Source organism: Bos indicus, chromosome 5 (genome assembly GCF_029378745.1).
Source record: "Bos indicus isolate NIAB-ARS_2022 breed Sahiwal x Tharparkar chromosome 5, NIAB-ARS_B.indTharparkar_mat_pri_1.0, whole genome shotgun sequence".
In the NCBI taxonomy this organism is placed as follows: Eukaryota; Metazoa; Chordata; class Mammalia; order Artiodactyla; family Bovidae; genus Bos; species Bos indicus.
The window spans coordinates 38620758-38764936 of record NC_091764.1 but is presented as its reverse complement, the minus strand read 5'-3'; the positions used below and the strand labels follow the sequence as shown (position 1 = coordinate 38764936).

Genomic DNA, 144179 nt, shown 5'->3' with positions numbered 1-144179 from the left:
AAGTATACATAAGCTCCACCTGGAAAAGCCCTGAAGGTTGTGTGTGGTTATGTTGTGTTACGTTATGTCTGCTGCTATGGCTGCTGCACCAGCCAGGAGAGAGTAAACGCATCTGCAGTTCCTTTGGCTCCTCTCATTTTCTTCCAGCTTCCCACTTGCACTTTGTCTACCACGGGTTCAGCGAACAGTGTGTACAATGAGACACAGCTGTAAACAGGATCAGCAACACAACTGGTGTGGTGGGCAGGATACCCAGCAGATAGAAGAGCCTGACACTCCACTGGATGGAGGAAGCCAGTGGCCACCATATGGTTTGTAATACCGTGTGGCTGTGACCCTCTCAGCTTGGGCTCCAGTGGAAGATTGAGAGGCGGTGGACAGGTCACCGGATAGCACTGAAAAGGTGTCACAGGTGGTGAGTTCCCATTTGCCGAACTAGGTGGCACAGACTGCCGTTGATACCATGGGGTGGATTTTCCTGACTCCCTTGAAAGTGAATATGGATAGTTCTCTCTGTGATGCTGCACCAGTGTGCAATGTGCAGAGATGCTTGGAAGAACTAGAGCAATGTATATGGCATTAGAGCAAGAACCCCATGGCCATGAAGAACCCAGCATCTCTGACAGTCTGAAATTGATGGTGATAATGAACGTTACGAGACTGTGGGTTGCCACTTGGCAGTGAAGCCCATTGTGCAGCAGGAAGTGAAGCATGAGCAGCCTATAGCCTAGGGGACATCCTCAAGGGACCCCCCAAGATGATGGAGTTCATGACATATCAACTGTATACTCAGGCAGAGCTGGTCGACTTGCGTATGCAGTTTCAGCAAAAGCAAGGGCAACCCGTGGCAGCAGGGCTTTTGCGACTCTAGAACACATGGGTGAACGGTATCCTGTGTTCTGGGGATGAAGTAGAATGACTGGCATCTATAACCACTCACTCCCCATCGAGACAAAGGTTGCAGAATGCTAGGCAACTTATGCAAGGTGCACCTAACTAAATGCACATCATCATGGAATGGATTGATGCTGCCATCCACACCATGTAGTTGAACGCAGAAGAGCTCCCATATACTGTGAGTAAATGGCATGCCTGTGCTGAGTTGATGCAAGTGGTGAGAGAATGGAGCATGAAGCAGTCAATACTTAACCCAAATACCTGAAGCCCAGATGGCAAGTGTTTTACTGGTGGCTGGTACCATTTTGAACAATATCCCATCTACCACTTTTGGGTCCCTGACTGCTATTCTTGCACCCTATGTGAGGCACCCATCTATAAGGTGACCTCAGTGGTAGCTAGCTTGGGAGAAATAGAGGGACAAAAGCAGGCAACGGGGATTAGAAGTGTGAAGACCTGAAGAGGGCCAAAGCTGGTAAAGGCCCCGTCCAGGTGACAAGAAAGTGGGCTTATTTGCTGGCAGTGGGAGTTTACAGAAATAAAATTGATAGACAGCCCAATGCTCTGCCCCTAGAGATATGGAGGTAACTGAGACCAGAGCAGCAGCTTGCCAAATTTGGGAAGCACCCACAGCAAGTGATACGGGTGGTTCAATTAAAACAGTACATGATGCCCAAGGATGTTCCTTTTGATGATGCCCTTTTCTGCTTTGAATGGGGCTCAAACCTCGATGCCCACCTGAAGAGCCCAAGCAGAAACCAGAGAGCCCATGTAGAACTTGCAATACACTGGTCACTAGCTAATGTACAGACAGTAATGGCCCTGGTTGACACTGGTGCAACCTTGTTTATGGTAAAGGCTGTGTCCTAGATTTAGAATAGTATGCTCTAAAACCTGTGTCCTATGATGTAGATTTAGTAGAACAGTATTCTGTAAAGGCTTTGTCCTGTGATGTATGATGTAGATTCAGGCTTGTCCTGTGATGTAGATTTAGAACAGGGTCTAAAGGCTGTGTCCTATGCTGTGCTACTAACCTCTGATTCTCTTACAGATTTAGATCAGTGTGAAATCATTTGGAATCTTGTGGGTGGGGCCTCAAAAATTCCCTCCTTGAAGGGGTGGGCCCAATGCCTATTGAGGGTTTTGCAGGTCCTTAATAATAAAAAACCCTGCAGGGATGGAGTTGCTCCTGTGGAGGCTTTCCTGAAATTTCAAAAGGACAGATGGTGGACCGGACTTGGCCATGGAAGATAAAGGCACTCCACATGCAGTGCATGGCTCTTCTAGCCCCAGGAGGGCAAGGACTGCAACGTGAGTTCCAGGTGATACCTGGCATTGGGTTTTGCTATGTATTGGGGATGTAACTGTTTGTTGTAGCTACTGCTGTTGCATGTTGTTAAATCCAAGAATCAGTGTCACTCGCCAAGGGAACATCGCAGAAGATGGACTGCACATAGATGGTGAGGCGAGAGGCCCTGAAGGGATGGAATGTGGGGAAATTAACAAGATGATGCCAGTCAGGCTCTCTCACCCCACACTCTCATGCTTTCTTGTCCCATGTTCTGTAAATAGTGGCTGAGAGCACTGAGAGCACTCATTGCACATGCATGTCACAAGGTACTCTCTTGGCCACGAGCTACTTTTGTTCTATAAGTATATATAAGCTTCACCTGGAAAAGCCCTGGGGGTTGTGTGCAGTTATGCTGTGTTATGTTATGTCTGCTGCTATGGCTGCTTCACCAGCCAGGAAAGAATAAACGCATCTAGATTTCCTCCGACTTCTCGAATTTTCTTCCAGCTCCCCTGCTTGCACTTTGTCTACCTTGGGTTCAACAAATAGTACACACAGTCAGATACAGCAAGACAATTGGTGCTGTAAACAGGATTACGGATACAGCAACTTTGAAGTGCTCAATATAGCATTGTTAACCACAGTCACCATGTGCTACGTTAGATCCCCAGGACTATTCATCCCCAGGCTTCAATAGTACTTGAACCATGAACTTCCAGATGTTCAAGCTGGATTTAGGAAAGGCAGAGGAACCAGAGATCAAATTGCCAACACCTGTTGGATCATTGAAAAAGCAAGAGAGCTCCAGAAAAACATCTACTTCTGCTTTATTGACTAGGTCAAAGCCTTTGACTGTGTGAATCACAATAAACTGTGGAAAATTCTGAAAGAGATGGGAATACCAGACCACCTGACCTGCCTCTTGAGAAACCTGTATGCAGGTCAGGAAGCAACAGTTAGAACTGGACATGGAACAGACTGGTTCCAAATAGGAAAAGGAGTACATCAAGGCTGTATACTGTCACCCTGCTTATTTAACTTATATGCAGAGTACATCATGTGAAATACCAGGCTGGATGAAGCACAAGCTGGAATCAAGATTGCTGGGAGAAATACCAATAACCTCAGATATGCAGCTGACACCACCCTTATGGCAGAAAGTGAGGAAGAACTAAAGAGCCTCTTGATGAAAGTGAAAGAGGAGAGTGAAAAAGTTGGTTAAAACTCAACATTCAAAAAACTAAGATCATTGCATCCAGTCCAATCACTTCATGGCAAATAGATGGGGAAACAATGGAAACAGTGACAGACTTTATTTTGGGAGATTCTAAAATCACTGCAGATGGTGACTGCAGCCATGAAATTAAAAGATGCTGCTCCTTGGAAGAAAAGCTATGAACAACCTAGACAGCATATTAAAAAGCAGAGACATTACTTTGCCAACAAAGGTCCATCTAGTCAAGGCTATGGTTTTTCCAGTAGTCATGTATGGATGTGAGAGTTGGACCATAAAGAAAGCAGACCACCAAAGAATTGATGCTTTTGAACTGTGGTGTTGGAAAAGACTCTTGAGAGTCCCTTGGACTGCAAGGAGATCCAACCAGTCCATCCTAAAGGAAATCAGTCCTAAATATTCATTGGAGGGACTGATGCTGAAGCTGAAACTCCAATACTTTGGCCACCTGATGTGAAGAACTGACTCATTGGAAAAGACCCTGATGCGGGGAAAGACTGAAGGCAGGAGGAGAAGGGGATGACAGAGGATGAGATGGTTGGATGGCATCACTGACTCGATGGACATCAGTCTGAGAATGCTCTAGGAGTTGGTGATGGACAGGGAGGCCTGGCGTGCTGCAGTCCATGGGGTCACAAAGAGTCCGACATGACTGAGCAACTGAAATGAACTGACTGATTCATCTTATACCTGGAAGTTTATACCTTTTGACCACTTTCACCCTTTTCCCCCAACCCTCAAACCTGGCAACCACCAATCTACTCTGTTCTATGATTTCAGTTTGGGAGTGATTCCACATATAAGTGAGATCATGCTATTTGTCTTTGTCTGACTTATTTCACTTAGCGTAATACCCTCAAAGTCCATCCATGTTGTCACTAAAGGCAAGATATCTTTCTTTTCTATGACTGATTAATATTCCATTGTATCTACACAGACATCCAAAATATTAAGGGTTTGGTTCTAGCTGCCTCACAATAAAGCAAATAGCACAGTAAAGTGAATTGTAAAGTTATTGGTTTCCCAATTCATATTAAGTTATGTTTATACTATATTATAGTCTATTAAGTTTACAACAGCATTATGTATAAAAAATGTACATCCTTTAATTTTAAAATACTTTATGGTTAAAAAATGCTTACATCATTTGAACCTTCAGTGAGTCCTAATCTTTCCTCCACGTCAATGGCTACTGACTGTTCAGGGTGGTAGTTGCTGAAGGTTGGAGTGGCTGTGGCAATTTCTTAAAATGTAATAACAATGAAGTTTGCTACACTGATGGCTCTTCCTTTCATAGACAATTTCTCTGTAGCATGTGATGCTGTTTGATAGCAACTTTAAAATTCAGTCGTTTTATTTTTGGCTGTGCTGGATCTTCATTGCTGTGCAAGAGCTTTCTCTAGTTGTGGTAAGCAGACTTCTGGTTTTGGTGGCTTCTCTTGTTGCCAAGTGTGAGCTCAGTAGTTGTGGCACATGGGCTCAGTTGCTGCAGCTTCTACATCAGCACTTTCTTGCATTTCACCTTGTACTTTTATATTATGGAGACAGCTTCTTTCACTAACCCAACCTCTGCTAGCTTCGCACTTTTCTTCTGCAGCTTCCCCACCTCTCTCCGCTTTCACAGAGAGAGCTGGGGTCTTGCTCTGGATTAGTCTTTGGCTTAAGGGAATGTTGTTGCTGGTTAGATTTTCTATACAGACCACTAAAGATTTCTCCATATTAATAAGACTATTTCACTTTTTATCATTCATTAGAGTAGTACATTTAGTTTCCTTCAAGAATTTTTTTTTACATTCACAGCTTGTCCAACCGGCACAAGTGGCCTAGCTTTTGGCCTATCTCAGCCTTCAGTTAAGCTTAATCATTTCTAGCTTTTGATTTAAAGTGAGAGATATTTCATGTGCACATTTAGAGGTCATTCTGCTGCTGCTGCTAAGTCGCTTCAGTCATGTCTGACTCTGTGCGACCCCAGAGATAGCAGCCCACCAGGCTCCCCCATCCCTGGGATTCTCCAGGCAAGAACACTGGAATGGGTTGCCATTTCATTCTCCATGCAGGAAAGTGAAAAGTCAAAGTGAAGTTGCTCAGTCGTGTCCAACTCCTAGCGACACCATGGACTGCAGCCTACCAGGCTCCTCCATCCATGGGATTTTCCAGGCAAGAGTACTAGGGTTATTAATTGTTGTTTTTCAGGGAATAGGGAAACCTAAGGAGAGAGAAATGGGAGAATGGCTAGTCAGGGAAGCAGTCAATGTAATCAGTAAATAAACATTACATTTATCAATTACATTTGCTACCTTTATATGGTCATGGTTTGTGGAACCCCAAAATAATTACAATAGTAATATCAAGAATCACTAATCACAATCTAAATAGACATTTCACCAGAGAAGGTATTCAGACAACCAATAGGCACATGAAAAAATTGCTCAACATCACTAATAATTGGGGAAATGCAAATCAAAACTACAATGAGGTATCACCTCACTCCAGTCAGAATGGCCATCATTAATAAGTGTACAAATAATAAATGCTGGAGAGGGTGTGAAGAAAAGGGAATCCTTCTACACTGGTGATGGGAATATAAATTGGTACAACCTACTATGGAGAACAGTACGGAGCTTTCTTAAAAAACTAAAGATAGAATTGCCATACGACACTGCAAGGGGTTTCCCAGGTGGTGCTAGTGGTAAAGAACATGCCTGCAAATGCAGGAGACATAAGAGATGAGGGTTCGATCCCTGGATGGGAAAGATCCCCTGGACGAGGAAATGGCAACTCACTCCAGTGTTCTTGCCTGGAGAATCCCATGAACAGAGAAACCTGATGGGCTATAGTCCATAGTGTCACAAAGAGTCAGACACGACTGAAGTGACTTAGCACACAGGCACGCATGACACTGCAATCGCACTCCAGTGCATATATTCAGAGAAAACTGTAATTCAAAAAAATACATGCACTTCAATATGTATTGCAGCACTACTGACAATAGCCAAGACATGGAAACAACCTAAATGTTCATCAACAGATGCATGGATAAAGAAGGGGCATGTGTGTGTGTGTTTGTGTGTGTGCATGCGCGCATGCACACATGCAACAGAATATTGCTCAGCCACTAAAAAAGAATGAAATAATGCCATTTACAGCAACATGGACGGAACAAGAAATTATCATACTAAGCAAAGTAAGTCAAAAAGAGAAAGACAAACATCATACTATATCATTTACATGTGGAATCTTAAAAGAAAAAAGATACAAATCAAATTATTTACAAAACAGAAATAGACCCACAGACATAGAAAGCAAACTTATGGTTACCAAAAGAGAAAGGGGTGTGGAGCGATAAGCTAGGAGCTTGAGATCAACATATACACATTCAGTTCAGTTCAGTTCAGTTCAGTCACTCAGTCGTGTCCGACTCTTTGAACCCCATGAATCGCAGCACACCAGGCCTCCCTGTCCATCACCAACTCCCAGAGTTCACCCAAACTCATCTCCATTGAGTCGCTGATGCCATCCAGCCATCTCATCCTCTGTTGTCCCCTTCTTCTCCTGCCCCCAATCCCTCCCAGCATCAGAGTCTTTTCCAATGAGTCAATTCTTCGCATAAGGTGGCCAAAGTACTGCAGTTTCAGCTTTAGCATCATTCCTTCCAAAGAAATCCCAGGGTTGATCCCCACACTACTATATACAAAATAGACAACCAACAAGGACCTACTGTATAGTACAGAGAAACTATACTCAATATTTTATAAACCTATAAGGGAAAAGAATCTGAAAATGTTTTGTGCTCTATACTTGAAACTCACACATTATAAATCAAGTATACTTCAATTTAAAAATGATTTTTTAAATTATAAGATCACTAATCATAGATTACCACAGCAAACATAATAACAATGCAAAAGTTTAAAAGATTGCAAAAATGGAATGTGACACAGAGACATGAAGTGAGCAAATGCTGCTGGAAAAAATGGCACCAATAGACTTGCTCAATGAAGGGTTTTCACAAACCTTAAGTTTGTAAAAATCACAACACTTTCACAGTGCAAAAGGGAGAAGCACAGTAAAATGAGGAGTTCTTGTATTTGTATTTCTTCTTTAGAAATACGTCTGTTCAGCTCCTTTGCCCATTTTTTTAACTGAATCGTTTGGTTTTCTGTGTGAGTTCCTTATATATTTTAGATATTAACCCATTATCAGATATATGATATGCAAATATTTTTACTATACTGTAGGTTGCCTTTTCATTTTGTTGATCAATTCTCTTAGTGTGCAGAAGCTTTTTAGTTTGTTATAGTCCCAGTTGCTTATGCGTGCTGTTGTTTTGCATGCCTTTGGTATCATAGCCAGAAAATCATTGCCAAGTTCAGTGTCAAGGAATTTTTATTCCTATGTTTTCTTCTCAGAGTTTTATGGTTTCAGGTCTTACATTTAAGAGTTTAACCCATTTCAAGTTAATTTTTGTGAGTGGTGTAAGATAGTTTTCCAGTTTCATTCTTTTGAATGTGCATATCTAATTTTCCCAGCATCACTTATGAAGAGATTTATCTTTTCTCCATTGAGTATTCTTGGTTCTTTCATCCAAAATTAACCATATATGTGTGGGTTTGTTTCTTGCCTCTAGACATGACCCAGTAATTCTATGTGTCAATTTTTATGCCAGTGTCTCTGCGTGTGTGTGTGGCCGTGATGGGTCTTTGTTGCTGTGTGGGCTTTTCTCTAGCTGCAGAGAGCCGGCGCTGCTCTCTAGTGGCAGCGTGCCATTGCAGTGGCTTATACTGTTGCAGAGCACGGGCTCTAGGGCACACGGGCTTCGGTAGTTGCAGGGCGTGGGCTCAGCAGTTGCAGTTCCTGGGTTCTAAAGCACAGGCTCAATAGCTGTGGCTCACAGACTTAGTTGCTCCACAACATGCAGGATTTTCCCAGACCAGGGATCCAATCCGTGTCTCAGGCGTTGGCAGGTGGATTCCTTACCATTGAGCCACAAGGGAAACCATACCTTATTGTTTTGATTATAATAGTTTTCTCATCACTTCATAGCAATTAGAAGGAGAAAGAGTGGAAGCAGTGACATATTTTATTTTGGGGGGCTCATTGAGGATGTTGACTGCAGCTATGGAATTAAAAGACACTTGCTCCTTGGAAGGAAAGCTATAACAAACATAGACAGCATATTCAAAAGCAGACACATCACTTTGTCAACAAAGGTCCATCTAGTCAAAGTTATGGCTTTTCCAGTGGTCATGTATGGATGTGAGAGTTGGACCATAAAGAAGTCTGAAAGCCAAAGAACTGATGTTTCCAAGCTGTGGTGCTGGAGAAGACTCTTGAGAGTCCCTTGGACAGCAAGGAGATCAAACCAATCAATCCAAAAGGAAATAAACCCTAAATATTCATTGGAAGTATGAATGCTGAAGCTGAAGCATCAGTACTTTGGCCATCTGATGCGAAGAGCTGACTCATTGGAAAAGACCCTGATGCTGGGAAAGATTGAGGACAGGAGGAGAAGAGGGTGGCAGAGGATGAGATGGTTGGATAGCATCATCGACTCGATGGACGTGAGTTTGAGTAAACTCCAGGAGATATGAAGGACAAGGAAGCCTGGCCTGCTGCAATCCATGGGGTCACAAAGAGCTGGACAAAACTTAACAACTAAATAGCAACAAATAATTTAAAATCAGGACATGTGATACATTCAGCTGTGTTCTTGTTTCTCAATATTGCTTTGGCTATGTGGGATCTTTTGTGGTTCCATACAAATTTTAGAATTTTTTCTATTTCTATAAAAACTGTCATATTTTTATTCCAATTTTATTCCCCAAAAAACTGATATTTTTATTCCAATTTCCAGGATTACATTTAATCTTAGATTGCTTTAGGTATTATGGACATTTAAAAATATTATTTCAGTCCATGAGTATGTGATATCTTTTCATTTATATCTCCTTTGATTTCTTTCATCAATGTCCTGTAGTTTTTAGGGTACAAATCTTTCACCATCTTGGTTAAATTTATTCCTAAGTATTTTACTGTTTTGATATTATTGTGAATGGGTTTATTTTCTTTATTTCTTTGTCAGATACTTTCCTGTTGTTAGCATACAGAAATGCACCTGATTTTTGCATATCAACTTTGTATCCTGCCACTTTACTGAATTTGCTTATTAGTTTCAACAGGTTTTTTGATGGATTCTTTAAGTTTTCTATATATAATATAGCATTTGCAAACAAAGATAATTTTGTTTCTTCCTTTCCAATTTAGATGCCTTATACTTCTCCCCGCCCCCTCCTTTTTTTTTTTTTTTGGCCTAAATGCTATGGCTAGGACCTCCAGTTCAACATTGAATATAACGTTAGCTGTGAACTGGTCCTACACATTCATTATGTTGCAGTACATTCCTTTTGTGCCCAATTTGTTAGAATCTACATCCTAACAAGTTTATGGGTGATGCTGTTGTACTGGGAGCCACACTTTGGAAGCAACTCATCTAAGTTCTCAGAGACCTAGGCTTCATTGATGGGACTCATGTAGGAATGAGGTTGTGCTAAGAACAGACCACAATGTACCAGATCTGACTGCATCATGATCTATAAAGATTCTAAGGCTATGTGATTGGGCTTCCCTGACAGCTCAGTTGGTAAAGAATCCGCCTGCAATGCAGGAGACCCCGGTTTGATTCCTGGGTTGGGAAGATCTGCTGAAGAAGGGATAGGCTACCCACTCCAGTATTCCTTGGCTTCCCTTGTGGGAGACCTGGGTTCGATCCCTGAGTTGGGAAGATCCCCTGGAGAAGGGAAAGGCTACCCACTCCAATATTCTGGCCTGGAGAATTCCATGGACTGTATAGTCCATAGTGTTGCAAACAGTAGGACATGACTGAGTGACTTTCACTTTCAAGGCTATGTGATTCCTAAGGAATTTTGTGCACACGCACACACTCGTGCAGGAGAATACATAACACACTGGGAATAATTCAAAACAAGTGAGACACATTGAATCTTTCCCCATGAATAACTCCCAGTCTAATGGGGAAAAAAGTACAGACATAAATAATTAGAGAACAACATGAAAAATGCTTTAGAGAAAATATGTACCAAATTTGTGGAAGCCCAAAGGGGTGAGTTATTAACTGCCAAGCAGTTTAGGAAAGTTCTCAAAAAAGGAGGTGACATTAGACCTGGCACTTGAAAGGTGAATGAGAGGGGAAGATGAAGTAAGGAGTTTTCGGGCAACAAAAGGAACAGATGTAAAAGACAACTGACAGATGAAAAGGTCTGGTGCTCAGAGAAAAATAAAAGGCTCTCGTGTGTACTTGAGGGACTCTCTGGAGATCAGTGTCTATATGTGCTTAACTGCCAGTCTAGGGCATTGCAGCTTGGAACAACCAAGAGGTTTTCAGGCCAGATTTGTGTTTGCACAAAAGATGAGCTCACTATCCTTCTGGAATCATCTTTGGGCTCCAGTCCAGTTCTCTGAATCTGTCCATAGCCACCAAAGCCATTCTGGAGTTTGAGAAAATGTTAGCCACAAAAATCAATCAGACAACAAATTGAGAAATTGAGACACAACACAGAGACCACCAAACAAGCTGCTATCTGGAAGCTACTACATCCAAGAGTAAGCTCTAAGACCCCAGAAGCCCAGACATTGGCAGGAATTTTGACCTGGACCACATATCAGCTTTCCATCTGTGTCAGTCATGTGGGTGTTCTACTGGTGATGAGGTTGTGAAGACTGTACCTGATGTACAGCCACAGAGCCTGACACAAACATGAATCAAATGCACAATAATGATAAAATGTTAAAAGACAGATTGTATGGGTATAAGCTCAGATGTACAAAAATAAAACCTTGAGAAAATTGTTTCCCTATAACTCAACCTACCTTAGCTTTCAAACTTCAATTTCACCTGAAGCAGAAAAATTTGTCTGGTCACTTCCAAGGAAATTCAGTCCATTCAGTGTACTCATCTTCTCCTTTTAACTTTTTTTTTTTTTTGGCCCAGAGATTATTTCAATCATGGACACTCAAGTGGCCACTATGTGTCTTTGGCAGACAGCATCTTTTCCCCATCTTCTTCTTCTTTGGTCATATGCTGTGTCGACTACTAACACCTCTGGCCAGATGTTTTTACTTTGGGAGCACTAACCACACTGCAACTGCTGCTGAACCCTGCAGGCTTCACCCTGATCTCTGGGCACCAGGGCCATAAAGGTCATCTGCATCCTTCTTGTCTGGATGTCAAGGCCTCTCAGCTACAGAAGTGGCTGTGCCCCTCTAAAGGACACAATTGCTTTCTCTACCTTTCTGCACTACTCCAGAGATGAGTAAATTTGATGCTGTGGGCTGTCAACTCTTCTTTAAGTAAACGTTAGTCATTTGTAATCTACTAGGGACCCAGTTGGTGCAGGGGTCTAAGAAGCTTTTTGTTTTCTCAGGCTTCACCCAAGAAGCAAAGCACAAGTGCACCTCCTCTGCATCCTCCCCCAGACTTCTCTGGGATTTCCATTGTTTAACTTCTGCCATGAACTCATCCCAGAAGGTATGGAATCCCTTCTCCATCATCCACCAGCTCTGGTGTAGCCCCTCCAATCCTCCCCCTACCACCAACTGACGGAACTTATGTCTCTTTCAGAGCAATAAAATCTGTTACTTGAAAAAGAAAGAAACTTCAGCTCAGTTCAGTTCAGTCGCTCAGTCTTGTCTGACTCTTTGCAACCCCATAGACTGCAGCATGCCAGGCTTCCCCATCCATCACCAACCCCCAGAGATTGCTCAAACTCATGTCCATTGAGTTGGTGATGCTATACAACCATCTCATCCTCTGTTGACCCCTTCTCCTCCTGCCTTCAATCTTTCTCAGCATCAGGATTTTTCCCAAGGATTCAGTTCTTTGCATCAGGTAGCCAAAGTTTTGGAGTGTCAGCTTCAGCATCAGTCCTCCCAATGAATATTCAGGATTGATTTCCTTTAGAATTTACTGGTTTGATCTCTTTGCAGTCCAAGGGACTCTCAAGAGTCTTCCCAAACACCACAGTTAATAAAGCATCAATTCTTCACTTACCTCCAAATTATTTGGATAATATACCATGGTTATTCATTGTTTGTTAGCAGGCTTCTCTGTCCATGGGGGCTCTCCAGGCAAGAATACTAGAGTGGGTTGCCGTGCTGGCCTCCAGGGGATCTTCTCAGCTCAGGGATAAAATCCAGGTCTCCTGCATTCCAGGCAAATTCTCTACCAGCTGAGCTACCAGGGAAGCCCTATTGAGTAACTACTATGTGTCAAATATGTTCTAGGCACTTTGAATATGGCAAGATGTCAAACATAAAAAATTTCTACACCATAAAACTTATGTGCTAGAGGGAGATGGTAAACTATAACGAATAAATATAATACTTTATTATTTCATTTAGTATATTACATATACAAAAGATTAAATAGTATATGTACTGAGTGGTCATATATGGATGTGAGAGTTGGACTGTGAAGAAAGCTGAGCACCAAAGAATTGATGCTTTTGAACTGTGGTGTTGGCGAAGACTCTTGAGAGTCCTTTGGACTGCAAGGAGATCCAACCAGTCCATTCTGAAGGATATCAGCCCTGGGATTTCTTTGGAAGGAATGATGCTAAAGCTGAAACTCCAGTCCTTTGGCCACCTCATGCGAAGAGTTGACTCACTGGAAAAGACTCTGATGCTGGGAGGAATTGGGGGCAGGAGGAGAAGGGGACGACAGAGGATGAGATGGCTGGATGGCATCACTGACTCGATGGACGTGAGTCTGAGTGAACTCCGGGAGTTGGTGATGGACAGGGAGGCCTGGTGTGCTGCAATTCATGGGGTTGCAAAGAGTTGACACGATTGAGCGACTGAACTGAACTGAACTGAACTGATTGAATGGGGCTTCCCTGATGGCTTAGACGGGAAAGAATCCACCTGCAATGCAGGAGACCTGGGTTTGATCCCTTAGTCAATAAGATTCCCTGGAGAAGGGAATGGCTACCCACTTCAGTATTCTTGCCTGGAGAATCCCATGGATAGATAAGCCTGGCAGGTTACATTCTATGAGGTAGTGAAGAGTCAGACATGACTGAGCGACTAACACTTTTACACTTTCACTGATTAAATAGTATGTTAGGAGATAATAAATGTTATTTTTTAAAAAACCCAATGCTAGAGACAAAAATACAAACCAGTAAGTCGAGTTCTCTGGGCATGAGGCCCTGGCATCAGTATTTTTTAAAAGTTCTCTAAGAGATTCTAAAGTGCAACCAGATTTGAGAACCACTGCTTTCATCCACGGAGAATATCACTATTGTTCTGTAGGAGTTCTTTCTTTTGTTCTTAACTCATTCAGTTACTCATTTATTTATTAAAAGATGGCACTTCCATTTTCCAGCCTTGTTGTAAACACCAGGGATACAGCAATGAAGAAAAGACACAATGTTCTTGCTCTCATGCTCTTCACATACCAGACAATTGTTTTTTTCTTTCATCATCTTATTTAATTCTCACAACAAATATATGCAGTGACCATTATTCTTCTCACTTTTCAGGTGAGGAAACAGCATTCATCCAGTTAACACATTACTGACCAGGGAATTTTTGCAGAAATTAACCCCTATGGCCAGTGATTGGTTATGTAAGAGAATATTGAAACACTCTGCTCAATAACGTTCAGGTAACAAAAGACGTATTAATACCTTTCTGGTCAATAAGTTGTTAACAAACTTGAAAAAAGTCATACAACTACTAAGTGACAGATTCCCTTAGGAGGATTCATACCCAGGCCTGGAGGAATCAAACCACCATACTCTTATACCCCTCTCTCATACCTGTATTTTCCCAGTGAAAGGCCTTTATGCACGTTTACGCCCATCTTATTTTCAGTACTTCATTGGACTAGGTTTGTGATATAATTTAATGGAATTAAATGTGAACAGCTCAAAATTGTGTAATTGATTGCATTCAGTTTCCATCACAAATTACTAATCTGATTCACACCTGCTGATGTGACCCCTGGAGGGAGGGAGTAGAGCTGGGTGGGCAGTTAGGCCTTATTGATCTATGATATACCTGCCAACTAATCCTGTAAGAGCAATGTTTAAAAATTTCCAGTGGGCTGTGATTAGGCAGGCAGACCATATAGCTATCATTAGCCTACCTGTTAGATACCTGGAAAATTCTGTAATCAGCCTAGTAAATTCTGAAGTTAATTTTCATTAAATCTTCTTATATAGGGGATTCATTGAGGTTATCTCCATATATTGTATGTGATATTCTCAATGCATTCCTCATATATGGATCATACATTTATATGAGATCATATATTTATAGAAATTCTAAATTTTTGATCAGCATTCCACACTCAGTACTAATGTGTGTTATTTGAAAGATATATACTGTTGTGGGTTGAATCATTCTTTCCTAAATTTCAAATGTTCAAGTCCAATCCCCCAGGACCTCAGAATGTGATTATATTCAGAAATAGGCCTTTAAATGAGGCCATTAGGGTGGGCCCTAATCCAGTACGACTGCTGTCCTTATAAGGAGAGGAAATTAGACACACAGAGTGATGCCAAGGGTGCGTGCACACAGAGGCAGGGCCATGTGGGGCGCAGTAGGAAGGTGGCCATCTGCAAGCCAAGGAGAGAAGCCTCAGAAGACACCAAACCTGCTGACACCTTGATCTTGGACTTCCAGCCTCCAGAAGTGTGGGAAAATAAACTTCTGTTTTTTAGGCCACCCAGTCTGTCGTGTTCTGACTGCTGAAGCAAAGTAACACACATGCACATTTCATTCCATGAAACAAATAATTACCATTCTACGTCTGACATAAAACTATATGATTAGGAAGATGTCGTGGACCCTTTTTTCAAGGAACTTCCAGTATCTCAGAAAGACATATACATGGATGAGACAGAGACTAATAGGTCCAGTAGAGGAGATAAGTGCTATCCTCAAGGGATCAAAGCCAAGCCAGAGCAGCACAGATCACCCAGAGAAGAGTGTAAAAAGAGGGCAGAACTGAGGCTGGGTGGGGTAGGGGTAGAGTGAACAACAGTGCAGATGGTGAAGGCTTAAGAGAGAGTGAAACAAGGAGGTGACCGGCGTGTGTTCTGGAGCAGTCGTTACACCTAACTAGATACATGACCTTCAGGTGGAGACAATAAATGCATACTTCCTGGGGCTGTGGTGAAGATTAACTGTGACAGTGCTGTGGAAGTGATTTGCTGGCATATATTAAGCTCTCAATAAGAGTAATGGAATTATGAGAGAACAGCGAGGACAGAAAAAAAGGAAAGATAACAGCCTGAGAAACAGTGAGCGATAAGGGGTGTCCTCTGTAAGGACTTGAGACTAACCTGAATTCTTCCAAAAGAATTTCCCTAAAAGGAATATTGTGCTCCCAAATTGACAATATATCTGTATAAGAACAGTTGACAGTTGCTAAGCACCCATGTGTGCCAGGAGCTATTTTAAACATTTTGTTATGTACTAATTGCTTCATGTGTATTAATTACTTATTATTATGAGTATGATAATCCATTGACATAGATCTGATAATAATTACCCCCACTCTATAGATGAAGTAACTAAAATGGAAAAAACTGACTTATCACTGTGAAATGGAGTTAGGTGCTGGCAGTTCTGCCCCAGGGTCCCAACTGCATGCACGCCAGGACCCACGCCCTCCTCAGAAGCACTCACAGTGCCCCATCGGTGCGAGCCCTCAGCACCCACTCACCTTGTTAATGCAGAAAGTGAGACACTGAGATGAGTCCTGACTAATTACCCCAAACTGTATAGCAGGCAGGTGGTAAAGCCAGAACTTAGAGTCCTTCTGGCCTGTGGCCTGTGCCCTCTCCCAACTTGGCCCTGGCTCTCTTTTCAACATATATAATTTTCAGAGACTGTTTTTTTTTTTCTTTTCCAAGTGAATATGTTGACTTTCACCAGACTCTGGATACTTTCTACCTCTCTGTGTGATTTGGTGACTCTCAGAACAATAAAAGAGAAGAAAAGAAAATTTTCAAAATATAAATTCTGTGACTACAGGGTGAAAAAGAAAATTTTAACACAACATTTTTGTGTGTGCACTTGCACATAAAAGCTAGTATTTATGAAGGCCCTAACTGACAGAGAGTCCCTCTGACTGCAAGGAGATCAAACCAGTCAATCCTAAAGGAAATCAACCCTGAATATTCATTGGAAGGATTGATGCTGAAGCTGAAGCTCCAATACTTTGGCCACCTGATGCAAAGAACTGACTCATTGGAAAAGACCCTGATGTGCTGGGAAAGATTGAAGGCAGGAAGAGAAGGGGATGACAGAGGATGAGATGGTTAGATGGCATCACCAACTCGAAGGACATGAGTTAGAACAAGCTGGAGGAGTTGGTGATGGACAGGGAAGCCTGGCGTGCTCCAGTCCATGGGGTTGCAAAGAGTTGGACATGACTGAGGGACTGAACTGAACTGAACCAGGGCACAGTCATTGCACTTCCTCATTTCATCCTCACACCAACCTTGGCAACGGGCAGGTGCCATTCTAAATTGTTGTAGAGATGAGGAGACTGGGGGTAGAGAGGTTGAGGTGGCTGGTCCAAGTCTAACAGGTCATCAGTGGTGGAGCAGGAGCCTCAGAACCAGTTTTGTCAGACAAAGACCACACCCCCTAACTCCAGGCTTCCTTATTAATGGTTCCAACTAGCATTCTCCTCTATAACCTCTACTCACACTAGTTCCCACTTGTGAAAGCCTTCTTTTCCCTCCAAATCTTAATCATATTCCAAAGCACCAGTTTCCATCTTTCCTGCCCCACCTGCAGCCCTTTACACCAGAACACAAGCCTCAAAACGACCCAAGGTGCTTGGTTTAAATGTAACTTCCTGTTATTGTTGTTGTTGTTCAGTTGCTAAGTCATGTCCTACTCTTTGCAACCCCATAAGCTGTAGCACTCCAAGCTCCTCTGTCCTCCTCTACCTTCTAGACTTTGCTCAAACTCATCTCCATTAAGTTGGTGATGTTATCTAACCATCTCATCCTCTACCACCCCCTTCTCCTTTTGCCTTCAATCTTTCTTCCCAGCATCAGGGTCTCTTCCAAAAAGTCGACTCTTTGCATCAAGTGGCCAAAGTATTGGAGTTTCAGCTTCAGCAACAGTCCTTCCAATGAATATTGCCCTATCCCTAATCCAGTGAATTATAATCTAGGAGAGTGGAGCTTGACTACATTTTTTTTTAAACTGTGCATTTCAACAGTCACTGGGGGATTCTGAAGCTCACTGATGTTGAGAGCACTGGGCTGCCCTAGGTCACGTGAAATGGGTGTTCTAATGACAGGGTGATCCAGGGACACTTGGAGTCTGGCAAGAGTTGCACCAGCTCCAAGCAGGTTTGGTCACAAAGACAACACTCTGTTTGGCACTTCTCATAAATGTTTATTGGGCTCTTAGGTTAGCCAGCCAAAGCAGGGTTATCCATCACGCAGCTTAACTGTGGAACCAGTCAAACCTTGGTACTAATAACTGAAGAAATGTTAGTTATGGAGCACAAAGAAAGAGAGAGCGTGGTGGCTTGCAAAACACATGTCATGGGTTTCATTCACGTTTGCTGCCTATTTACAAGTCAAAGAGTATGCACACCCTTTCGGCATTTCCACTTCAAACAAACAGATGTGTAAGAAAGCAACATGGATACCAGAGATTTAGATCAAACTCTGTAATAAGCCACTTCTAAACGCCAGGTGGCTAATTCAAATTAAAATGCATTTTGTTTCTTTTCTGAATATGAGGGACGAGCAGAATAGACCTTTTCAATAACATTTATGAAGCATTGATTTTCCTTTCTAACCCAGGGATACTCCATTCACTTTACAGATACCCACCTAAATATGAACATGATTAACAATGATGATTTGATGTCAGGCAAATTTGGAGTAAAGCAGCTTCTTTGCCAACATTAATAAACATTTATTGAACACTTACTATGTATAAAGTATAAAATGAAAGAGAGATTTGGAAAATATCTGGACACTATGCCATGGAAACCTGAAGATGACAGTATCTGAAAGAATGATCAAGCTGAGTCCTGGAGCAAATAGGAAGCATCCTCCTTCAGTCTGATCAAAGAAATTGTACAAACACCGAAACACAAGTTTTCCTCAACCGCTTCATCAACTAGCAAGGTTTAGGAAGCAGGAACTGCCTCCTCCGAGCAGCCCTCCTGGCTCTCCAGAGCACATGCGATTGTACCATTGTTTCCTCAATCCAGTCAGTGACTCCAGAAGATGGAGGGAAAAAAAAATCTATGCATCTTCCATAATGTTATTTTTGTAGTATCTGTTAAGAAAATGCATACTGCTGAAAGGTAACACATTCAGTTTTATCTTAAAATAACTTGTACTTTATTAAGCCCAGCAGTATCTGCATTCTACATATATCTAACGAGCAGTTAAATCATGTGGTTGAGTCAGGCTACAGACCAGTTTTGGTGAACTGCAGAATCAGAAGTTCTCTTTAATAGTTTCAAGGGCCAGAAGCAGAGGCTCACGTTTCACAGGCTAAGATCTGTATCCTAGCCTTTTATCTCAAGGGATTCCTCCCAGGCTCTTGTCCTTAGCTGGTCTGTGGAAAGACAGCCCTAGCGTCCAGTGAAAGCACGGAGGTCAGACCTGTTAGGAAATGGGAAGGCTGACAGCAGACGCCGGCTTCCGCAAATGGTTTACAGCAGCATTTTCTAAAGTTGTCAGGCTCTTCACCACCTTTAGTACGAGGAACTGAACCTCGGCTGGCTCAGAGCACCTACTTCATCCTCTACAAAGATCTGATTTCGCCCCAGACACCTTGATTGGCTTAAAGCATGGTGGGTAGTAAAAGAGTGAGTCAAAAGGCATCGTCAGGTAGCTCATAATCATCCAGTTCTCTCTACAGGAGGCAGACATTGTCCTTAGGAGCAGTTACACTATAAACCTGGAGGCAGAACAGAAGTCGGTTAAAGCAGAACGTTCTTGAGGTTTATTCCTCAAAAGTCAAACATGATTTCAGTTTGGGGTCATCCACCAAGCGTGAAGGTTGTGGATAACAGTATTATTAATATTCCATAAATTCTTTATATAGTACTCAGTGGAAAATCATCATTTGTAATATTTATCTGGTGCTTGAATGAGAACATGCGATAATATGACAATTCAATTTTCTACTTTGACATTTCAAATATGACCAAGTCATGATAATCAATCAGCAATGCATTTATCATCTACATGAAGCCAATTATGCACCAATAATCAGTAAAATTTCAAACTTGTAACCTAGACCTGTGTGCAGTGGCGACAGTGAAGGTGGAGACAATTTGCTATAATTAGGCTGTTATTGCTTCTAACAAAATGTTTTATACCTCAAAGGGCAGGCAGTGCTTTTAAAACCTCAATTCCAGTCTGGCTCTTTATTATAAATTGCCTTTTGAATCATAAGCCTTTTAGAAGGGCAGTAGGAGATGCAGTCATCGGAAGACAGCAAGAGCATATGGCTGTGAAATCAGAAAGCCTGTGGTTCAAATCCCAGCCCTGCATTTATTAACTGAGTAACCTTGGGCAAGTGATCTCACTCTCTAAGACTCAGTCTCACCATCTATAAAGGGGCTTCCCTGATAGCTCAGTTGGTAAAGACCCCGCCTGTAATGCAGGAGACCCCAGTTCAATTCCTGGGTCGGGGAGATCCTCTGAAGAATGGATAGGCTACCTACTCCAGTATTCTTGGGCTTCCCTTATAGCACAGTAGGTAAAGAATCCACCTGCAGTGAGGGAGATCTGGATTCGATCCCTGGGTTGGAAAGATCCCCTGGAGAAGGGAAAGGCTACCCACTCCAGTATTCTGGCCTGGAAAATTCCATAGAATGTATGGTCCATGGGGTCACAAAGAGACATGACTGAGCGATTTTCAAAATAATTACTTCGCAAGATTGTATAAGGATTCACCATGATGCAGGGCACATGAAAGTGAGAGTCACTCAAGTCGAGTTCAACTCTTTGCAACCCCATGGACTATACAGTCCACAGAATTCTCCAGGCAGAAATATGAAGTGGGTAGCCTTTCCCTTTTCCAGGGGATCTCCCCAACCCAGGGATCGAACCCAGGTCTCCCACACTGCAGGTGGATTCTTTACCAGCTGAGCCACAAGGGAAGCCCAAGAATACTGGAGTGGGTAGCTTATCCCTTCTTCAGCGGATCTTCTCAACTGAAGAATTGAACCGGGGTCTCCTGCATTGCAGGTGGGTTCTTTAAAAGCACACAGGTGCTCAAAAAGTAGGAGCTATCATTAAATCCAAAAGAATATAAGCAAAGCTTAAGGGTTTTGATCATGTTTTTAAAAGAATAAATTTAAAACTTCCTATATAAGTGAATCAATATTCAAAGAAGAAAAACATTTAAAACAGAACACTCATTATAATCAAGTATTTTTTAAAATATTCTGATTACTAGACAACAATTATATGCACTATTTTAGTAATATCATAAAATGGTTGCACTTGGTTCTTTGTTTATTGCATTCTGAAAGCCTGTGTTAGAATTATAGGCACATAAACTGGAGCTATTAAGAATGCCTGTGGAAAGCATTTACTGATGCATCATTTAGCCTGTATCTTGTCTTTGGAAGAGAGAGAGAGCCAAATGGCTGCTTCTTTCAAATGTCACCCAGATACATGGTGCTCATTTGAGATCATCTATATGTTTGTGTGTGTGTGTGTGTGTGTGCGCACATTGAACACACACTTTCCACAGCACCTCACAGGAGTTTCTCTGCCCCTATGAGACAGTTAATAATACTGTCCTGCCTGAGGCCAGGAGCGATGTGAAGGAAGCCAATATGCACGGGATGTGGCACTGTAGAAAACTTCCCGTGAAACTTCACAGAGCTATAGAGTAGTTGCCAAGACTTCTTGAATCAATATGAACACAATCATTCACTGTGTACAGTGTACAAAGAGCATATTATCACAAAGGATGTGTGTGCCAGTTATCGATTATTGTGTGATAGTAATAGCAACCACCCCAAAACACAGAGGCTTAAAACAGAATGTTTTCTCCCTTATAATTCTGTGGCTTGACCAGGGTTTCTGCTGCTCCACCTGGTGTTACCTGGAGTATCAGAATGTCTGCAGTCACCCAGAAACTTGACTGGCCTGGAACATCCAAGACAGCTCACTTGCATGGCTGCCTCTTGTTGGGGAAGCAAGAGGAGCTCAGCTGAGGCTGTCAACTGGAACACCTACACGTGGAGCCTCCATGTAGATTGGGCTTCCTGGTTGGGTGGCAAGGTTGCAAAAAGTAGCACCCCAAAAAAAGGGAGTGTTGCAAAGAGCCAGATGAAAGCAACAAAGCTTCTTATGACCCTGCCTTGGACACCACACAGTATCATTTCCTCCTCATTCTATTGGTCAAGCAACTCACAGGGCTAGCCTGATTCAAGCGACAATGATTAGACTTAGCTTCTGGGTGGGAGCACTGCTAGGTTTCAAGTTATTCTATGTGTAATAGCTATAATACAAATTTATTGAAGGGCATATTGAATTCTTAGGAAATTTTAGTCATTAAATATTTTTCAATCAGCTCATAAAAATGTATAAGCAATTTAACAAGATGATTAGGAGTTCAAGCTCTGCTGTCAGACAGCTCTAAATTTAAATACAGACACCTATTGGTTACGTAGCCCTGAGAAAATCACAAGCCTCAATCTCTCTACCTCTAGATTGGTGATAGAAATGGACTTAACAGAGTGGTTTCAAGGACTGCACAGGAAAATGCACAGCTGATTGCTCAGTGCTCAGAAATAGTGAGCCCTTGTAGGTTCCAGAATGTTGGGATGCACAGCTCTAGTTGGCTCTCTCTTTCTACCGACTCCCTCCCCCCACCCCTATCCTTTCCCTCATTTCATCTTCTACTGTATTTTAATGGCAGGACTGCTGCAGTTCTGGACCATGCTGTGGCTGGGAAGTGTCTACAGGTAGAAACTTACTGGAAAGATGAATTTTAACATTTGCTCAGGCAAAAACAAATTTTACTAATGTCGAACAAAATTTAAGGGACATGACATTGATGGAAGAAAATGAAAAACTGAAAAAGTAGCCCTATTATCATCAAGTATCTTTTTCAAAAATTCTTAAAAGCCCAGACCTGAAAATAAGTTGGGAGTCAGCTACTACACCTTAATTACATGTGGTGAGTCAGTTCTGGCCCACTTGCCACATTTCTTGGGACAAAATTGACCAAGAGGCAGAAGTGGGCTCTAATGCATAATGAGTTAAAGACAGTATGTGAGTGCATATTGGGAAAATTAGGTCTGAAGCCCAGGAATGCAGGAGGAAGAGGAGGCTGCAGGCCAATACAGAGCAGATAATCAGGAACCAAAAGAACTTCTGAATTCAACCTGTGCAGTTAGGGTAACAACAGAAGACAAAGGTCAAATCACTGAAGCATTGGAAGTTCACAGAAAAGATCCTGCTAGCCTTCTTGGGGCTGTTCCTCTTACTGCCTATTTCAAGCAACTGTTCGCTGCCTGGAGTAGAAACCTGAACTGGTGTGGCTTCTGACCCAAGCTCAGTCAAATTAACCCCAAGTTCAGCCCAGCCAGAAGCTCACCGCAGGAGTGGAAATTTTGTTAAATTCAAATCTATTATTGGAAGAAAGGAAGGGTACTCTCTGGCCCTAAACTATGCAAGTGACTATCTCATGAGACGAAGTGGTTCAGTAAACATTATGCATGAGGTTTTGTTCCCATAGTCTGACAACAGCAAGAGTTATGCACATGAGAGGAACCTCAGAATCTGCTTTATAAAGTGTGTAGAGACTCTGAGGGGAAAAACATTTATGAAAGTTCCATAGACAGGACCGTTCTCTGGGTGTCATAATCCTGGTCATGGGTAGAAAAAGGTTCCAACAAAGCTCTCCAATATAAACCTTTTTTTAAAGGCTGACAGAAGGCTGATGGGCTTCCCAGGTGGCACTAGTGGTAAAGAACCCGCCTGCCAAGGCAGGAGACTTAAGAGACATAAGTTTGATCCCTAGGTCAGGAAGATGCCCTGGAGGAGGAAATGGCAACTTCCTCCATTATTCTTGCCTGCAGAATCCCATGGACAGAGGAGCCTGGTGGGTTATGGTTCCTAGGGTCGCAGAGTCGGAAACGATTGACACAACTTAGCACTAGCACGTTAATAATGTTGAAAAGCAGTTTATAGATAGTGCATTAGCCACCAAAATTAGACTCATAGTAAGACTTTCACACCTTATTACATACTGCTACTGCTGCTGCTGCTGCTAAGTCGCTTCAGTCGTGTCCGACTCTGTGCGACCCCATGGACTGCAGCCTACCAGGCTTCTCCATCCATGGGATTCTCCAGGCAAGAACACTGGAATGGGTTGCCATTTCCTTCTCCAATGCATGAAAGTGGAAAGTGAAAGTGAAGTCGCTCAGTCATGTCTGACTCTTAGCGACCCCATGGACTGCAGCCTACCAGGCTCCTCCATCCATGGGATTTTCCAGGCAATAGTACCGGAGTAGGGTGCCATTGCCTTCTCCTTATTACATACAGTATATGTTATATTGTTGAGAGTAACTTTTATTTACTTACACTTTCTTAATATATAAGCTAGAAGGGAAAATGTCACCTCACATTCCCATTCTGGTGCATTTCCTATTCTATTAGTGCCATCAAACTAGAAACAACTCGCTAGGACTGTTGGCCCCTTTGAGAATTTCTCCAGTACACTGATAGTCACATCAGTTATCTAGTCATGACTTTGATGTGAATTTCTTATACAGTTTTGTTTAAACTCAAAAGATGCTGGTTGAATGAGTGGTTCAAACGAATCTCATTGCCTTTGCCCCTCTCCCTACTCAGAGAACTTCTTTTCTAAAAATGCTCATTGGCCACACTATATTGTAACTGAAAAGAAGAATTCACCTTTAATGATACTCAAATGATTGTCCCACACCTTCAGACAGCCATTATTACTTAAAACCATGATATCAGAGAAAAATAGGTTTATATCTCATAGAATTAGATTCCGCTGACTATACCCTGCCAACTATACACTTGCATTTAAATGTACATTTAATTGGATGGGAGTTTATCCAGGCAAAGGTGCAGATCTATAGTCACCAGGCCATGTGGAATTGACTGTTACTCATTAAAGTTATCCTTAGATAAAGATTTAAATCTATTTCATTTCCTTGCTCGGTATCACTAAAGTAAATAGGACTAAGACATGAGAATTGAAGGAGATTTTCCAGCCAAGAACATTGACAGCTGAAATATAATCAGTTTCTAAGATTTATAATGCTATTGACTTTTCTTTTGCATCATAAATTTCACTGCTGACTCTCTGCCTGAGTTTTATTATAATATCATATCATATTAGGGAGATCAGCTTTGCTGGTGACAAATGAAAATCACTGATATGAAAAAAATTCCCATTATCAGCTCATCACCTAATCATATTAGCATCTTTGTATCCTATTATCAATTTTTTATATAAAATAACATTTCCTAATGACAGGGATTTCACTAATGCTGTATGAGTGGGACTAATGTCATTTGAGAGTTCTCATCATGCATATCCTACTTGAAAGCAAAGAGTATTTGTTTTCTACACAGATTGAAATTTTCAAATGGGTGTCTAGCAATTCAGGCAAAAGTGTGGTGCTTTATGGAAAAAAAATCCTCTTGATTGGCATTTAAGGGCCCATCACAATTTGGTCCCAACTTTCAATCAGCACCATAATGACTCACAAAATTTGAAGGTAGTTACAGTAGATTTTTTAAAACCCCAATCAGCTAACCTATTGAATACAAAGTAGAACAGATCTAATTTCTTTAGTTATCACTCATAGTATCCTCAAAGTCAAATCAGGGTAAAGTTCAGGTGAGTTCCCTGTTACCCAGTACCAAGCATTTGCCAATGCCACTGAATGAGTGAGTCCTAGCTATTTGTTACTAAACTTACAACTTTTTTAGATTAAGTTGAACCCAGCATTTCTATAATTTATTATTTGGAATGTGACCAAATCACTGGAGTTTGTAGGTATATCTGCAAGGTGCTGAACCAGTCAATCACCTCAGCGATTCAGTATGACAACCAGTCAATGCAGTGAGAAAATCAATTTTATCAGTTCATTGAACTGAACTGACACCTGTAGACACATGCAAATCAAAGGTTCTTCGTGGTTTCGCATCGCTACTGTGGCAGCTGCTTCTCTCTCACTGGGTAGGGTAAGGTTCTCATGCAGCCAGAATTCCACAGAAAGTAAGCCCATCTCTTCCAAGTATTTTTGAGTTCCCTTGGCATCTGGCATGGAACTAGGAGACACTTGCTAAGCAGCACCAAATACCTCTCCAGGCTAACTGCAGCCTGGGGCTCCAGAGAACATGCTGAGCTCCCTTGAGGAGGACTCCCCTGGCTGCCTTCTCAGTGCTTCTAGAATTCAGGGTTCACCTTTGACCCTGCTTGAGAGTATGTTACCAGTGATTCTCAAACTGACATCTCAGTCTTCTCCAGCATTTCATCCAAGAAGCTTGTTTACCAGCCTCTCATTGCATCCCTCTTATAGTCAGTCAAGAGCTTCTAGAATCCATCAGTTCAGTTCAGTCACTCAATTGTGTCTGACTCTTTGCAGCCCCGTGGACTGCAGCACGCCAGGCTTTCCTGTCCATCACCAACTCCCAGAGCTTGCTCAAACTCATGGCCACCGAGTCAGTGATGCCATCAACCACTTCATCCTCTGTCGTCCCCTTCTCCTCCTGCCTTCAATCTTTCCCAGCATCAGGGTCTTTTCCAATGAGTCAGTTCTTTACACCAGGTGGCCAAAGTATTAGAGTTTCAGCTTCAGCATCAGTGCTTCCAATGAATATTCAGGACTGATTTTATTTAGGATTAGCTGGTTGGATCTCCTTGCAGTCCAAGGGACTCTCCAGAGGCATCTCTAACACCACAGTTCAAAGGCATCAATTCTTCCATGCTCATCTTTCTTTACGGTCCAACTCTCACATCAATGCATGACTACTGGAAAAACCATACCTTTGACTAGACAGACCTTTATTGGTAAAATGATGTCTCTGCTGTATATATGCTGTATAGGTTGGTCATATCTTTTCTTTCAAGGACCAAGCATCTTCTAATTTCATGGCTGCATTCACCATCTGTGGTGATTTTGGAGCCCAAGACAATAAAATCTGTCACTGTTTCCCCATCTATTTGCAATGAAGTGATGGGACTGGATGCCATGATCTTCATTTTTTTTGAATGTTGTGTGTTAAGCCAGCTTTTTCACCCTCCTCTTTCACTTTCATTAAGAGGCTCTTTAGTTCTTCTTCACTTTCTGCCATAAGGGTGGCATCATCTGCATATCTGAGGTTATTGATATTTCTCCTGGCAATCTTGATTCTAGTTTGTGCTTCATCCAGTCCAGCATTTCGCATGATGTACTCTGCATAAAAGTTAAATAAGCAGGATGACAATATATAGCCTTGAAGTACTCCTTTCCCAATTTGGAACCAGTCCCTTGTTCCATGTCCGGTACTAACTGTTGCTTCTTGACCTGCATATAGATTTCTCAGGAATTCATAGAGTGGTTAAATAGCTGAATTTCTCATGAACCCTCCCTACATGTCACCAGCTGAAACGAAAGTGCTTAAAACAGAGGTTCCCTGTCTTTATAACCCATGCAATGAATGGCAGAGCATGGGGTTTAGTAAATATTCAATGGCTGGATTAATCAACTAATTAATTTAAAGTGTGTGTACATGCTAAGTCGCTTCAGTAGTGTCCAACTCTTTGCAACCATATGGACTGTAGCCCACCAGGCTCCTCTGTCAATGGGATTCTCCAAGCAAGAATACTGGAGTGGGTTGCCATGCCCTCCTCCAGCGGATCTTCCTAACCCAGGGATTGAATCTGTGTCTCTTCTGTCTCCTGCATCGGCAGGCAGTTTTTGGTTTGTTTTTTTTTTTTTTATTTTACCACTAGTGCCACCTAGGAAGCTCAATTTAAAGTGGTTTTCAAATTTTAGTTGGCATTAAAAGAAATCACTTGAAATCATGTTTTTATATGGATTCCTAGACCCCGTTCGCCCCAAAATGTTTATTTAACAGGTCTGGATCGGGTGCGTGTACCTGGATTTTTACCAAGTACCCTAGGTGACATGCTTTGATTTAAAATATCAGTGTCTTCAGTGATCTGACTCTTACTTAAAAAAGCAAAACAGTATGTTAATGTTTGCTATATGACAAATTTTGTAAGCTGACCCATTTCTGCTGCAAGTGTCTATTTTTGTTGTTGCTTTGATGCATCATTTATCTAAGACTAGGAAAATGATCAAGCATATCTTTAAAACATATTTCCAGTCCTGAGTTTCAGCACAAATTAGTTAAGAAGGCATCCCTAAGTGAAATGTGTGAAAACATTTTCAGGCAGAATTCATGAAGACATTCATTAAAATGTCTCCCCTCATGTGGTTTTCTTGTGACCTCCACCTCGTGAATTCCAGGCACCTGGCTATAGAAGGAAACACACGCAAGAGTGGAGTGATTCCCACCTTTAAGAAGAGGCCAGAGGAGTCGGGGAGAAGCCTAAATACACTGTCAGGCTGAAGGAACAAGTACAGGAAAGTCAGCTTTCTAGGATACTAGTAGAAGCCAGAAAATATAAAGGAAGAAAGAAGGTTAGAAATGTCATGTCTCTGCTGGTTTCTCTGGCAGTGGAGTTGCCTCCTGGCTGTGTTCCTGTTCTAACAAGGGTATGTCTATACAGCAGAGCTTTTTACAGTATTGTCTAGTTCATGGCTCACTGCCTCACGAGTTCATAAACCCTTCAAGGCAGGGCCGATGACTGATGGTACCATGATTAACAGCTTATTGTAGAGGCAGACCCCAAATTCAAGTACAAGTCTGCCATTTATTAGCTGTGTGGCCCTGACAACTTATCCTCTCCTCATCTGCCAAATGGACACAGTAATAACTTCCCTGGAGAAATTATTAAATTAATTAAGTGAAATAATCCATGTGAAATGCTTAGCAAACTTGCTTAGTAAGTGTCAGATATGTGTTCAGTTCAGTTCAGTTCAGTCGCTCAGTCATGTCCGACTCTGCAATCCCATGAATCCCAGCACGCCAGGCCTTCCTGTCCATCACCAACTCCGGGAGTCTATCCAAACCAATGTCCATCGAGTCAGTGATGCCATCCAGCCATCTCATCCTCTGTCATCCCCTTCTCCTCCTGCCCTCAATCCCTCCCAGCATCAGTGTCTTTTCCAATGAGTCAACTCTTTGCATGAAGTGGCCAAAGTATTGGAGTTTCAGCTTTAGCATCAGTCCTTCCAATGAACACACAGGACTGATCTCCTTTAGGATGGACTGGTTGGATCTCCTTGCAGTCCAAGGGACTCTCAAGAGTCTTCTCCAACACCACAGTTCAAAAGCATCAATTCTTCGGCGCTCAGCTTTCTTCACCGTCCAACTCTCACATCCATACATGACTACTGGAAAAACCATAGCCTTGACTATACAGACTTTTGATGGCAAAGTAATGTCTCTGCTTTTTAATATGCTATCTAAGTTGGTCATAACTTTCCTTCCAAGGAGTAAGCATCTTTTAATTTCATGGCTGCAGTCACCATCTGCAGTGATTTTGGAGCCCCAAAAAAGAAAGTCTGACACTGTTTCCACTGTTTCCCCATCTATTTCCCATGAAGTGATGGGACCAGATGCCATGATCTTAGTTTTCTGAATGTTGAGCTGTCCTCCTTCACTTTCATCAAGAGGCTTTTTAGTTCCTCTTCACTTTCTGCCATAAGGGTGGTGTCATTAGCTCTTATAATTATTGTTCATTTTGTGCCCTCAGGAATATGTCATGGGGATATCTGATACCCATCTAACCAAGGCCAGCCTCTAGCTCCAGATGAGCCCCTGAGGCAGACAGAAGTCAAGGCTAGTTACATGTCCACTGCTGGTCACTCTCAGTCCTGGCAATGAGCCTTATGTGGAAGCCTAACCCTGGTGTACATGGACCAAAAGCTGAAGCCGGGAGATTTCCACAGCCCCTCTCTTGGGTCCACCCTCTGATCTCAGGTCTTGAAGTTTCACCACTCCGTGGAAAGAAGACATTCAGAAAAGAGATGCTGAAGAAGAGAAAAGCCTTCCCTAAGCCTCACTGCTAGATCATCTTGACAAAATTATTAGTATAAGATTAGTATAATTATTATAAGATGCCCTCCCTACACACCCAGGTCCATGGAATTCTCCAGGCCAGAATATTGGGGGGGGTAGCCATTCCCTTCTCCAGGGGATCTTCCCAACCCAGGGGTTGAACCCAGGTCTCCTGCATTGCAGGCAGATTCTTTACCAGCTGAGCCACAAGGGAAGCCCACACACCCAGGTAGGGAGGATAAATTCTGTGGTTATCCAGCCCCTACACGACAGAGGGCAGGAGTCCCTCCAAGTCACCTGCAGCAAATTGGAAGTGGCTCAAGCCTGTCACGTGACACCAGCCTCCTGGGCTAACAGGGAGAAGAAACGATCCAGGTGGAGGAGAACTTCCAAGCATGTAAACTTCTGGCCCCACATCCACTCATAACGGCCTGCCCTGGAGCCTTGCAGCCCAGCTGTATTCCTGGGACCTCCTTTGACCCTGGACCCCTGTCGAAGCCCCTCTTCCTCAGTGGGAGACAGCCCAGGGAGGTCTAGCTCCTGGGAGAGTTTTAAAGAGGCTTCTGAACCCCTTTCCTAGCAGGGTCCCCAGTCTCTATAAGGAACTCAAAATATGAACTTTCACTTCAGGAAAAGCCTTTCCATGGACTTCAGAGCTGGTTTGTTTTTGATAATCATAACATTCTTGGATAAGGGACAAAAGACAATGTAACAAACTGCTGGGTGAACAGTGGTCACAGGCCATCAAAGACCAGTCCAGAATAGTAATACAAATCACAGTCAGCCACAATAACTAATTTCTGTCAAGCCTGTTACATTCACAATGTGCTTCCATGACCTCATTTCTTGTCTTTTCTGACTTTTAACCTCACGGTTAGCCAAAATGACACAGAGAAAGTGATTGGCCACGATCACACACATGTAGCAGGCCTGCGAACTGAACCCATGGCTCGTAATTTCAAATCTTGTGATTCTCTCTAATAGTCACATCATAATCAGATTAAACTTGAATTTAAATAGGAAAAAAAAAGAAGAGAAAGATACAGCTAGAAGGAAAAACCAGGGAGGACCCATTTATGAAGTGCAGGCAGCATCTCTGACCCATTCTTTCGAGGCAAACACACAGCGGAAGCAGAACATGATTGAAGGTGGGACCAAGCTGTTCACTTTTCATCTCGGTCCTCAGAGGCTTTCATGGAGCATCTCATCTTACTGAACATGATTCTAAGACTTGAAGGTTTGTATCTGGGGACAACAAACTCCTAAGTACAGATGAACCTGACTAGTTCTCCTCGTGTTCCCCAAGGAAATAACCATGTGTTAGACATTGGAGGAAAACCCAAGCGAGGGACAGTATCTGGCCCTCATGGCACCTTTCCCAGAGCTGCAGCTCCTCCACTGTTCAGCATCGTACTGTTGTGAAAGTGCTTTCACAGACCCCACCTCATCCAATCTTGTCAACATCCCGGAGATGGGGGAGATAGAAGAGATGAGCTTACCCCTAACTTGTGCTGGGGCAAGATAATATTTTATGATAATACATTGTGTTTTTTCTCTCTGCATTTGTTCTACAGGGAAAGAGGGGATCAAGTGGTTAAGACTCAGGCAGGTCAGGCCTCTCGGAGTGTAGCACTCAGACATGAGCAAGGTTCTTGTGCCCGGGCCTGGTCCAGAAGCCTCAGAGCTGCCTGCCTTCAAGGCACACGGCCTGGACAGGGCAATTGCCAGCTGTGAGCACACTGGACTGATTATGCATGGTCCTTCCTGGAAAGCTAGGCACCCCCAAGCTTCCTGGGTCCTCACACAATGCAAAGGAGTTGGAAGAAGCCCCAATAATAACTATAAATAAGTTTCTTGCTCACTGTGGGAAATGAGGTTGCACAGTCATGTTCATGTTGACTATTTGTTTTTAAATTAAGGGAACTTAGAGCAGTTTAAAGTTCACAGCAGAATTACCAGGAAGGTATAAAGATTTCACACACACACACACACCCCTACACATGTATCACCTCCCTGCTTATCTACATCCTCCACCAGGGTGGTACATTTGTTACAATGGATGAAACTACATGGACACATCATAATTACCCGAAGTCCACAGTTACCATAAGGTGCTGTGCATTCTTGGGACAGATGTATAATGACATGTATTCACCATTATGGTATCCTGCAGAGTATTTTTACGACCCTAAAAATTCTCTGTACTCTGCCTTCTCATCTACCCTTCCACCCATAATCCTTGACAACCACTGATCTATTTACTGTCTCTATACTTCCATCTTTTCCAGAACGTCATATTTGTTGTATTGTCATTCAGTCTCTAAGTCATGTCCAACTCTTTGTGACCCCGTGGACTCCAGCACCCCAGGCTTCCTTGTCCTTCACCATCTCCCAGAGTTTGCTCAAATTCATGTCCATTGAGTCAGTGATGCTATCTAATCCTCTGCTGCCCTGATGAGACATCCTCTGCTGCCCTCTTCTCCTCCTGCCTTCAAACTTTCCCAGCATCAGGGTCTTTGACAATGAGTCGGCTCTTCACATAGGTGACCAAAGTATTGGAGCTTCAGCTGCAACATCAGTTCTTCCAATGAGCATTCAGTGTTGATTTCCTTTAAAATTGATTGGTTTGATCTCCTCACTGTCCAGAGGACTATAGTATGTAGTCTTTACAGATCGTCTTCTTTAACTTAGTGATATTCATTTAAGTTTCCTCCAAGTCTTTTTTGGGCTTGATAAGATCACTTCTTTTTAGCACTGAGCAATATTCCATTGTCTGGACGTACCACAGTTTATTTATCTGTTCACCTACTAAAGGATATCTTGGTTGCTTCCAAGTTTTGTGTTGACTTTTTTTAATGAAAATATATTAAATTCCTTGCAAATCTTATTTTGTGATTGCAAATTTTTCCCTACCTGTGAATAAAAGGAAAATAAGATGCCAAACATCCAGAAAAATCACATATTTAAGTTATAAGAGCAACCTTTCACCCATGGCGGATTCATGTCAATGTATGGCAAAACCAATACAATATTGTAAAGTAAAAAATAAATAAATAAAACTAAAAAAAGAAAAAAAAGAGCAACCTTTGTGTGGAATGAGACAGTTTATTAGGCAGACTGTTGGCTAGCATGTGCTTTTCCTTGTTTCCTATGCAGACCTCAGTCATTTAAAGTGCCACTTGGGTTTCCCTGTCTTTACTACATGATGGATTGTCTCTAACACCAATTACTATCCTAAGTGTATGACATTAAACAACTAGTATGGCTCTTTGGAGACATACAAAAGAAAGGGAAAGCACACAATTATTAGGCAAGTTTTTACACCCAGGTGTCAGGGCCTTTCCTCGTTGTATAAAAAGTAGCTCAGTTTAATCGTTCCTTGTCATCAAAGAGTCTATGCATATAAACTCACTTAATATCCATCTAGTTGAATATATCTCCAACACGTCCTGTTCTGCTGTCTCTGCAGACTTTTGGCTTTGCTTATTTTTAGTATTTGAGGGTTTGTGTTCTTGATTTCAGGCTCAGCTATAGTTAAGGATTTCTCTTACATCCAATCCAGCATGTCTCTATGTTCAGAGCTGGAGGAGGTTTTCTCATAGCCCTCGAGTTTGCCATTTTCAGGGTCTCCACAAAAATTTCATTCTTTACTCAACCAGCCTATTTGAATCCTTAAGAGGTGTCAGGCACTATGCAAGTCACAGGGAATGAGACAAACAGAAGTGAGATGAAAAGCCTGTTCCCAAGAACCTGATAGCCTATAGAAGACCACTGATAAATGCCAGTACAATGGGGCTCTCGGCAGCCTAGGCACCTGCAAAGGGAGCAGGAGCAAAGAGCTGACCGTTGGCTGTAGCTTTGCATGCAGGCTGTGTGTGATGAATGTGACCTGCCAAAACCCATCCATGATCAGTGTGTCAGCGACAGAAATTAACTTTGACGTTTCTGATCTGAACCTGTTTTAAAATGCAATAGAGCGTAATGTAAAGTGGCTTGTTAGACTGCTTAAGAACCATGGGGCAAAGTTCTCACTCTGAGTCTACAGGCACTTGAGAGAACCCTTGTACACGTCTAAGCATCACTTTCTCACCATATTATTTAGCCAGTTAGGTGAAATAATCTCTTACAATCTTACCTAGCTGAAAATCACATGATTATGATACTGAACTGTTATCATTTTCCCACAAAAGGCATTTTTATTCAATTATTTAAGGAAATACAGCTAATCATACTTGTTTGCCAAGGTCAATAAGTGCAATTTAACTAAAGAAACAGACTCAGAAGAAGAAATAGACAGAGACCAAAAGACTGAAGAGAGGAGAGATTGCTGATGAGCATTAGCTGCAATTAGCACAGTAATCGGAGAAGGCAATGGCACCCCACTCCAGTACTCTTGCCTGGAAAATCTTATGGACGGAGGAGCCTGGTAGGCTGCAGTCCATGGAGTCGCTAAGAGTCGGATACGACTGAGCAACTTCACTTTCACTTTTCACTTTCATGCATTAGAGAAGGAAATGGCAACCCACTCCAGTGTTCTTGCCTGGAGAATCCCAGGGATGGGGGAGCCTGGTGGGCTGCCGTCTATGGGGTCACACAGATTTGGACACGACTAAAGCGACTTAACAGCAGCAACAGCAGCACAGTAATGCTAGAACAGTGCAAAACGAAGCTGGTTGTTTAGTATCAACGGGCAGAAAATTATTTTGACTAAATGTCTATGGGTGACCACAAACTTCTCAAAGTTACAAGTCACAACTTGGCAGCTGACCACAAAGCACCAAGGGACCCTTAACAAATGCAAATTGGTGACAAGGAAGAAGACAACATCCTTTTCTTGGTGTTCCTTGGGTGTTGCTGAGAACAGACTTTCAATCTCCCACCTCAACAATCGGGTCCTTTCTCCTAACAAGCAGCCAGTTCTTTTAGCGGTAATGAGCCCTGTTAATGCAATGCATTAAGCCCCCTAGATCAAAGATAACGAAAAGTATGTCCTTGAGCACACAGATCAGTACAAAGTGAGGTGAATTATGATGCTGAATGCGTAGTTTCATTTGTTCACCCAATTCTGAATATGTTTACCATCTTCAGCTCAGCTCTGCCTGGTGGGCTGCAGTCCATGGGGTCGCTGGGAGTTGGACATGACTGAGCGACTTCACTTTCACTTTTCACTTTCATGCATTGGCGAAGGAAATGGCAACCCACTCCAGTGTTCTTGCCTGGAGAATCCCAGGGACAGGGGAGCCTGGTGGGCTGCCGTTGGGACACGACTAAACCGACTTAGCAGCAGCAGCAGCCCATCCCTAAAGGCAGACAAAAGGGGAAGCGCAGCGCCATCTGCTGTCTGTCTGAGCGAAGACCTGACACCGGGAAGAAATGACTGCTGTGTCCTGAAAGCGTTTCTTCCAATGGCACTGTGACTACGTTCTGGAAAGAAATTTTCTCTAATATAAACGAATACACGACATTTATTTGTCGTTGAATTTTTTATTATTTACTATCATTTTATTTTTGTTTGATATTCTAGATAAGGGTCTCAGACAAAAATGAGATTTGAAGTTTAAAACCTAGTTTATATTTATGCATGTCATAGAACCACAGCATACATTTTTTAATAAAGCATCAAAACTTAATTACAGTTCTTGCCTTTATTTTAAATACTACAAAGTTAATGCCACACACAAAGGGAAATATTGCAGAGGGAAAAATGTATTCAAACAATGCAAAAGAGACACTGATGTACAGAACAGTCTTATGGACTCTGTGGGAGAGGGAGAGGGTGGGAAGATTTGGGAGAATGACATTGAAACATGTAAAATACGTAAGAAACGAGTTGCCAGTCCAGGTCCGATGCACGATACTGGATGCTTGGGGCTAGTGCACTGGGACGACCCAGAGGGATGGTATGGGGAGGGAGGAAGGAGGAGGGTTCAGGATGGGGAACACATGTATACCTGTGGCGGATTCATTTTGATATTTGACAAAACTAATACAATTATGTAAAGTTTAAAAATAAAATAAAATTTTTTTAAAAAGCACCTTTTGAGTTACTAAGATATATATTTTTAAAATAACATATTAGAATTTAAAGAATATTTCAAAACTATTATTCCTTCCTTAAAATTGCTGAAATTTTTTTAACTTTTAAATTTTGTACTGGAGTATAGCCGATTAACAATATTGGGATAATTTCAGGTGAACAGCTAAGGGACTTAGCCATACATATATTTGTATCCATTCTCTCCCAGATTCCTTCCATCCAGACTGCCACATAACATTGAGCAGAGTTCCATGGGAAATTTTGCACCGAGTTTACTGATCTTTTCTTACTGGACTCAGAATGTAATTCTCTTTTAATGAAGCCTATTTTCAGACCTAACAGTGGTACATGGGATTTTTTTCAACTATAGATGAATATGTCCCAGTGGTGGCGGCGGTGGTGGTGGTTTAGCCACTAAGTCGTGTACGACTCTTGAGACCCCGTGGACTGTAGCCCGCCAGGCTCCTCTGTTCATGGGATTCTCTAGGCAAGAATACTGGAGTGGGTTGCCATTTCCTTCTCCAGATGAAATATGCCCCAGATAGGACTAGATATTGGTCTCTAACTTGGATGATTTGGGGCTTGTGTAATATGACTGGGGAAAATGGTAAACAGGATGTCAAAAACAGCCACAAATGTCTTGAAACCCTTACCTAATGTATGCTGCTGCTGCTGCTGCTGCTAAGTCACTTCAGTCGTGTCTGACTCTGTGCTACCCCATAGATGGAAGCCCACCAGGCTCCCCCGTCCCTGGGATTCTCCAGGCAAGAACACTGGAGTGGGTTGCCATTTCCTTCTCCAATGCGTGAAAGTGAAAAATGAAAGGGAAGTCGCTCAGTCGTGTCCGACTCTTAGCGACCCCATGGACTGCAGCCTACCAGGCTCCGCCATCCGTGGGATTTTCCAGGCAAGAGTACTGGAGTGGGGTGCCATTGCCTTCTCCGTACCTAATGTATAGCCAGCTGTAAAATTCTAGATTGGGAACACAGCAGAATCCTCCACACAAAGGCAGCCTCTTTTGACACCTCCTGCCAACATCTAATTCCAGATGTTGACTTTTATTAATTAAATTTCTATTCCTATAACTTGAGATGGGAGTGACAGTAAGAGATAAACAATTTTTATTTTTATTATAAATATTACCCAAAATACTGGGAGAGAACGAGATGCTAAAAATAGTATTCATGAAACAAATTATAGATTGAGCCATAAGAAGCTGCTGCTGCTGCTGCTGCTAAGTCGCTGCTAGTTGACTATTTTTTACTTTAAATAAAGCAATTTCACACATCACTTAGAAAACAGGAAACTCAAGAAAAGGTACACCAGCATGGGTGTGACTAGGGAATATCATCCCTTGTACGTGCAGTTTGTTCACAGCCAAGGCCATGTTTATGCAATGTGCCTGGCTGGCTTCATGTGTTTTATCAAAGAGCACTTAGGAGAATACGCCCACTCAAATAAGCTTCCAGTGAGGGCTATCAATTTGGGTGTTGCAACTTAGAGTTCTCATTCTTGTTTACTAACTTTCTGTTAAACCTTTTTTGTTATAATATAGATAAGAACTGCAATTAAATTAGGTAATAGACATACTATATTGCAAACGTCCATTTTTATGGCAGTTGCTTGAAGGTAAGAAAGTACCTCCTCAAAGAACTAAAAAAGTGGGTAAGTTCTCAAGCCAACTCACAAGTCTGCATAGTTTATCATGCACTTGACATTAATACCTGATTATACAAACCAGAATCACAAGCCCAGGAAACAGAAAGCTAAAAAGGGGCAGGAAAAGGATCAAAAAGTGGCACTGTGACGCCATTTGCAGGATCTATTATTATTATTATGCTATTTTTAAGTACTAAAATGCGCATTTAGTTCTGGATGATATCGTTCCAATATTTGAAAAAATATGAAATCTGAATCCTTTACTTATTCAAAAATCCAGCGACTCAGTTGTTCAGTTTGTGCCACAAGACATATCTGTGCTTGTCTTTAAAACCTGGGCAAGACCACACCCAAAAGCGTGCGATAAGCAAGCAAATGTGCAATTGCAAAGTTTCCACAGAAAGAATTAGTCTTCCAATTCAAAGATTTTCTAAACAAGTGAAATCTGAATCTGTCAGTACTGAAACTGATAAAGATCCCTCCAAAACAGTGACTCCAAGACACTAAGAAAGACAAAGACAAGCCCGAAATGCTTTCTTCCAAACAAAATATTGTAGTTCACCATAACAAAAAGATTGTCACTCTCAAAAATTTTCAAAAAGTACTCCTCAAAGAGATGGGATTATTTGAAGATAAAAGAGTCAAAAGAAGTAAATGTCTGGGTTTAGCTTCCAGCTTGCTTCTCCACTTCTGACATGTACAGAATCATGAAAGAGCAGCAGCAGCAGCTGGAGAAATTTGTATAAACACAGACTTGCAACTGAATAATGATACTGTTGACCTCATTTCTTTTAAGCTGGTACTTCTTAAAAGAACTATATATTACACTAGATACTTGATTTTCTATTTTGTGACTAATTTAATTTTCTTCCTTTTCTAAAAGCCCATTTAAATAAGGCATTATTTTATATATTTCATCTTTTAATAATTTATACTATTATAATGCCTATTTATTTTCATAAATGTATATGTTACTTGAGGGTTTCTAGGTTTATAATTTCATTTTTGAAATATATGATGTTTTTAATCCAACTGAATGTTTAGAATTCTGAAACTTTGTTTTAAATAAATTATAGATGATGCATGGATTTCATGGCTCATTTCACTTAAGATCAAAATAAATACAGAAGTGCTAGAAATGTCATTTTTTCTGGTAGATTATCATTTCTAGTGATGCTCAGAGACAACACATTGAGGAGGAACATGGTGGAGGAACAAGGAATTAGGACTCAAGAGACCTATATTTCAGACTGAAATAAGACCTACCGAGACCATAAATAGCGAATGTTACCCCTTCACCAATATGTAATTAAAAATTAAAACAATACTAAGTCATAAACTAAATCCAACAGTCTTTATTTTTCTCACAATGAATAATAAATATTTTTGTTAAATATTTCATCTTCCACTAGAAAATATGTGTTGGTTCCCTAAACACATGACATGCTTCATCCATCTACATGGAGTCCAGTCCTCCCCAGCCTCCTTTGGCTCCAACTATGCTTCTGTTCACCAGTGATTTCACCTCTCCAGGCCTCTTTCTTCATCGGCACAATAAAGCTTTTGATTAGATGACATCCAGCCTCCCATCCAGCTCTACAGAATTACTCCCCACTTCCAGTCACTGCAGAATCAGTCCTAGACAAATGTGATATTGTGATTTATAATAAGATAATATATTGGTCTTCATTCCCCTTTCTGGCACTTTAGAGCTTCTAAAAACCTTGTAATTTCCTAAGAGGTGAGGGGGATTAAGGTGTCTCTTGTGTTAATTAGGTGGCTTTTGGACCCCACCTAGAGCTTCCTAGGTGGTGCTAGTGATAAGGAGCCTGCCTGCCAGGAGACTTTAGAGGTTGGGAAGATCCCCTGGAGAAGGGCATGGCAACCCACTCCAGTATTCTTGCCAGGAGAATCCCATGTACAGAGGGGCCTGCTGGGCTACAGTTCAGGGTCGCAAAGAGTAGGACTCAACTGAGTGATTTAGTGCAGCACAGCATAGGACCCCACCTAAGGATGGAGACTGGTTGCCTAGAGAACAAGCCAGGTGATCAGAGAGTTAGAACTTTCAGTCCCACTATGAGACCTTCAGGAAGGGGGAGGGGCTAGAGATTAAATTCAATCAATCATGCTTATGTATTGTAATAAAGCCTCCATTTAAAAAAAAAAACAAAAACAAAAACAGAAAAGACAGGATTTGGAGAGCTTTGGCATTGGTGTACACATAGTTATTGGGAAGAGTAGCACTCCTGGAGAGGGCATGGAAGATCCAAGACATTTCCCCACACCTCACCCTATGGATCTCTTCCATATCTAATAAGTGAAATGTTCTCTGAATTCGGAGGGCCACTCCAGCAAATAAATTGGCTCTGGGTGGGGGGGGGGGGGGGGCGGTGGTGGGGATGACCACTGGAACCTTGGATCTGTAGCTAGTCTGTCAGAAGCACAGGTGACAATCCAGAGTTGCCACTTGCATCCAAAGGGGAATTGTTAAGGAAGAGGGGGCAGGGGAGAGTGCCATCTTATAAGACTAAGCCCTTAGGCTGTTGGATCTGACTCTACCTCCCAGATGATAGTGTCAGAATCGAACTGAATTGTAGGACACTCAGCTGCTGTCAGAGAACTGCTTGCTGGGGTGGGAACTCCTTTCCCATACATTGGAAATTGGTTGTAAAACCTTTTAGCCATGTATATGAATACCTTTCCAGTCTTCCCACCTCCATTTAAGATAGCAAGCTGTTGATCTAATTGAAAGGACTGTGTGAATGAATGATAGATAGCCTTGACCCTTCCAGGTGTGTATTTATTTTCATATTATTAACCACAAGTCTCTAATTAGGTGGATTTCAGGCATTTTTAAGAATGATTTTCTTATGGGTGATAAGCATGGTATTTCCTGAGAACAAAGGCTTTGGTGTATGATTGATATGGATTTAGAGATTGACCAGTTCTTCCAAATGGGCAGGTACATGGATTTGGTAAGGGCATGGAAAAATAAGTACTCTCAAATACTCCTCTAAGGAGAGTAATTTTGTTCTATCTTGCAGATTTTCAAAGTATGTTTCCCATTGGCTGGACAATTCCACTTGAGGAATTTGTCCTATAAATTTATTTACAGAAGGCAATTTGGGGTAGAAGGACCTTTGTGAGAGCTGAGAATTCTAAGGCGTAGACTGTGCTAGTTATTCTCAGACCCTCACCCACCTTCTACAATATGTTCTGTGTTCCTGAGACTGGTAGTGTGCAAACTGCATTTTCTGGCTTCCCATTTGGTTCTGTCAGTAAGAGACTCTGGAAGGTACTGAGAAGGTCAGAGAAAAAAAGGCAAACTTTCTACTTCTGGCTCTGGCAATGTGGTAGTTACTGCTGGTGGCTGACAGATACTGTCATGGCAGCAGAATTCCGAACTTAGTACCCTAAGAAGCATCTTTTCAGCCATTTCAGTGCTGACCTAGGTGCACAGACTCAGCAGCAACTGGTCAGCAGCAGTCTCCAACAGAACAGCTGCTGGTGTGGGTCTCAACTCCAGGGATATTCAGGTGCCTGCTGATCTCAGCTTGTCACACTATCTTCCATTTTTTCCAGAGTCCTCTAAATTTTCTAACTTTTGCTATTCCAATCTTTCTAAGACCTTTCTAACCAGTGTTCTATGTTGAATTCCTTCAGTTTGAAATGCAAAATAAATGTATTGTCTTTCCAAATGATACAAAGATCATTCATTCTAGTATTGTATTTAATAGGAAAATATTTTAAAACAATATGTCACTTAGTGAGGGACTAGGGCCTCCCAGGTGGCATAGTGGTAAAGAATCTGCCTGCCAGTGCAGGAGACACAGGGAACATGAGTTCGGTTCAATCCCTGGGTGGGGAAGATCCATGGCAAATAGCCTCCATTCTCAGGTACTGCCAGAGGTCACTTCATTCACATAACAAAAGATACTTTTATTACTCTCAATACTTAGGAAATCCCAAGGGTTTGGGGAGCTGTGGATGAAGATCAAATACGTATGAAAAATATATTTATCTGAATACTCAAATATACATTTCTTATAAATCATAATATCATAGTGGGACTTTGTGATTTATCATGCTGATGAGAGGAAGGAAAATTCACTTTCTGTACTGTGTTTGAACAGTACAAAGGAGATTTAATAGTCAAGTGTGCTTTAACTTTCTGATAGAAAAAAAAATGATATTAATGAGAAGAGGAACCTAAACTTTTCAGGCATTTACTTGACAGTGAGGAGATGCTCAAATCAAATTCAGGGCATGCTGCTGGCAGGTCCAGCACAGAGGAGTCGAGGGAAATGAGTGAATTCTCCAGGGCAGGGAGACCTCTTCCTCCAACAGAAATTATTGTGTATGTAGCCTTCAGGTTTACTTAATTAATGCTCTTCCTTGACCCATTTCAGGATTTCTGGGAGCAACATAAAAGAAGAATTTACAAAAGCCCTTCAGGGGCCGCAGTGCCTTTTTAATTAGTCCCAAGAAGTAGCTAACATATTTGAAGTGACTCCATAAAGATCCAAGCAGGATTTATCAGTCTGGGTTTGGTCAGAGAACAGAGCCACTACAAGTTTTAAGAAGTAAGGAGTTTTTCATAGGAATTAAAGTCTGCAGCTGAAAAAGAAGAAAAAGAGTGACTAACAACCTTGACAAACTAAAGCGATAGTAGAGAAGTGGCAGAGCTACACACAGGGGGAAGCCTGAGGGCTTGTGGCCATCACAACCAGCAGGGGGAGCTCTAGAGAAACCTGCTGAGCCATCCCGAGTCGCCCCCGATTTCCTGTGAATAATGGCTTTTGCTTTCACATTTGAGATGTTTATACAAGTTTCTCTCTTGCCCAGCTCTCTCCTTACAGGGAAAGGGATTTGGAGAAATGTAGTTCTAGCTTTACATGGTGCAGAGTTGGGAATGGACAACCTAGTATACAGAACTTCACTTTTTCCTCTACTAAAACTTTCAGCATTAGACACAGTTGGCTATTTCCTTCTTTCCAAAATACTTTCTTCCCCTGATTTCTGAAATAGCACTTTCTTTTGGCTCATCTTTTACCTAGTTTATCTTTCTCAGTCTTTTTTGATACTTCCTCTTCGTTTCCCAGAGATCTGTCCTGGAATCTCCTTGCTCATCTCATCCGATCTTATAACTTTAAATGATATCTGTGTACTGATGACTCCCAAATATGCATCTCCAGTTCAGATGCCCCAACACTCATAATTCATGTACCCCAATGCCCTCTTCTCTGTTCACATGTCTAGTAGGCCCAACCAAACTCTTGATTACCCCCAAGAAAAGTTATCCCTCAGCCTCCCACTTCCCAATAAATAACAACTCTACTTTTTCAGTTGCTTATATCAACAGTCATTTTTTATTTTCCCTCATGCCAAAGTCCATGCACACCAAATCCTATCAGCTCTATGCTCAAGAAGAATCTGTCCACATCTCATCACCTCCACCTCTGTAACCCTGTGTAAGCACCAATCTAAATTACTGCAGTTATCTCCTATTCCATCCCAAATCTATTTACAGTACAATATGCAGAGGGCTGCGTCTAAAGCATACAACATACATTAGATCACATCACTTCTCTGCTCAGAATTCTACAATGACTCCATTTCACTCAGAGTAGTCAAGAGTTTTTTTTATCACAAAGGTTCATCCTGACCACCTTACATAAAGCAGCAACCCCATAAGCTCTGCCCTTGGTGTATATCCCCATCAGACTATTATGTATTTATGTGGTATTCTATTTCGCTACTGTGAACTGCATTGTGTCTAAGTTCCTATGTTGAAGCCCTGACCCCCAAAGTAGACAGATCCTTTGAGAGGTAATCAGGGTTAGATGAGGTCATGAGAGTGAGGTCTCACTCTCTTATAAGATTAACATTCTTATAAGAAGAGACAACTGAGAGCTGGCCTCCTCTTTCTCTGCCCTTTGAGGACATAGCTAGAAGGCAATCATCTGAAAGTCAGAAAGAGGGCTTTGCCAGGAACTGACTCTGCCCACCCCTTGATTTTGAACTTCCTAGCTTCCAGAACTGTGAAAACGTAAGTTTCTGTTGTTGAAACCACCCAGTTCATGGTATGTCATTATGGCATCCTGACAAGATTAGAACAAACCACTTTTCCCAGTTAGATAAGATTCATAAAGGAATAGATTTTATTTTGTTCCCTACTATATCCCCAGAACCTAGTTGCCGCTTGACATGTGGTGTATTTGCACAAAAATGACTGAATGGATGAGTTGCCAATGTCTTGACTAGAATGTGGCAGAGCTTGAACTAGCTCAGATGCTAGCTGATAATAACACAATGAAGGATAAGTTTTCTATCTTAATTGTGTGAATCTATTTTGCAAATAATAATATAATCAACCCATTGTGAACATTCTAGTAGATTCATAAAATAAAAATACAAATTCTTCCTCTCAGCCTTTTTCCTGTTTGAAAGAAGTGGTCATCCACGTGAAAAAAAACTCGCAGCATGTCTATCCCACCACAGACTGCACCAGTAAACAGCATGCGGAGATTCAGAGTACAACACTAAAGTCCATTCCCCATCCAAACCACAGAAATGCGTTTATTTCTTGAAAGCTATTGCAGAGCTAACTCCCAGTACAAGGGCCAACCAACACTCTGGAGGTCCTGACTTTAAAACCATGGCACAACTTTTTTAATTGCCCCAGAGGGAGTACATGTTGTTAAAAAGACATAATTCACTACATGGATTAGCTTTTGATAGCAATTCATCTGGTTCCACTAACACAGAAAGCTCAAACCATTCAAACGTGTTTCCTTGAGACTGCTGAAAATAAGATTCCCTTCAAAGCAGTAAGTAGTAATTGCCCCTAAAAATCAAGACCAAATGGGCCAGAAATGAGAAACCATTTGTAAATCCTGAGTTTGGGTCCACCAGAGCCAATTACTCTAAAAGGGACAATCTTGGTGTCTTTATTTGGATGCCTGAGGCAGATTGTTTACCACAAGGTAAATGAATTGATGTGTTCTCTAGGTGTAATTGAGGAGAAACCTGTTGGATCACAAATTCACCCAGTAATTACCTAGGATTCCTCTGAGAAACTGCTTACATAATTTCCTTTGTATGTGTTTTCCAAAAAGACATACATCTCCTATCCAGTGTTCTCTAAATCACAAATGTACCCCATTGATTTTCTCAGTCTACAGTGTGCTGATTTTCAGCCCATCGTGTAGAAGGTGAAAGGAAACAATAATTGTATATAGAAAATATTGATCTGCAACCATTGATTCAAGGCCCCATGGAACCAAAAGATTAGTTACTTTGAAGAGAAGTACTAAAGGTGACTTTCAGCTACTTTTTATTGACTAACACAAACCAGATAAATCCTTTCATAAAGCCATAGACTCTTCTCCAGAGGCCATAATGAATAAACTATTTTACTTCCTTGCTTGAGATCTAAATAACAGTGTCAACATATTTTCCAAATACATGTAAATATATGCTGCACTGTTACCAAATGATTCATATTTAATCTTAACTGTAATAATGACTAATACATTTAATATTTACTATGTCCCAAGAATTGTTCCAAGTGATTTACATATATTTATTTTTTTAATGTTCATAATACCTCTCTGAGTTAGGTGCCAATATTATTCCTATTTTACAGAAGAGTAAACTGAAGCATAGAAAGTTTATGTAGCTTGTCCAAAGTCACACAGCTAGTAAGTAGCAGAGCCAGACTTTGAACTCAAGTAGCCTGACTCTCAGAGAAGGCAATGGCACCCCACTCCAGTACTCTTGCCTGGAAAATCCCATGGACACAAGAGCCTGGAAGGCTGCAGTCCATAGGGTCGCTGAGGGTCGGACACGACTGAGCGACTTCACTTTCACTTTTCACTTTCATGCATTTGAGAAGGAAATGGCAACCCACTCCAGTGTTCTTGCCTGGAGAATCCCAGGGATGGGGGAGCCTGGTAGGCTGCCGTCTATGGGGTCGCACAGAGTCAGACATGACTGAAGCGATGCTGCAGCAGCAGCAGCAGCATATGTTAAGGAAAATGTGAGAAACTTCATGTGTCAAAATTGCAAATAAAAATTATTTAAATAGCAGCCATTATTCTGCATCTGAAGAAGGTGAAAAAGAAAAGGTAATTTGTTATCTTTCTGATGATAGCTAATCTGACAGGCGTGAGGTGATATCTCTGTGATTTTGATTTGCATTTCCCTGATATTTAGTGATGGTGAACATTTTTTATGTGTGTGCCTATTGGCCATCTGCATGTCTTCTTTGGAAAAATGTCTTAGTCACATCCTCTGACCATTGTTTAATTGGGTTATTTGGTCTTTTGATCCTGAGTTATATGAGTTCTTTGTGCATTTTGGATGTTGATCTCTTATCAAATATATTATTTGCAAATATTTTCTCTCATCTAAAGTTTTCATTTGTTGGTGGTTTCTTTCACTGTGCAAAAGCTTGTTAATTTGATGTAGTCCCATCTGTTTATTTTTGGTTTTGTTTCCTCTGTTTGAGAAGACATATCCAAAAAATATTGCTAAGACCAATGTTAAAGACCTTATTGCCTGTGTTTTATTCTGGGAGTTTTATGGCTTCAGGTCTTACATGTAAGTCTCTAAGCCATTTTGAGTTTATTTTTGTACATGATACAAGAAAGTAGCCAATTTGATCTGTTTGCATGCAGTTCAGTTTTCCCAATACCATTTATGAAGAGGCTGTCTTTTCTCCACTGTATATTCTTGGCTCCTTGGTCATAGATTAATTGATCATATAAACATGGGTTTATTTCTGGGCTCTCTTCTGTACCTTTGATCTATGTGTCTGCATTTGCGCCAGTACTAGACTATTTTGATTACTCTAGCTTTGCAGTTTAGTTTGAAATCAGGGAGTTCGATACTTCCTATTTCATACTTCTTTCTAAAGATTGATTACAGTATTCTGGGTATTTTGTGTTTCCATACAAATTTTTAAAGTATTTGTTCTAATCTTTGAAAATGCCATTGGTATTTTGATAAGGACTGCACTGACTCTGTATATTGCCTTGGGAAAGGGGAACCTTCCTGCCCTTTTGGTGGGAATGTAAATTGGTATATCCACTATGGAAAACAGTATAGAAGCTCCTCAAAAACAGAAAAGTAGAACTACCACATGATCCAACCATTCTATCTCTAAGTATATTTTTAAGGAAAATGAAAACGCTAATTTGAAAAAAATACATGCACCCCATGTTCATTACATTATTTACAATAGCCATGATATGGGAGCAATCTCAGTGTCCATTGATAGATGAATGGGTAAAGAAGATGTGGTTGATGTAGATATAGGATGGAATATTATTTAGCCACTGAAAAGAATGAAATCTTGCCATTTGCAACAACATGGATGGACCTAGAATGTATTATACTAAGTAAAATAAGTCAGACAGAAAAAAAAATACCATATGATTTCACTTATATGTGGAATCCTAAAAACAAAAATAAACAAACATAACTAAATAGAAACAGAATCATAGATACAGAGAACAAACCAGTGGTTACCAGACAGAAGAAGGGTGGAGGGATTTAAAAAAAAAAGGTAACTATATGAGATAATAAATACTAATTAGCTTAATTGTGGTGAGCATTTCACAATGTATATTTATATGAACCAATATTGAATACCTTAAATATATACAATTTCTTATAATTATGCCTCAGTAAAGCTGAAAAGATTTTTTTAAAAAAAGGAAATGCAACTTTTTCAAGTTCAGTTTTATCTTCAAAAAAAAATAATTTAGAGAATAACAAAAATTTTATTACTCCATAGCTTAATAAAATACTCAGGGTCTTATCATAATGTATAACTTTTAAATTGTCTCGATTTATAATCTAGAGAAATGCAAATAAAAATCACAAGATACACTTCATACCCATTAGGAGGCCTATCATCAAAAGAGAAAAACAGAAAATAACAAGTGCTGGTGAGGATGTTGAAAAATCAGAACGCTTGCTAGTGAGGATATAAATAGTGCAACTGCTATGGAAAACAAGAAAGTGTTCCTTAAAAAGTAGACATAGAATTACCATATGATCTAGCAGTTCCACTTCTGGGTATACACCTGAACAAACTGAAAACAGGGGTCTGAACAGACATTTGTAGGCTCGTGTTCAAAGCAGCATTATTCACAATGGCAAAATGGTAGAAGCAATCTAAGTATTGACTAAGAGATGATTGGATAAACAAAATGTCATACATACATATGATGGGAATATTATTCAGCTTTAAAAAGGAAAGATAATCTGACACATGCTCAACATGGATGAGCCTTGAAGATATTATGCTAAGTAATATACCAATCACAAAAGAACAAATACTGCATAATTCCATATATATGAGATACGTAGAGTAATCAAACTCATAGCAATGGAAGTGGCATGATGGTTACCAGATGCTGGGGTAAGAGGGAAATGAAGAATTAGTGTCTGATAGGTATACAACTTTCATCTGAGAAGATGAAAAATGTTCAGGAGATGTATGATGGTGACAGTTGCACAAGTGTGATTATATTTCATTCTACCAAACAGTACAGCTAAAATGGTTAAATTTTATATTAAGTATATTTTCAGATCAGTCGCTCAGTCGTGTCCGACTCTTTGCAACCCCATGAATCGCAGCACGCCAGGCCTCCCTGTCCATCACCAACTCCCGGAGTTCACTGAGACTCACGTCCATCGAGTATATTTTACTACAATAAAAAAAGACCACATGTGTTCATTTGTGCATGCAGATAATGTAAGTAGATGATAGAGTCTCTTTTTTATACTAGTTGAAACTGTGAACACTGTTCTGAATCTTCTTTTATTCTGGTAACAACATATCTGAGAGAGAATTCCATATCAGCACATTCTTTTAAATGGCTGGTTGATATTCTATGGTACAGGATACTAAACTTTATCTAAGCTACCTGTTGGCAATGGTCATTTAATTATCTACAGTCTTTTGTTACAATACACAGTGTGGCAACAACAACAACAAATTCTCTACAATAAAAGGTACACTGGCTGACTCTGAGCACCCAGCCCGCCAGGTCCAGGGCACCTGGGCCTAGGTGCCCTGCCGCAGCCAGGAGCGTCCACCCATCCGGTGGGCATTAAACTAAGAAGATGTCCGTATACAAAGACCTGGGAGTGGAGAATAGTGACTCAAAAAACAGAAGGTTGGTCACCAAACTTCAAACTTCTGCAGCCTCAACTCCAAATGAAGAAGGCAGCGCTCACTCAGGCAAAGAGCCAGGGGACAATACAAAGGACTGTCCTTGCCCCAGTCATCCATTGACTTCAAGCGAGGTGGCTCTTCAGATGAGCAGCAGATCTGGGACACCCCACCACACACAGCCACGGGCCTCAAGGATCCTGTTCCCAGTGGATTTTCTGCAGGAGAAGTTTTGACCCCTACAGCTGAGGAATATGATTCAGTGTTTCCTAATGATTATGAGAAAGTAGTGAGGGGCCAAAGAGAGGAGCGTTAGGGGCAGCGGGAGGTGGAAAGACAGAAGAGAGAGAAAACAGGCATAAAGCCAGACACGAAGCTAGTGGGTTTTTCAGGTTAGGAGATCCAGATTGATGAACATGAATATTATGAGTGAGAGAGAAGTATGAGCGGACCTGCCATTGCACCACCCACTTCTCTTGTAGAGAAAGACAAAGTTATCCCGAGGCTTTCCTTATGAAGAAGATTCAAGATTCGGCTCCCAGTCTTCCAAAGCTGCTATCTCTCCCCCAGTGTATGAGCAACAAGACAGACCCAGATCCCCGACTGGCTCCAGCAATTCCTTCCTTGCCAACATGGGGAGGGTTGGAGGGGGGCAAGCAGGGGGAGGCGGGGGCGGTGCACAAACTCTAACACAGAAAATCATGCAGAAGTATGGCTTCTTGGGAAGACTGAGCAGGGCCTAAGCACAATGCTGTCGGAGGAGAAGACCAGAAAGCGGGAAGGCAAAATCATCATGGGTGACACCACTAAGAAAGATGAAGCCAGGAAGTCAGATTCAAATAGATTAACTGAAATACTTGTGCCTACTAAAGTGGTCCTACTAAGGAACATGGAGGAAGGCATGGCAACCCACTCCAGTTTTCTTGCCTGGAGAATCCCCATGAACAGAGGAGCCAGGCATGTGGTTCATGGGATCACAAAGAGTTGGAGGCGACCGAGCAACTAAGCACAGCACAACACTAAGGAACATGGTTGGTGCAGGAGAGGTAGATGAAGATTTGGAAGCTGAAACCAAGGAAGAGTGTGAAAAATATAGCACAGTTGTAAAATGTTTGAAATTCCTGGTGCCCCTGATGATGAAGCAGTAAGAATAGTTTTAGAATTTGATAGGGCTGAATCAACAATTAAAGCTGCTGTTGATCCAAAGGGGAGGTATTTTGGTGGATGGGTGGCCAAAGAATATTTCTACAATTTGGATAAATCAGGGTCTTGGATTTGGCAGAACAAGTCTGACTTAAAAACTAGAGTTTGAGTCATCTCCAATGATCCTTCAACAAGCTGCAGACTGAGCAGAGAAGAACAAGGTGATAGGCAACCTTCATGGCTGAGGGTGCAGAAATTCTGGAAAGAATTCTAAGATATTCATCAACTGATCCCTTTTTTATTTTGTGGTTTTTTGATATAGTATAAAAATCCTTTAAAAAACAAAGTATACAATAGTTCTTATTGGTCAGGATAGACTTCATGACACTGAAAAAAACAAACCCCAAATCCTTTACTGACCTCCCAGTTTCTCTTAATACAAGAGTTTCTTTCCTCCACAGGTGACATGGCCAGCAGAAATCAGCAACGGCTTCTTTCCACATAGCTCCACCATCTTCTTCTTCATCATCTAGAAGACATAGCCTCCCTCCTTGGGATTCCCACAGTCTCAACCCAGAAGGAGATACATCACATTAGCCAGGACTAGTATTTTCTCCCTCTCAACTGAAAGGAGGCTGAAAAAAATGTAGGAGAGTAAAATAAAATATTTCAGCATCTCTTCCATACTTCAATTGCACAAATAGAATTAATTTCCTCATTAAGGTAAGCCCAAAATTTACAAATTATTTCAAGAAGGTTTTATTTAACTCTCAAGTGATTATATTTCATTCAACAAACATTTATATCACTCTTGATGAAAGTAAAAGGGGAGAGTGAAAAACTTGGCTTAAAGCTCAACATTCAGAAAATGAAGATTATGGCATCTGGTCCCATCACTTCATGGCAAATAGATGGGGAAACAGTGGAAACAGTGTCAGACTTTATTTTGGGAGGCTCCAAAATCACTGCAGATGGTGATTGCAGCCATAAAATTAAAAGACGCTTACTCCTTGGAAGGAAAGTTATGACCAACCTAGATAGCATTTTGTAAAGCAGAGACATTACTTTGCCAACAAAGGTCCATCTAGTCAAGGCTATGGTTTTTCCAGTGGTCATGTATGGATGTGAGAGTTGGACTGTGAAGAAAGCTGAGCGCTGAAGAATTGATGCTTTTGAACTGTGGTTTTGGAGAAGACTCTTGAGAGTCCCTTGGACTGCAAGGAGATCCAACCAGTCCATTCTAAAGGAGATCAGTCCTGGGTGTTCATTGGAAGGACTGATGCTAAAGCTGAAACTCCAATACTTTGGCCACCTCATGCGAAGAGTTGACTCATTGGAAAAGACCCTGATGCTGGGAGGGATTGAGGGCAGGAGGAGAAGGGGACAACAGAGGATGAGATGGCTGGATGGCATCGCCAACTCGATGGACATGAGTTTGAGTGAACTCCGGGAGTTGGTGGTGGACAGGGAGGCCTGGCATGCTGCAATTCATGGGGTCACAAAGAGTCAGACATGACTGAGCAACTGAACTGAACTGAACCATATGCTGAGTGCAGGAACATGGTAGGCACTCAATAAATATTTGCTGAATAAACAAATGTATGATCCCTAATTATACTAGTAATTGCTGCCTACCATTTCTCTCAGAGCAGTCCAACTGCTAGAAATGAATATGAAAAGAATAAGAAATGACTCTGTCTTCTCACCTAGCCACTTGACCAGAGCCCAAATTAACTAAACTTCCTGAGAGCAACCCTTGACCATCAGGAGGAGAACCAGGAGTCTGACTAAGCTCTGAGCTACAATTAAGCCATGATTATTGCCCAATTCAAAATTCTTATTGCTTCAAGGTCAATCCATGAGCCAAAGCTGGCACTTAAAACACTTCAGCTTTCAGCTCATATTTGCATTCTGCACAAACATTAAGCACAGGTAAAAGAAGAGAATACGATTCAGCTTAATCCAATAGCTAATTAGCAACACCTGCACCAAGGCGCTATTAGCATCTTACTATTAGGTTACTGTTTGCCTTAAAGGATAAGTGATTATGCCTGTCAAATTATGACAGGACTTGCTTAATTTTTTAGTTCATGTTTAAATTTAAATGCCATATTTTTTTTTAATTTTATTTTATTTTTAAACTTTACATAATTGTATTAGTTTTGACAAATATCAAAATGAATCCACCACAGGTCCCACAAAACGTTTAGATATGACATTGATATTTTTGAACGGCTGTTACAGATTTCAGTTCAATGACAAAATTACAATTCAATGCCTAGGAAACTTAAAAGTTGTATTTACATGAATAAGCATATCCTTTTAATTATTAGTATCAGAATATTCCTTCTAATCAGTCTCCCTGTTGTCCCTAAAGCTCTAGTGCCTAGATATAAACTCTAAAGGTAGTAACATGTGCTAATGCTCAAAATTTTATGCATATGCCTAAAGAGATTACCCAGCATATGTAAGTGCTCAATGTATATTGGTTAAATTAATTCATCTTCTGCATCTCTGTTGATGACTCTCAAATTTCCACTTCTAACCACTCTCTAAGCTCCCGGCTTCTGTTCACTTAAAAGATATCTTTCAGTATGTCACCATTCTACAGACAATATATGCTGTACTGTGATACAGTTGTAATTATTTTTTAAGTTTACAGTCATTCAGATCAAGATCAAGAGTTCACAGTATCCCTGGTCCATCTTTCTTCTGCTAGAGAGAGAAGTGGCCAAGATGGTAGAGTAGGAAAACCCTGAGCTCACCTCCTTCCAAAGGCACGCCAAAGCTACAGCTATTTACAGAGCGATTTTCCATGAAAGTCACCTGAAGACTAGCAGAAAACATCTTCTGAACCAGCTAAGAACCAGAACCAGCTAAAAAAAAGACAGGTAGGAGAGGCATAGATACAGAGGCATAGATACAGTACAGTCAAGGTCCACAGTCCAGTTAGGCAACTCACAGATGAGACGATAATTATAATTACAAAAACTCCCCCCAAGGAGCACGAGGTCTGAGCCCCACACTGAGCTCCCAAGACCAGGAGTCGTGCACCAGAAAAACAGGCCCCCAGAACATTTGCCTTTGAAAACCAGTGAGGCTTACTTTTAGGAGAGCCAGAGGAGTGTGGGAAATAAAGACTCCACTCTTAAAGGATGTACACAAAATCTCACACACCCTGAGACCCAGGGCAAAAGCAGTAAGTTGAAAAGGCCCTGTGTCAGACCCACTTGTTAAATATTGGAGAGCCTCCTAGAGAGGCAAAAGTCAATTGAAACTCACCCTGGGGCCACAGACTCTGGCAGCGACACTTTTTGGAAGCTCATTTCACCATGAAGACACTGATGCTGTTAAGCACCATTTTGAAATCCTCCTTCTAGCTTATTAATGTTAGGACCTGGCCCAGGGCTAAGATGCCCTAGGCCAGGTCCCCACCCACCAGCAGGCCAACTGCTATAGGATTCCCTGAGCACCTAGCCAACCTGGGACTCAGCCCCATCCACCAGAGAGCCCAGGACCTACCCCCATCCACCAATGAGTCTACTAGCCCCAGGACCCAGGGGCCACCATGGCTAGCTGTCAGATTGGCCCCTCCACCAGCAGGCTGACACCAGGCCCCAGACAACCACACCTCATAGACAGCCAAGTCAAGACCCATTACCCACCAGCATGCTGGACCCTGGCCACACCCAACAGTAGGCAAACACAAGCTCAGAACAATTTTTCCCCCTCAGGCAGCATAGCAGAATCTGGTGCCATGTACCAGCATGCTGCGATCAGCTCTGGCTCACCCCAGATTCCGTAGCCAGCCATGTCAACAGTTGACCTCATCTACCAGCAGACTGATACTAGTGCTAGGACCCCAAGCCCAGCAGCCAGATACCTGGGGACCCAGCTCTGCCCAACAGTAGGCCAACATGAGCCTGAGGATCCCCAGAGTTTCATAGCCAGGCACTTTATGTCCTGGTACCACTCACCTGATAGCCAATACCAACACAAGGACTTCTATGGACATGCAGTCTGCTATACCAGGACCCAGTCTCACCTATCAGTAGACTCTACACAAGGAAGAGCCTGGCAACCAACCAGACCAAGGGCCAGTCACATCTCCAAGTATTTCCACACTAGTCAGCCCCACCACAACATAAAAACCCACGCAGCCCACAAAGAGGGCGCTCCTAAAGCATATAGCTCTGGTGACCAGAGGAGAGTACCTTGCTGGGATCCATAAGATGTTTCCTACACAAGGCCTATTTTCCAAGATCAAGAAACATAAAGCAACCTACCAAATACGTAGAAATAAAAATATCACATTGGGCAAGATGAGGCAACAGAGAAATATGAAGATAAAACCCTAGAAGAATTAAATGAAGTAGAGATAAGCAACCAATCTGATAAAGATGCTCACAGAACTCAGAGGGGAAAATGGATAAGCAAAGGGAGTAGTTAGGAAGTTTTAACAAAGAGTTAAAAAAATATAAAGGACAACCAGACCTGGATGAAGAATACAACAACTGAAACTAAAAAATACACTGGAAGGAATCAACAGTACATTAGATGATTCAGAGAAATGAATTAGCAAATTGAAAGACACTAGTGGAAATCACTGAAACTGGACAGTGATTTTAAAAAATGAGGACAGTTTAAGAGACCTCCGGGACAGCATCAAAACATTCACATTATAAGGATCCCAGGAGAAGAAGGAGAGAGAAAGGGGCCAAGACATATTTGAAGACATAATAGTGGATAACTTCCCTGGCCTGGGAGAGGAAATGGACATCCAGTTCCAGGAAGTACAGAGAGTGCCAAACAGAATCAAGCTAAAAAGGACCAAATCAAGACACACTGTAATTAAAATGGCAGAAGTTAAAAATAAAGAGAGAATATTAAAAGCTGCAAGGGCAAAGCAACAAGTTATGTGCAAGGGAACTTCCATGAGGCTATATGCAGACTTATCAACAGAAACTCTGCAGGCCAGAGGGAATGGCAAGATACTCCACTTTTTTAAAGTGTTAGCACTTTTATAAAGTGATAAAAGGAAAAAAATGGCAACCAAGAATACTCTACCCAGCAAGGCTTTCATTCAGATTTGATAGGGAGATCAAGTTTTTTTAGACAAGAAAAGTTAGAAAGAGTTTAGCATCACTAAACCAGCTAAACAAGAAATGAGGTAAAGATACTTCTCTAAGTGGGAAAAAAAAAGGTCAAAACTAGAAATATGAAAAGCACAAAAGAAAATATTTCATTGGTAAAGGCAAATACACAGTAAAGGCAGCAAATCAACAATTTATAAAGCTAATAGGAAGGTTAAAACAAAAAAGTAATGAAATCATTTACATCCATAATGAGGAATTCAGTCAGTTCAGTCACTCAGTCATGTCCAACTCTTTATGACCCCATCACTGCAGTATGCCAGGTTTCCCTGTCCACCACCAACTCCCGAAGCTTACTCAAACTCATGACCATTGAGTCAGTGATGCCATCGAACCAACTCATCCTCTGTCATCCCCTTCTCCTGCCACCTTCAATCTTTCCCAGCATCAGGGTCTTTTCCAGTGAGTCAGTTCTTCACATCAGGTGGCCAGAGTATTGGAGTTTCAGCCTCAACATCAGTCCTTCCAATGAATATTCAGGACTGATTTCCTTTAGGATAGACTGCTTGGATCTCCTTGCAGTACAAGGGACTCTCAAGAGTCTTATCCAACACCAGTTCAAAAACATCAATTCTTCAGTGCTCAGCTTTCTTTATAGTCCAAGTCTCACATCCAGACATGACTACTAGGAAAACCATAGCTTTGAATAGACCGACCTTTGTTGGAAAAGTAATGTCTCTACTTTTTAATAGGCTGTCTAGGCTGGTCATAGCTTTTCTTTCAAGAAACAAGCATATTTTAATTTTATGGCTGCAATCACCATCTGCAGTGATTTTGGAGCCCAAAACAATAAAATCTCTCACTATTTCCATTGTTTCCCCATCTATTTGCCATGAAGTGATGGGATCAGATGCCATGATCTTAGTTTTCTGAATGTTGAGCTTTAAGCCAACTTTTTCACTCTCCTCTTTCACTTTCATCAAGAGGCTCTTTAGTTCTTTTTCACTTTCTGCCGTAAGGGCGGTGTCATCTGCATATCTGAGGTTATTGATATTTCTCCCAGCAATCTTGATTCCAGATCGTGCTTCATCCAGTCCAGCATTTCTCATGATGTACTCTGCATAGCAGTTAAATAAGCAGGATGACAGTATACAGCCTTGATGTACTCCTTTTCCTATTTGGAACCAGTCTGTTGTTCCATGTCCAGTTCTAACTGTTGCTTCTTGACCTGCATGCAGATTTCTTAGGAGGCAGGTAAGGTGGTCTGGTATTCCCATCTCTTGAAGAATTTTCCACAGTTTGTTGTGATCCACACAGTCAAAGTCTTTGGCTTAGCCAATAAAGCGAAAATAGGTTTTTTTCTGGAACTTTCTTGCTTTTTCAATGATCCAACAGATGTTGGCAATTTGATCTCTGGTTCCTCTGCCTTTTCTAAACCCAGCCTGAACATCTGGAAGTTCACAGTTCACATATTGTTGAAGCCTGGCTTGGAGAATTTTATGCATTACTTTGCTAACATGTGAGATTAATGCAATTGTGTGGTAGTTTGAGCATTCTTTGGCATTGCCTTTCTTTGGGATTAGAATGAAAACTGATCTTTTCCAGTCCTGTGGCCACTGCTGAATTTTCCAGATTTGCTGGTATATTGAGTGCAGCACTTTCACAGCATCATCTTTTAGGATTTGAAATAGGTCAACTGGAATTCCACCACCTCCACTAGCCTTGTTCGTAGTGATGCTTCCTACAGCCAATTTGACTTCGAATTCCAGGATGTCTGACTCTAGGTGAGTGATCACATCATCATGATTATCTGGGTCATGAAGATCTTTTTTGTATAGGTTATTCTGTGTATTCTTGCCACCTCTTCTTGATATCTTCTGCTTCTGTTACATCCATAGCATTTCTGTCCTTTACTGTGGCTCAGTTGGTATAGAATAATAAGGAAAGCTATGCACAAAAAAAAAAGGATGTTAAAATATGATGTCACAAACAATAAACATGGAGAGGAGGAGTAACACTGCAGAATTTTAAAATGCATTTGAACTTAATAGATCAGCAACTTCAAATAATCATGGACTGTAGCCCACCAGGATCCTCTGTCCATGGGATTCTCCAGACAAGTTTACTGGAAAGGGTAGCCATTCTCTTCTCCAGCAGATCTTCCCAATTCAGGGATTAAATCTGGGTGTCCCACATGGCAGACAGATTCTTTACCATCTGAGCCACCAGGGAAGTCCATATAAACCTATAGATTACTACATATAAACCTGATTGTAGATTCCAACAAAAGACATAGAACAGCTGAATGGATAAAAAATAAGACCTATATATATGCAGTCTTGTTGTTGTTTAGTCGCCCAATCATGTCCGACTTTTTGCAATCCCATGGACTGCAGCACGTCAGGCCTCTCTATCCCTCACCATCTCCAGGAGTTTGCCCAAGTTCATATCCATTGCATTGGTGATGCCATCCAGCCATCTCATCCTCTAACTCCCTCTTCTCCTTCTGCCCTCAATCTTTCCCAGCACCAGGAACTTTTCCAATGAAGAAAAGATACTCTTTTCAGTAAATAGTATTGCTAAAACTGGAAACTACATTCAAAAGGATCTAACTGGATCCCTTTCTCACACTACATACAAAAATAAACTCAAGATGGATTAAAGACTTACATGTAATGAAACCATAAATCTCCTAGAAGAGTATCCTCTTCTAGGCAATATACTCTTTGATGTCTTAGCAGAATTTTTTGGTTCGCTCCTCAGGCAAGGGAAACAAAAGCAAAAATAAATGGAACTCCATCAAATTAATAAGCAAACACAGACAAGGAAATTATTTTTAAAAAAGAAAAGAAAGAAAAGAAAACCAAAAAACTACATACTGAAAAAGAAGATATTTGCAAATGATATTTGCAACAAGAGGTTAATATCCAAACTATACAAAGAAATCATATTCCTCAACATCAAAATATTAATAGCAAGCAACTCAACTGAAACTGGGCAGAGGACCTGAATAGACATTTTTCCAAGGGAGACATAGAGATGAATCACAAACACATGGAAAGATCTCACACCTACAGATAGCTATTATCAAAGACAACAAGTGTTGGTAAGGATGTGGAGAAAGAGCAAGCTTGTGCACTGTTGGTGGAAATGTAAATTGGTACAGTTGTATAGAAAACAGTATAGAGATTACTCAAAAAATTAAAACTAGAACTACCATATGAGGGGAAATTACATGAAGGTAGTCAAAAGGCACAAACTTCCAGTTGTAAGGTAAGTACTAGGGATGTAATGTACAACATAATAGGTATAATTAAGCCATTATATACTATAATGAAAATTGTTGAGAGTAAATCCAAAGAGTTCTCATCACAAGAAAAAAGTATATATATTTTTCTATTTCTTTAATAATGTATCTATATGAGATCATGGATGTTAACCAGACCTGTTGTGGTAATTATTTCATGATGTATTAAATCAAATCATTATGCTGTACCTCTTAAACTTATACAGTGATCTATGTCAATTATATCTCAATAAAACTGGAAAAGCGTTCTTCTTCTAGTCCAGGAGGCAGTATCATGTGTGAAATGGGCTTTAGAAACTTAGCATCTTAACCTAGAACCACAAAGAGGGTTTTAGAAATCCAAGAACCTCATAAAATTCATACAAAATTTGTATCTCATGGATTTTACCCTCTCAGGGTAGGAGTGGGTTGTACCTATGGTATTGGCATGTTGGCAATCCCAGCTGCAGCAGAACATGTTTGTAGTGGCAGCACAATGGCAGTGATGGTTTATCTAGGTCTATGTTCACGGTGTCCACGCAGAGTTGGTGGTGGTTGCTACAGGACCATATGGGCAGTCAGGGCCAGTTACATAATTCGCAGGGCTTAATGCAAAATTCAAATGTGAAGCCTGGTGTTCAAAAATGATTAAGCAATCCAAGATGGTAACAACAGAGCCTTAAACCAAATGTGAGCCCTTCAGAACATGGTGCCCTGTGCAGCTGCTCAACTTGCAAGCCCAGGAGTGGGTTCTATTTGCAGTGTCAACAAGGTGCAGATGATGGTTGCTATGGGTCCACATTTGTGAGGCCAGCCAGTCTTGATGTTTGTTGCTGCGGGACAAAGTTAGTGGGGTGTTTCTGTCTGACCATGAATAGCCTAGCTCCTCATGACACTGCCCACCAGGTTCAACTATTTTCAGGTGCCAGATCCGCTAGGAGTCTTCATCCACCACCGTTTGATAAACACAGGTTTACCAGGTTTTGCTGTAAAATTGAAGGAGGTGCTCAGCAGGCAGTTCCCCTTTCTCATTACACCTTCAGGAAAACCAGGAGGATGCTGGACAGATGCATCATGGCAACATTGCCTGGGATTGACCAGGTCGTGTTCCAGTGGGAGACTGGCCATCCCATCCTGTGTGTGGGCTCCATGTGGAGGAACTGGGAGTAGCTGAAGGAAGGTTCCTTTTTGGTGCTGACCCAAGGCAGAGAGCTCCTGACTTGGAACTGCTTCTCTACCTTCACCCTGATGAAGTTGTGGCACTTCCTACTGTGCAGGGCAGCCTAGGGGTCAGCCACGTACAGCACCTTCCTCCTCATGGACTACAGAGTCAATGCCATTGCCTTCTGCTTCTACATCTTCTAGTGGGGCACTTGGCCCTGACTGCACTCACCTCCTGGTAAAGAACACACCTGCCAATGCAGGAGACGTAAGAGACACAGGTTCGATCCCTGGGTTGGGAAAATCCCCTGGAGGATGGCAAGCCACTCCAGTATTCTTGCCTGGAGAATCCCATGGACAGAGGAGCCTGGCGGGCTACAGTCCATAGGGTGGCAAAGAGTCAAACACGACTGAAGTGACTTAGCACGCATGTATGCACTCACCTCTAAGCCTAGTGGACACTTTGTGCTGGAAGGGAGGAGGGGTTTTCTCCTTTTCCTTAAACACATGCACACAAATAGAAGGAAATAAACACAGTTTACCCACTTCCCCAAAAATGGGGTGGAAGCTATGGTTTCAAAGCACTAAATTCCAGAAATAGCAGTCCAAACTGCAGCTTAGAGTGCAATGTAACAGTGGGTTCCTCACCAGACACCTCTGTAGGGTGGGCTTGGACATTTCTCCCTGGTTAGTTAATCTCAGTTCCAACTCTACAATGCTCCCAGAGGTTCTGTGAGCTACCAAAGTCTGAAAATCATAAAGCCTCTTTTCCATTTCAAAATCCAATTCTTTTTCTTTCTTTTTTTTTTTTTAGCTTATAACAGAGCACCCCAACTGATGTGTGGCTTATGTGGATTTATTGGGAAGGGAGGTTTGGCCTTCATCAGATTCTTTCAGAGGTTCTCTGCTTTAGAACCAAACCTAACTGAATTTCAGTGACAACTCTATGCCTTCCTTGCTTCACATCTTACTTCCCTCTTATATAAACAGATATAGTATAATCTGCTTTGCAGTGTTTTCTGAGAAATAAGAAATAATTTAAGGAGGAACTGTCTGGCATACATGTACTTCATCAAGGTTAATTCCCTTTCTCTAGACTCACTTAAACCATAAATAAAACTTGTTTCACGTTAAGAAAGGGGATCATAAGGTAGAGTTAAAAGACAAGGATCAGTGATAGCATAAACATATTTAATATTTGTAAAAATAATGAGGTATCCTAAATTTGCTAAAGGTGTTTGAAAATACAAATAAAATCTACAGAAAACTAAGATGAGATTAAAGGCTTCTATAAACAATACAGGGAAGAATTAAACAAGAAACTGGGAATAAAAATTAAATACCATTATAGGGACTTCCCTAACAACAAAGGTCCATATAGTCAAAGCTATGGTTTTTCCAGCAGTCATGTATGGATGTGAGAGTTGGATCATGAAGAAGGCTGAGCTGTCGAAGAATTGATACTTTTAAATTGTGGAGAAGACTCTTGAGAATCCTTTGGACTGCAAGGAGATCAAATCAGCCAATCCTAAAGGAAATCAACCCTGACTATTCATTGGAAAGATTGATGCTGAAGCTCCAATATTTTGGTCACCTGATGCCAAGAGCCAACTCAATGAAAAAGACCCTGATGTGGGAAAGATTGAGGGCAGGAAAAGAAGGGGGCGATCGAGGATGAGATGATTGAATGGCATCACCAACTCAATGAGGCTGAGTGTGAGCAAACTTCAGGTGATAGTGAAGGACAGGGAAGCCTTGGCGTGCTGCAGTCCATGCAGTTGCAAAGAGTCGGACATGACTGAGCAACTGAACAACCAGTGGTCCTGTGGTTGAGTCCACTTCCCAGTGCAGGGGAGATGGGCTCAACCCCTGGTCTGGGAAGATCCCACATGCTGCAGAGTAACTAAGCCCATGTGCTGTAACTACTGAGTCTGCATGCTGTAACTACATAGGTGGCACCTGTAGTAAAGAACCCACCTTCTAATGCAGGTAGACAGCAACAGATGTGGGTTCCATCCCTGGGTTGGGAAGATCCCCTGGAGGAGGGCACAGCAATCCACTCCAGTATTCTTGCCTGGAGAATCTTGTAGACAAAGAAGCCCAATGGGCTACAGTCCATGGGGTTGCAAAGAGTAGGACACAACTGAGTGACTAAGATTAGCACAGCTCACTCTGGTGCTCTGCAACAAGAGAAGCCACTGCAATGAGAAGCCCACATACCACAATGAAGAGTACTCCCTGCTCACCACAACTAGAGAAAAGCCACACACAGCACTGAAGACCCAGTGCAGCCATAAATAATTAAAAAAAAAAAAGAATTAAATACCATTATAGTTTAAGGTCAACACAAATATTTCATTTCTGGGACTGTAGGCCAAGTAAAGTCTATATGCATAGTATCACTGAATTTCAGAATGGTATTATTATATTTGGTGATGATCTTGTAAGATATAACAAGTGTGCTGAAAGTGACTTAGTGTGGTGGGCCCATAACTGGTTGAATGACCAGAGTCTAAAACACAGATTGTGGGTTGCAGGAGCAGGGTTTAATGAGGTATAAGGGGCAACATCCTTGGTCATATACACATGATTCTTATTACTTTGCTGAGGTCATTTGACTCAAGAAATATGTAGTAAAAACTTACTATATGCCATGCATTATACTAGACATGAAGATACAAAATGCATTCAGGATCATACAGGTTAGTGAGGAAATGATCCACGGATATGACCATTATAATGTATAATAATTTGATGAGTGCTAGGACTAACCTAAATACAGAGTACTATAAGAGCTCTGAGGTAGGCCATCTCACCAAGTAATAAAAAAAGCCCTAGAAAAAGTGATGTCTCAGTCAAGCCTTGAAGAATAAGAGCTAGCAGAGGACAAAAAGGAAAAAGTATCACAAAACAGTATATGCAAGGACTCAAACTGAGATAAAGCATGACTTGTCCAAGAATTATATTTCTGATTGTATGTATGGAGTAGAGTGTATGAGGGTAGGAGTGATGAGAGATGAGGCTGGAAGTGACATAAAAGAGCATTATAGGATCGTTAGCTAATATAAGAAAAAATTATGAAGATTCTGGTAAGCCAAAACGATAAGTAAATACAACAAGAAATTTAAGAGAGATAAATGCAAATTTCAAAGTCTAACTCAAACTCTACTCAAGGATGTGTGGAAGTGTTTAAAGAGCATGAGAAAAGAGAACAGGGATTTTGGTTGACAACAAGATTAACACGATTTAAACAAGTGTGAAGGTAACCCATAAAAAAGACTTCTTCAAAATCCAAATCCCAGGACTTCCCTGATGGTCCAAGAGTTAGGAATCTGCCTGCCAATGCAGGGGACATGGTTCGATCCTGGTCTGGAAAGATTCCACAAGCAGTGGGGCAACGAAGCCCACGTGCCACAACCCCTAAGCCTGCACGCTGCCAGCTGCTGAAGGCTGCATACCTAGAGCCCATGCTCCACAAAGAGAAGCCACCACGACGAGCAGGTCGTACGCTGCGACTAGAGAGCAGCCCTGGCTCTCCACAACCAGATGAAGCCCACATACGGCGACGAAGACCCAGCACAGGCTCCTCTGTCCATGGAATTCTCTAGGCAATTCTACTGGAGTGGGTTGCTGTTCCATTCCCCAGGAGATCTTCCTAACCCAGTGCTGTAGCACTTGCCATACCATAAATCAAATTCTGTGTCATTGTATTTGACTTCAAATGTCTAAAAGGTTTTTCACATGGAAGAAGGAACAGACTTGTTCTGTGAGGCTTCAGAGGACAAGCCTGGCATGAGAAAGTTATTTACTGAACAGATTTGGCTTTTCACCTTTCAAAAGCAAACAACTGAGAGGCAAGTGTTGATGAGAAAGGAAATCTGCTTTATTCAGAAAATCTGGCAATCTGCAGAGATAGTGAACATTTGTCTGAGGTTCGCTCAGCCATGACAATTTTTTTAGGGAAAAGGGAGAAACAATCCCAGTTAGTCATTAAGGTAAGAGGTCAGATTCTTTGTCATTTTTCCATTGAGTGCAGACGGACTGGCTTCTGACCCTTTTTTGGATGCTGTATTGCCCACATGGACAACATGCAAATTTGCTAAGGGGAAGTTTGGTGTAGAGAGTCAGTTATTCTTTTACTACTTACTTCTTCACTTTTTACTCCTTTTAATCCAGGAAAGGAATCAACAGGTTAGGCAAGGCATTGTGTATGTTCAGTAAAATAGAAGTCAAGAATTAGGTTAAATGTTACCTAGGGATCTCATTTTTATGATTAAGATTCGAGGAAAACAGAGATAAATAGAAAAGCTGCTTGCCAATTCCCACTGTCAGATATCCTTCCATTTCTATGAGATTAGGGGCAAAGGTCCCTCTTCTCTGTTTCATGCTGAGAAAGGGCATCGAGATCTTAGATTGAGAATTATCAGCATGAGTCTGTAGCATCTCTTTGCTCACAATTTTAGAGCAAGCTACAATTATTCTAATGCCCTCAAAAATATAGATGATTATAAGCAACAGCATTAATCCCAATTTTTCATCAGACACTGAGTCTATGACTTTATTATCCTAATCATTCATTGCTTCAGCCTGTTCTTATGTGATCCTGGGAGGCCTGGGAGACTTCAGCTTTTCTACAAACAAGAAGCAAAAGACACAGAGGGGCCTTTGTACTTGCAGGCAGGAAAGCCACATGGCTGTGCTCAGTTTCAATTAAAGAAGAGAGAATAAAAATTCTTCAAGAGAAGAAAAGATTTCTGCCTAAGCTGTCAAAACCAGAATGGGTTGACTGGTATAGTGGGGGTAACAGTGTTGAAACATGTTCAAGCAGAGGCTTGTCCATGACCATTCAGATGGATATCTCCAAAGACCTTCATTCAGGACTGACCAGGCATAATAGGAGTGAGAGGGTAAAAAAGTGAATAAGAGATGTCCCTGCCTTTGATCTAATATCACGCTCTATATAAAGAGGTGTGTGGAAATTGGCATATTAAAATCATATTGTCACTCAAAACTATCCTATTTTTGAAAGATTCTTTTGCCTAAATACTGACTTTTACAGCTCTTTGTGTATTTTTTAAAACTATATTGCCAAAATATTTTGTATTTCAATTTTGCAGTTAAAAAGCATTGATTTACAACCTAACATAAGCAAACCCACACTCTGACTCTAAAGATTGAAAAGCTGTTTTCTGTGCATGCCACCATGGGAGCCCATCCAGTAATCAAGGCTCCACGCTTTCTGTGAAATGGACTCAGACTTCGCCTCCAGCTGTACAATATAGAACCCTGTGGACAACATTTTTAAATTTGCCATTAAAAGTATAAGAACATTTTCCAGACTCTACCAAAAACTACTCTTTCAGACAATGGAAGTCATTTTTTTCATAGCACTAAACTGAAAAAGGCACTATAAGTCAGAATCTTTATACTCAGCACACATACTCATTTATTCCAAATTCCATCTGAGAATGAACCACAGCAGTGGTGACTCACAATTTGTTACAGGCTGATTTACCCTGAAAAGATCCCAAATAGCCTTTCTATTCAGCATACAGTATCTACTCATCTATTGTGAGAATCTCATCTTCACTACATACTCTCTTTAGGTATAGATATTCTTTGTCATACTTACTTGACTTTGATCACCAGTTTGCTAGCTTTAGCCTCTATTGAAGAAAGTGTTGTCTAGTTTAAATACTTTGACTTAAATAGAAAACTGTAATAGATAAGTTGAAGCAAGGCAATTTTATCTATTTTAGAATGTTTAGAGACTTGTAAGAATAAGACATTTTGAACTAGCTAATTTTTGTGGGTTTTTTAGAAATAATAATAAACTGATTTTTATAATGTACTCAGTAAAAACAATAGTTTGCCAATCTCCTTTATATCAGGGACTAAGAAAAGTAGGGGAGGAAAGAAATAAAGCACAGTGGTTTTTAATATTTCTCTTGAATAAGGTGAGAACTCAAAATACAGTTTTCAAAACAAATGTTACCTATTTTTCAGAAATAAGACAAAAATTGGCACAATGTATAACTGATACAGCCTGGAAGTTTTACTCTGTAATGCTAACTCTATGAAATTTCTTTGATTCTATACAATATAAATCCTCTACCTATTAAAATTCAATGTAATTTAAAATTAATGATGTGAAGAATTTTTTTCAGTTATCATTTAATCAAGCCACTTTCATAATTCAGCTAGTCACCTTGGCTTTTCAGAAACTAATGAAAGAAATAACTTCCCAAATGGCAGAGGTTATGGACTTTGGCATCTGATCTTTTACTACAAATCAATCACTGACTACGTCTATAACCTTGGACAAGTCACTTCACTTCCCTGGTCACAGGTCTTTATCTGAAAATACATACATTTTTTTCTATGCACCTGTCACCAGTGCTGTCACCAGCTATGGACTGAAGGTTCCAACCAATCAAATTTGGCTTGATTAATTTGCTAGAGTGGCTTGCAGAACTCAGAGAAACACCTTACTCACCACATTGGCAGTTTATTTTAGAAGGAGTAACTCAGCGACAGCCACATTGAAGAGATGCACAGGGTAAGGTCTAGGGAAAGGGCCCAGACCACCCGCTATTCCTGAATGGCAAACCTTTCTTCCTGAATCTCCACAAATTCACCAACCTGTCCTTTCAGGTTTTACAGAGGTTCATTACATAGGCATGATTGATTAAATCACTGGCCATTGGCGATGAATTTAACCGCCAGACCCTCTACCTTCCCAGGAGGGCACGTGGCAGGACTGAAAGCGCCAGCCCTCCTAATTATAATGGAGTAGCTTGTCATTTCCTTCTCCAGAGTATCTTCCCAACCTAGGGATCAAACCCTGCATTGCTAGGAGGGTTCTTTACCACTAGCACTGCCTGGGAAGTCCAGTTAACATAACAAGTGACACCTTAACAGCTCTCATCACTTAGGAAATTCAGAGTTTTAGGAGCTCAACTGAGTGAAGACCAAATATATGTCACAATGGAAGAACTGATGCTGAAGCAGAAGCTCCAATACTTTGGCCGCCTGATGCGAAGAGCTGACTCATTGGCAAAGACCCTGATGTTGGGAAAGATTGAAGGCAAAATGATAAGGGGGCAACAGAGGATGAGATGTTTAGATATCATCACCGACTCAATGGACATGAATTTGAGCAAACTCGGGGAGACTGTGAAGGACAGGGAATGCTGTCATACTGTAGTCCATGGGATAGCAAAGAGTCAGATACAACTTAGCGACTGAACAACAACAACAACATAGCAATATACAGAATACACACAGGGGTGGATACAAAGAGTAATAGATAGAGTCCCATTTATATGGTATAATCAGAATTATAGTCAAGATTACAACAAAATGGAATCACAAATATAAAGCACTTGGCACATAAATGGCATTCAATAAACAGTATTTTCTTATTACATTGCTCAGAGCAAGATATGGAGAAAATTCTAAAATATGAGTAGGTAGGATTTGAAATTTAAAGGAATAGCAGGCTAGATATTTTCAATTTTTTTTTTCTATAAGCTACTTAGAAAAACTGAATCAAATATAAGTCATTCTCTCCAATGCATACCTGAGTTCATTTTTTTTAATGTATGGGGAATTCCCTCTAAAAGCAAGTTGTAACCCATAGTTGCAGGCTGACCCTAAAAGTGCAATTGGCCTCAAAGCAGTGGACAGTTCCCATTTTCTAAAGGCTTGGTTTTTAAGAGTGACCTGCAGACAGAAAATAAGATCTTGAACTTACAAAAAACAGGGATTTGGAGTTGAAATCCATGTGCTCAATCTCAGTAAAAAAAGAAGGCTAGAAAATTGCTGTCTGCCTATCAGCAAAAAGGAAACACAAGATTGTTCTGTCTTGGCACAGATTTAGGGTGCTTAAAAAATAAAAAATATCTTCTGAAATTCAGAACTACTGGTCTACCCTCATGCATTTGGGATTAAAATTCAGTCTCTGATTGGTTTGGGAAACCCCCAAACAATAAATTAACATACAAAATTCAGACAAACATGGTATCACAATCCAAAATTATAAAACACACCAGCCATGAGCAAAAGAGCTGGAGAAATAAAGAATTAGGCCCTCAAGAACTGTAGCTATTGGAAATATCAGATAGAGAATACAAAATTAGAATGCCCCAAAGCAGCTTAAAGTGACCCTAAAGTAAAAATCTAGAAAAAATTATACTGATGACAGGGTAGGATACCCACAAAAACTTAATCAAAAATAAAAATTAAGCTGAAAAAATTATAGGAGAAATGGATGTCTATAAAATATAATGGAATTGTCTGGAAGGTGTGTGAAATTTACACAGACGTCTCAAACTACCTCTAATAAAATAAAATTCATACATCACACATTTTTTAAAGTTTCAGGACTGAGAATAAACTGCTGAAATAGTGTCTTCTTCAGTGAAACAAAGATTCTTGTGCATATAATATAATATGATATGATATCATGTCTGAGGCGATCTCAGGCTTTCATTAGAACTACCTTATTTAGAATTGAAACAGCTACTCATTTTACAATTTTGATCAAGAATAATTTTGACCAAGAACTGCTTGATCAGGAGTGTACAAGAGAATCATATGTGTGAAATGCAGGTGTGTACACATCGGGCACTGTCATTTTCTCCCCACTTGGTATCTGCTGAGAAAGTGGTTTGCATATGTGCCCCCAGGCTGCCATGAACAGAGGAAGGGGAACAGGGGAGAAGCAGTCGGAGAAAGCGGAGGTTGGAGTCAGCACCTGTGCTACTTTGTATGAATAACATGACTTTATGTGTGGTTGATGGATCCACAGAAACTGCATGGAAGGGAATCATCCAACCAGAACAGCACTCATGGAAGCCATTGCCAGGAAAGTGGTCTGGTAGGAAGAGGAGGTCAAGGGAAGAGGCTGATCTGAAACCAAAGATCCCAGAGGAAGGGATGTTGTAGTGTGGACCCCGTCAGAAAATCAGCGTCTGCACTCTGCAACCAGGCATCCTCTCCCGTCAGCATTACCAGAAAAGCAACAAAAAGCAGATTCTAATCACCCAAAGACGACAAGAGAAGTTTTTCTTCCCTGCCATCCCTTCCCCAAGCTAGAAGACAGAAGATAGAAGACAGAAGATGAAAAAGTCTGACCAGCACTGGATAAGAGTTTTGCATCAGATATGAAATTGAAGCTTTTAACTGGACTCAGTTCAGTTCAGTCCAGTCACTCAGTCATTTCCGACTGTTTGCAACCTCATGGACTGCAGCACGCCAGGCTTCCCTGTCCATCACTAACTCCCAGAGCTTGCGCAAACTCAATCCATTGAGTCAGTGATGCCATCCAACTATCTCATCCTCTCTCGTCCCATTCTCCTGCCTTCAATCTTTCCCAGCATCAGGGTCTTTTCTGACTCAGTTCTTCGCATCATGTGGCCAAAGTATTAGACCTTCAGCCTCAGCATCAGTCCTTTCAATGAATATTCAGGACTGATTTCCTTTAGAATAGACTGCTTGGTTCTCCTTGCAGTCCAAGGGACTCTCCAGAGTCTTCTCCAACACCACAATTCAAAAGCATCAATTCTTTGGTGTTCAGCTTTCTTTATAGTCCAACTCTCACATGACTACTGGAAAAACCATAGCTTTGACTAGATGGACCTTTGTTGGAAAAGTAATGTCTCTATTTTTTAATATGCTGTCTAGGTTGGTCGTGGCTTTTCTTCCAAGGAGCAAATATCTTTTAATTTCATGGCTGCAATCACCATCTGCAGTGATTTTGGAGCCAAAAAATATAAAGTCTCTTGCTGTTTTCATTGTTCCCCCATCTATTTGCCATGAAGTGATGGGATCAGATGCCATGATCTTAGTTTTCTGAATGTTGAGTTTTAAGCCAGCTTTATCACCCTCCTCTTTCACTTTCATCAAGAGGCTCTTTAGTTCTTCTTCACACTCTGCCATAAGGGCAGTGTCATCTGCATATCTGAGGTTATCAGTATTTCTCCATGCAACCTTGATTTGTTTGTGCTTCATCCAGCCTGGCATTTTGCATGATGTACTCTGCATAGAAGTTAAATAAGCAGGGTGACAGTATACAGCCTTGACATACTCCTTTCCCTATTTGGAACCAGTCTGTTGTTCCATGTCCAGTTCTAACTGTTGCTCCTTGACCTACATACAGATTTCTCAGGAGGCAGGTGAGGTGGTCTGGTATTCCCATCTCTTGAAGAATTTTCCACAGTTTATTGTGATCCACACAGTCAAAGTCTTTGGCATAGTCAATAAAGCAGAAGTCGATGTTTTTCTGGAACTCTCTTGCTTTTTTGATGATCCAACGGATGTTGGAAATTTGATCTCTAGTTCTTCTGGCTTTTCTAAATTCAGCTTGAACATCTAGAAGTTTATGGTTCATGTACTGTTGAAACCTGATCTGGAGAATTCTGAGCATTACTTTGCTAGCGTGTGAGATGAGTGCAACTGTACTCAAAATGTGGGGCTTCCCTGGTGGCTCAGCTGGGAAAGAATCCACCTGCAAAGTGGGAGACCTGGATTCAATCCTTGGGTTGGGAAGATCCCCTGGAGAAGGGAAAGGCTAGCCACTCCAGTATTCTGGCCTGGAAAATTCCATGGACTGTATAGTCTATGGGGTCACAAAGAGTTGGACACAACTGTGAAGAAGGCTGAGCGCCAAAGAATTGATGCTTTTGAACTGTGGTGTTGGAGAAGACTCTTGAGAGTCCCTTGGACTGCAAGGAGATCCAACCAGTCCATTCTGAAGGAGATCAGCCCTGGAATTTCTTTGGAAGGAATGATGCTAAAGCTGAAACTCCAGTACTTTGGCCACCTCATGCGAAGAGTTGACTCATTGGAAAAGACTGATGCTGGGAGGGATTGGGGGCAGGAGGAGAAGGGGATGACAGAGGATGAGATGGCTGGATGGCATCACTGACTCGATGGACATGAGTCTTGGTGAACTCTGGGAGTTGGTGATGGACAGGGAGGCCTGGCGTGCTGCGATTCATGGGGTCACAAAGAGTCAGACATGACTGAGTGACTGAACTGACTGAACTGAACTGAGCAACTTTCACTGGCATTGCCTTTCTTTGGGACTGGAATGAAAACTGACCTTTTCCAGTTCTGTGGCCACTGCTGAGTTTTCCAAATTTGCTGGCATGTTGAGTGCAGCACTTTCATGGCATCATCTTTTTGCATTTGAAATAGCTCAGCTGGAATTCCATCACCTCCACTAGCTTTGTAGAGATTCTTCCTAAGGAGGCCCTCTTGACTTCACATTCCAGGATGTCTGGCTCTAGGTAAGTGATAACACCATTGTGATTATCTGGGTCATGAAGATCTTTTTTGTATAGGTTATTCTGTGTATTCTTGCCACCTCTTCTTAATATCTTCTGCTTCTGTTAAGACCATACCATTTCTGTCCTTTATTGTGTCCATCTTTGCATGAAATATTCCCTTGGTATCTCCAATTTTCTTGAAGAGATGTCTAGTCTTTCCCATTCTATTGTTTTCCCCTATTTCTTTGCATTGATCACTGAGGAAGACTTTTTACCTCTCCTTGCTGTTCTTTGAAACTCTGCATTCAAATGGGTATATCCTTCCTTTTCTCCTTTGCCTTTAGCTTCTCTTCTTTCCTCAGCTATTTGTAAAGGCTCCTCAGACTACCATTTTGCCCTTTTGCATTTCTTTTTCTTGGGAATGGTCTTGATCACTGCCTCCTGTACAGTGTTGCAAACCTCCATCCATAGTTCTTCAGGCACTCTCTCAGATCTAATACCTTGAATCTATTTGTCACTTCCACTGTATAATCATAAGGGATTTGATTTAGGTCATACCTGAATGGTCTAGTGGTTTTCTCTACTTTCTTCAATTTAAGTCTGAATTTTGCAATAAGAAGTTCGTGATCTGAGCCACAGTCAGCTTCCAGTCTTGTTTTTGCTGACTGTATAAAGCTTCTCCATCTTTGGCTGCAAAGAATATAATCAATCTAATTTCAGTATTGACCATCTGGTGATGTTCATGTGTAGAATTCTCTTGTGTTGTTGGAAGAGGGTGTTTGTATGACCAGTGTATCTCTTGGCAAAGTTCTGTTAGCCTTTGCCTTGATTCATTTTGTACTCCAAGGCCAAATTTGCCTCTTACGCCAGGCAATTTCCTAGTTTTCCTACTTTTGCATTTCAGTCCCCTATAATGAAAAGGACATCTTTTTTGGATGTTAGTTCTAGAAGGTCTTGTAGGCCTTTATAGAACCATTCAACTTCAGCTTCTTCATCATTACTAGTCAGAGCATAGACTTGGATTACTGTGATATTCAATGGTTTGCCTTGGAAATGAACAGAGTCATTCTGTCGTTTTTGAGATTGCACCCAAGTACTGCATTTTGGACTGTTTTTTTTTACTATGAGGGCTACTCCATTTCTTCTAAGGGATTCTTGCCCACAGTAGTAGATATAATGGTCATCTGAGTTAAATTCGCCCATTTCTGTCCATTTTAATTCACTGATTCCTAAAATGTCAATGTTCACTCTTGTCGTCTGTTTGACCACTTCCAATTTACCTTTATTCATGGACATAACACGACAGAGCGACTGAACTGAACTGAACTGATGGACATAACATTCCATCTTCCTATGTAGTATTGTTTTTTATAGCATCGGACTTTACTTCCATCACCAGTCACATCCACAACTGGGTCTTGTTTTTGCTTTGGCTCCATCTCTTTATTGGGCACCTACTGACCTGGGGAGTTCATCTTTCAGTGTCCTGTCTTTTTGCCTTTTCATACTGTTCATGGAGTTCTCAAAGCAAGAATGCTGAAGTGGTTTGCCATTGCCTTCTCCAGTGGACCACATTTTGTCAGAATTCTCCACCATGACCCATCCATCTTGGGTGGCCCTACATGGCATGGCTCATAGTTTAATTGAGTTAGACGAGGCTATGGTCCATGTGATATGTTTTATTAGTTTTCTGTTATTGTGGTTTTCATTCTATCTGCCCTTTGAGGGATAAGGATATGAGGCTTATGGAAGCTTCCTGCTGGCAGAGGCTGATTGAAGGGGAAACTGGATCTTGTTCTAATGGGTGGGGCCATGCACAGTAAATCTTTAATTCAATTTTCTGTGATTGGCATGGCTGTGTTCCCTGTTGTTTGAGACCAAATTATAGTGGAGGTAATGAAGATAATGGCGACCTCCTTCAAAAGGTCCTATGCACACACTGCCGCACTCAGTGCCCCTGAACCTGCAGCAGGACACTGACGACCCACGCCTCCACCAGAGACTCATGGACACTAACTCACAGGCAAGTCTGGGTCAGTTGATCCTGGTGTGCACCTGGTTTTGTTTGTGCCCTCCAAGAGTCTGTTTCCCTAGTCCTGTGTAAGTTCTGGTGGCTCTGTAGTGGGATTAAATGTGACCTCCTCCAAGAGGGCTTATGCCACGCCCAGGTCTGCTGCACCCAGAGCCCCTGCCCCCATGGCAGGCCACTGCTGAACCATACCGCTGCAGGAGACACTCAAACATTCAAAGGCAGGTCTGGCTCAGTCTCTGTGGGGTCTCCTGGTGCACAAGGTTTGTTTGGTCCCCCCAAACATCTCTGGTGGGTAAGGGGTTTGATTCTAAATGCAATTTTGCCCCTCCTATCATCTTGCTGGGGCTTCTCCTTTGCCCTTGGATGTGGGGGTACCTCTTTTTGGTGGGCTCCAACATTCTCCTATCGATGATTGTTCAGCAGCAAGTTGTAATTTTGGAGTTCCCACAGGAGAAGATAAGCGCACGTCCTTCTACTCTGCCATCTTGGCACAAATAACAAAAATTGATCAGAAAGGTGTAGGAATTGCTCAAGGTGTTGTTAGGAGGCTGAAAGTCATACTTGGCATAGAATTATTAAAAGTGGCTTGTATTCTGATGTTTCACATGTCTCAATATTGCAATGAAAACTCTGCAAAAAGCAGAAAACAATACAGTACTCAGTTTCCAGTTCCTCCATTAAATAGTACACCTGCATTCGTTTTTCTTGTGGATTGAAGTTTACAATCTATTTAGAGGGATGAAGTTCTCAGACATAAAATGTTAATGCAAAGTACTTCACATAGGTACAAGAGGTTAAGTGCTGAATGTGTGGCACATACTACAAGTTGAGAGAAGGAAAATGCTGTGAGGTACCCAGTGAGGTTCACGGACAATATAGGACCTAAGCTGTGCCTGGAGAGATGAATATAATTTGCATTGATAAAGTGATGTCAGAAGGATTTTTCAAAAGGAAGAGGCATCATGAGCCAATGTGCAAGTATGGCAATCCAGGCAACCATGGTCTACCTAGCTGCCAGGGGATTCACATGAGGGAACCATGGGACATAAATGTGCAGAAAGAGTTCAAGGTCAGATTTCAGCAGCCATGACAAAACATCCAAAGGAATTTGCATCTGATCAAACAAATAATAAGAAACCATTAGGGGTTTTGCACAATGGTTTTTGAGATGGTTGTCAAAGCATGAGAGAGAAAGAAGCATTTAGAAAAGGAAAGAAAGCATCTATTTTCCAAGAGAGCAAAAGAATCGGACTTCAGAAGTGGCTGGCCAAAGTATTTAAATTTAAAAGCTGCAGAATTACCCAGGTTACCAAGTTTACATAATTCTGTCCATCAAGGAAAAACAGCAGTTTTCTCATAAGATTATCACATTCAAATGGTCATGATGTATCTTCAGACACCAACATGGCAAATAACAGGTATAAAATGATTTTCAGGAAATATTCAAGGTTTTGCTCTGCATGGGCCAAACCCAGTCAAGGTGGCCTTGTTATTTTTGGTATACGTCAGAGGGTTACATGTTTTCTCTGACTGTCACATATGAATTGCTTAAGCATATTAGAAAGAGGGCAAAATGTCACTCTTAGCTTCTACAGGATCAACTCAGAATTTGAAGCCAATAAACTTGACACGTGTTCAGTCAGGTTGTTGAGATGAGCAGATGTCTCTGTAGATCTGAGCTGCTTGTGTTTTCCAGCTTTACCACAAAGAAACTGAGGCAGAAGTGTCACTGACAGGCTCCATAACATATCCCACTGGGCCGCAGTATGCAGTTGACAGCATGGCTGTCTGTTCCACTTCCCCAGCCCTTCTGATTAGGCTGTTGATTCATTTCACTTCTCATTCAGTAATAACTACCAGTGAATTAATTCAAGTGTGGGTGTTTTGGAGTTGCTATCAACAAGACAAATGATACAAGCTTCACCAGCAGGGCCCATAATTCAATTATTCTTAATTAGGCAGTGCTAATCTGAGGAGGAGCCATCCTACAAGATCCCAGATGCCTCCCTGGATATATCAGCATTATTGTCAGAGCATCTGCCTCCTTTATTGCTCATTCCAAAACATATGATTTACTTCTTATTATATTGTGGGGTTTTCCCCCTTGAACCTGGAATGTGCAATTGGTGTCTTCTTATTACATTTTTCATCCAGCCACAGAAGGAGCAATGTGAGGTTACAAATATGCCTCGGTGGTGTCATACCAATTCAGCCATTAAGAGAGTCCCATTATTTCTGCCTGGCTCCATCTGCTCCTGTGCTGATGGGAGGAATCTCTTTTTAAAATCTTGACTGTATTCATTTGGTCTTTACTACACAATGGACTATTGTTCAATAACTAAGTATTAAAAATACAATAATTCTATATAGTATATTGTATAAAGCAGAGAATTTTTTCCATACCTGTTATTCAAAGTTGCAGATTCAGACCTTCTCGGGTCTTCATTTGTGTCACACAATGACTTTTTTCTAACAGAGTGTTGACTTGGATTTTTCTGTTATCTTGACATTGCTGTTAATTTAGTCGCTCTTTGTACTGATCTGACATACACAGCATTCAGTGCCAAAATAGACACACAGCTCCACAACTCTGCAGTTGCAGTTGTGTCTGTAGACATATTTATAAAACTGCATTAGGGCAGTGGGAGTTGGTAGTGGGGGTCAGAGGCGAAGAAAGAATAAATTACAGATGTTTGGGACTTGGAAGTAGAAAGGGGTTCTCAAAATGCACCAAATAAAATGACCTTTTTTGATGCTTTTCCTTATACAAAATGCTTTTACTATTTTGTGAAATTATGATAAACATGATTCAGTTTGGTTCAGTAGCTCAGTCGTGTCTGACTCTTTGTGACCCCATGGCTGTAGAGGACTGAGAATACTTCAAAGATGTTTTGCTCAACAATTGACATCTTAATAATTTCATTTTTAAAAACTAAATTATAAATTAATATGATGTAAATTGAAATACAAATAAAACTTTCCCTTTAAAAGTAATTTCTGAGTGGAAAGCTTGTCCTTCGAGTTTTTGTCTTCTCCCCACTGATGGCAGTTTTCCCCTCAGCTGGTTTGATGTCATTTTATTGAGAAGCACTGTGTTCTCTAACAGGGTGGTAACCCTGAGGCAGAAGGAACCCTCTACCCAGACTGGATTCTGCAATGAGAAGTGTGTCAACCACTAGCACCTTTATGGTGTGTGTGTGGTGTAACACATACACCATTAAATTTAACATCTCATCCATGTTTAAGTGGACAGTTCAGTAGTGCCAAATACATTCACACTGCTCTGCAACCCATGACCAGAATTCTCCTCACCTTTTAAATCTGAAACTCTCTATCCATTTAAACTGTAACTCCCATTCCGTCCTACCCCATCCTCTGGCATTTATGCCCTTTTAAGAAACTCCTGTTTCGTTTCCTTTCAGTGCTGCCTGTTTGATGGTCCCAACCAGTTTTCTGCTTCCAGGAATTAAAGGCGTTGGCTCTGCCAGCTTCCGCTCTCTGCCCAAGCAGCCCTCTTAGCTTTGTCGCACTCATCTCCATGCTTCTCCTCATCACTCCTCTCCTACTCAGTGCTCCCCGTTTCCTCCTTAGCATCCATAGTGGCTGGAACAGCTCTTCCTTCTCCCCAGATTTATTTTCTTTTAGACTGACTCTGAGTTGACATTTTAAACACAAGTTTAAAACTTTTCTGAAGGCTGTGTTTGCTGAGTAGCAGTAGTAGCAGGGGTGTAGGCGGCTATAGCAAAGCAAAACAGAGACTGAGGAGACAATGAAAAGATGGCTGCCTAGAGCACCTGGACCAGAATTCATTCCTAAAAACCACTTTCTTGGCCATTCTCCCATTAAGAGTCTTTAACCTTCCCTTTTCAACCATAGCTCTGTACTTCCACCCCCGCGACCCCCCCCCGCCACACACACACCTTAGCCACTGATACTCCATCTTGTAGCCCACTGTTTACAAACAGCACTGCATAGACGTGTCCGGAGAGATAGGAGGTGGGGGAAAGACCTCTGTGAACACAAATTTAGACAACACTGTGTACTCTTTTCCCCTCTTGGAAATTCCCAATGTTCATTTGAATAATAAAAGCTCTGACAAGTGCTGTAATGAAGAAACCAATGTAATTTCATCTAAAATGTTGTTCAGTTGCTCAGTAGTGTCTGACTCTTTGCAGCCCCCATGGACTGCAGCACGCCAGGCTTCCCGGTCCTTCACTGTCTACCAGAGTTGGCTCAAACCCATGTTCATTGAATCGGTGACGCCATCCAACCATCTCATCTTCTGTTGCCCCCTTCTCCTCTTGTCCTCAATCTTTCCCAGCATCAGGGTGTTTTCCAGTGAGTCAGCTCTTTGCATAGGTGGCCAAAGTATTGGAGCTTCAGCTTAAACATCAGCCCTTCCAATGGGTATTCAGGATTGATTTCCTTTAGGATTGACTATTTTGATTTCCTTGCTGTCCAAGTGACTCCCAAGAGTCGTCTCCAGCGCCACAATTCAAAAGCATCAATTCTTCAGTGCTTTATGGTCCAACTCTCACATCCATTCATGACTACTGGAAAAAACGTAGCTTTAACTGTACAGAACTTGGTCAGCAAAGTGATGTCTCTGCTTTTTAATATGTTGTCTATGTTTGTCATAGCTTTTCTTCCAAGGAGCAAGCACTTTTTAATTTCATGGTTGCAGTCACTGTCCACAGTGATTTTAGAACCCAGGAAAATAAAATCTGCCACTGTTTCCATTTTTTTCCCATCTATTTGTCATAAAGTGATGGGACCAAATTTTCCAAATTACTTGACTATGTACTTGACTATGTACTCATAACATGATGGTGAAAAACACAGGTTTTTGGAGTCATGAAGCTCTAGATTCCAGGACTAACTTTTCTATTTACAAGTTTCACCAAGTTACTTACCCTCTCTGGGCTTTGGTTTCAACATCTGTGCAACAGGTTAAATAACATCTACATTTGTAAGGAAGAAAGGGGAATCTTATAAACTCAATTTCCATGATGACATGGATTCAAACTATTTTGAGTCCATAGATTTAACCTAAATATAATAGTAATAGCAAAAAAAAAAAAAAAAAGTCAGGATCAAAAACTAAAAGAAGCGAATTAAATGTTCCAGATTAAAAGAGGCTAAAGAACCATGACAGTGTCACACAATGTATGTGCATGGATTAAATCTTGAACCAGGAAAAAAAAAAAAAAGCTATAAAAGACATTATTGGGATGATTGATAAAATTTGAATACAGGCTGTATTTTAAACAAACAGAATTGTATACTTGTTAAATTTCTGTTTATTTATTTATTTTCTTTGGGCTGTGTTGAGTCTTCACTGCTGCATGGGCTTTTCTCTAGCTGTGGTGCTCGGGCTTCTCACTGTGGCGGTTTCTCTTGTTGTGGAGAACAGGTGCTAGGTCTCTCAGGTTTCGGTGGTTGCAGTGCATGGCTCTAGAGCACAGGCTCAGAAGGTGTGGTGCACAGGCTTAGCTGCTCCACGGCATGCGGGATCTTCCTGGATCAGGGATTGAACCCATGTCTCCTGCATTGGCAGGTGGATTCTTTACCACTGAACCCCCAGGAAAGCCCGAAATTTCTCAATTTAAATTATTGTACCATGGTTATAAAAGAGAATGTCCTTATGCCTAGGAAACACACACTGAAGTAGTTAGGGGAAAGGAGGCATAATATGTCCAACTTACTCTCTAATGGTTGAGGGAAGCCTCAGAATGCAACAGGGGAGGTGGAAATGATAAAACAAACGAGGCAAAAGAATTAAGAATATACAGGAGTTCCTGGTGCTATTCTTGTAATTTTCTAGTTTGAAGTGAATGAAAATGAAAACGTACCTAAAATTCATGATAACATATATAATGGTTAGCTCAGGGCTCATCTTCTCAAAAACACCTTTGTGTATCTCCCACTGGCCCCTCCAGTTTGGCCTCCACCACCCTTCTTGCCCCAGTTTGATCTCTGGGGATCTATCTTTGAGGCCTCCATCAGTGGACTCTGTGCTTTCTGGTTTTCACCTGGATTTGCCCAGCAGGAGATGTTCTCTGGGTTCTGGCAACTCTACCTCCCTGCTCTGCCCCTTTGGACTTAGAAGTGATAATAGTTCCCCAGTGTTATGAGCCCTGGATATTCCAACAGTTTGTGTTGTTTTCCCTAAACCTTGACCCCACATTGGTAACTTGTTTCTCCATGTATTTCTGCTCAGTTACCCAATTTGAACATGCTTCATTATACTCCCTAGACACTAGAGATAACAAGATGGTTGAACATGAACCATGAGTTCCAAGTGCTTACAATCCAAAGTAAAAAATTGAATGCAGCTAAATAAAATGCACTGTGATACCCTCAATCATAACCTGAATTACTCAGGCACCTTTCCTCAACCCTCTCTTGCCCGGTCCTGTGGTTTGGAGATTAATCTTGCCTAAATGTTCTCCAGCTGTACTTGAGCCATCCCCAAAGTGGGCCACCTTACAGACACCAGGAGCAGGGTCTTCAATCTCTTCTGCTCTGGCCTCCTCGTGTCCACGTGCCACTGTGTTTGATGACAGTGACACATGTATGATCACCTGCCGAGACCAGTTAATGTGGTTTTCATTCATTTCTCAGAGGAATGATCTTCCCTGTAAATGGTGGCACCAGTGGTAAAGAACCCACCTTTCAATGCAAGAGATATAAGAGATGGGAGTTCCGTTCCTGGGAAGATCCCCTGGAGGAGGGCACGGCAACCTACTCCAGTGTTCTTACCTGGAGAATCCCATGGATAGAGGAGCCTCTGAGGGCTACAGTCCATTGAGTTGAAAAAGAGTCGGACACAACTGAAACAACTTAGCACACACACACAAATTAGAGAAAATGTAGTCAGTGTTAATAGAAATTACTAAAAGTCTTGGAATATTATAACTTAACACCTACCACTCTGCTCTGGAATGTCCTGGTGTTCTTCATCTAATTCACTCACTGCTTCAGTCAGTTACCAGAAGCAACCCCGCCTAAACTTCCAGTGTGAAACAACTGAGAAGACTAACAGATCAAATAAATCTTTAAAATGATGGGAAACTAAACAGCCATTAAAGATTAAAGATATGCTGAAGAGCTATATAGACAATAGTGTTTACAATGGTTGAAGTAAGAAAAATAGGTTACAGAACCCCTTGTAGAGTATGAATTCATACACATACACGTATATACATATATGTGTGTGTGTGTGTATGAATTCATACTTCCTGGTGGCTCAGACAGTAAAGCGTCTGTCTACAATGTGGGAGACCTGGGTTCTATCCCTGGGTCAGGAAGTTCCCTGGAGAAGGAAATGGCAACCCACTCCAGTACTCTTGCCTAGAAAATCTCATGGACGGAGGAGCCTGGTGTCCATGGGGTCGCAAAGAGTCGGGCACGACTGAGCGACTTCACTTTCACTATATGAACATGTATGTACTTACACACACACTATAGTCAAATTTGTTAACCTAGGAACCGTTTCCCAGAAGCCCCTTCCCTGTCTGGGTCTGAGCTGGAGTCAGCAGCCACATTCTGAAGGAATTTCCAATGAGATATAGTCAGACAGACCCAGACTTACCTGGCAGCTTCCAACTTGTTCTAACTCTTCTCATTCCATGTCCATCTCTTCTGCTGCTGCCACAGCAACCCCCATCCCAGCCCACCTCACAGAGGCAAAAGCTTCCCACAGACCTCACCACAAGTCCTGGCTTTTTTGTGAGAGGTAGTAGGGCTTCTCAGATTTCCTGCAAGCTTCAACTTATCCACCCACAGCACTGCTTCCGGAGAAGGGCTACTAGCTCTTTCTCAATCCTCCAACTCCCTCTTCTGGACTTTCATTTCTCCAGCTCCCCCCACAATTGGCTAGAGTCTAATTACTATAATTAACCCCTCTTCTGTAACATCCATGGGGACTCTGTTTCCCTGACTGTACCCCGACAGAAACAACACTTGCACGTGTGAAGGAAAATATCTGAAAAGATACATACCAAATGGAAACCCTCATTATATCTGTATGTTAGGCTTTTTAAACTTATTATATACTATCGGTTCCCATAAACTATGTTTCCCATGCTGTACAATATATCCTTGTAGCTTATTTTATACATGGTAATAATCCCCTTCTCATGTATTACTCCTCTCACTTTCTTCTCCCTGCTGCTAACCATTATTTGTTCTTTATGAGTTTGTTTCTGTTTTGTTATATTCATCCATTTGCTTCACTTTTTAGATTCCATATGTAAGTGAAAACATATAGTAAATACTGTATGTTTCTCTGTTTGACTTACTTCACTAAGCATAATACTTTCCAGGTTCATTTACATATATTATACATATAAAACATCTTTATCCATTCATCTGTTGATGGACATTGTTTTGCTTCCATACTTTGGCTAATGCTGCTATGAACACAGGGGTGCATGTATCTTTTCAAATTAGTGTTTTTGTTTTTTCCAGATATATATGCAGGAGTAGAACTGGTCTATCATATGGTAGTTCTATTTTTAATTTTTTTGAGGAACCTCCATAGTGTTTTCCACAGCTGCTGCACCAAGTTACATTCCCACCAACTGTGCACAAGGGTTCCCTTTTCTCCATATCTTTGCCAGGAATTGTTATATGTGGTCTTTTTGATGATAGTCATTCTGACAGGCATGAGATGATAACTCATTGTAGTTTTGATTGACATTTCTCTGATGATTAGCAGTGTTAAGCATCTTTTTATGTGCCTGCTGGCCATCTGGATGTCTTCTTTGAAAAAATGTCTATTCAGGTCTTCTGCCCATTTTTTAACTGATTTGTTTTTTGATATTCAGTTGTATAAGTTGATTATATATTTTGGATATTAACCACTTATTGGTCGCAACACTTAAAATATTTGCTCCCATTTATTAGGTTGTCTTTTAGTTTTGTCAATGGTTCTCTTTCTTTCTTTCTTGGTTGGTTGAGTTGTGTGGCTTGTGGGATCTTAGTTCCCTGGCCAGGAATTGAATCTAGGGCCACAGCAGTGAAGGGCCAAGCTCTAATCATTGGACCACCAGCGAATTCCCTATCAATGACTTTCTTTGCTGTGAAAAATCTTTTAAGTTTAATTAGATCCCATTTGTTTTTGCCTTAGAAGACAAATCCATGAAAGTATTGCTATGGTTTATGTCAGAGTGTTCTGCTGATGTTTTCCTCTAGGAGTTTTATGGTTTCTGCTCTTACATTTAGCTCTTTAATCCGTTTTGAGCTTATTTTTGTATGTGGTATGAGAAAATGGTCTAATTTCATTCTTTTACAAGTAGCTGTCTCATTTTCCCATCATTACGTTAAGAATGTCTTTTCTCCATTGTACAGTTTTATCTCCTTTGTCATAGATTAATTGGCCATAGGTGCATGGGTTTATTTCTTAGCTCTCTATTCTGTTTCATTGATCCATGATCTATGTTTTGTGCCAGTACCATACTGTTTTGATGACTATATCTTTGTAGTATAGTCTAAAGTCACAGGGTGTGATTAGCTTCAGCTTTGTTCTTTTTCTCAAGATTGCTTTGGTAATTAGGGGTCTTTTGTGGTTCTATATAAATTTTAAGATTATTTGTCCTATTTCTATGAAAATGTCATGGCTATTTTGATAGGAATTGCATCAAATCTGCATTGCTTTGAGCAGTATGGACATATTAACAATATTCTTATAGTTCATGAATATATGTTTTTGTTTGTGTCATCTTCACTTCCTGTCATCAGTGTCTATAGTTCTCCATATAAAGGCCTTTTACCTCCTTAGTTCCATTTTTTCTAAATGTTCTAGTCTTTTTGATGTGATGATAAATGGGATTTACTCAATTTCTCTCTGACCATTTGTTGTTATTGTATAGAAATGCAACAGATTTCTGTATATTAATTTGATATTGTGCAACTTCATGAAATTTGTTGATGAGTTCTGGTAGTTTTTTGTTGAGTTCTTTAGAATTTTCATGTCCAGTATCATGTCATCTGCGTACAGTATCGTGTCATCTGCAAACAGTGACAGTTTTACTTATTCCTTTCCAATTTGGATTCCTCATTTCTTTTTATTGTCTGACTACTGTGGCTAGGACATCCAATACTGTGTTTTGTTATTGTTGTTCCCTGAGGTAAGCTTGTATTACTATAAACTTCCCTCTTAGAACTGATTTTGCTGCATCCCAGAGATTTTGGATCATTGTGCTTCCATTTCCATTTGTCTCCACATATTTTTTACTCCCTCTTTGATTTTCAGTGATTCATAGTTGTTTCGTAGCATATTGTTTGGCCTCCACATGTTTGTGTCTTTTGTAGTTTTTTCCTTGTACTTGATTTCTAGTCACATAACATTTTGGTTAGAAAAGATGCTTGAGATGGTTTGGATTTTCTTAAATTTACTGTTTTGGCACTTAGTAACAAGCCATTTTTAATCACTTGTTATACAAGAACTCTAACAGGAATGAATAGGACTCAGACTAGCTGGCATCAATATCAGAATCTTCTCTTCAATATTTAGCCAGAAGTACTCAGTTTATTCCCTGAGGCAGTTAAAGCATCTCTGATATATTATGGGTTTTTTTTAAAGGAGAGAGAATAATTATAAAATTTCAGACTTTTGATCACCTTCACATTTCTTCACTGATTCTTTTCTCACTCTGGAAAGATTCATATAGAAGCTTTAATTTTACAGAGGGAGAGACTGACAGAGAGGGCAAATTAGAGTAAATTTAAAAATTTAAAGTTTAAATATAATGTTTTTCTAAAACTATCACAAATAAGGATCAGTGATATCTGGAATATATACAAATTCTGTATCGATTTGTATGTCTTGGGTGAGAAGGTTTTCTGCTGTTGTTTGCTTTTGCAGGGTAGGTTTTTTTTTTACAGAATGAGTGGTCACATGTTTGGAATACTTTATATAAATATTATAAATTAATTTCACAGATGATATTTTGGTATTAAAAAGTTGGCAAATTTTCAACAAATTTGACAATTGTTTAAAAATGAACATTTTATCCAATGAGTCTCTATGGTACAGTATATAATTACAGAGCTGTGGATATGATGCTAAGCTATCAAAAGGATAAGTATGGGGTGAATTTGATTCTTGGAGCATGAGGGTAATGAAAAGCACTTTACTCTAATAAACTACCCTCCCTCACATGACCTAAAGTGGTATTAACATAAAAACCAACAGAAAGTCCTTTTAAAGAGAAATTTAAATGATTCATTCAGTAGCTAACTACATATTCCCCAAGGATAATATAGTAGTAGAAAAAGGAAGAACCACAATAATAACAAAGCAAAAGGATGCATATTAGTTGTTCTGAGGCTAAGAATAAGAGCACTGAGGAACTTCCAGTTCAAGATGGCATAGTAGAAGGACATGCACTTATCTCCTCCGGCGAGAGCACCAAAATCACAACTAGCTATTGAACAGGCATCAGCAGAACGCTGGAACCTACCAAAAAAAGATACCCGTGTCCAAAGATAAAGAAGAAGCCATAGCAAGACGGTAGAAGGGACACAATCACAATAAAATCAAATCTCATACCCACCGGTGGGTGACCCACAAACTGGAGAACAATAATATCAAAGAAGTTCCCCCAATGCTGTGAAGACTTGGAACACCACATCAGGCTTCCCACCTGGGGACTGACAAAGGGACTGGGAATCCGCAGAGAATCCGACCTTTAAGGCCAGTGGGATTTGATTATAAGACTTCCACAGGACTGGGGGAAACAGAGACTCCAGTCTTGGAGGGCACAAACAAAACCTTGCCAACACCAAGACTCAAAGGAAAAGAGCAGTGCCTCCACAGGAAACTGAACCAAAACCACCTGCTAGTATTGGAGGGTCTCCTGTGGAGGCCACAGGAATGGGGGCACTGGCAGCAGCAGTCCTGGAAAGGCCCCTTGGCATAAGCCTTCTTGGAGGTTGTCATTAATTCTACCATAGACTTGAAGGCTGGGTTCACCTCAGGCCAAAAACTACCAGAGAGGGAGCACAAACCCATCAATCAGCAGATAACTGCACTAAAGCTTTACTGAGCAAGGGCCTGCCCACCAGGGCAAGACCCAGTTTTTCCCACCACCAGTTCCTCCCATCAGGAAGCTTACACAAGCCTCTGAGCCTCCTCCATCAGAGGGCAGACTGAAGAAGCAAGAAAAACCAAAATCCCACAGCAACTAAAACAAAAACATTACAGAAAGTCAATCAATGAAAAAGCATAAAGCTATGTCCCAGATGAAGGGACAGGATAAAATCACATATAACAACTAAATGAAGTGGAGATAGGCAACCTTCCAGGAAAAGAATTCAGAATGATGATAGTGAAGATGATTCAGGATCTCAGAAAAAGAATAGAGGCAAAGATTGAGAAGATGCAAGAAATGTTTACCAAAGACCTAGAAGAACTAAAGAACAAAGAAACAGAGAGGAATAATACACTAGAAGGAATCCGTAGCAGAATAACTGAGGCAGAAGAATGGATAAATGACTGGGAGAACAGAATATAGAAAAAAGAATGAGAATAAATGAATACAGCCTAAGAGATCAGGGAGAACATTAAATGCAGCAAAATCTGCATTATAGGGGTCCCAGAAGAAGAAGAGACAAAGGACCTGAGAAAATATTTGAAGAGATAACTTCAAAGAGATAACTGAAGCTGAAAACTTCCCTAACATGGGAAAGGAAATAATCAAGTTCAGGAAGCACAGAGAGCCCCAGGCAGGATAAACCCAAGGAGGAACACACCAAGACACATAAAAAAAACTGATGAAAATTAAAGACAGATAAAATATTAAAAGAAACAGGGAAAAAAGACAAATAACATACAAATAACATACTCCCATCAGGCTATCAGCTGATTTCTCGACAGAAACTCTACAAGCCAGAAGGGAATGGCATAATATTATTTAAAGTGATGAAAGGGAAGAAACTACAACCAAGAACATTCTACCAAGCAAGACTCCTCTTCAGAGTTGATGGAGAAATCAAAAGCTTTCCAGGCAAGCAAAAGTTCAGAGAATTCAGCACCACCAAACCAGCTTTACAACAAATGCTAAAGGAACTCCTCTGGGCAGGAAAGTAAAGAAGAAAAAGACCTACTACAGAAAATAAATCAAAACAATTAAGAAAACAGTAATAGGATTATACATATTGATAATTACCTTAAACGTAAATGGATTAAATGCTTCAACCAAAAGACATAGACTGGGTGGATGAAAACGTGCATGTATGCACTTCCATTTACCACATCACTCTGCTTGATCCAAATTGTATGTAATTATTTTATATTGTTAGGTTAATCATGTTTCCATTATGACTTGCAATTGTAATTATCTTTTATTTTGGTCTGGCTATTGATTGTAAAAACTGATAAACATCTTTTACTATTGTGATTATTTAACTATTACTCACTTAATACCATTGCATCATGATTGGTCAACAGAAAAATAAAAGAATTCTATATCACCAAAATTACCATTTAATAGAAAATCCTGCAATCACTTTTTAAAATCCAGGTGTATATCAGAATTATCTTGGAATTTTTTGAAAAATACAAATGCCCAGGTATTGCTTTTATTAACCAGAGATCCAGATATGTTTCTAATGAGCAGCATGTTTAAAAACAACTGGAGTATATTAGGATCTTTTACTTTTGTCTAGTTTGATTCACTTTTTCTACTTCATATTCCGTGCTCCCATTTCATTTATGTTTTTCAATTTCTCCATCTCCTTTTTTTCTGATGTTCTTTCTCAAGCCTTTATCAAGCATAGTAGAAAAGCTTTGGTATACATACATATAAATATGTATAATATATTGGAGAAGGCAATGGCATCCCACTCCAGTATAATATATATGTTTTAGAAAACTTATGAATTTTTGCCTAAAAAACTTATGACATTTTGATTTCACTTGTTTGACTTAATATGAATAGAATGTTAGATTTCTAATTAAAAAAAACAGATATGCAAGAAGCAACAAAGGTTCACTGTATAGCATAAGGAATTATACTCAATATCTTGTAATAACCTATAATGGAAAATAATTTAAAAAATAATACATGTGTATATGTGTAAATGAATCACACAAAAAAATAATTCTTTTTGAAATTTAGTAATGTTTATCTTTTTGTCAGTTTTTCTAAATGTCTAATCACAACGTGATACAAAGTTTTAAATATATTTGTGTAGGACACAAGATTAATACAAATGAATTAAATATAAATCTATTATATTTAAATTATTAATGATATAATTCAAGATGCTCCTATTCTTATTTTTTCTCCACTTGATAAAATATTCTCAGAGAAATGTTGGTATGTCTCACTATGATTATATATTTTTTTCTTTTCTCTTATATTTCTTCTGCTTTTTGCTTTATGTATCTTTCCTTTGTTGTTCGGTGTCTAACGGTTTATGGTTTCTATTTTCTTTGTGAATTGTACCTTTTATCATTAAAAATACTCATCTTTGTTTCGTTTATAACAAATAAATTAAAGAAAATAAAAACAATGCTAAAAAAAAAAGAATAAGAGCATTGAAGTCTGCTTTTGCCACTTAAAAGTTGTTTTGCCTTAGGCCAGTAACACACCATGCCTCTCATTTGCTCCACTTAAAAAATGCAGATAGTACTATCTCACTCCTACAACTGTCATAAAGATTTCATGAGATAATAAATATAAAGCAAAGAGCATCATACTTAGTCCTCTATCTCAGAAAAAGCTTAGCTCCTTTAATAAACTCTTGTGCGGGAGGAATAAGGAGCTTTCTGAAAGAAGACAGAGCTTAAAACACCCAGAGTTTAGCTAAATGAGTCTTTCACATGTAATTAGGGCCATTAGAAATGTATAAAGTTAGAAGCATAGATAGAAAAGAAAATCAAAACTCTTCATGCTGGAGTTTCAAGAACAAAACTCTTCATTCAGGCTTTCCTGGTGGCTCAATGGTAAATAATCCACCTGCCAGTACAGGAGACAGAGGTTCAATCCCTGATCCGGAAGGATCCTATGATGCACGGCAACTAAGCCCATGCACTGCAAGGACTGAGCCTGCGCTCTAGGGCCCAAGTCCCACAACTACTGAGTTCACATGCCACAAGTACTGAAGCCCGCTCGCCCTAGCGCCTGTGGTCTGCAACAAGAGAAGCCACTGCAATTAGAAGCCCACACACCACAACTAGAGTAGCCCCAGCTCACCACAACTGGAAAAAAGGCCATGCAGCAACAAAGACCCAGCACAGACACAAATAAACAAATTTTTTTTTAAAAGCTCTTCATGTTGGGACGTCCCTAGTGATCCAATGATTAGGACTCCATGCTTCCACTGCAGCATAAGACACAGGTTCAATCCCTGGTTGAGGAACTAAGATCCTGCAACAGCTCATGGCTAAAATACAACAAATTGCCTAATTAAACATAGTGAATTGAACTCACATATTTACCTTTGTGTCTTCACTGAATTCCACCAAAATGATAGCAAAACAGAAGCATACATCCACACGGGCAAAGAAAACAAAAGACAGGAGATGAGAGCAGCAACGAAAAATTGAAAGCTGAAAAGTAAAGGGATGAGGAGTTGCTGACCATTTTCTTTGCTGAAATGTAAGCAGCAAATGGGCTTCCCTAGTGGTTTCAGCAGCAAAGAATTCACCAGCAATGCAGGATACACAGGTTTGATCCCTGGGTTGGGAAGATTCCCTAGAGAAGGGCATGGCAACCCACTCTAGTATTCTTGCCTGGAGAATCCCATGGACAGATGAGCCTGGCGGGTCACAAAGTCAGACACGACTGAAGCAACTTAGCACACAGCACAAGCAGGAAATGGGGAAAGCAGAGTCCTGGAGAAATATCAGCAACTGGAGTACAAGTTTCTACTGAACGTAGGGGCACTGGTGACCTCAACAAATGAGAGCTAGCTGCAGCTGCTAGACAGCCCCGCCAACCTCACCCAACCCTGTACCTCTGTACAGTGAGTACCATTCCTCCACAGAGACTGGAGTTTAACTGGCTAGAGTTTGAATTTTTAAAAAAAAATAAAAATCTCTGACTTTGGATACATTAGCCTCAACTGACGTTACCAAAAAAAAAAGAGGGGGAGGTGAATTAAATGATAGCTAACAGCCCCCTTCCCCTCCTTAGTTCTCATAATTGAATGCAGGCTCAAACCACATAAACTTGGTCTCCTTTCTGAGGCATCTGAGCAGCCCAAGAAAAAGACCTATAGTTACTGAGAGAATCAAGAGTTCCCAATAAAACACCACAGATTATCCTATAGTAAAGCCCATCAGATAATAAATCCCACCCACACAGAGCTTCCACTCAGCTCTTAGGCACTTTAATATTAACTACAATCACCAGACATCCAACATTAGAGGCAGACCAAAACAAAGAATAGAAAGAAACTCTGTGATTGGAATAATGCAAAATCATTAACATCCTTGGGGAGAAAAAAGAAAAGAGTGCATTTTTAAAATGAGTACAAGATGCTATGAAAGAAAACACCAGAAATTTAAAATATAAAAACAAATCCAGAGATGAGTAGGAGAGAGGTGGGCACACGTGCTAAGTCGCTTCAGTTGTGTCTGACTGCAACCCTATGAACTATGGGCCGCCAGGAGGGCCCCAGGGAGAAGGCAGCGATCCACCTCTCTCCGCACTCGGCAACAAGCACCACTGCAAGGGTGACAGTTGGCAGAGCGGGTACCTTTCACCACCACACACATGCTAACAGCAGCCTCATGACAAATCCAGTGCAAAGTCAAAGAACTGGCTTTAGATGGGAGGTATAAGGCAATGGCATCCCACTCCAGTACTCTTGCCTGGAAAATCCCATGGACGGAGGAGCCTGGGGTCGCTGAGGTTCGGACACGACTGAGCTATTTCACTTTCACTTTTCACTTTCATGCATTGGAGAAGGAAATGGCAACCCACTCCAGTGTTCTTGCCTGGAGAATCCCAGGGACTGGGGAGCCTGGTGGGCTGCTGTCTATGGGGTCGCACAGAGTCGGACATGACTGAAGTGACTTAGCAGCAGCAGCATAGTAACATACGAAAGCCAGAATCTACCGGAGCAGATTCAGGTTTATACAGATTTGAGATTAATATGTGTGCATGAATAATCAATGATCCAAAAAGTGGACCAGAAGGGTATGTGAATCATATGACCTCACACTGTCACCTGAAGTTCTGTGCAGTAGACACCACAACCTTGCTAGCACTGAGCTTCCTCTCATTATCTCAGACATACACACTTTAATTAGACTAAAATTTTTTCACCTCTTCTGGTTTAACTTCCCTCACTATCCATGAAGGTATACATTTTGGGGAAATAGAATTTTATTTATTGTCTTTAAAAATAAAATGGCCAGAGTTCAAACTCATACCAATTTACAAAACACCTCCAAAGTTTTATAAAACATCTCTCAATTAAAATATATTGAGCAAATCTGTGTCTACCATGTATAGTCATGGTGACAGACACTACTTGAAAAAAGAAATGACTTTTGCCTCCAGAGTTTACACTCTGGTAGAGCTGTATTGTCCAATACGTTAATCATGAGCCACAAGTGGCCACTTGAAACGTGACAAAGCTGAAGTGAGATGTGCTGTATGTGATAAGCACATGCTTATTAGTACACTATGGAAAAAATACGATCTCACTGAATATTTTTATATTGACTACATGCCCAGATGATAAAATTTTGGATACACTTAAGCAAAATGTATTATTAAAATTAGTAGCAAGTGCTTTTTACTGCTTTTCATGTGGCTACTAGAAAACTTAATTATATACATGCTTGTATTATATTTTTCAGACAACACTGTTCCAACAGATTAAAAACCTCTTTTAACCTGTTAAGTGACCCTATTAAAATATTTTAAATGCTAAAGAACAGTAGACAAAGCATAAGTAAAATTGATGGTCAAATTTTGTTAATTTTCACAAATTTTTTAAAACTTTACTATTCAAAATGTCTTTTTAAGAAAGAATGGAAAGGTGTAAGAATAACCCCGAAGTAACAGCACTTAGACATGTCAGTCTCACAAAGATGTAACTATTACTTACTTTGATTATATTATCTATTGTATATTACAAATTATTTATTTTACAAAAACTTTCCACTTAATGCACTTAAATCACAACTAGAAAAATGGTAAAAGTAGTTAATGACTACTTCCCCTAACAAGTTAAAACTCATTACTTTTGGTTTCGTACTTCAGAAGTCCATAGGCTAATCTCTACTTAAGTACACTATTATTACATAGTATGTAGCTAAAGAATAGGGTGGGTCTAATGTGTCAAGGCAAGATATTATAATGTATAATCTGAAACGAGGCAAGCTGTCAGACACTGGAGCAGCAAGCCCAGTGTGGGTGCCTCATGTGTAAACGTGCAGAGCAAGACAGGGAGGATACACACTAAATCTTCTCAGGGGTGGCTTGTTAGGAGTCTTTTTTTTACTTCGTATACTTTTAATTCTTCTGTACTGTTTTAATTTTTTTCAAAAAGGACATTGTGTAACATAAATGATTTAAAACAAAAGATAGTTGATTTTAACTCTCTTGTAAGTACTCATCACCTCAGTATCTTTTAAAACCCTTATGCTTATGCTATCATTTGTGACCAGAAAATCACAGTATAAATAATAAAATATGTAAAAACCTGAGAACTATTGGATCATAACATTACAGAGACCGATTAAAGCACAATTACACTCCGGCACAGGAAAAGTGCTCTTCTCTAGATCTGAAATTTGATCCTTTGGGAAGTTTTAAGAAATACTTGGGCCAGTAAAATCATGTAGGTCTGTTATCTACCCCTCTACCCCACAGACTTCTAACAGAACCCTGATGTTACTTCCTCTTCCCTTCCTGTGAGTAGCCATTTTTCAAGGGGAGGCTATGTTTAAGTTTGGGGCAAATCAAGATCTGAGCGAACCGTTCAAGTTTCATTCTCTTTGAAAAGTAATGGTTTTGGACACAGCCAGCCACTGCTATGGCTATGAGGGCAAATGAACGGGGACAGGTGGCACCTTCCTCTTATAAAAAGATGTATTTTTGCCTCTGGTTGTCATTTGGGACCCAGAATGCTGGCTGTCATTTGGGGACCATGGGGGGAAAACTAGCTCACATGGTGAGAACAGTAATGTAAAGACAGAAGGTACCTAGGTTTCCAATGACATTGTCCAGTTGCTGAATTAGTCAATCCAGGAACTGCCATCTGCCTAAACTTTTAGTTATCAAGTTTCCCAAGCCTAATGATTTCAAAATTACTTAAAAAAATTATTTAAATGGAAGATAATTACTTTAAAATACTGTGATGGTTTTTTGCCATACATCAACAGGTATTAGCCTTCTAGAATAATTCAGACACATCATTTGAAGAAATCAGACATTTATTGAGTATATGTTCATTTAATAACACCACAGAGTGAAAAAGATGATATGAACTCCCCCCAAGAGAACAAAGCAACTTGACATTATTCTCACATTATATCTGAATCTATAATCTTGCACTCACCTTCTCTTTAATAAATGTCAAGACACACAAACTACTTGGAGGAGGATATTCAATTTATCCTAAAATCATAATATTTTAAGGTAAAAAGTGGTTTAAGAGTAGTAATCGCTATGTATCACAGTATAGCAAAATGCCGTCTTGCAGCTTTAGAATCATTACTACCCAAAATATTAACACATTTATGCAAATACTTGTGAAAAATGGAAACACCTTCCAGTTTCTGATTTCAGGAACAGGTGCAAACCACCATCTCCTTCACAGATCTTCTGTTACAACATCCATCAAAAGCCACTGGCCCAGCCCTCAGAAACTGACAGTGAATGTGGTGCACGTGTGTTCTGTTGACTTTGAAATGGATGACACAGTCCACAGCAAAGCTGCAAGACCTGAATTATTTTTGCATAACACCCCAATATTCCCTGAAGAAATTTTATACACAGATTGAAAACAGCTATTTTCCATCATAGTCAAAGTCCACTTATATCTTAAATGGAAGGTACACTGTTGGCTTCTCTTTAGTTTTTACAAGGACTTACTATGCTGTTATATATTTGAATATGCTTACAAATTCAGAAGGTATATGTAAACTACACATCATCAGAGGCTTCACATCAGTTCAGTTTGTATTAAAAAGTCTGACTAGACCTTCCAAATAGCATTCACAGCATTAGAAGTGAGAGAGATTTTCCTTCTTCTCTCCATATCTTTCCAAAGGCTTTCTTTTGTTTGATAACTGGAGTTATAGAAAATTCTTAAAAAGTAATCCCATTAGATATTTGGAATTATTGGTAGAAATGAGGTGACAATAGATATTTTCCATTTAGAAGTAAGTCTGACATTGATTTGTAATCAGTTTTAAATTGCCTAGTTCAACATGTTATTCCATGTTCTTCTCATAATTCTGTAATTGCTAGATATCTAAATTAACATCATATTCATTTTTAGTTAAAAAAAATTCTTGCACCACATTTTACACCTGCTTTAAGTTCATATAACTTAGTTTTAAAAATCTAGTTTCATGTTCAGTGAATCAAGAAACAACAAACATCAGGACAGTTAAGCCAGGCTTTAATAGGCAAAAAAGGGTTGCTTTGGCAATGTATAAAAGGATAACTGTTACAGTACTAATCATTATTTAATCTACTTTTATTAAAGATTAAAATGCAATAAGGCAATTGTTTTAAGACACTTGAAGTTACATTTAATAAACTGACAACTGTTCCTACACTGGCACACTGTGCGCCTACCTTTCCTGACACAGTGTGCCCCTACTTTCCTTCTCTGTTTACAAAATCAAAAAGTAAAAGAAAAAAATTAGTGGTCTTGCTAAATCGCTACAGATTAACACTAAGATGTTTACTCCTTACAATATAAACTTCTAAAAAAGAAGACACTGACTACCCTCTTTTAAGGTTTTCCCATTTAATGTACTCCCGTTGTCTCCTGTTCTCTTGAATCCCTTCCTAACACTCCACCTGGAAGTATACCTATTGAGGAATCAATGGATGTGATGTGTGGTTTAAACTGCCACTCAAGGCAGGGCAGTGGTTCCCAAACCTGGCCTCCTATCAGTATCATCTGAGAAAACCAGATAGATTCCTGGGCCCCCTTCAGATCTAATAAGGTTATGCCCTCCACTCTAACCTCCTGTATGATCTATGTGGTCAGTCCTGCATAATCCATTATCTGGGAGGACTAAAGGATGTCAAAAAAGAAGATATTTGTCATCCTGTTTCCACAGGTCTTAGGTCACAAACTGGGATCCAATATATAAAAAGAAGAAAAAAAACTACAATGTAGAATCATAGCACTAAATGATCAGTGAGCAGAGTAACTGGGGAAAGACTCTACTATCAACAAACCAAACAAACAAATTCAACAGAGGTAGCCTGGCTGCCCCTTCCATGAACGCCTGACCCCACAGGGCCATGAACTGAAACAGAGGAAGGCAAGCTGACGGCAGTACAGGCTAGGGGGCTGCCGCTTCAGAAGTGACTGTCCCCACACCACTTCCCTCCCTCTTGCCTTCCCTATTCCCCACTCTTAGCCACTCTTCTCTTTCTCTGCCTTTGGCCATTCTCACTCTTATTCCCTTCTACTTCCTCACTTTTCTCACTTCCTCTCTTTCCCTTCTTCCTCTAATCATTCATTTACATCATTCTTTTCTTTGCTTTCTCTTCCTTAAAAATTCTTCCTTACACAAGCTAAGCAAATTCACACTGGAGATACAATGCACGTCAGCAAACATTCAGTCTAAAACAGAATGATCTGTACAGGAGGCAACAGGGCAGCCCAGAACTTCAGCAGCAAGGCTGGAGGGGCATGAGGCAAGCCACGCAGCTAACCCATTCTCTCTTCTGGGTCTCACAGCTCCATGACTGCCGAGTCTTGTGAGGCGGGAAAGGCACGCTGATTGTTCGCAAACTTAGGGTACAGAGAAGGTGAATGATATGCCCTGGCCCCTAACCAAGAGGAGAATGTAGATCCAGTTCAGTTTGGTTTTCTTTCCTTTATACCAATAACATTTGACTTGAGGCAAAATCAGAGAGCAGTGAAGCAGTAAAACTGTTTCAGGCTCTGAAGTATCCAGAGATAACCAGGTTACTGTATATACATTATGAACTACTCTTCCCAGGGGGAAAAAACAAAATATGTATTTTCTTAAAATGTAAATCACAATATATATTTTCTAAAGGTTTTTTCCTCTAATATGGCAACTTCATATAAATGAAGGTTGACTACATTATAAAGTCATTTCACTTTGGTAACACTGTAGCCCAGAGATAATTCTGAGGTCAAAATTTTTCTAAGACATAGACTCAAAGAATATATAATTCAAATACACTGCATAGATATACTGTCTTAAGGAAAGAAATATAAAACATTCTCTAAGCTGCTCTTGAATTTAACCTCACTAATGCTGAGAAACTGTATTTCTTGAAACTTCTCAAGGAAAAAGTTTATCTAAAGATAAATTCAGAAAATTCATTTTAATATTGTTAAGGACTTTCTGTGATATCCTAAATTTTAGGTAAAAACAGTCCCTCAGTGGAGAGTTTTCACCATAACCCAATTTATGGTAAAATGCTAAAATTAGGTCAGGACTGAATAAACCAAGTGAAGAACCTTCCAACTGACCCCACAATGGAGAGTGTGTGATGGTATAAATAAGGCACAACATGTGTGAGACCACAGCACACAGTCCAGTTAAACTATGACACACTCTACCCAGTCTCAATCATACTAGAGCCCATGGGGCTAAGAGTCTGTTCACTGAGAAAATTAAACCTAAGAAACCTCCTAATAATATAAATTCATATTTTGTAAATAACCCCAAGTACTTCCACTAACATTTCAGAATCACATTTATAATCCACCAACTGTGCTGAGAACTGTGGTCCTAACTTCAACCTTCAAGTTGGCAGAATGATTTCCAGTGGTTCCCAAACTAAATGACACCGAAATCATCTGAGGTGCTTGTTAAAAATAGAATTATAAGGTGACTTATTTTTGCACTCTTATCATAAGGGAAATGTGCCTTTGATATTAACTGAAGCCAAAGGGGGTACAATGTCATTGCAGTTAGCAAAGTGTTTATACAGGTGAAATAACATGATGACTGGCATTTTCTTTAAGATACATCAGCAAAGGAAAAAGGGACAGATAACACAAATGTGGTAAAACACTGACGTGTTCAATCTGGACAAGGAGTCCCACACTGTACTGTTCTCTCCACTTCTGTGTAATGTGCAGATCCATCTGGATATGGCATACCAGGGTCATCTAAGGTGAAGCCCAGGCCATTCTCATCAAGGTCCCCACAAGAGCCTAATATGCCAGGCAGCCAAGGGGCTCCTCCGGGGCTATTAAAAATGATCCTATCTGCTCCAAACTTTGAAATTCTAGGGATCCTATTTTTTATTTAGCCAATTCAGTCTGAACAATCAACAAGTTCATGAGTGCTCATGTTCACTGTGGCATTCCCTAAATGCTTCTGTCCCATGAGAGCCGGGCTGGTTGTCAAATTCGGATTCGTCTTTCTTACACCTTCCTTTCTCAATCTGTCCCTGACTGAACTGCGCCAGAGGCCAGATCTTCTCTCACATCCCCACAGAGGGCACTGTGTCTTCATAAAGCCAGTCACCACTATTTTAGGTACTTCATAAACGACCAGAGAGTGGCAGTTTTCCTTCATGATTTTCTCTTCTCTATTTAAGTATTAAAATATCAAAAGGAGAAAAAGAAGTTAACCTCATAGTACTTGGTAAAGAGACATGTGCCCCAGCACAGTACATGCCAAGTACTCAGAATCAATAGTTATATCAGTTAAAGGTCAAAAACACTAAGAAAAGTAATATTTTTCTTACTGTTAAGATAAAAAACATAGCTGTCTCAAGTGACATTCAAAAAAAAGGAGGACATGCACATTAACCAAATCAAAACTGTTTTTTCTACAGTTAGATGTGACAATCTTAAGCCAAATCATCCATGAAAGTTTTCTAATGTACTTAAGGTTGTATACGTATATTTGCTTCTTCAAAGATATTTTGCAAAGCCACTTTGAGGTAGAAGGGAAGAGGTTTCAATGGACCGCTTTTTCCTGCTCCACTGTAACCGTAATTGATCACTGCTCACAGAAGACATAGCTTCCGTATTTTGGTCCACCACATTTTCCACCATCACGTAAGTATGCTTGTTAGGTTCTCACTTTATTATCTGCCTATTTATTGCTTCCAGAATGCCCAGTAAAGCTGAAATTTTTCATTTAAAGTGATAGAAAAATTTTCCTAAAATACTTGCTTAATCATCTTAGATTTGACTTTTGGCAAGACAGTTAAGCACATAGAAATGAAAACACTACATTTCACAAATACACACACAAAAAAATCCAAACTTTCACTGTTTTTCTTATAGAGCTCAGTCGTAAATGTGCAGCTTACATATAAACTAAAAACACTTTTAAACATGATTGTCACAAAAATATTTTAAACAGAGATGAAATGTATGAAGGCACGCACAGATTGTCGATAGTGACATCAGTTACATCACATTTCTTTAGAAACAGAACCTTTCCTGTTTCTGTAAACAACTTTTTTTTTCTCACACATTTAAAGTGAGGTTAGTGCTGACATAAGATTATTGCTATACTCACAGTTTGAGTGTTTCCACTGTGTATGAGGTACATTTTCTCCATCCATACATCCCTACTACTCTTACCTACTTGAGAGTTAAGAGTCAACCCAAGTCTGTAGGCTATATCCATTCAATAAGATTTTTGTCAATACTGGAATGATACCAGATAACATTATAAAACATCAGAGATCAAAAATATCTTCTTGTTGAGGTCCAAGACTTCAACTTGTTCTTCATTACATGAAAATACAGCTCATTTAACTTCTTCAGGAAAAAAATTATACTGAAGATGAGTAATTTCTTCCTGAAAACTTCATCTAAGACTATTCCTTCACAATAGTCTCTGATATTTTGTTGTTTTAATTCATTTGATTTAGCAGTCACCACGAATCACCTTTCTTTTGGCGGTCTGTCGTAACGGTCTTGTATGCTTTTTGTCAGCTGTTTGATAAATATTTTGTAAATTTTTCCACAGTATGTATGCACTGTCTTTTGTAGTTCCAGTTCTAATGGCTTTAATAAGGAATGGATACTGTCATCTTCAAAAGAACACTAGAGATAAAAAGACAAAGATATACATAAAAATTTAACTCTATTCCCAATAACTTCTTCAATCAACTTTGTATCAACAGTCTCCACTTTAAAGTCTCATAGAAAGCACGTGCCCAACAAATAATTTCAATGAATTAAATAGAAGACATCTCACAGGAGGAGGGAGGAGGCGGGGAACCCTGTGTCAAGGCAAGGACATGGTCAAGAGCAGAAAAGACCCAGAGATTCTCACAACTGTGAGAAGACAAGCAACCGGTCTGAAAGGGGCTGAGAAAGACTAATAAAAGCCAAAAAATCACTCCGGTAACACTGGTGAAGCTGGACTGGAAAGGAGTGAGATAAAGAGAGCACAGTTCAGGGCTTCCCAAAGACCCCTAGCTGCACAAGGATAAATGTGTGAGAACTGCTAACCACCACGCACTCTTGAGCGAAATTCACAGGGGCACGTGAGAAACTATTAAAACAGAAGATGCACCTGCTGAATGTTGTTTGGCCACTAACTCCAAAATGTACTTTCAGAATCCTTTTTCACTACAAAATGTATTCATATCTCAAGAAATATATTTTGGAAAACAATGCAGTAGTAGTAGTAAGTGGGAAAAAAGCTGAGATCTTAGTATTTTCGGCCATGTACCTTTTTGTTATTTGCAACCACAATTAGAAAGACTGATGAGGCTTGAAAATATCTTACAGGAAATTTTGAAGTCAGTAAAAAATGGAAGACTCTAAAGGAAATTCAGAACCTGAAATCTAGGAGGACTGCAAATGACCTGAGGTTTACTACTCTGCCACAGAGGGAGAGGAAATGGAAGCACCACTTGAATCACAATTAGTGAGTCTGTAGGAAGCTGCAGCCTCTCTACGGAGAACAGGCTGAACTTCAATGCTCATTCAGAACACTGTTGTGATAGGGCTGCACAGAGATCCTACACCCTGGTGCCTCTATGCAAGAAAACTAGGATCATTATGCATGAAACCTTCCCTCTTGGGTAATTTTTTCAAACCTAATCCCATATACCGAAGATAAATATCTTCAGGTATTTTTAAAAATAATAATAAAAAAAAAGGCAGAGGGGAGAAGAGGCTTAACTAGGAAGAAATTTAATGAAAATAATAACAGCCAGCACTCTGGAATCTGGGAGAAACTGCTGAAAGCTGGACTGGTTAAAAAGAAAGCACTTCCTACACACCAGGCATCAGGCTAACAGCTTTATATGTAGTAATGCATTTAAGCCTCACACTGACTTTATGAAACATGACAATTTACAATGAAGCAACTAAGGTAGGGAGAGAGAATTTTTCCACTTACAAAGCTCTAAGTGGCTAAGCCAGGATTCCACCTGCAAAGAGCTTTACAACCACACAGCACTGTTTACGCAAAAAAGCAAATGAAATTGTGCCAAGTGAGTTTCAAAAACTCTGCTGAAAAGATGAAGCTCAGTTAACAGTGGGCAACTGTTGTGTGTTGTATATAGATATGTCTACATTCCTCTGGGGTTAAAAGGAGCAGCCATGCTGAAGAAGGTAACCTTCCTCAAGGTGTAACACCTGTATGAAGTGACACTGTATGGTAACATTTCACTGTGTACAAAAACATCCTAGACAACTGTGGCTGAGAAGCGAGTAATAGGGAAGTAATAGGGAATTTGGGAAGACCAAACTGGTCTTTTTCCTACTCTACAATGACTAAAAATGAAAATGTTACAAAGGTGTTTTAAAAGTTAATTCCTGAGAATACTTGAGATTCAGTTCATTTCCTTGTGATTTTAAATCCCAGTGTTTGTGGTTAAAATTTTTTTTCTTCACTGGGGAGGTCTTTTGATGAATATTTTCCTGAAATAAAAACAGTGCCCCATGGATTACAGCTCTTTTAGTCCACCATATACCACAAGAAGTTTGACCTTTAAAGAAGGTGCTGCTACTGCTGCTGCTGCTGAGTCACTTCAGTCGTGTCCGACTCTCTGCAACCCCACAGACGGCAGCCCACCAGGCTCCCCCATCCCTGGGATTCTCCAGGCAAGAACACTGGAGTGGGTTGCCATTTCCTTCTCCAATGCATGAAAGTGAAAAGTGAAAGTGAAGGCGCTCAGTCGTGTCCAACTCTTAGTGACCCCAAGCACCACAGCCTACCAGGCTCCTCCGTCCATGGGATTTTCCAGGCAAGAGTGCTGGAGTTGGCTGCCATCGCCTTCTCCAAAAGAAGAAGGTGAGAAACCCCCAAATGCCCACCTGTACATACACAGCCAGCAGTCATGCCCTCCGCCAGGCAGACTCCACAAACACCCAGGGCTGTGCACCCACATTGCATCCAGAGGCTCACCTGCCCAGAGGCTACAGTGCCCTCACCTGACTGCAAGCCTCCTCCTCCCCTACTGTGTGCTACCCAGACTTGTCCACACCTTTCCTGGCTGCCTGGTACTCGTCCTTCCAGCTCAGTCCAATGTCAGCTCCTCCGAGAAACTCTCCTCACACAGATAATCACTCCCTCTTCACTGGCACTGTGCCCAGCACACAAACTTTTAGGAAGGTCATGTTTTATATATAAGAATGTCAGCTGAAAGCAGAGAGTAAACAGTGATGCTATGATGCCCACAATGAGATACTTCAAGGCATTTTCAAAAAACAGAACATGTTTTAAAAATACAGGTACAATGGCAGGCAGTTCAAGCCTTCAGATGCCAAGTGCCAGCTACATATAAGAAAATTGTGCAGGAGAGGATGTCAAGTCCCCTGCATCTCTGCAAATCTACTGCATCTCATGCAGATACAAGAAGGGTGTGAGGTAAATCAAAGTTAACAGAGAAACACCACAAAATCCAATAATTCAAATGAAATACAGGAAGCAAAAAATACTTAACAGAGCAATAAAATGTTTTATTCCCACTGTGAATCTGCACTTTTTAATCTTAGTATTTGTATTCACTCAACAACTAATATTTAACAATTATGTATGGACTGTAAAACCTGATTTGCTGGCAGACATAGCCATGCATTCACATTTTACAGATGGTTCACATCCTTATGGTTCATAGCATTCAATGGCTATGACTAAGCTTCTCTCTGAAACTTGCATAAATACCTCTGTCTGAACAGTAATTCTTTTAAAAATTATACTTTCCATTGAATAATAGATAAGAGAAGATAAAAACACTAACCAAGCACCAAAAAGACTGATTAACTTCATTAAGTTGAAAACTGGGTAGATACGGCTAATTAATACAAACCGAAAACAACCACTAGTCATTAATTACTTCAGTGTTTGAAACAGTTTTTAAAATAAGATTTATTTCTTAAAAATCAAGTGTAATTAATCAGCTTAAAACAAATACTCAGCTTTTTTTTTAAGTATATACTTATAAGAGATCAAAGAAAAGATCAAATAAAACTAGTAAGATTTAATTCCTTAATAATGGATTTTTTTAAAATGCTCGGGGGCAACAAAGAAATCACATTTTTATAGGAGTGCATTTCTTTTCTACCCTGCAAAGTCTCAGAACTCCAAAAGTACCTCTTGTTATTTTTATCACCTCTTGACAAGCCATAATAAAGCATTATTAAAATATAATATTGATTCTGAAGGCATACAAGGTCAGCTACATGAAAATGAACATCAACACTAAATTTTATAATTCTTCAGTGAGTGTAGCTGTATCATGATAAACTGATTATTCAGAAACCCTATCTCTCAGGCTTATAGGATTAAGAAACTTAGAAAAACACTAAAACTGTAGCTTACAATGCTATCAGCACTTTCCCTACCACCAAGTGTGAGCAACACTCATTTCCAGGAGAAAACTTCAGCTCCCTGTACTGCAGATCATCACCTTACACAGCACACATCGTCACCACGTCTGGCCCAGTCCAGCCACTGCCTACTTCCACCCATCACCCCAGTTAAACAGCTCAACTCCTGACCTCCTCATGGCTTTTTCACCACCCACATGACTGAGTGACTTCACTTTCACTTTTCACTTTGACTCATTGGAGAAGGAAATGGCAACCCACTCCAGTGTTCTTGCCTGGAGAATCCCAGGGACGGGGAAGCCTGGTGGGCTGCCGTCTATGGGGTCGCACAGAGTCGGACACAACTGAAGCGATGCAGCAGCAGCAAGACCTTTTCTCAGGCAGTATTGGTTCTGCCTGCTCACCTGGCAAACTCTTAACTCATTCTTCAGGGTTCACTTCAAATGCCTCCTCATCAATGAAGCCTTCCCTGGCCCTTTGGGGCACAGCTGTTGCACTCTTCCACATCCTAAAACAGTCTGTGTCTCAGGAGATTAGAGTTCAGTATCTTTATTCTCATTCCTATTAATGAGACTGTACTAGCAAATACTGAGATCAGTCATTAGAAAATGCTTAGAGTCTCGCCAATAGGGGCATCAGCTCTTTTGATCCCCACACTTAGACCACACCAGCACTCCTGTTACTGGTATTTGTCTTCACAGCCATATATGATTAGACACAGTCCAGCAGCACAGTGAACATACCCGCTGAGAGATGAATGGTCACATATAACCTCTCCCCAGGTATCGGTGAATTAGCTGCATTGATAGTGCCTGATATACAGCTCATTAAGCAAAATCATAAATCCAACCCTTATTTGGTTTTGCCCCAAGTCTTGGTCCCCAACATACTCAGAGACCTGATTCATGCATCAGTCTACAGGCACGTGAAGTACAATCATCTCTCCCTGTCAATCCACCTCAGCTACATAAAAGTGGACTGTTAAGACCAAGGGGAAAAAGAGACAGAAACAGGTGTCTGGGGTGACAGGGCCAGAATAATTTTTTCCAAACTCAATATGAAGTTTAGTATTTAAAAAAGAAAACCTCATTTACAAAGGCAACAAAGAAAACAGAATAGACTTAAGATATGTTCAAAATCCACAGTATGAAGAGATCTATTCAACATTCCTGAAAGATACAAATCAAAGACAACCCTTGTTCCTAAAATGTCTCAACACCATCAAAACGTCAGCAGTCACTAAGTCAACATGTGAAGATGACACACTCCCAACAAAAAAACAACTTTTTGTTAAATGTGTTGGTATCTGTGTAAAAATAAAAATACACTGAGTAGGAAGACACTAAAAGGACAGGATGTGAACAGGGAATAGCCCTATCAGGTATTAAAATACAGCACAAGGACTTCATAGTGAAAACAGTGTGTTAGTGCACAAATGGACAGACCAGTGGAGAAGAGAAAATCCAGAAATCACAAATGGAACTTTCAGTTCAGTTCAGTCGCTCAGTCGTGTCCGACTCTTTGCCACCCCATGAGCAGCATGCCAGGCGTCCCTGTCCATCAGCAACTCCCAGAGTTTACCCAAACTCACGTCCATCGAGTCAGTGATGCCAACCAGCCATCTCATCCTCTGTCGTCCCCTTCTCCTCCTGCCCTCAATCCCTCCCAGCATCAGGGTCTTTTCCAGAGAGTCAACACTTCGCATGAGGTGGCCAAACTACTGGAGTTTTAGCTTCAGCATCAGTCCTTCCAATGAACACCCAGGACTGATCTCCTTTAGGATAGACTGGTTTGATATCCTTGCAGTCCAAGGGACTCTCAAGAGTCTTCTCCAATACCACAGTTCAAAAGAATCAATTCTTTGGCGCTCAGCTTTCTTCACAGTCCAACTCTCACATCCATACATGACCACTGGAAAAATCATAGCCTTGACTAGATGGACCTTTGCTGGCAAAGTAATATCTGTGCTTTTTAATACGCTGTCTAGGTTGGTCATAACTTTCCTTCCAAGGAGTAAGCATCTTTTAATTTCATGACTGCACTCACCATCTGCAGTGATTTTGGAGACCAAAAAAATAAAGTCTGACACTGTTTCCACTGTTACCCCATCTATTTGACATGAAATCATGGGACCAGATGCCATGATCTTAGTTTTCTGAATGTTGAGCTTTAAAGCCAACTTTCTCACTCTCCTCTTTCACTTTGACCAAGAGGCTTTTTAGTTCCTCTTCACTTTCTGCCCGTAAGGGTGGTGTCATCCGCATATCTGAGGTTATTGATATTTCTCCCAGCAATCTTGATTCCAGCTTGTGCTTCTTCCAGCCCAGCGTTCCTCATGATGTACTCTGCATATAAGTTAAATAGGCAGGGTGACAATATACAGCCTTGACGGACTCCTTTTCCTATTTGGAACCAGTCTGTTGTTACATGTCCAGTTCTGAACTTTAGTACATGATAAAGTCAGTATCTCAAATCTTCAGGTTATAGATAACCTTTCAAATAAACATAATTGGGACAAGACGGCCACTTGGAAAAAGATCAAATCAGATCTATCCCTTACTCAAGAGTAAATTCCAAACCGAGCAGAAGACTAAACGTAGTAAGTGAAACAGTATACAGGTAAACCTTTCTGTAAACTGAGTATAGGTAGGGAAAGACTTTCTAACTATGACTTTTTTTTAAAGTTTTAAATTCGATTACACAAAAATTTTTAAAGAAACAACTCTGAACGACAAAAAATGCCATAAACAAAGTCAAACTGGGAGGAAATATTTACATCAGATATAACAGAAAAAGAACTAATATCTTTAATACACAAAGAACTTGCAGCAACTGCTGGGGAGGTGGGAAGTAAAGTATGAAAGTCTCACATGGTGATGATTGTACAACTCTGTAAATATGCTAAAAACCACCGAATAATTTACACTATGAGTGAAAAGGATGGCATATAAAATGTTAAAAATAAAGTCATTTTAAAAAATCAATAGAAGACTAAGAGATCTGAAAGAAAATTCACTCCAAAAAGATGTAAAAACAGCTGTTAGATATATAAAAAGATGTTCATCTCACTCACAAGAGAAAGTGAAATTTAAACTAAGATTCCATTTCTCACTTATGGAGCATGGCAAAAAATTTTCAAGGCTGACAATACACTCCTGTGCATAACAGGCTTCCTCATGAACTGTTGGCAGGAATGCAAATAATCCCTATGTAGGGGAAACAGGCAGTAACTTCAAATAAAATTATCTCATGTCCAGGAATTTATCCTAATTAATACATTGCTTTTTACTTCCTTCCTCCCTCCCTCCGTTATTTCTTTCCTTCTTTTCTATCTCTCTCTTATTCTCTCTTTGCCTCTCTCTCTTTATTGGCCCACCTTGCAGTTTGCAGAATCTTACTGCTGCCAAACAAGAGATCTGACCAGAGCCCTGGCAGGAAAAGCATGGAGTACTAACCACTGGTCCACCAGGGAATTCTGCTGCATTCTTATTCAAAATGTTGGAGAATACCAAAATGTTCAAACATAAGAGATTAGTTGAATAAACTCTAGTACATGCACCAAGTGGAGTATCATACAATTGTGTTAAAAAAGGTATGAGGAAGATATTTATAAATGTCCAAACTTACAGAATATTGTAAAACAAAAGCAAAGAACAAATAAAGATGAAGAATACCTTTCATGTAAGAAAAGGGGACTTACAAAACATACGTGTACCTACTCATCTGTATAGGAAGGACAAACCAGAAAATGAAATTGGTGACTGGGGCTGGGACTTGGGGTAGAAGGATGCGGAAGGAACAATTTCTGAGTAAGCCCTAATACAGCTTTGACTTTTTGAAGTACATTAATATTCCTCACATCAACCTGAACTTAGGACTTCCCTGGTGGTCCAGTGGTTAAGACTCTGCCTGCCAACGCAGGACACGGGTTCAATTCCTGGTCCTGGAAGATTTCACATGCCATGGGGCAACGAAGCCCAAGAGCCACAACTACGGAGGCCCCTGCTCTAGAGTCTGTGATCTGCAACAAGAGAAGCCACTCTAAGGGGAAGCCTACGCACTGAAACTAGAGAGCAGCCCCCACTCACTGCAGCCAGAGTAAGCCCTCGTGCAGCAACAAAGACCCAGCACAGCCAAAAAAGTAATTAAGCTCTTAAAAATTAAAGTTAAATCAACAAACATGAGGAAAAAAACTTGTAACTGAAAGCATATGGAAATATATGAATCCAACAGTATGTCAAATGAATAAATAAAGACATTGACACGAGGAGAAAAAAACTAACGCAAATCACGTCTGAACACAGTACAGAACGTACACCCTCATCTGGGGGTGGGGAGGCGGGAGAAGGACTGTAAACAAACTGAACGCTTACATCCGGCTAGTTTTTCAAGGAGAGGAGTGGGGAAGAGTAGTACAGATGGAGCGTTTCTGAAATTATTTTAAATGTATTATAGCATTAAGCAACAGAGGAAAAGTTTTAGTTTGGAGCCGGGATTCTAACTGAAGAAAACAGAAACCAAGTAGAAGAGGAATGGAAGGAGCCTGGGAGAATGAAACTGGGTGCACTGGTGTGAGCACAGGACTGTGTGTGTGTGTGTTTGCATTTTTGTATTTCCCAGCTCTGCTGCTGAAAGGGCCTGGAAGGGAAGACACCTTTGCAGCAATAAGCATCAGAGTTCCTTAGAGAGACAGCTAATTTCAGGGCGAGGGCAGGGAAGGCATAATAAGATAAGCCTGGGATATTTTGCTTGTACCTCCTCTTTGAGAAGGCACTCAAAATAATGATGGGAATGTGTCACATAAGCACAAGAGATGGCCAAAAGGGGCACCCAATCGCCAAATCTGGCACAACTTCAGCATCAATATAAATAAAATTGAACACTGATTATAATTTGCTGAAAAGAATAGTATCAGTGAGCTCATACTGATAACGCACAGGTCAGTAAGTGGGCAAAAGGCGGTGCCCTTCCTTCCAGCAGGACACCAAGTGCCAGAGCTGTGAGGGGAGGGCGTGGTGGGCTTTATACTGAAGAACTGGAGCAAAGGATATGCAAACTCTCTGTAAACCAGGGAGTCTGTCCACAAAACACTTCAAAAAAAAAAGAGCTTACATTTCTCAGTGCTTCATAAATAGCTCTAAATGCTGGTTGCTTATCATCATGGTAAACACCTCTGTTCCCATGGAGAATAAAGATTCCTTCTTCTTCAGCTTCTTGGCAATTGCTTCCATATATGCAATGATCTGGTCGATAATTCCATTGGCAAGGAAAAACAAAAAGGCTTTCTATGCAAAGATAAAACAAAGAAGTAAACACACACTAATTCCACAGAATTAACGTTCTGCAAAGATTTTAAACTTAGTTTACTCTGTCTTAAACATAAAGAGTGATAACTTAATATAAGCCAAAATCAAATAAATGCATTTTTTTCAATTTTGACTAAATACTATGTTTTTCTTCTTTACAAAGAATAAAAGAAATTTTTTAAATTACCTGGATTGTGAAAAAATATGATATTCAACAGATCTTGATCACCCCATGTAATGTTCAGTTTGTATTTTTTAAGCAACGGCATCAGTATATCTCCCCATCGTAGTCGCACGGTGGTCATATCATTCTGTTGGTAAATACATTAACAAATTTCTCAGACTTCCAGGTTAAAAATGGCAGCATAATGACAGCTCCTCATTCTTCCCTTAGCCACTGTTACAGAGCAACAGATGTGCAAACTTCTTTTGTTACAAAACAGTGTGACCCTAACATAAACCTAAATGTGAGGAAGAACGAACAGCTCAACTGGACAGATAACAAAAGATATCTGAAGCTGTACAGAGCCATGATGAAACTAACAGAAGTCGGGAAGAAAAGGGAAAGAGAAAGGAGGTGGTGGTTCCAGTGATATGACTGTACCCTCATCTTAAAAAGCACAGTTTTAGTACCTATGTCTTTGTAATACAGCTGTTGAAGACTAAAGGTGTTAATATATAAATGAAAAGTACTAGAAGCAGTGGGGCTTCCCTGGTAGCTCAGACGACAAAGAATCTGCCTGCAATGCAGGAGACCAGGGTTCAATCCCTGAGTCAGGAAGATCCCTGAAGATGGGAATGTCTCCTCACTCCATTATTCTTGCCTGGAGAATTCCATGGACAGAGAAGCTTTGCAACCTATAGGCTATGGGGTCGCAAAGAGTCGGATACGCTACTGCTGCTGCTAAGTCACTTCAGTCGTGTCCGACTCTGTGTGACCCCATAGATGGCAGCCCACCAGGCTCCCCTTCCCTGGGATTCTCCAGGCAAGAACACTGGAGTGGGTTGCCATTTCCTTCCCCAAAGCATGAAAGTGAAAAGTGAAAGTGAAGTCGCTCAGTCGTGTCCGACCCTTAGCAACCCTATGGACTGCAGCCTACCAGGCTCCTCCATCCACGGGAGTTTCCAGGCAAGAGTACTGGAGTGGGTTGCCGTTTCTTCTCCGGGAGTCAGACATGACTGAGCGACTAACACACACACAGGAGCAGTACTTGGCACAGTGTTGGTTAGCTCTTATCACCATGATCACTATGATTCTTAGACTGATCTGCTAATCCTTTATAATTGGCATTTCAAAGAGACCACTTGAAACTGATAAATAAAAAATAGATACTGAATTTAATCAGATGCCTTTTCAGCCTCTATGGAATTACTCATAGCTCATTATTTTAAAACTCAAAGTCAGATACCTAAGGAAACAACAGAGTTGAAAGAGGGCTGGGGATCATTTGAATCTGGGGTGAAAAGGGGTGGAGTTAAACACTAAGTCTTTTATACAAATTTGACTCTTGGAAACTCTCCAGGTTTAAACTAAGTACTTTTCAAATTATAGTTTGCAACATGCTGATGAGTGAATTTTTCATATCCTCTGAGAGATTTAAGTACAGAAATTGAGAGTAAGATTTAGAAACTTTTATAGCAATTTAACAGAGTAATTTTATATCTATTTATTTTAACATTTTCCAAGTAATTTATATTATTTTTTACAAAACCATTGGCTCATGACAGATTGCAAACAATGTTTAAAAAAGCACTTTCCTTCTTCACTGATCCTATCTCCAGATAGTCTGAAAACAATTGTTACAAGCTATTCTGCTGTTGCTGTTACTGCTGCTACTAAGTCACTTCAGTCATGTCCCACTCTATGCAACCCCATAGACGGCAGCCCACCAGACTCCTCTGTCCCCCGGATTCTCTAGGCAAGAATACTGGAGTGGGTTGCCATTTCCTTCTCCAATGCGTGCAAGCATGCTGAGTCGCTTCAGTCGTGTCCGACTCTGTGCGACCCCATGGACAACAGTCCACCAGGCTCCTCTGTCTAAGGGATTCTCTAGGCAAAAATACTGATATATATAATAAACTCAATGGAGGTATAAGCAATCTATCCTTTGAGAAGGAAAAGTAAGAATTCCTAGGGGAAAAAACTAAATATTTAAATTAAATTTAATCTACTATAGTAACTGTATTACCTTATTTCTCAGGATGCAATAAATATAGTGACTATACACATATACACAAAATCTGGAAAATGACTGAAACAAATTTTACTTAAGGAAATAGTAAGAAAACAATTTATTTGAAAGGATAATTCTGCAATGAGTCATTGATCGTGTTAACTAAATGTTCTTAGGATCTGAAAAGGAAAATATGAGTTGATCAACAAGGACCAAGACCAGCAACACATTCAATAGATAGTACTGTTGGAATACCCCTTGTATCATGTCATGCTCAAGTCTTCACTACACTTTACTTATTTAAAAAAGAAGAAGAAAAATATACCTATTCAAAGAAACACATCTACTCAAAGAAAAAAAAATCTTTATTATGCAAAGGAAAAGTCCTACCGGAAAAATATTGGACAAGAAGAAATAACACTAGTAGTACTTGTTGAGGATATAACCTAGAATATCCAAGACTAAAAAAGCCATGAAAAATGAGTTTAATAAAGAGGCATTATATACAAAAAGAGTTTAAGCCAACAGAAATAGAAAAACAGCAAACTAGAAAAAGTCAAAGGAAATGGACATACAGCCATTCACAAAGGAGGAAACAAAAACAGCTAAAAATTGTATGAAAAGATTTTCACCCACATAGGTGGTGTCGGAGAAGGCAATGGCACCCCACTCCAGTACTCTTGCCTGGAAAATCTCATGGATGGAGGAGCCTGGTAGGCTGCAGTCCATGGGGTTGATAAGAGTCAGACACAACTGAGCGACTTCACTTTCACTTTTCCTTTCATGCATTGGAGAAGGAAATGGCAACTCACTCCAGTGTTCTTGCCTGGAGAATCCCAGGGACGGAGGAGCCTGGTGGGCTGCCGTCTATGGAGTCACACAGAGTCGGACACGACTGAAGTGACTTAGCAGTAGCAGTAGCAGGTGGTGTAGTCAGGTAAGTAAAAATTAAAATACATGAGGTGTTTTTCAGCCATCAGTTCAGTTCAGTTGCTCAGTCGTGTCCAACTCTTTGCCACCCCATGGACTACAGCACGCCAGGCTTCCCTGTCCATCACCAAATCCCAGAGTTTACCCAAACTCATGTCCATTGAGTTGGTGATGCCATCCAACCATCTTATCCTCTGTCATCCCCTTCTCCTCCTGCCCTCAATTTTTCCCAGCATCAGGGTCTTTTCAAATAAGTCAGCTCTTTGCAATAGGTGGCCAAAGTACTGGAGTTTCAGCTTCAGCATCAGTCCTTTCAATGAATATTCAGGACTGATTTCCTTTAGGATAGACTGCTTGAATCTCTTTGCAGTCCAAGGGACTCTCAAGAGTCTTCTCCAACACCACAGTTCAAAAGCATCAATTCTTCGGCACTCAGCTTTCTTTATAGTCCAGCTCTCACATCCATACATGACTACTGGAAAAACCATAGCCTTGACTAGACAGACCTTTGTTGGCAAAGTAATGTCTCTACTTTTTAATATGCTGTGTAGGTCAGTTATAACTTTCCTTCCAAGGAGTAAGCGTCTTTTAATTTCATGGCTACAGTCACCAGCTCCAGTGATTTTGGAGCTCCCCAAAATAAAGTCAGCCACAGTTCCCACTGTTTCCCCATCTATTTGACATGAAGTCATGGGACCAGATGCCATGATCTTAGTTTTCTGAATGTTGAGCTTTAAGCCAACTCTCCTCTTTCACTTTCATCAAGAGGTTCTTCAGTTCCTCTTCACTTTCTGCCATAAGGGTGGTGTCATCTGCATATCTGAGGTTATTGATATTTCTCCCGGCAATCTTGATTCCAGCTTGTGCTTCTTCCAGGCCAGCGTTTCTCATGGTGTATGCTGAATATAAGTTAAATAAGCAGGGTGACAATACACAGCCTTGACGTACTCCTTTTCCTATTTGGAACCAGTCTGTTGTTCTACGTCCAGTTCTAACTGTTGCTTCCTGACCTGCATACAGATTTCTCAAGAGGCAGTCAGGTGGTCTGGTGTTCCCATGTCTTTCTGAATTTTCCACCATTTATTGTGATCCACACAGTCAAAGGCTTTGGCATAGTCAATAAAGCAGAAGTAACCATATAACTACATATTAATACTAGTACACAGAATCAAATCATTCTTTCTCCATAATATGACACACATTAAATGTGATGGGCTATATGTACTGACATAAAAATCAACTATATATTTGCTAAGTGAAAAAAGCAAACTGAAGCTGTATTAAAGGACTGCACATTTAAATGCTAATGTCCATGTATATCTGCTTCAAAATGCCTTTTTAAAAGGGTCTGAAGAATACAGAGCAAAGTACATAATGTCATTTGGGCAAAGAATGAAACTGGGGATCAGATCAGATCAGATCAGATCAGTCACTCAGTCGTGTCCGACTCTTTGTGACCCCATGAATCACAGCACGCCAGGCCTCCCTGTCCAACACCAACTCCCAGAGTTCACTCAGACTCACGTCCATCGAGTCAGTGATGCCATCCAGCCATCTCATCCTCTGTCGTCCCCTTCTCCTCCTGCCCCCAATCCCTCCCAGCATCAGAGTCTTTTCCAATGAGTCAACTCTTCGCACGAGGTGGCCAAAGTACTTGAGTTTCAGCCTTAGCATCATTCCTTCCAAAGAACACCCAGGGCTGATCTCCTTCAGAATGGACTGGTTGGATCTCCTTGCAGTCCAAGGGACTCTCAAGAGTCTTCTCCAACACCACAGTTCAAAAGCATCAATTCTTCAGCGCTCAGCCTTCTTCACAGTCCAACTCTCACATCCATACATGACCACTGGAAAAACCATAGCCTTGACTAGATGGACCTTTGTTGGCAAAGTAATGTCTCTGCTTTTGAATATGCTATCTAGGTTGGTCATAACTTTCCTTCCAAGGAGTTAAGCGTCTTTTAATTTCATGGCTGCAGTCACCATCTGTAGTGATTTTGGAGCCCAGAAAAATAAAGTCTGACACTGTTTCCCCATCTATTTCCCATGAAGTGATGGGACCGGATGCCATGATCTTCGTTTTCTGAATGTTGAGCTTTAAGCCAACTCTTTCACTCTCCTCTTTCACTTTCATCAAGAGGCTTTTTAGTTCCTCTTCACTTTCTGCCATAAGGGTGGTGTCATCTGCATATCTGAGGTTATTGATATTTCTCCCGGCAATCTTGATTCCAGCTTGTGTTTCTTCCAGTCCAGCGTTTCTCATGATGTACTCTGCATAGAGGTTAAATAGGCAGGGTGACAATATACAGCCTTGACGTACTCCTTTTCCTATTTGGAACCAGTCTGTTGTTCCATGTCCAGTTCTAATTGTTGCTTCCTGACCTGCATACAAATTTCTCAAGAGGCAGGTCAGGTGGTCTGGTATTCCCATCTCTTTCAGAATTTTCCACAGTTTATTGTGATGCACACAGTCAAAGGCTTTGGCATAGTCAATAAAGCAGAAATAGATGTTTTTCTGGAACTCTCTTGCTTTTTCCATGATCCAGCGGATGTTGGCAATTTGATCTCTGGTTCCTCTGCCTTTTCTAAAACCAGCTTGAACATCAGGAAGTTCACGGTTCACGTATTACTGAAGCCTGGCTTGAAGAACTTTGAGCATTACTTTACTAGCCTGTGAGATGAGTGCAATTGTGCGGTAGTTTGAGCATTCTTTGTCATTGCCTTTCTGGGGATAGTGTATGTAAAGCAGAAAAGTTTCTTTTTAACTCAATGAATTGCCTGAATTTTTACAAGCATGATTTTGTAACTTTTTAAAAAAGATGCAGCTCTAATATTCATTTCAGCAACTCTACCAAAAATGCACATGTATCATATTAAGATAAATTAGTTTCATTTTTAGAATTATGTAAGCTTTTGAAAACAAACTCATTATTACCATCAGTCTATGTTATATGTAAAAATAAAACTGACAGATGACTATTCATATCATGCTCTGACAATGCTAGAAACTGAGAACTCATGAATTCTCAAAGATTGGTTACTCTACTGTTTTCTGAAAAGTTAGACTATATATGTAACACAATAAAAGCCTTCCATCATACACATATTTCAAATATGTAAAAACAATCATCACAACTACCTCACAGTAAGTATTCTATTTTTTAATTCTTTTCAATAATTCATCAATGGCAAAAAAAAAAAAAAAATAGTTCAATAACAGCCTGGTTTCTAAAATTTCTGTCTGTCTTCTGCCAGTAATTATCCATTGAGTTGCTACTTTATGCCAGACTCCATGCTAAATATTCTGAAAGCAAAGCTGTATAAAAGACATACCCTTCCTTCAGTACACGGAGAAAACAGGCAAAAATTAAACTTTACAAAATAATAAACGGCAGGACACAAACAAGGTACAGCAAACATACAAGAAAAGAATTCTCAAGATGCCTTATGTATAATCTTTGGTTTTTATCTAATAAATAGGAAAAGGTCAAGAAATGTCCTACTAGGGATTCAACGCTGCAGAAACAATCATAACACAAAATACAAAGCAGTATCTTAGCCAGGGTTATATCAGTGTCTGTCAGCATTATGAGAAACAAAACAAAAAGCTAAATTTTTACTATTTTCAATTTTAAAATATATAATTATAATACATAAGGCTGGGACTGAATAATTATGAATGGTAGGGGCTGGGTGACAACAAAGCAAATAGGAATTTAAAACATGGTCATTGTCCTATGGGTTGTCTTACAGCTTTTCATGTGATAATAACTATGGGATAACATTTGTGGACGTGTATGAAACAGTTTGAAAAGTTATTACAAGTAATTCAGTTATATCACTAGAGCTCTAAAATTTAACATCTGTGCCAGAAATTATGAGTCAGTAGGAAAAAAAACAAAGCCATGTCTGCTAAAGATATTTTTGGAAATCAAGAAAAATAAAGAGATATAAAATGGAACCAAAAAAAATCAATAAATTTTGTCGAAACATATCAGCAATCGTAAATAAAACATTTTAAAAACAGAGCAAATCTTTGTTCCCACTGGGCAAGAACAGAGTTGTCTGAAACACAGGGATAGTACGTATGAAGTAAATTGCACCTACTAAATTCATATACAATCATACACCTCATATGTTCTTCATTAAGTCAGTAGTACACAGACAGAAACAAATGTTTGAAAGCTTAGAAATTATTTCAACTCCCATATCTACATCTCTAGCTGGATTATAACATACCACAGACAAAAAGAAAAGGGGAGAAACCATTATACATACTTAAGAATGACATTCAAATAAGTAAAAGGCAAATAAAAAATAATTATAGATTTGAACTACATAGCTGTAATTTGAAATGTTCTTAAAAATCAAATAATGGTGTTACACTAAATTATCTCTAAGGTTCTTTGCAACACAACACTTCTCATAATTCTAAGAATTTCAAATGAAGAGTTCCTAAGGAATTACATTATTCCTTAGCACACAATCTTACAGCACCATCTTCTGGTATAGTATTACCGAGCATAGTCTAACCATCAGAAAAGGAAGAAAACTCATGGTATGACACCTGCTTTATTTAGTAAAATGTTATGGTAGATACATTTTTAAAACTCAAAATATATTATCAAATTGGGTAACTGAAGTTGACTGATAAGCAAGAACACAGGTTACACTGGCTTCATTAAAGCATCATTTGTGGAAGACAAACTGAAAAGACAGCAAGATTTCAGAAAGGTACAGAAGATGGGAAAGCTAAACAAACAAACCCTATGTAGGCTAGATATACAGAAGACAAGAGTGATGGATGTTAAACTGCCTTAGGATTGAAATGTCCAGATGTGGGTGGTGACGGCCACAAGCAGTACAGCGAAGTACAGGAAGGATACGAAGGGACGATAGATTTAAATCAGACACAAAGACAGGAATAAAAATAACGGTGTAAACTCTGGTCCACCACAGCCAACGGAAAAATCCTAAATATATACATGTGCAAATATATATGTATAGATATTCATATTATAAAAGATAATATCCCTTAATGCTTAATTCAGTATTAACCAGATGTAAAGGGTTAAACAGTGAGTATGAGTGTTTCAGAAATCACTGCTTTTAGCTAACACTGAAGTGCTTACTATGTGTCATGCCCTATACTAAGCACTTTGAGTGGGTCTCTTTTAAAAAGACAACCTACTTAAGTCATTTATTATCTCTATTTTTCAGCTGAGGGAACTGACATTTGAAAATTAACTAGCTGGCCAGTAGTTGTGGTGAACAGGCGACAAAGTTAAACATAAGGCCAAACCACTTGACTCCAATGGCCCCAGACTACAATGACTTAAGGACTCATCAGCATGAGACTGATAAACAGTACAATGCGTTCAGAACGCACAGAGAATTGAAATAGCCGGACTTTCCCAAAATTTGAGACAAGAAACATGGTAGGAATTTTTTAAAAAGTCACTATAACTTCCAATAGCACCAAAATAGCCAACATTTCCTATGTGTTAAGCCTCGTTCTAACTAATTTATTCCTCACAAAAACCCCATGACATACATACCGTTATCTATCATACCATTTCACAGATGAGGAAATCAAAGCCTGGAGATGTTCAAAACTTACCCAAGATCTCAGTGTTTGAACCAAGCTAACATGACAGTCTTAAGCTCTTAACTACAATCTGTGCTCCTCCAGGACATATCACACTTTAGAGTCAAGTATTATGAGGCTGCACAACTACAAAATGACAACTCTTGTCTGGAATACCAATCTAGGAATGTTCACACTTGCTGCTTGATACTTGACTGTAATGCCATCTGCTTTGACCTACTGTAATGCTCTAATAAACAGAATACTAAGAACACACTTGCTTCAATTATTCTAGGTAAGTAGAAAAATTCTGAATAGGTCAATCTAGCTTTTAATAAAACAAAACTAAATTGGAAACCAAACAATCTGGAGGGAAAAGAGCAGAATGCTAACCTGAATCAGTCACTTACCTTGAAATACTTCCTTCTCATTCTGGTCATGTTCATCAGCATAACTCCCGAGTTCACTCCAGTTTTCCCATAGTATGGATGTCTGGCAAAGCGATTATACCAGCCTATTCGAGGCTCTTCATGTTCTGGTGCCATTGCAGCAATTTGTGTGGAATTAAACTTCTTTAGCAAAGCCCAAATATCGTCAACGGGCCGTAAAAAAAGGATATCAGTGTCAACATACAATAGTGAGTCAACTTCTTTCAGGATTAACTATGGGGAGAGATATTTGAATCAGTAACTCTATTTCATTATAAAACACCAAGAGGCTTTCATTATTTTTTTAAAAACTACTTAAGAGATAAACTACTTGACATTAATTTTTTAAATTAATTTTTCCCAAGTCTGCCATTTTTACAATAGCATATATAGATATTCTGCTAATCTTTTTATTAACTTTTAAAGAAGAAAAGCTATGAAAACACATCAGAATAAAAACTCAATACTGAAAACTAGACTAAAAAAGTAAAAGCAATATCCTCAACGACTAGGGAGGAAATGTTTTCCATAATGGAAAACAACATTACCTTTGGTGAACTGACATAGCAAATCTTAATTTCCTGAGATAAATACAGAAATTAGCCAATACAAATGAAGATCTGAACTTGTCCCCTCTACCGTAACACTAATAACTGGTACCTTTACTTCATAATGCCCTCAGCCAGCAATCAGTAGAGCCAAAATTGAAATCCAGACCACCAAGCTCGAGTCCATGCTCTTAAAGATGAGCTGACCATCTCCTAACAAATCAAAGATCCTGCATTTAAATAGCAAGGGCTAAAACAAGACTTGTCTTGGAAGACTGGCTATGTCACTTCTCCAAGACATGTCAAACCTCCTTCCTGCTCTGGCTGTACTCAGCTGTGTCTAACTCTTTGCAGCCCCGTGGCCTGCAGCCTGCCAAGTTCCTCTGTCCATGGAATGTTTCAGGCAAGAATGTTGGAGTAGGTTGCCCTTTCCTACTCCATAGGATCTTCCCCACTCCGGGGGTTAAACCTCCAACATGTATCTTTTACAGGAATTTTCAAGGGTAAGTTTTTATTTCTGCCTCACCCAAAGACTTTAGAATCTGACCCCTGCAAATTTAAATTTGTCTATCCCAGTGTACTAGTAAGACTCAATGATTAGGTTAACCTAAATTAAAGCTTTTTGGTTAAGAATATAATGAGGATAAGAGCTTGATCCTCATTCTGTTCCCTTTCAAAGCTGCTGCCTCCTTCTGAAGCTAGGGTTAAGCCATCACCTTAATGACCAGTTGCGAAGCTGAAATCACTCCATGCCCCCAGATTTAATAGCAGGCTGAGGGAAAAAAACCTGACAGTTAACCACAGAGCCTGAATAGAGAAGGTTCACTTGTTCAAGGACTATAATTAAAAAGATATGTACGTATGTGTCTGTCTGTCTGTCCCTCTCTTCTTTTTTGGAGGACAGAAAAGTGAACGCAATTGTTTTGCTTCTGTACCATGAGACAAATGTGTTTACAGACTACTGTATTGTTAGCAATCTAGGAAGACGCTACAGGAAGCTCCAAGGTCACTGTCGGGAGCCACTGCCATCGGCGGTCACGTTGTATGTGTGTGTGTGTGTGTTCTGTCACTTAGTCATGTCCCACTCTTTGTGACTCTGTGGACTGTAGCCCACCAGGCTCCTCTGTCCATAGGATTTCCCAGCCAAGAATACTGGAGTGGGTAATCACTTCCTCCTCAGGGGATCTTCTCAACCCAGGGATGGAACCCACGTTTCCTGCATTGCAGGTGGACGCTTTACCACTGAGCCACCAGGGAAGTCCACCTGGAAGCCACCAAGGAAGTCCACCTTCACACATAAGGTGAAATGACAATCACATCAGTATTTTTCTATGGTTCCTTCTGGAGGAAGGAGGATTTGCCAGAGCTTACATTGGATCTTTTAATCCCTCCATTTTTTAAAAAAGTTTTTTAATGTTTATTAATTGACTTGGCTGTGTCAGGTCTTAGTCGTGGAACATGGGGTCTTTGCTGCAGTGTGCAGGCTTAGCTGCCCTGTGGCACGTGGGATGTTGGTTGCCTGTCCAGGGATCGAAACCACATCCCTGCACTGTAAGGTAGATTCTTAACCACTGGACCAGGGAAGTCCCTTAATCCCTCCATTTTAAAAGAGGAGAAAGTTAAGGTTTTTACTTAACTACTTCAGTAAATACTTTAGGAAAATTCTTCATTTAAGAAAAATGAAGAATCAACTTAACTTAGAATCTGGTTAAAAAGATGCAGAACTAAGAGTGAATGAAGTACAAGAACAATTTGACAGGTTTCAAGTATTTAATTTCAGCATTTCAAATTTTTAACTACATCACATCATTAAATGATCTGGCAAACTTCCTATCAAAACATCAACAAGTAAACTTTACAATGCTGAATAAAACAGAAGAGCAGTGGTTGTAACCTCATGCTTCTTTCACCACTCATTGCTTTCCAGTGGTGTATTCTTGTTTATTTAATGTCATAAAGTGCTTGTTTAAATGTTCATCTCCCATATCAGACAATAAACTCTATGAAAACAAGAAATCTGGGTACATATTCATTCCTATATGCACAGCACTTCAGTACGGATACGTGGCAAAACAAAGGCACTCAAACTACTAATTAAATGATGTAACACTGCAATGATTCAACCTAAATATTTTTTTTAATTTTTAAAATTTAAAGCCTGCATGAAGTTATTTAAAACTTCTTAGGCTTTTCCCCTCTTAATCCCTTATTTGTGTGCTTCTTACAAGGGAGGCAGACAACAAGGAAGATATCCTAGGATCAAGACTTTTTATGCCCAGCAATAAACCTACTGGTTAGGCAGATTCAGCTATCAAAATGTAACATGATTTTAAATCTTAACTGACATTCTAGATTTGACAAACTCTATTCTCAATATGCTAAGAACTGCCTTATTCCACTTAATAACAAACAAGCTTCTTCCCGATAATTCCTATACAGAACTCATGCACTTTCAATATTTCTACTACCGTAATTATTTTAAACATTATAGTGGTTTTAACAACTACTGAGAATTTTTTAAATGTGGGTGAATTAAAATGGAAGAGGTAATCTTGCTTCTGAATATTTTTTAAAATATTTATTACTTATTTGAGTGTACTGGGTCTTAATAGCGACACATGGGATCCTCTATCGTTAGCTGTGGCAGTGGGATCTAGTTCCCTGACTAGGGCTCAAACCTGGGCCCTCTACACTGGGGGCAGAGTCTTAATCACTGGACCACCAGGGAAGTCCCTGAATATTTTTAGATTAAAAAAATAATAATCAGGGTTTATCACCAGAGACTACCACCAAAGAGCCCCACTGAATAAATGGTTCCCATTTCCCTTTTAGTTCACGTGCCTCAAATTCTGTTTCTGTGTTAAAAGTATCAGCTAGAAAAGGTGAACTGACTTGCTGTTAAAACAGAAATAGTTATTTAATAAACTGCTTCATTTCTCAAATTACAAATGCAGCCTGCAACTGGCAGGTGATCCTGCCACTGCATTCCTACTGGCAAAGACTTGGCTCCATTAAGATCTGATAATCTCTAACTCCTTCTCAGGGCTTCCCACATGGCGCTAGCAGTAAAGAACCTGCCTGCCAATGCAGGAGGCATAAGAGATGTGGGTACAGTCCCTGGGTCGGGAAGATTCCCTGGAGAAGGGCATGGCAACCCACTCCAGTATTCCTGCGTAGAGAATCCCCTGGCCAGAGGAGCCTGGTGGGCTATAGTCCATGGGGTCGCAAGAATCAGACACAACTGAAGTGACTTAGCAGGCAGACAGGCAACTCCTCCTCAGAGAAGAAACAGTTTATAGCAACTGAATAATTAAAATGTAAGAAATAGTATTGCAACAGAAATTACTTACACTTTTCATTTTTAACAGCATATTTTACCATAGCTTTTATTTGTTCTATGGGAAGTTTTTTCTTTCTTCTAATATTCAAAGGGAAAACAATTTGTGTGTGTTCATTTAACTGATTTACATGAAACTCTTCATTAACTCGTGTGTAAAAGCAAGATGCAAACAAAAAACACTGGAGAAAAACTTACTGGCAAGAACAATCTCTGGGAAGCACACGGTTTAAACAGTTTTTTCCACTCTGCTGCATTCTCACTTGGAAAAGTTATCGGGTATAATGAATAATTAAATGTTTGCAGAAATGACCAGCTGTCAAGCTACAATAAAAAAAAATAAAAGAACTCAATTCAAACTTCTGCAAAATTATAAACCAAGATTAGTTTTCAAAAGCTAAAAATTAAGATGTTATACATCGTATGTCATACACAGTTAAGAGAAAGAAGATTTTTCTTTCCCACCGTTTTCATTCAAAATCTTAAAATCATTCTAATAGCTAGAAAGAATTCACCATAAAGATCTAAGGGACAATTAAAAGGATAAGAGTATCAGTCAAAAAACCAGGAAGTTGAAAGAACTATACAAACTGTTCACCTCCATCAAACTTGACCTAATGTACAAATCTTCTCAATCCTTAAACAAGTTAAAGTCAGAAAAATTAAGCACTAATTTTATTACCATTGTATGTATGACATAATAGAAAATGTTTACAATCCAAGTCAGATCAACGTAAAGAACTGATGAGAAAATATTATCTGGGACTTCTCTGGTGGTCCAGTGGTTAAGACTCCATGTTTCCACTGCAGGGGGCTCAGGTTCATCCCTGGCTGGGAAACTAAGATCCCACATGCTGTGATGCATGGCCAAAATATATTTTTTAAAAAAGAAAGAAAATATTTATCTATGCATTTTTTATATTCATAGATATTCCTCATGATTAAATATTTCAGTAAATATATATCTAACACAGAGTTTTTGTTTCTGGCCGCACTGTGCGGCCCACAGGATCTCACATCTCTCCAATCAGGGACTGAACCCAGGCCCTTGGCCAGAAAAGCTCCAAGTCCTTACCACTAGTCTGCCAGGGAAATTCTTCCAGTGCCAATTTTTAAAAAATCATTACAAAAAAAAGCAAAATCTGATTTTCTCATCTGAAAATCTATAATGAATACATTTTAGTTTCCTGAATGCATCGGGAGACTCTGAATTGTTTCAAATTCAGAAAGCGTTACCTATCATTGCTGCTTCAACAGTATTGTTGATGTAAATTTTCTACAGAGCATTCACAATCTCTGGGAGAAGAAAAAAATACAGACTGAAGGTCTCTTTTTGAATTATGTCTGTGTTCAAGTAATTTTTAGAAACATCCTCCTTCTTCTTTTCTTCCAACATATGTTTGGAAGGAACATATGCCTTCCAACATAGTTTAAGGAAATAGCTTTATATCCAACACAGCTTTGATGTCTCCATCAACTAGTTTCAAACACTAGCATTTTATTACCCTTGCGTGACTTATTAATCACTTATTAAAGACCCTTTAAATACCAACATCAAAATGAAATCTTAATCATTTTTAAAATTCCAGTATCTAGTCATCTTTTTTGCAGTAAAAGCACATTCCAGAAAATATTTGATTCTCTTTCATCAAAAGAAAACCCAAACATTCTCAGAGTTAACTATGATAGTTAATGAAAAACTAAGTTTAAAAATATAACACATACTACACAAGCAATAACTCATCTAGATTTGAAGACAACAGAGAGCTGCATATAAGATGAAGCAATAAATTTATTTTACTTTTATATTATATTTTCAAAGGCTTCCATAGTTGGTAGCAATCTGTTGCTAGTCTTTGAACTGTTAGGACAAGATTAATTCTTCTGTTAATATTTCAGAAAACAACCCAGATAATTACCTTAGGATCAGAAAAGCACATATCACAGATACAGAAACTATAAATATTTTAAAACGGTTAAGTAAGGCTTTAATTTTGGTTATTTTATTGAACTACAGCTGATGTACAATATTCTGTAAGTTACAGGTATACAATACAGTGATACACACTTTTTAAAGGTTATACACCATTTATAGTTATTATAAAATACCAGCTACAGTTCCTATGTTGTACAATATATCCTGTAGCTTATTTAATACATAATAGTCTGCATTTCCTAATCTCCTACCCCTGTATTATCCCTCCTCCTTTCCCTCTCCCAACTGGTAACCACTAGTTTGTTCTCTGTAACTGTGAGTCTGTTTCTTTTTAGTTATATTCACTTGCTCACTGTAATTTTTAGATTCCACCTATAAGTAATATTAAACAGTACTTTTTTTCTCTTACTTATTTCACTTAGCACAGTATCCTCCAAGTCCATCCATGTTGATGCAAATGGCAACATTTTCATTCTTCTTTATGGCTTGTTAGCATTTCACTGTGTGTGTGTGTGTGTGTGTGTGTGTGTATACACAACCTCTTCTTTATCCATTCATCTGTTGATGGACACAGGTTGCTTCCATATCTTAGCAACTGTAAGTAATGCTGCTATGAACATTGGGGTGCATGCATCTTTTCTAATGAGTGTTTTTAGGTTTTTTCCCCAAATATAAACCCAGGAGTGGAACTGCTAAGTCATATGGTAGTTCTATTTTCAATTCTTTGAGAAACCTCCATACTGTTTTCCACAGTCTGCACCACTTTACATTCTCACCAAGAGCACACAGGATTCCCTTTTTCCACATCCTAACATTTGCTGTTCGGATCTTCGTGATGATAGCCATTATGACAGATGTGAGGCAAGATCCACCGTGGTTTTGATCTGCGTTTCCCTGATGACTAACATGCAATATTGAGCATCTCTTCCTGTGACTGTTGGTCATCTGCATGTCCTCTCTGGAGAAATGTCTACTCAGTTCTTCTGCCCATTTTTTTAATCAGGCTGTTTTTTGATGGTAAGTCGTATGAGTTGTTTATATATTTTAGACATTAACCCCTTACTGGTCGTGTTGTTGTTCAGTCACCAAATCGTGTCCAACTCTTTGTGACCCATAGATTGCAGCACACCAGGCTTCCTTGTCCATCACCATCTTCCGGAGTTTGCCCAAGTTAATGTCCCTTGTATCAGTGATGCCATCCAGGCATCTCATCCTCTGTCACCCTCTTCTCCTTCTGCCTTTAATCTTTCCCAGCATCAGTGTTTTCCAATGAGTCAGCTATTCACAACAAGTGGCCAAAGTGTTGGAACTTCAGCATCAGTCCAATGAGTGCTCAGGGTTGATTTCCTTTAAGATTGACTGGTTTGATCTCGTTCCTATCCAAGGGACTCTCAGGAGTCTTCTCCAACACCACAGTTCAAAAGCATCAATTCTTCAGTGCTCTACCTTCTTCATGGTTCAGCTCCCACAACTGTACATAATTACTGGAAAGACCATAGCCTTGACTATACAGACCTTTGTCGGCAAAGTGATGTCTTTGCTTTATAACACACTGTCTAGATTTGTTATAGGTTTCTTGCCAAGAAGCAATCGTCTTCTAATTTTAAGGCTACAGTAACCATCTGCAGTGATTTTAGAGCCCAAGAAGAGGAAATCTGTCACTGCTTCCACCTTTTCCCCCTCTATTTGCCATGAAGTGACAGGACCAGATTCCATGATCTTCATTTCTCAATAGTGAGTTTTAAGTCAGCTTTTTCACTCTCCTCCTTCACCTTCATCAAGAGGTTCTTTAGTTCCTCTTTGCTGCCATTAGAGTGGTATCATCTGCATATCTGAGGCTGATGATGTTTCTCCCAGCTATCCTGATTCCAGCTTGTAACTCACCCAACCCAACATTTCTCATGATGTGCTCTGTAAGATAAATAAACGGGTGACAATATACAGCCTTGTCATACTCCTTTCTCAATCCTGTACCAGTCAGCTGTTCCACACAGGTTTCTAACTGTTGCTTCTTGACTGGCACACAGGTTTCTCAACATAAAGGTAAGGTGGTCTGGTATTCCCATCTCTTAATTTAAGAGCCTTCCACAGTTTTTTATGATCCACACAGTCAAATGCTTTAGCATAGTCAATGAAACAGAGGTAGATGCTTTTCTGGAATTCGCTTGATTTCTCTATGATCCAGCAAATGTTGGCAATTTGATCTCTGGTTCCTCAGCCTTTTCTAAACCCAGCTTGGACATCTGGAAGTTCCCAGTTCATGTAATGCTGAAGCCTAGCATGCAGGATTTTGAGTAAATCCTGCATGCTAGGCATACTGGTCATATCATCTGCAAGTATTTCTCCCACTAAGTAAGCTGTGTCTTTTTGGCTGGTCAATGGTTTCCTTAGCTGTGTAAAAGCTTTTAAGCTTAATGAGGTCCTATGTGTTTATTTTTGCTTTAGGAGACAGATCCAAAAAACACTGCTATGATTTATGTCAAACAGTGTTCTTCCTATATCTTCTTCCATGAGTTTTATGGTCTCAGGTGTTACATTTAGGTTTTCAATCCATTTTGAGTTTTTGTGTATGGTCTTAAGAGAATGTTCCAATTCCATTCCTTGTAAAACAGTAAGTAAAGCTTTATACCTCTTAGAATCAAAGATTTTAGCAGGAAACTAAAAGACTTGAGGTCACAAGTAGTATTTTTCAACTAATATGAAAAATGAACTAAATTACCTGAGAAAATATCAAACAAGCTTTACCTACATAGGTCAAGCATAAAAATCCAAATCAGTTTGAAAGCTTAACTGAATGGACACAGAGAGACAGACAGAGATGGTTAAGGCATAATCACCGTCACTTTTACCACCATTTCAGAACACAAGGTTATGAGATTTCTGGGGAATTTTCTTTTTTGTGTATGTTCTCCCTTCTATGTTTATCTGTTCTCTTCTTCCTGCATAGTAATTTTTTTTTGTTAAGATAATGCAGTGGTCCTGATTAAAAGAGTATATTTTCAGTCTTCACAAGTAGCTAGATATGGTCACATGACTAAGATCAGACCAATGATATACTGGCAGGAACATCCTGTGCGACTTCTAGAAAGTCTCCTTAGAAAGGAGGAGAACACTGTTCTTCACTCCTTTTTCCCTCATGTTGGCTAGGATATGAGTGTGATGACTGGAGCTTGAGCAGCCATCCTGGATCATGAGGTAGAAGTCTTATGTTAAAGATGGCTCAGCCACATGAGAGAAAAAAGAGCAGAATCCCTGAAAACATGGGGCTGCCACGTAACACAGACTACCTGCTTTTATATAAGAGAGAAATAAACTTCTATCTTTTTAAGACATTTTGGGTTTTCTGCCATTACAGCCAAACTGATTGCAACTAATGCAAAACCAAAATAGAAAACCTTCCTATCAGAACAAGAAGTCACTTCCCTCCATATTATCAATTAAAAGTTCCCTCCACTCAAAACAGAATCAAAACCTTGTGCACACTCTGACTGAGCCACTCTCAAGGCACGGATGGGAACACAATTAAGACACAGGACTTCTCAGTCAAAACATCCTGGAACTACAGTTAGTAAAACAAAACCTCCATGCTTGGCAAAGGACTAAGTAGGACTAAGCAGCCTAACGCCTTCACAGAGACAAGCCTCCTTCTTACACTCCAGGTCTGGATGCACAGACGCAAGTGGCAGCAGGGAGCAGTCCCCACTCTAAGAGGGCAGAGCTGCAGGATAAATATTTTTGTTCAATAACATTTTACTATAGTATATGTTAAATATTCAACTCTACAGACCTGACTAAGTCTCAAATACTTACTATGCCTTTAAAACTATCATGCAGTTGATCTTCAGCAAAAATATGGAACTGAAGAGGTTTGATGCTAAAAATGAGCGCTGACTTCAACATGGTTACAGTTTCTTCCAGTCTTTCCCCGCAGGCAACCACGGCTAGGTGCACTCTCTCAACGGGCTGCATTTTCACGCCATATCTGATAGAAAAGATAACCACATATTCCAACAGTTTTAGTACAGGGTAACATGTTAACAACATGGTATTCTGACTGTGTTCAAAGACTTAGGTTTGAACAATAAGGTCCTACTGTATAGCAGAAGGGATTATATTCAATATCCTGCAATAAACCATAATGGAAAGAATATGAAAAAATATATGTATATAATTAAATCACTTTGTTGACTTCAATTTTTGGTTAGAGATCCTTTCTGTAAAATGTAAAAGGGCATTAGAAATTATATTGTTTAATAGTTGTATGTATATATTACTAAGTAGCAGGAACAGGTGGGTGATCAATCATTTTTCTTAATTTTACAGGCTAAAATTATTGCAGTTACATTGCTTATTAGCACAGGACTTTGGAATCTTGAGTATTCACGTTTGCATGTGGCAGAGTGGACCCAGAACTGTTTTCCGAAGAAAATCTTGTTCATGGATATTCCCTGACGAGGATATCAAAAAAGAGAAAATATGCTAAATAAAATTAAATACAAACAACTGACTATATAAAAAAATGCAGGCATGTGTGTGTGCTCAGTCATGTCTGATTCTTTGCAACCCCATGGACTACAGCCCGCCAGGATCCTCTGTCCATGGGATTTCCCAGGCAAGAATACTGGAGTAGGTTACCATTTCCTCCTCCAGGGGATCTTCCCAACACAGGGACTGAGCTCATGTCTTCTGCATCTCTTGCCTTGGGCAGGTGGATTCTTTACCACTAAGCCAGGTAGGCCCAAATATTAAATTCATACATCTTAATGTTTTAACATTAAACATTTGGAATTATACTTTTATCCTTTTTAATAATTATACCAATTATTTATATTAACATGATAAAAAATTAAGCCTGGAGATAGATAGATAGATAGATAGATAGATATAAAACGTGCTCCTGCTTTTACTGTGGATCTGTCCATTCCTATTAACAAGCTTGTTTGTTAAGGGCCTAGAGACACTTAAGACAGCAGTTGAAACTGATGCTTTTCTGGTCTTACTGGGTTCCTGAGGCCTGAGAACAGGTTCATTTCTCTTGTATACACAATTACTGGTAACTGTCAGCCTTCAGCACAGAATACTCACCTCCTAGGAAAAAAAGGGGTGATTTCCTTCCCTGATCCCTCAACTGGGAGACTGAAACTCATAACCTTGATAACTTACCCTTAATGGGCTGATTATTCTAAAGGTGAAGCTCTTTACAAAAAAACAACAAAAACTGCTTTTAAGAAAATGAAACTTCCCCCAGATACCTGACAAAGTTAAACATTATTACACCACTTTGTTAAAGGTGGTAAATGGAGAAGTCACATATAAAGTGGTATTCTTGGAAGAAGAATATTTACTATTCAACAAACGGTGCTGATATTTCACTCATCAAGTTATTAAGATTATTAATAAGATTAAGATATCAGGTACATATCTTGCCTTTAAAATTTACATCAATCTACCAGGAACTGATTTTTATGAGTGGTCTGAAGAGGGGACAACTGCACAATTTTGCATGTGGCTATCCAGTCGTCCAAGCTCCTTCTGTTACAGGGTCACAGAGAGGCCAGCCTTTCCCTACCCACCTGCTATGCCACCTCTCTCACACATAAGGTGTAGCCCAAGCTCGGGTCTTTTGAAAGCTCTGTGTTTCTGTACTGATAGCAATTAGAAAGCAACAGCACCTCCTTCCTGTCTGCACCCTCTATCCATTCCCCTCTTTTCTGTGGAGCCCGTCAGTGTTTAACACTGGATCCCTATCAGGGGAGACCATCCACACATTCTATATCTAAACAAGGGCATGTGAACCCAGTTCATCTCTAAGCAGTGGAAGTCAAGTAATACAAGCAGAAGCCAGGGCAATCAAGACACACAACAATTTCACAGAGCTCTAAACTGTCTCATCTTTCTGATAAATGCCTCCAGATCCTGTTCCTCATGATGACCAAGATCTGAGAATCTTATAATGGGCTCGAATTACCCAGCTGGCCATAACTCGATCCTGTTCCAAAGATAAAAAGCCTGGAGACTTAAGAAAGTAAGCAGTAACAGGCATGTGCCACTTTGCAGAGAACTCTCTACATACAGAGACAAGAAGCAGAATAAACCTGCTCAAGAAAAACAAGTCAAATGTTCTTCATGGAAAAAAAGTCCCTCTGAGTCAGTCCCAGGGACTCTGGCTCTCAGGCACTGCAGCAAGGCTTCTTCTAATCATACTGCTAGCACTCCTCCCACCAGTTTCTATGAAATTTGCTTTTCTGTGTCTCTTTTCACTAAAAGCATTATACACAGTACATCTAAACTGAGAAGACAAAACATGGTTTGAAGATGTCTCTGCCCACCACCCAGTCCCTAGACCCAGGGATGGGAAGTCACTGCAACTGGACGAAATCTAAAGTAAGCTTCTACACTAGAGGAAGGGATGACTGAAACTTTCGAAGAAATTAATAGGAAAGTAGCCATTCAAGGAATTTTGATCCCAACTGAATGGTGTTAATATTGTCAGGATCTACAAAAATGTGCTATATGTTATATATTAATCACAGTGTGAATAAGAAAAAACCCCTGTGGATTTAAAGAAATGTTATCCAAAAGGACATTTTAAAGTCCACTCTCTTCTTCTACAGATATAGGATCAGAAGATATCCTTCAGATAATTCAAAGTTAATACCTGAGGGTCCCCATGACTAAATTTGGCATCACCTGAACACAAACAGCAATTTTGACAGTAATGAAGGGTAACACATTCTATCAAAAAAACTGAATCAATGGGTCCAAAATGATACTAGTAAAGGGTAAGGAGGGCAGGGGGAGGAACTCTCCTTTAAAGAAGAATACCAACCAAAAAATGTAGCAGGAATGGGAAAACCAAACAAAGCACTATTTTGCATTCACTCTTGTAGTAGATGATTTGAACAGGAATAATTAATAGATGCTAAAACCACACAGTATCAAGGTTTTATCCCCACACATTACAAAGGGGATAATGATACTGAAACAGTGTAGAAATGTGATACCACCACCATAACCACCTGATCAAACAACCAATTATGTTAACCATCTACCACCAGGTGCCTCCCAACAGCACGCCCAAAGGGCACCGGATCTCCTGTGCAGAATTCCTGCCAAAGATCCTGAATCTGATCCCAAGCGGACAGGCAAGTTCAAACAAAGGAACATTCTACAAAACAAAAATATCATGTCCCTGCCCTGCCCCCCCTTCAAAAAAAAGTCTGCAAACTGTCCTAGAGAAAAGGGGGACTAAATAGATTTAAATAACTGAATGTAATGTATTTTCCTTGACTGGGTTCTGAATGGGAAAGAAAAGATATAAAATTCATTAATAGGTAAATAAGGAGATATGAATATATATAAATGTATATGTAGTATACAAATATAATATTATCAGTGTTTGAAGCAGGAAATGGCCACCCACTCCAGTATTCTTGCCTGGAGAATTTCATGGACAGAGGAGCCTGGCAGGCTACAGCCCATGGGGTCGCAAACAGTTGGACACGATTGAGCAACTAACATACACATATTGTCAGTGTTAAATAAACTGAAGTGCCAATTTTGTTATGGTGAAATTGGAGAATACCCGTGTTCTTAGGCAATACATGTTCTTAGGCAAATACAAAAATATGTGTCATGATGGTGGCGATTTAATCTCTCAGTTGTGCCTGATTTTTGTGACTCCAAGGACTGTAGCCTGCCAGGCTCCTCTGTCCATGAGATCTTCTAAGCAAGAAGACTAGAATGGGTTGCCAGTTCCTTCTCCAGGGGATCTTCCTGACCCAGGGATCGAACCCGCTTCTTCCACATTGCTGGTGGATTCTTTACTGCTGAGCAACCTGAGAAGCCCATGTGTCATAATGGCTGTTGCTCAAATGATTCAGCCACAAAGTGGCAAAATGTTAGTAACAGGTGAATATCCAGTACGGGTAAGTGTGTCCACTCTGTTGTTCTTATAGCCTCTGTAGATGTGAAAACTTATCAAGGTAGAAAGTTGAGAGGAGAAATCTAGGGAAAAAAGTTAACACAATGTTTTAGATGAAAATTCTAATATAAATACTGTAAATAAGCCTTAAGAACAGACTTATTTTAAGTAACATTCCTGTTATAAAGGAATAATAACTTTCCCTCTCTTTTTAAAAAATTAGGCCACACTGAAAGCTTCCCGTGTGTTCTTCTAACCTATAATTAAACTAGTGTTTTCTCTATAAAAGAAAACAACGTACAATAAGATTTAGACTAGGAATTAGCATTATAACGAAGTACATAAACTCAAGGTAAGTAATTACATTTCTGGTAACATTCTCCTCAAACTAAAATAATAGCTACTATGAACTAATTTTTAAAATTTGCAGTTGAACAAAATTGGAAAACTCTACTCAGAAACACTAATGATAATTTCCTTAATGTGTAACCTTTAAAAAAAAAAGTTTTTCCTCTTACTATAGAGAAAAAGAATTGTAGTGAATTATCATACTAGGTAAAACTACTTTAAAGGTTGTATATAAATCACTTTTGGAAAAGGGCATGGCAACCCACTCCAGTATTCTTGCCTAGAGAATCCCATGGACAGTAGAGCCTGGCAGGCTACAGTCCACGGGGTCACAAGAGTCAAACACAACTGAAGCAACTTAACATGCAGCACGCATAAATCACTTTTGGGACAAAATGCAATTCTTTGCAAAAAAAACTGCAAGATTTTATGTAAAGCATTAAAAATCTAAAAATTCAATATGAAGTATTAACTGTTAAAATACAATTTAACATAGTCTGTAAAAATATACCTCTAAAAACTAGTATGGAACCATTCAAGATAACAGTTCAGGTAATAAATACACAGACACTATGAACTGAAAATCAATTCCCATCCCAAAGAGAAAGATTATTTTAAAAGCTCAAGTCATTTAATAATATTAAAATTAAGAGATTATATAATGAAAAGATAGCTAAAATTTTTAAATTAAACAGATTAGGTAAACATTTGTAATCAATGTCAAATATATTCTTCTTAGAGTTCATAAAGTAATCATTAAAAACCAAACAGGTAAATATCAATACAGACAATGCAAACAAAACTTTTAAAAGATAAACACATACAGAAATATATCAAGAAATAATCAATGAATATAAATCAATAAAAAACATCATTTTACTCTACTAGGTGGCAAAATTATAATTCCCAATAATGAATGCTAAAGTTATGGTGACAACACAATGCTGGTGCAGGCTTATAATTTTTAGAACACAAGGGATTATCCATTCTTTGTAATATTTGAACTCCTTTCACATGCTAGACACGGGATAAGCCAGAAAGCCACGATCCGAACCTCATACAATTTACAGCCTGTTGTGAAGAACAGATTTTTTAAAGATTTAAACAAAAAGCATGGTAACTGCTTAACTAGAAAACAACTGAGGTTGCTAAGAGGGCTTACTACACAAACATCTAACCTTAAATCTGGAAGTGCTGGGGGAAATTACTACTAGTCATTTACTGGTTGCCAAGCACCTGGCTAAATAATGGGGCTTAAATAATGAGCAACACTTGGTGTCTGTCTACAAAGCCAGCACTTCTTGAAATGGGTAACAATTCACAACCACAGGAGATGCAGCAGGTACGGTACGTGACAGGATACAGAGAAGGAAGAAGAGGTGGGCAGGAAGTGAGATCACAGTGGCTGGATGAGAAATGATGGCATGGGAGTTCAGGCAGAGAAAGGAGGGGGCCGGCAAGAGCCCGGGCAAGAAAGGAGACGAGCAGGAATAGTCACTGTGGACTGACACACGCAAAGTCCACCGCGCGTGAAGATACAAAACCCAGACGAGGGGAGGCGTGATGAGCCAAAACGAATCGGCAGGTAAAAATCACCCCAGCGCAGCTGCAAACACGGCTCGGGAGCTCAGGAAAGAGCTCTGGACTGAAGAGACCAATTAAACAGGTGATCCCGTGACCATCCAGGGAGCAGGGAAAGAGCAGAGTCCTAAGGAGTCCAGAGGCAGAGAGAAACAAACCCTGGGACACTGGTCTCAAGAGCCAGAGATGGAAACAGCACTGAAAGGAAGACAGAGGAAGAGGTAACAAGGAAGCAGATTAGGCCTCGGAACAATTCCGACATCAGAGGTGACCTCGGGTCAGAAGCGGGTGCTGCTCACAGTTGAGGTGTGAAGGTGGCTTTTGTTTTTTAAGGAAGTAAAGCCAGAAGATACTCTTATAAATGCTTGCTGGTGAAGAGAAAAAATAAAGGAAGGAGGCTTGAAGGGAAAGGGCTGGAAGCAGGTGCTGTAGGGACTTCGCACTTGTTTCAAGGACAGAGGAGGGAGACGAGGTGTGAGCACTGGGGCACAGTCAGCCAGCAAACACTCAGATGCAGATACAAATTACCAAAAGCACATGCAGGAAATGGACAAAACACGTGGCGATTTGGGCTTTTTTATGTTACTTCTGGCAGTCCATGGGATCCCAAAAAGTCAGACAGGACGGAGCCACTGAACTGATGTTACTTTATGATCATAGCATAATAAATCAATTGGGAGGAATTAACCCTCCAGAGAAGATCAAAATATACAAATTCAAACTGGGAACTCTGAGACAAGTCTGAGGAGGAGAAAACGGTGCTAGCTGAGGGCCCACTGCTGCCAGACAAGACGGGAGTCCTAATGTTGGCAGAGGGAATTTCCAAGATGCTTTCCTAGGTGAGTGGAGAAGCTCTCGAGTCAGGCCAAAATGCGGTGTTAATTAAATACTGAAATGGAGCATGAGAATGACACAGCAGCTGTACAGCACTTTGGCTTGTCTGCCAGTGTGAACAGGCCAAGTAAATACGGGATTCCCAAGTTTACAGCAAGAAACTGCGTGTGCTGGACTGCAGCATGCAGGCCTGCAAGCCTGTACTTGCTCAGTTCCAAGACAGGAGGGGGAGGCTGGAGTCACGCGACAGGGACACCAGTGGCTTAATGGACAAGGGGAGTTTACACGTAGGAGGCAAGGCCCTGCAGCAACACCCCACCGTGTGCAGAGGACAGGGCAGCAGTGTCTGCTTCTGGGGAAGGAAAGATGACCAGTTATTGAGCTTCTGGGGAAGGAAAGATTACCAGTTATCGAGAACTGACCTCAGGTTGGCTCACTGGTTACCAGGGAAACCAGCAGAGGGGTAGGCCTCTTACCATCCCTTTGATAAGCTATCATAGAGATGTTCTGATTTAAGTGTTAGAACACTCACTAGTCCGTTTAGGGGCAATTACGCAGGAAGGTCAGTCATATGAGTAGGGTGAATGTGAAGTAGGCACCGGTGGAGAGGGAATGTACAGAGAGCAAGAGAACAAGCCATCTTGGGTGGCCTGATCATACACTAAGTTTAAGAGATTTTACATAATGATATGATACATGTTAACAGTATGTTACAGTAATATGTACATATACATATATGTACACATACAGTAATATGCATACATACATCTAAAACGGTTTCAGAATTACACTTTGGATGTGTAACTTTTAAAATCTCCAATTTAGGATGGTAAAAAGCACAAGGTTTGCAATATCATGTATCCATCCACACGGAATTCCTTCCAGGGAATACATGGGAGTGTTGGGAAAATAATGAGTTGGAGAGGCTCAAACAAAAGGAATATTGAGCAGAGCTCCAGGATTCAGATTAGGTCAGCTTCTCTAGGCTGCTCCTGCAGTAAAGGAGTAGAAAGATTATTACTCATTCCAGAACTTACAAAAGGGTCTGGGTTGTATAAATCGGAGAATACAGGGGCTTTCAAGCTTACCCAGCTTCCAGAGTGAATAGATTTATGTCACAAGACCAGAGATAACAAGTGAAGCTTGTCAATACTCTATTCATTAGCCAACTCTTTAAAGAAGGAAAAATATGGAGCTCCTACTCTCCAAAATTATGAACAAGCTGAATGGTAAGATTATCTTAAAAACTTAGTTTTATTTAAAAGTTTACATAATCTGGCTTGACTGACTCGTATTAGAATTTCATTCATCCAATCTTTTCCATAGCAACCAGATTAAAATATCTGATTTCAACGATTTCTTCCCAGTTGTTTGTGGGCTGCATAATATATCTGGACTATAAGAATTTAAAAATATACACTACTAGTATTGATTAAGAATGCAGTTCTTCCCACCTGGAATATGTCACCTCCTGTCCTTAAGCCTGGCTAATTTCCTGTTCATGTAGTCAACCCCTCCAAAAAGCCTTCCTTGATGCCTTAAGATAATTCCATCTGATGATCACCTGCTTCTCCCATCATCTTGGCTATAACTTGTCACCCTCTACTATAATCTCAGATCTGAAGCTTCCATCAGAATGTAAGCTCCAGAAGGACAGGGCCGTGTTAACCAGACTCAGTCTGATTCTTACCATCTAGCACTGTGCCCGGCAAATGGAATGAGTAGAATTAAAATTCAAATGAATCACAAAAAAAGGTTACTCTTGGGGAGGGCATTCCCCTGCCGCTATCTCAGAGTCTGATATTCCATTTCTACCAACACTTGTTTCCCTCACTGAGGGTTAGAAGCAGGAGGTACCAGAGTCAGCCAACCCTGTGCCTTCATTATCCTGATAAGTTAACAAAGCCACACTCTTCAAAAACTTTTTTAAAAAGGGTCAATAAACATTGTCACATCATTTGCTTCTTCATTATACATTTGTCTTTTCCCTCCCATTCCCAAATATTCAATCCCTCTGCTAATGACCAACTTAACCCTGCCCCAGTTGTCTCCATCTACCTACAAATGTTTTTTTAGCACACCAGCTTTAAATTAGATAAATGCCATATGCCTGCAAATGTCAGTGGAAGTCTATATTCAATATCTGTTTATCATTTTATCACCTATTACCTAAAATTAGACCATAAATTGTTCTATGAACAATGGTTTATCTTAATAACATCTAAAAAATTTTAGAGCATTTCACACAAAGTATGGATTTAAAAATTAGTCGTAACTACTTCAAAGTGGGAAAAAAAAGAAAACCTAATCAGAAAATGAATTACTTACTTTTATGATAATGTTAGAAGACAAGAAAAGAAACCTTTTTCTGACCTGTTACAGTTAAAAATGTATTATCTACTATCTGATCTTACCTACACTGATCTACCAATTAAATATTAAGTGCCTACCTAAAGGCCGCTTCCCAAAAGCAGTTCATTCCACAAACATCAGAGGGCAGCATCCAATAGGGATTCCAGTAACACAGAGAGAACTCTTTACACCTAACAGAGTGAGACAGAAACCTATGTGAGTATTCAGGCTTAAAACTAACAAGAAATTTACTCAATAACATAAAAACGTACTGTTCTATTTTACAGCAACAAAACTGCAAATCCAACCTGCTATGGTAATGAGGATTTCTGGAAATTGATTTCTCCCTTAGGGTACCACTATTTTAAACAGAACTGTGAAACTTTTAGGCAGAAAATACTACAGACTGGAAAAGTTTTTTAGTCATGAATTCTCTAATATAGTAAGATCTCCTTCTCAGATGACACAGAAAATACTGGAATACTTCTAAAATTTTCCTTCATGAACTGCACACATCCCCCCTAGAAAAAAAAAAATCTATTTCAGCCAAACAAAACATCTGCTTATCCTGGGGCAAAATTTAAGCCACAAATGCTGGTCGAAAGGAAAAAGATCTTTAAACGCTTTTAAATTAATCTTGAATCCAAGTTACACATATGATGTTTTAAGTGGGAAATAAGAAATCATGCTGATATTCACAGTTCTGTTTCACTTTTCTACATTTATCTCAGCTTCACTGTATTTCACAAGCTAAACGGGAGGATCAAATTTCTTCTTAGACTGCAGGTTGGAGCTAAAAAAAAAAAGAAACCACACACAACAGCAGCTACTTAACAATACAAAATGTATGTATTTTCATTGTTATTTCTTCTCAAAACAATAGTCTAGCTGGTAATTCAGGACAGTGGAAGCCCAAGTTTACTAAAGTAAGCAAGTCTGAAGCCAGAGTCACTAAACCATGTCCCATCATCATGAATTCAATTGACTGTTCTTACAGTGAAAGGTCTATGAAATGTCATATTTGCAAGATCTCTGAGTCCACCTCTCACAAATGCCAACAGGTTAAGACAGGGGAGTTTCAGATCCAGGACACACAGTGAAGTCACCAGAGACCCCTACACCAGACCTGTTAAATCAGAAACTGTGAAAACAGGGCCAGGCACTGCTGCTGCTGCTAAGTCGCGTCAGTCATGTCCGACTCTGTGCGACCCCATAGACCGCAGCCCACTAGGCTCCTCTGTCCCTGGGATTCTCCAGGCAAGAACACCGGAGTGGGTTGCCATTTCCTTCTCCAATGCATGAAAGTGGAAAGTGAAAGCGAAGTCGCTCAGTCGTGTCCGACTCTTAGCGACCCCATGGACTGCATGCAGCCCACCAGGCTCCTCCGCCCATGGGATTTTCCAGGCAAGAGCACTGGAGTAGAGTGCCAGTGCCTTCTCTGGGGCCAGGCACTAGTAGTTTTTTTTTTTTAAAAAACTAGTAGTTTTTAAAACCCTGCCTAAGTAATTCTGTATACTACTGCACAAGGAACTAGATCAGAATTTTAAATCAATGGGAAAAACTGACATTGTAATGTGGTTTTTCTTGAAAGGGACGGCATTCTCAAGCACAGCATAAAACGTTAACATATCTTAATTTAAATGGTTAATAAATAAGAAAAAGAAAACATGTACAGACCAGTAAAATGTACAACTTGATAAGGAAATTTATGTTTGTCCCCTTCCAGGTGTGGTCACCTACTTTTTAACTTTTGCATTTCCTTAGGCTCAGTGGAAGTGGCAACTACGAAGTTTTTTTTCCAGACTCAAGAGCTTTCACATCCATTTCAGCCTCACAACGAACTGTTCAAATAGGTATCCCTATCTTTCAGATACAGATTATCAAACCTTTCTTTCAAGCCCACAATTTATTTATAATCAACACCTTTATTTAAGGAAGGAAGCTAGTTATTCCGTCTCCTGTCAAATCTTCCAACAGTAGAAAATGAAAATGAAGTCTCAAGAAAATGACTAAGTAAATTTTTCTGTAAAAATGATTATCTGAAATTATGTATTAACACCATTTTCTGCCTTAACTTGCATTATTCAATCCCTTAGCCCTAAGGAATCACACATTTATTTTCTGTCTCCATAGATAAATGGAATCATTAGTATGTGGCCTTTTGAATCTGACTTTTTTTTCGCTTAGCTTATTTTCAAGGTTCACCCACTGTAGCACTTATCAGCACATTTCATTCCTTTTAATGGCCAAATAATATTCCCTTTTATAAATAAATGTATATACCACATTTTCTTATCCATTCTTGAATTAGTGAATATTTGGGTCATTGATAGTTTTGGCTATTATAAATAATGCTTTTATGAAGATTCATGTACAATTTTAAAGTGAACATATGTTTGCAGTTCTCTTGAGTGTGAGTACGTATCCCTACAAGAGGAATTGCTGGATCGTGTAACCACTGTAAACTGATTAATGCAGATAAAACTACAGGGGAAAAAAATGTCAAGTTTTACCTAAGTTTCTTGACCATAAATAACTCAATGTCAGAAAACACAGTTTATAGGAAGAATGTTTTGTTTCTTTCTTTAATGAAAATATAAAACATATCCATTAGTGATTATACATTTTCCTTATTTAAAAAAAACACACACACACACACATAAAACACTGAGGTGCTGCTGGCAAGAGGAGACATAATTTACTTAAGTTTTCTATCTCCCAAGCTTACATTCTCTCACTTATGAAAACTTGGTTTTAAAGACGGAAAAAGTAGAAACTCATACTGAGAACTCATTACATACCAGTAACCCTCACTACAAACAATAAATTAGGAAAAGCAACTAAACTAGCGATGATAGTACTTGCACTTTCAGGCCAGAAAAAAAAAAATCTTAAAAATGTTGGAAAAGTAAAGGTACTTATCCAAGTTCTAGTTATTAGTTCCTTTTGCTTTTATTCCTTAAGACTACTGAAAAATGGAACATTAGATACACAAAATTCAAAAAGATAACTTCAATATATTTAATGGAATAAAACTGTAGCTGAGCCAAATAGGTATGTCTTCAGTAAGTAATGATATCCAGAATCAGTAAAGTTCATAAATGCAAAGTTTTTCCACCGTGGATCAGACAGAAATAAAACTTTACTAAGGCTCATCCTCCTACTTCATAGGCTTAATGTTTCTAACTAGGTGGCTTGTCTAGACGCAAACTGATCAAGGGATAGCACGGGACTCTCATGATAAAACAGTCTGTATCCTGACTGTGGGGGTGGTGACATGAACTTTACCTATTGATAAAACATCATACAACTACACACACACACGTGCATGTAAAACTGGTGATGTCTGAAGATGGTGTATGGGTTGTACAATGTCAACGTCTAGGGTTCCAGTACTCCACTACGTTCATACACATATATTCCAGATATAGAGGTATTATACCAAGCTCACGTAAGATGTCACTACTGGGGAAAAACTGAGTGAAGATTAAATGGGATGTCCACAAAGTTTCCTGTAAATTTACATTTACTTCAAAAGTTTAAAAAAACAAACAGGTCACAAATTTCAGTACTTGAAAAATGTTTTAAAAACTGAGGCATCACCCTCTGGAGATAAACAGAGCATTAAACAGTAATAACTCTCTCCACGATAACAGTTTTCAAACTTCAAATTTACTTAAATCCAATAGTGGAAGGTCACTTATACTTTTAAATTCAACTGGAAAAGGTATTTTTCATTTCAAAACATCCATGATAACCATGAGGCTTTAGTGAAAACCATACATACTGAGGAGAGTCGGGGATATGTCTAGGCATATCCAGCATAACAATGTCTCAATGAGGTGCCTCACCAATGATGCACCTTAAGGCATGAACGGATACCTTCACTGTGACTGCGAGAGAAACGAAGATGCTCACAGCCACGTAAGGAGACCATTCCCATGGTTCTGACCACTACTATTTAAAGATCAGTACCTGCACAGCTCATTTTTACCTAAAAATTGTCTTCAGACAAGTTAGATTAGTTTCTAGCTCTAATCAGTTTTCTTCTTCTTAAATATCTAGTTTCAGGAATAGTCAGGAAGTGAGAAAGAATTGTCTACATATAAATGGCAATGAACAGTTATTTCAAAAAATAGGTTAGCATCACACTGTACAACCTATCCTCTATCCAAAAAAAAAAAAACTGAATTAAAGATTTAAATGTAAAGAAAAAGGGGCGGCGGGGGGGGGAATCCCACTGATAGAAAGTTTTTCTACACAACAACAGTAAAAAGAAAAGGAAAACCTGCCAATCTGAATACAGTAAAATTTTGAACTTCACGTAGTATACACTCCAAAAACAAATTTAAGTCAACATGTTTGGGGGAAGTATTTCCAACAGATATGACACATAGATAATAATCTTAAGGTTTTAAAATAGGATTTCTAAATCAAAAGTACACATTTTTTCACTTGCCTAATCATTTTCGCTTTTCAAAATCACAGAATAACTAATTACTAGTTAAGTTTGTGCTAAGCACTTTACAAATACATGAAATGTAATCTTCAATGAAATGAAATACAAGGTGCAAAGTTACTGGTTTTTATATAAGATGTCGCTGCATTAACAAAGCAGAGATTAAAGTGGCTTTAGTAAATAATTCAGCCTTCTTCACTGTTCACTGTTTAACTCCTCTCCTCTTCAAAAATAAGCACAAGGAAGAGGGAAGAAAATTCTCCCCCAGAAAACAACAGTGCAAAAATAGTGGTCAAATGATTCCCAGTTAAATCAATGGTTTAATCAATCTTTGGTTTTATAACAATAACCTGGAGCACATATCTAAAATATATATTCCCAGGCCCCACTGCCTGGCACTCTGGTTTAGTAGGTCTGGACTGGGGCCTCAATTTTCCTCAAAGGTCAGAAATCAAGAAAAAAAAAAAAATCACTTAAAATTTAAATGATCAAAACCATCACTGAATTAGCTCTAATTTTACTGTGCTAGGCACCACCAAGTAATCTACACATGCTATTTTATTTCGGTTCCCACCAAAAAACCCAGTTATCATAGATACTCTTACCTCTTTGTAACTGATGAGGAAATGTGTTCAAGGTTAACAGAGTCAATAAGGGGCAAAGCTGAAGCCTGTTTCCAAAGCCCTGACTCTTGGCACCCTACATTTTCAGTATATCCTACTGGTGTTCCTGGGACCCAGCAGAAACCATAACTTGATGGCCTGACCAGATCTGCAAAGGAAAGTAAGGTGCCTACCTCTCAAGGTAACAGTCATTCACACTAAGGGTAGGACAGTCCAGAAAAGGCATCACTTGAAGTGCTTAGTAGTTTCTTGGTTCGCCACTACCAGGATTCATCAGTGAAAGGTGAGAAATTACTCATCCTGAGAATGTAGTTACAAAATGGTTTAATTCCTTCTGGAGAATTACTGACACCTGGTAATATTAAGTGCTGTAGATCGAATACCTGTAACACAGTCTGTCCATAGTTAGCAGCTTCAGAGTCTCTCACTTCCCTCCACTGAGGCAGCACTCCTCTCCTACACCGGTCATGTGATTCTGTCTGCAGTAGAGATGTGCAAGGGATATAGCCCACGAAATCAGAGGTCCCCATTCCAGTCAACAACAGCTGGCCCACGATGGGCATGTGATGCAAAGCAAGTCCAAAGAGAGTCTTTTTCTAGAATTTTTACTTGAGATTAGAGATGAAACACTGTAAGAAGTGGAAAGATGCATGAACAAAGCCTGTATACAGCAGAAGAGAAAGAGTCCTCAGCCCTTGAGGTTCCTATGGCTGAGCAAGCATTTCTCCTGTTCCTTCTAACAACCCATATAAGTCTATATGTAATACTATATATATATATAGAGAGAGACTCATATATATATATATATAGTCTATTATTACATAGTCTATAGTCTATATATAATACTATATTAAGTCAGTTTTAATGGGTTCTGATGACTGACAACTAAGAATTCTGATTGTGTGTGTGCTGTGTGCTTAGTCATTCAGTCAAGTCCGACTCTTGAAACCCCATAGACTGTAGCCTGCCAGGCTCCTCTGTCCACGGGATTCTCCAGGCAAGAATACTGGAGTGGGTTGCCATTTCCTTCTCCAGGGTATCGTCCTGACCCAGGAATCGAACTCAGGTCTCCTGCATTGCAGGCGGATTCTTTACCGACTTGAGCTATTAAAGTAAATATAAACTATATTTTACAGGTGAGAAAAGTAAAGCAGAAAGGTGGTCAACGTTTCATAGCAATCAGAGCCAGAAAGACAGCACAGGTTTGTCTGACACTAAGATCTACCCATTTTCTAAATACCAAAACAATGGATTCAAACAAAATGACTAATTAATAATAAATTTCATTGAAAAACTGTTTCCATCATTTTCGACTTTTTACTTTGAGAATGTGAAAGGACGTTTACAAGTATTTTGTTATCATGGAATACTGTGCAATGAATATTTTCTATTAAGATTTGACCAGTGGAACCTATTAGATACAACTGTAATCCCTTGTGTTAAATGAGAGAGAGAAATAGTAGTTTTAATCTTTGAGCTAAGACTGCTTCAAAAAAAAGTAAGAATGTAATTGATAAGTCCTACCAAGGAAAAAACAGACGTTGCTTGCCTCATAGCCCCATTTTTCACTGATTAAACACTATCTAGACTAGCGTCTTTTCACAGCAGCTTTACAGGAGTACTGGCAGAACAAGCAGAAGATACACAGTTCCTAATTCTGGTCCACTACTGATGCTCCCTGCATCTTGGCTAAACAATTTATACACTGGAAGCAGGTTAATGCCTACTCCATATCCCATGATAGCCAAAAAAACTGAACTCTGTGAGAAGTCTAAAAAGATGTTATAAATGATAATATCTAAAATGAAAAGAGCCTGGTATCTTTTAGGAATTCTCTTGACCGTAATCAAATCATGCGATCCAAGCAATCCAGCTTTTCCACGTTGTTCCTCTTCTCAACCTTCTTATGCATGCACACACGGTGAAATGTTATTTCACAACATTTTAGCAAAGAATGATACACCTTCAGTTTTAACTCAAATATATGCCTCATTTAAAATGAGGAGTTATGCTGCTCAGAGGACTTATAATACAAAGCTTTTAGTTGGTTCTGACACATCAAACTTCAGATTTCAGTAACGGCTCTATAAAATATCTTTTAAAACTGAGGCGCTTATTTTCTGAATTTCAAATAACGTAATTCTGTTAAAATTAGCTAGCCAAGCAAATACAGTTTATAAAAATTTGTCACCAAATATTTAAGTATCTCAGACAAGGCACTAAAAATGCATGTTACTCTATCAAATTGAAATGCTAGTATCATAGTTCAATTTCATTTTGACAAAAATGTTTCTTCAATTCTACCCAATACAAAAACAGTTTCCTTCCCTTAACTTTAAATGCTTCACAGGAACAACACAGACTTCGATCAGCTTTTCATGAGCTCCTCCAGATCTATCTGTCCTCTCCCAGGACAGATAAAGGCAGTGACAAACCTGGCTCTGGAAAGTAGTTCTGCTTTTATGAACAGAGCCCTTGTAATCAAGTCAGAGGGTGAAAAAACACGACAGTCCGGCTTTTCCGTGCTGCTCCTCTGCCCAAATGTTCCTTTGCATTTTAGGAATGGCCATCAACTTTGAGAAGAACCTTCAACAGTCTACAGCTGACCTGCGCTCCCTCCTCCTACCAATCCGATATTTTATCCGATCAAAGCAGCCTTTGCCTCTTACTAAAAGAGTACTCGGAGCAAGAGAGTTGCCCACAAATGGAGGAGCCTCTTTTTCAAGGAAGTGGGAGCGCTCAGATTTTAAGCATTCGTAATGCGTTGCATTCTTTTTTCCATTTAAATCTCATACTGATTCCAACTCTGACAGTGATTTGTGTTAATCCACTTAAGTCACTGTGCTTTTTAAATTCCCATTTTTAAAGAAAGACACCTCTATCCCAACTCACAAAAGACGTATGTTAAGTATCCCTTATTTTTCTTAACTTGCTCTAAGTTTCACAATAGACCGATTGTTTCCTAAAGAAAAATTCACAATCAGCAGAAAATGCTCTCTCCAGATTTAACTGATCGGCTAATAATGAAAATTTTAAGCGTTAACAGGAAATTTAGACGCCTCATTTACGAGGGAGGCGGAAAGCTGAACCAGGGCGCCAGGCGGCTGTTTAAATATCTCAACTGGAACGCCATGGAAACAAGAGGGAATTACCACTAGTCAGACAGCAAGAAGGTTTTGTAAGACCCCCTTATTTTCGACAAATCCTAAGAAAGAAAGAAAAGGAAGACGCCAACTGTCAAGTAAGAGTTGAAAATTAATTTCTAACTGCTCTGAATTGTGCCTAAGGAACAGGTCAGAAGACAAACGCAAAACGCGTGGTGTGCTCTCGGGCTAGAGCAGCACGGAGCTCACCCCTGGGGTGAAGGGAAGGAGGGAAACGAGCAAAGAAGGTCAGAGTCGGCTGCAAAGGAGCGGGAGACGCGGGCCCGGCGGCGAGAGGCGCTAGGCGGACTCGCGGGCAGCCCGGGCCAGGCCGAGTACCGAGCCCCGTGCCGCAGCACCCCCGGCCCCCCAAGAGGGAACCGCCCGTACCTGTCCGACCGGCCGTGATGCGCCGCAGGGCCCGCGCTGCCCACCCCTCTCCCGGCTCCGCGTCCATCGCCCCCAAGCCAGGAAGCCGCTGCGGCCTGCGGCTTCCCGCCAACGCCGCCCGCTCCTTCCTCCAGGGACACGGCGAGCTGGCTGAAGGCATAGAGAAGCGAGCAGAAGCCGCAGGCCAGGCACAGCACCACGACGCGCAGGTAGCGCCGCATCGCGCTGGCCCAGCGCTGCTGCCGCCGCCGCCGTCGCCGCGCCCGCCCGGGCGAACTGGAACCGAGGGAGCGGCACCGCGCAGCCGCGAGCGCAACAAGTTCCTCCTCCGCCACGGCCTCGCACCCGCCCCACTCCGCTCCCTGCCCACCACCTTCACCAGCGCGCCGACACCCCGCCCCGGCGCCCTGACCCCGCCTCCGCCGCGGGCCCCTCCCGGAGGGCTGGCGGCCCGACGCGCCGGCGCACTGAGCGCGAGGGCGGGGCGCGCCTGGTAGGCTGGGGTGTCCTGGAGCTCTGGGAACTGGGGACTGCCGGGCGAGCGACTCCCAAGCCCTGCAACTCCCAACTGCGCTGCAGAAGTGTAGCGAAATGAGCGGGGCGTTGGAGGCAACTGACCCAATTTCAAATTATGGTTCTGCCACACAGTAGTTTGGGACGCTGAGCGACCTAAATTCTCTGAGCGGGTTTCTTCGTTTCTAAAATGGAGATGATATCCTCATCATAGGATGGTTGTAAAGATTAAATTGCTTAACGCACAAAAAACGGCTTGTATTGAGAAGGCACTTGATTAAGCCGCTTTTCCGCTCCAACCTCATCCAGCAGCGA

At 40.2% G+C, this 144179-nt stretch overlaps 1 protein-coding gene and 1 pseudogene across 2 annotated transcripts; one reads left to right on the top strand and one right to left on the bottom strand.

Moving 5' to 3' along the window:
• The first annotated feature begins 48458 nt into the window (after positions 1–48458).
• Positions 48459–49800, top strand: LOC109558707 (splicing factor 45-like; annotated as a pseudogene).
• Positions 49801–91882: 42082 nt separating this feature from the next.
• On the bottom strand, positions 91883–143641 carry GXYLT1 (glucoside xylosyltransferase 1). Of its 2 annotated transcripts, XM_019960782.2 has the most exons (8): positions 143352–143641; positions 134835–134927; positions 125508–125679; positions 119960–120085; positions 115859–116110; positions 106948–107071; positions 106567–106739; positions 91883–97710 (listed from the first exon to the last, which is right to left on the bottom strand). In XM_019960782.2, the coding sequence occupies exons 1-8, from the start codon at positions 143570–143572 to the stop codon at positions 97549–97551; spliced, it is 1323 nt and encodes a 440-aa protein (XP_019816341.1). In that variant the 5' UTR covers positions 143573–143641; the 3' UTR covers positions 91883–97548. The 2 variants fall into 2 exon arrangements, with proteins under 2 accessions (XP_019816341.1, XP_019816342.1); XM_019960783.2 differs by lacking the exon at positions 134835–134927 and having other exon boundaries at positions 143352–143640.
• Between the last annotated feature and the right edge of the window lie 538 nt (positions 143642–144179).

What these genes read in the sequence shown, in the direction of transcription:
- GXYLT1 (XM_019960782.2), bottom strand. Translation starts at nt 143,572, where the DNA reads ATGCGGCGCTACCTGCGCGTCGTGGTGCTGTGCCTGGCCTGCGGCTTC. An exon ending in TGAGAAGGAAGTATTTCAAG is followed by an intron (nt 107,072 to 115,858) that starts GTAAGTGACTGA and finishes ATTTACCAACAG; the next exon opens with AATGATATGACCACCGTGCG. An exon ending in TTTATGAAGCACTGAGAAAT is followed by an intron (nt 97,711 to 106,566) that starts GTAAGCTCTTTT and finishes TTTTATCTCTAG; the next exon opens with TGTTCTTTTGAAGATGACAG.